General features: G+C 42.3%; 1 protein-coding gene across 2 annotated transcripts; it reads left to right on the forward strand.

Moving 5' to 3' along the window:
* The first annotated feature begins 2,612 nt into the window (after nucleotides 1–2,612).
* Nucleotides 2,613–119,883, forward strand: MDFIC2 (MyoD family inhibitor domain containing 2). Of its 2 annotated transcripts, none has more exons than XM_081105527.1 (4): nucleotides 2,613–2,706; nucleotides 3,261–3,348; nucleotides 109,081–109,302; nucleotides 117,168–119,883. In XM_081105527.1, the coding sequence occupies exons 2-4, from the start codon at nucleotides 3,261–3,263 to the stop codon at nucleotides 117,425–117,427; spliced, it is 570 nt and encodes a 189-aa protein (XP_080961653.1). In that variant the 5' UTR covers nucleotides 2,613–2,706; the 3' UTR covers nucleotides 117,428–119,883. The 2 variants fall into 2 exon arrangements, with proteins under 2 accessions (XP_080961653.1, XP_080961654.1); XM_081105528.1 differs by having other exon boundaries at nucleotides 109,147–109,302; nucleotides 117,168–118,376.
* Nucleotides 119,884–144,179: the final 24,296 nt, after the last annotated feature.

The raw sequence follows: 144,179 nt of genomic DNA on the forward strand, positions 1-144,179 counted from the left end.
TGGCGTGTATTGGTCATCAGAATGATGAACTACCCTGAGTGACACAGGTTCAGTGCTGCAGCGTAAACATGCTGTGAAAGGAGCAGGACACCCTCCCTTCCATGTCCACTGGCCCCTCCACCAAGCCCTCCACAGCTCCACGCTACAAACTACAGTCCGCGATCGCTCCATCTGAGTCGGCGACTTCTCTACACATTGATTAATATCATATTGTTACATCATACATCTAATTTCATTGTTTTATAATCAACGGCAAGTGACTGTGGTGATTTGGGGGGGGGGCGGAAAGACTAATGATAGCACATAACTATTTGTTTCTTAAAGAAGTCTCTAGCTTCAATCATTCAACTTTATTTTAACAGAAACATAAACTATATGATGATCTTGCAGGTTTTTCTCTTGGCAAACGTTGCCTTCCCCTGAAGCTTTTGTCTCTGGATCAGACTTTGAGTAGGAACTAGATACATGGATGCATGAGTCAAAATACAAGGCATAAGGTTATAAAATAAGAGCATATTCAAACTACCTTTATTTAGACAAGACAACAAAAACAGAGTTTATCAAGAAATCTGAGCCTGGAGGCTGCGCCTCCGGGTCTGCATGAGTTAGCCTGTGACTTTTGAGCTTCATTTTGGACCATCTATTGCTTCTCAGCCTGCTCTCCCTGGGGTTCATCAGACTTGGTTTCTCCTTCCTTCTTATCCTCAGCTGTGGGCTGGCTCATTCATTCCAAGCCCCAGTCCAGCTCAAGACACTAAAATCCCAGTGTAAAGCAGGCTCTCACCCAGATGGAGAATTCTGCGGCCCAAGAGCGTCTCTAAGCAAATGAGTAATTGGTTTGAAGGCTGGCATCTGTATGGCATGCACTTAATGCAGCGTCCAGTACAGGCACTGGTGGTGTACAGTTTATCCTGGTGCCTAGTCTTATCTTTATTGATGAAGTAGATGAAAATATTGAATATAATGCTTAACATCTACAGCTCTCATAAAGAATGATCACACATACAAAGACAGGAATAGAATTCAAAATTAATTATCTAAATTCAAAACAATGGTGCACTTTAAAATGAAAGAAAATTCCGTACAGAAAATTTAAGTAATCTCACACACTCTGTTAAAAAAAGAGCGATCAGGCCCAAAATGGAGGCACTTGTGTTAAGCTCACATTACCAAGCCAAGACTTAAAATCGAGGTTAATTACAGCGTCAGTCTCCCCCAGGAGTGAAATTTAAAGAGCTCACCGGAAAGTGCCTGGTCAGCATGGTGAGTTCGCTGCCCGGGGGCCCCTGCCGCCCCAGTGGAGGCCGCCCGGCCTGGAGCCGGCTCCTCTGCGCCATCGGCGTGCCCAGCGCTTTGGGGAAGGAGGCACCGCTGGTGTTTGATATTCATTCGGTTTTGTTTATCTCGCCGTCATTCATCTTTATGTGGTCCTGCCACGCACTGAGCCGGACGCATGGAACGGGGGCAGGGCTGAGACCTCAGGGGTAGTCTTGTCGGGGAGATGGGCAGGCTCACGGAGAGCAAAGGGCGGGGGCTCAGGCCAGGAGGCCTGCTTGGGACATAGAAGAGCCGGATCACTTCCGCATGAGAGAGGCCCGGAGGGCTTCCCGGAGGGGGTGGAGGTGAGGTTTGAGGAAGCAGTTCTGGAATGTCAATAATAGAAGCAGGCAAGTTCAGGGACCTGCAGCGCTACAATGAGGTTGGAGTGAAAGGATAGGTACCGCGGAGGAAGCTTCGCTTTTAGCCAGTTTGAGAATCATGTTATAAAATCTAACTCTTCAAGGTCCTCCTCAGCTGCCGAAGGAATCTGGAAGCTGCCTTATCGATCATGGGATACGCTGGAAGTCATCTTACTGTGGAAATTGGCTGATCAAGGTAGTTTTCAAAGCCAATGAAACTGGAGCAAAGCACAAGAAATGAAGTTGGGGAACAGGGTGAAAGGGGTGCCAGGTGATGCTTAAACAGAGCCCTTGGTGGAGACCCTGGGAGGGACCCTGTGGCCAACACCAGCAACGACTCTCCTTGGCGAACAACAGGCCGGCCAGGACGTGGGCTCTGCCAGCACGCACGCCTAAGGGCTGTGCCTCCTGCGCCAACCTCTGTTGGAAACAGTATTAGCTCTGACTGAGAATCTAATGACAAAACCGCTTTGAAATGCTATTTCACAGCCTTTTGGGACATCTGCAGACTCTCCACAGAACCGGATCTGTTTTCTTGTTTCCTATACAATGTTAGGAAAACTTGTTTTTCGATGTTTCTGCTGCAGGATGAACTTCTAAAGAATAAAGCCTCAGAGGCGTTCTTTCCTTTGCCTTTAACCCAAGTGGACTCTGCATATTCTTCCTCACCCTCTAATGTTACCCCAAGGATGGGCGGCGGGTGTGAAGGAAGGGGTGAAGACACTGTCAGGGTGGGAAGGCTACTGTTTCTCCCACTTTCGCAGAGAGTGTCGTTTCAGATCTGTGCTGGCCTGGAGGAGGTTTTCACTGTTTGAACCACAGGCTTTATATGACCTTAAAAAAGCTCTCAGCCACAAGTTGGATGCTTTGGCAGCGTTACAAACGTAGCACCACCGGCAGGGAGTGCTTCGCTTCCCTGCTCATTTCTGGCCGGGAGAGGGAGGAATGCTGGGCATCGGGAGGCAAGGAGAAGGCTGCCCAGCGCCTCGCACACTGCCTGGCCCCTGGGCCTCCTCCTGGATCCCAGGTAAGCACCGCGGTGCCCGAGCAAGGGCAGCCCAGCTCCTTAGAGAGGCCGGGAAGCGGGGTGCAGTGGGGTCCAGGGAGATCGCCTCACCTTCCAGAGCTCCAGGCCCGTCTCAGCCCATAGGGTTCTCATTCAGCCCAATAAATGGCTGAAAATGTGCTCTTATGTTTTCTTATTATGCATATCTCTGTATATCACTTTGCAACATGCTTTTCTATAGACTATTAAAAACATGAAAACAGCAACAGAATGTTTGTTTTTTACAAATCTGTGGCTAGTTGTTAATCTGTTATTCTCTCATATTCATAAATTATAAAATCTTATAGCAGTCTGCTGCTGGGAAATGAAATATTATATAAAGTTTAGGTTTCAATATTAATGTTTTAAAATACTACAAATGGATAAAATGTAAGACAACATTAGGCAGTGAACTGCAAAACTATAGGGAAAACGCTTTCCTACAATACGGCATTAGTCTCTAAATATAAAGATCAATGTCACAAATTTGGGTTCTTAAACATTTTTTTTATATCACAAATTGTGTTTCCTCTTAGATGTCAGAAACTGAGCTGGAAAACATAAAAGTAAGAGCAGCTGAGCATTTTGAAAAGGACAAAAATAACATTTCCTGGTTGAAGGAAGGTAAGTCCTCTTGCTGTTGATTTTCTCCGAATGTGAAAATTGTGATTTTGTTTATAAGCAAGAGCTAATGTGGGAGATGGAATGCCGGGCAAATCAAATAATATTCGTGCGTCTGATTTTTTTAAAGTTTTCTCCTCTCGGGCTGGGTGGCACGTGAAGGTGTTTGGCATTGAGCAGCTTGTTTCCCTCTGTCGCAGTAAGCACATGGTTATGCTGGGAGAGAACGTACATTTTCAGCTCGGACAGATCATCCGTGAGGTTCTGGCTGTGCTGTAGGACTTTCTCCTTTAGCCAAGGAGACTAAATCACTTGAGGACAAGAATTTTCTAAGTAATAATCACAGCAAGGAAGGCGTGCTGTAGGAAGTGATGTCTACAAATAGAATCGCCATTCACTGCAATTAAAGGGGCCACCTCCCCCGGGAGAGCGGCTGGCCACAGGCACCGTGTGCGTAAGGCGCTGCTGGAAATACACACACAAATCGATACGTTCTCCTAGGACGAGAGCAACTTTGTGCGCTTTTGAAAATATGTATCAGCTCATGATTATTTACTAGAAGGTTTCATTTTATAATCTTTTCATTTTATGAACATCTTAATGTTTCTTAAAGTGGCTTGGTATTTTATTGAAATAGGTGTATCTTTTACATTATTTCATAAATTTACTCAGTCGTACACAAACAGCTCCTCATTCGTTGCCATTCCTCAAAATTGCATTCTAAGGTCATGGGAGACTTCAACATATACGTCAAGGAAGTTCTACAACACCAGATCAATACTAGCAATAACATCGACCCATTGCCAACGTGTGCTGATAGTATGCTGAGTCAGCACAACAACCTGTGCAACAGTAATTATTCCTAATTTTCAGAGGAGAAAACAGAATCACAAAGGGCTGAAGTAACGGGCTACGAGGATAAGATTAGGAAGCGTGACAGAGCTGAATTCGATCCCAGAGTGTGTGACTGCAGGGCATCTGAATTAACCACGACCTTATACAACGTTTCAAAGGAAAGATGTTAAATTACTTGCAGGGCGTGACCTGCCCCATACCCCACGAATCACAGTTCATAGCTGGAGCTCCTCTCTGCCAGAGCTCTGCTTCAGGATCAAAGCTGGTGCAGACATGAAGTATTCTCAGAATCACTTCCTTCAAAAAGCCACAGGCAAGAAAATTCTCCAACTTCTCTTTATTAAGAGATGTTTAAATAGAACATTTAAAAAAACTGTGAAATTAAAAATTGAATTTGGATCAAAGATTTCCCTTTGCAATTCCTGTGAACTCCAAATCCATGAAGACAAAGGTGTTCTTCACTACTACTGATAGCGATGTTTACATTATTTACTTTTGCTATAATTATGCCATTCTACAGTCTCATATAGAAACAACGATGAAATTGATAGGCCAGTCCATTGTTTACTGAAGTATTTTCTTTTTGAAGAAAGTGTGTCCATTAGGTACAGTTTTGGCATTAAGTTCTTGTAATCCATAAAAGCCACTTCCCAGGTGACCTGCTTTATCCCTTTGGACACTTCATTTAAGCTATGTTCAAATTATGTTTAACATATTTCATAAAAAGAAGTTGAACCAGATTCTAGATGTCTTTTAAAGTAAATGGACTTGATATTTTATTGAAATGGGTGTATCTTTTACATTATTTCATAAATTTATTCAATCGTAAAGAAACAGCTCCTAAGTAGTTGCCATTCCTCAAAATTGCATTCTAAGGTCATGGGAGACTTTAACATATACGTCAAGGAAGTTCTACAACACCAGATCCATACTAGCAACAACATCGACCCATTGCCAATGTGTGCTGATAGTATGCTGAGTCAGCACAACAACCTGTGCAATGGGAGCATCTTAATAGGGAACATCTTAATAGGGGATCATCAGAATGAGCTAGTATTCAAACATCAGTCTCTTTTTTTAATATTAAGAAAAAGTATACGTGTTGGCTTATTTATTTATTTTTAAAGGCAAACTGGCACATTAGAAAGAGTCGAGCATTTGCAGCTGGGCAGGTGTGGTTTTTAAATCCCAGCTCAGCTGCTTGCTAGCTGGGCTGTGACTCTGACGTGTTGCTGAGCCTCCTGAAGCTCAGCCTCAGCGACGCATGGTGACACCTGCTTTGAGTGACTGTGGAGATGAGATTTCATTATTCCTGTGTGCTCCCCCCCTTTTGAAGCATGATTCAAAATAATATAGTTATATTTTTTGAGATCCTCATTCACATTTGGAATAATCATTAATAGTAAGAGTCCTCTATATTTTTATAGTATTTTATATAAATTTCATCATTTAGTCCCTGCAACAACTTGATATGCAGTAACATTGTTCCCATTTTATAGTTTCAGAAAGACTTTGGATCGTCCTCAAATTTGCAGAGCTGTTAAATGGCAAACTGAATCTGGAACCCAGGTCTTCTAGCTCCAAATTATACTCTGCCTTAAACCACTTTACCACATTGATTTTTCCAATGACTATTAATCAGCTCCCCCCCCCTTAAAAGTAAAATAGATGGTTTAAATTTGTTCAAATTTTTTCATGAATGACAAAAGTAGTTGCTGCTCATATCACTATGCCTCTTTCCTCCCTCTGCAACTCTAGCTGAACACTCCCCATTGGTGAAATGTAGAGAATCATAGCAATGCCTCACTGATGAGAGTTGAAGTAAAAGCACCCACTGGATGAATCCAGTGCGGACCTCAGGGTGTGCATCCGACCAATGAGTCATCACCATCATTGCCAACCTGGATGCTAATGTCCTTTCTAATTTCCATCTTCAAGCATTCACTCCATTTGTCCAATGAGACTCAGCATTATGAACCATGTGTTCCTGGAGATGAGGCATGAGAGGGGCAGGAAAAAAATGGAAAGAAACACAGTCCTGCACTCGAGAAGTCTCCTATCTCATTGGCTTGCTTTTGCCTGAAAGGCAAGGCACTGATTGCCTTCCACTCTGCGTCCACTGGACCATGGGGGCGATGGGCTCAGCAAGGGCGCCAGAGAGCTGGTTACAGCCACACCCAGAGCTATTATCAACAATTAAGGTGAATAGTGTTTGGGAAACCACTGCAGACCTGAAATGCACTCCTGTCAACATAATTGAATCCTGTTTTATAGCCTATCCAGGCATCAGGCCTCTACACTATTAGTCATGCTGTCTTTAAATACTAGATGATCAGACTGTAGCTCTATCACATTACCATGTCCCAACTTAAGGAACTCAAGAGCCCAGGAATCAATGCTTAAGAGGCAAGACAGGTAATTCTGAGGTAAGATATCCAAGGATCATACTCAGAGAAAATCTGTTTTAAGACAATCAGAACAACAAAATATGATTTTGAAATATGTAGCCAGCACGATGAGCTATCTTGTGCAATTGTGGTCCAAGGTGGTCTAACGGCCAGTCTTGAAGGCGGTCCCCATCTATTTGCACAGGTGGCACGAGGAATGCTGGGAGCAGAGTCATCAGAGGACAGATGCCTGCTTTGTGCTATGGTCAGGGCACACTGGCTAGCTCTTCCTGTAATTAACACAGAATGAGAGGGACAACGGACAGGGACAGCAAGGGCGGGGCCCAGGGCTGAAGCATGCTGAGGGCACATGAATTCATAACTAGTCTGCAGAGTGGCAGGGGCAGGCAGAGGAAAGGCTAGGCAGCAGGCCTGGTGATGGCTATGACAGAAACAAATTCAGTAACCCCAAGTGAGAAAATATGTCCTGGGTAAAAGTCATAACAAGGAGAGGAGAAAAATAGGCCCAAATGTGCAAAACTTTATGAAGGGAAAATTGATATAACAGAGAAATTAGGGGGAAATTACAGGTGGAATAAGATGGCATGTAATGCCCCATTAAGCCAGGGAGCATTCTGGGTAAGCATTTCAGTGCCTACCACCTCCACCATTTGATACGGAAGAGAAGCATCAGGGAGGATGAAGCCTTTAAATTGTTGCCATTTGTAGTTTAAAATCACAGCGTCGCCAGTGCTTGAACTGCACACAATTTCTTGCACTGTCTCCTGATTTTTCAGGGGAAACTGGAAATCTGAAATTCCATGTGAAACCTCCTAATTTCTAAAGGTTAAGTAAATAATAACAGCAATAATAAAGCACATTGCAGAACAAATTAAGCCAAGTTCTGTGACGCTTTCAGCCCATCGGCTACCAATTTGTAAGAATTTGTATCCCTAAACAAAACCTATTACAATTTCCCCAAAACCAGTTTTCCATAAAAATTGCTCATATGTGCACACACACATATACATGCACACAAATACACACATATTTTTATGTATGTGCAAAGTCAATTGTTTACAAAATCTGACGTTATGACTGCTGAAATGAAGCCCTTTTCCTGTAATTACCTGGACTTGTTTCAATGAGGCATTCTCTTCTGGCTGTAGTAAGCAGAGGGAAGAACAAAATAACCGACGTTACCAGTGTGCCCTCACTGTTTATCATCGTCTCATCAGGTGCTGACTTTCCAGTAACTGCTGAAGCCGGTGGGCCTTAGTGGGAAAATCCATATTTCTGGAAGAGGTGTGATTTTGAAAAGAGGAGATGAGGGCAGTGAACAAGTTGCCCTCTGACCTTCCAAGAAATACCAGGAAGAAAAACACTTGGATGTTGAAAACTGTGTTGTCATTTTGAACTAAGTACAAGTAGTCATATGGTGACTAGAGTCTTTGGTGATTTCATGATCATTATTTAAATACATTTTTGAGGGAACTCGCTGAATTTATTTAGTATTAACATAGAGAAGTTGGGTCACCAATGACTTGACATCTTGAATACATTGCTTATCATTTAATCAGAATTAATACATATTAGGAATTGATATAACAAGATACTGGAAAACAGCCTAGAGGTCCCCAAAGCCATGTCCTAAATATAAATATTCTCTTCTTAATAAAATGCAAAACTTCAAATCCATATTACAAGAATATCATCTCATTCCTGATCATTGTTTGACAATGAGATGGAGAAAGTGAGAATCCTACTTTCTATTGATATTCATAAATTCACTGAACTTTCATAATTCTAAATGAACAAAAATCTCCTTCCCTTGCTCAAACATAATTTCAGATTGTAAGCATTAAAACAATTCTAAAATATATATTTTATTCAATTTAGCAACTATTTGATGAGGCTCCTCTTGAGCTCACAGACAACATGTTAGGCAAAGAAACAAAGATGTCAAACAATGAAAATGCCATTTCTGCCTTTAAGGAACTCATTTACTTAAGTGCTTTATAATAATGGCTAAGTATTAATCCAGGATAATTCTTTCACTCAGATACTTCTCATTTTTTAAAGGGCTCCTTTTTCTGACTAGCTTAAATATGAAGCCACATTCATGCCTATTTTAAATTGTTAATTTACACAAACAGCATATCTTGAGATTCCTGTTCTTATGTATACACAGGAAACAGGATAATTAGCTCTTATTTCATTAGTCTTCATTAACTTGTGAAAATGTGTTACCTAATAACCAAAATACAGGTGAGGAAAAAGTAACAGCCAAAGAGAATGTTGGTTTCTGTTTAAACATAATTAAAAGGATAAATTAGATGGGAAAATATGCCTTTGCAAATCATATCAATAAGTAAGACGAGAACAAGATACTTTTATAGGAGTAGTTTTCTGGATGCTTTCAAACAGGCTGATGTGATAGAGCATGGGGAACGCTCCTTTAGAATCAGTGATTAAGGAGGCTCAGAAAGAGATCTGAGTTGAGAGTTAAATCACAAGAAGAGGCCAGCTCAGCTGTGCAAAAATCTGCAAAGAACATTCCAACAGGGAGAAGAGCTTGTGCACACACAGAGCGGCTTGGAATTCAGAATGGCTGAGTGGGAAAGGAGGCAGGAAGGGTAGGGGAAGGAAGGGAAGGGGGGAAGGAAGGGAAGCAGGGAGGGAGGGGAGGAAAGAGGGAGGGAGGGACAGAAAAGAAAATGATGGAGAAAGGGAGGGAGGAAAAGGAAGGTGGTTAAGTTGGCAATAATGTTGGACTACCTTGCAGGTCTCAGTCAGGAATTTGGATATTTTTTCCTAATTGGAGCCACTGGAGATTCTAAGAAAGAGAATTTGAGCAATCACTTATATTGTATGAGCTAAAGAGTACACAGAGTCCTAGCTGGTTTGGCTCCATGGATAGAGCATTGGCCTGCAGACTGAAGGGTCCTAGGTTCAATTCCAGTCAAGGGCTCATGCCTGGGTTGTGGGCTCAATCCCCAGTAAAGGGTGTGCAAGAGGCAGCCAATCAATGATGTGCTCTCATCACTGATGTTTCTATCTCTCTCTCCCTCTAACTTCCTCTCTGAAATCAATAAAAAAAATTTTTTAAAGAGTACACAGAAATAAAATAGAAGATATTGCATTTGAGTACGTAAAAGATGATAACTGAAGTAGGATAAAATTGTGAAAGTGAAACAGAGGAAATAGGATTGGGGCTATTTCAGAGGTAAAGGCTGCTGAACTGGCTGGTGCAGTGGTTTGAGGCAATGAAAGAAAGGAGTCCAGGCTGACTACTGGCTTGAGGCACTGCATGATGGTGATGCTGAATGGAGGGGATGGGAAAAACTGGCTGGAGATGAGAGAACCAGACCTGGGTGAGTCAGATTAAGTGTGAAATGCCTCTGAGGCTTCCTAAATGAAGATTATCAACTAAGCAAAAGGATATGTGAAATCAGTTGTTGACAAGGAAAATATGCTCAAGATTTTGCTTAAACATGAAGATTGAGAATGCATTTTCTGATAGAGAGAGTAAAGGCAATGAAATAACATTTCACTTAGAAGGAATGGGACAGACAAAAACATGTCATGTTTCAAAAAGTGAATGAAAACAAGAGTGGCTGGAGCATCTTGACCCAAAGGAAGGCTGGCATTCGAAGAGTGCGGGGAGCTTGCCCAGGAATAGAGCCAAGAACCATTCATAGACTTAGGTCAGCATTTTGGATTCCAATAAACACTTCACCCTGGAAATGCCTACTGAAGATATATTTTACATTACAGTAAATATATTCTACTACATTTTATTTTCAAAAAAATGTAAGGTTAAGTACTATCAAAGGATAATACACTACTATCAAAATCTAATGATTACAAAACAAAGTTTTAATAGTTTGTATTAGGTTCTGAGGAACAGAATCAACAGAGATAGAGGACAGATAGATAGATGATAGATAGATAGATAGATAGATAGATAGATAGATAGATAGATAGATAGATAATAGATAGATGATAGATAGATAGATAGATAGATAGATAGATAGATAGATAGATAGTAGATAGATAGATAGATAGAAGATTTATTATGAGCTACTGGCTTACACATTTATGGAACCTGAGAAGGGCCACAGTGTGCTGTCTCCAAGCTGGAGGCTCAAGAAAGCCAGTTGTCTACTTCCAGTCAAGCCCAGCTTCTGAGAGCCAATGCTATAAGTCTTGCTTCAAGCAAGACATTCAAACAACCGGAGTGCTGATGTCCAAGGGCAGGAGATGATGGATGCCCTAGCCCAAGTGGAGAGAGCAAATTTGTCCTTCCTCTACCTCTTTGCTCTATTTAACCCCTAACAGACTGGATGATGCCCACCCACATTGGTGAAAGTGATTTTTTTAAAAATCAGACTGCCAATTTAAATGCTAACATATTCCTCAAACACCCTCATGGACTCAGTCAGAAATAATATTTTTGCCAGCAACCTGGGCATCCCTTTTATGTGTCAAGTTGACACATAAAATTAATCTTCACATAGTTCTTGAGAGGAAAGTAACAGACGCTGATTCTAGCTAAATTAATGAAAAGCAGAATGTCTTCTGAGGCTTGGAAGTGGCTCATAGTCAAGAAGCAAAATCCAGGTCCAGAGGGGCAGAAACTAGCTCTGGACAACAAATATGTTCAGGTTGCCACTCCTAGAACAAATTAGCTCCACATACTTTCTCTTTCCTCTTATCGCTTACAGTTAAGACTCCAAACCCACAGAAGAAAGCTTACTAGCTTCAGCCATTTGTCCTGGGTAGACCGCCCGGGAGCCTTGGCTGGCAGCTCCCAGGCCACACAGAGGACGAGAGGTACCTCTTCAGCAGGAATTCGGGCTCTGGCACCAGATGCAGGGAGAACAGATGTTGTGTGGCCCCCAAGCAATGTCTGCTCTAAAAGCCAGCACCCCTGACCCGACTGTCAGTGCTCTTCTCCTGAGGGGTGTTTTCTCCAGAAGGTGGCATGAGCTGTGATGGGGCGCTGGGCACTCCCGGAAGGAGGGTACTTAGCCTCAATGCCCTTTTGCTGACGTTCAAATGTCAGAATCGCCAGGATTCTCTGATAACCTTATTTTATGTTTAGAACGTTCAGTAAAATATGAGATTTTCTGTGTTCTCATAAGTCAACAAATTAAAGTCTAGTGACACAGTCTAAAGCTGACGATTAAAATGTCTTCCCAACTAAGTCTATAAAGTAGTAAGTTCATTTCTTATAAAATGATGATATTGATCCCAATGGAACAGGAGGCCTGGAATATGCCATGTCAGCCTTGAGACTATGGTCAGATGAATTAATCAGTGCAAAGTCCCTACAAGTTGTTAACAGCAGATTTAAAGACTCTCTTTCAATGATGATAGAGCAGTGCATCGAATCCAGAATGGCCTTAGCTCACCATTATTAATTGCGGTTTTATGAACTCAGAACGAAGCAATCTGGAGAGTGGGAACTGGTTTCTCCTGTCTCCAAAGGAAGAAGAGAACTGTAGAGAATGAGAAACTTCAAGAGACTTGCTCCTTTCAAGTGAGATTTTTCAGGGGATGAATTCATTTTCCTGTATGTCACAACAGCTGTTGCTGTGATACCCTTAATCAACATTAGTGCAGTGAGAGAAAAAAGCCCCTTATGTTCTATGCCTCAGGAATAAGGACATTTCATTTCTTGTAAATTCTACAGAGATACTTTATTTTTATGTGATGATGGCCCATTTCTTTCAGCTCAGGAACAGCATTTGGAGGGAATGTACTCTCTAATAAAATGCACCTACGCTCGGAGTTCACCAGACCGTTAGTTAAAACAGGGGATGTGAATGGAGCAAATGAAGACATCCCTCTGCGGGCATGAATCATCGGAGCCGTTGGAGCCATTATTTAAGCTTGTCGAGAAGTAAATGTGCGGCAAAGACAAAAAGCAAGGGCAAGGACAGTCGTGCTGCCCGTGTACGACTTCAAGGAAAAATACAGAGGACGCTTCACGGTGGCGAAGTATTAAACAAGACACCAGGCCACTCTTCCCGAGTTGAGTTTTCTCACCAACACGGATTTGAAAAGAAACAGCTCCATTAAGAGGGGAAGAAAGATGCTTTGTGAGGTCTACTCTCAAACAGCAGACAGTAGGAGAGGAACATCTGCGTGTTCCCTCTTCTTCCACTTACAGTTTTCTTTTCTGTTTTATATTTAGAGTATTCAGCATTATAGGTAGGAAATCGTATTTCTACCAGTCACCAAAAGACATAAGTGAGTACCTTGAACATAATTTTCTTAAGAATATAAAAAGTTTATATAAATATACTCTTCTGGAGAATTAAAAAGTACATTAAAAGCTATATTGAGACCACAATTAATAAAAGGAAACATTCCACTCTATACATGTCTTGAAACTAATTTCTTGGACTAACATAAAAATTCAGATTGATATGGTAAACCATTCATAACATAGGAAGCATTTGTTTAACCAAATAATATAAAATCAAGTAAACCAAGTCAGCAAACGTTTGGACTTCACAAGGCACAGACCCACACGGTGACATGCCGTGACCCCCAGGCCCGAGGGAGGGGGGGAAAACAAATTAGTTGGGAAACAAATAACAGCAACACACCCTGGTTGCCAACGAGGCAGACGAGAGCAGGCGTTCCGGCGTATCTGAAACAGAGTGGACCGCACACAACCAATTTGGCTGGAATTGTTTTCAGTATAAATCTCACAACCAAGCCATATGGGTACATCCAAGTCCTTAGCTAGATGCGGACTTCTCTTAAGATTAAAACAGAGCTTGTTGGTTTGTTTTGTTTTTAATGAATTTGGTGGACTTGGGCTAAAACTACTCTGCTAAAGTGTCACTTGAAAACAGCAGGATTCATTTAAAATATTAACTTAGATTTCTGACTATCTTAAAAGATTTTTTCTGTGAATATTGTTTAAAATAAAAAAAAAACCCTATACCATAAAAAGATAGACATTCTTAATAGATAGGAAGGGACTTCACTTTTCCAAGGGAAATTTTTAAGTAAATAAATTTTTTTTGTAAAGAGGGAAAATTTCACTAAAGACAAACAAAAAGTAGTCATACTTGGAGGCACAGTGTACTTATAGGACTGGATACTTGGAGTGTGTGAATTCAGTAAAATGTTAGCACTTTGCGATCTGTAAGCCAATGCTCAGTAGCTAAGGAGCCACCCTCGGGCCTCTGAACTCGAGGTGAAGCGATCCAGGCTGCGTTCTGTGACATGAGCTCTGATAAAGCGTGTACTCCGCTTCAGGTTTTCTTAAGGAAGTTAGTCTCATTTTGGTCTTTCCTGGATATAACGAGCAAAAATAACTTGTGTCCATCATTTTGGAGACCAAACTAATAATTCTAATGGGAATTGATTTCAATTTTCAAAAACACTGAACAGGAAAAAGTCACATGGTTAAATATGCATGTTTAAAACACATACATATATATGTACCTATGTTGCCGGAATAAAATATTTGATTCAGTCCTTCCTTCTGGCCCTCCAACAATACAATGCATTTATTAATTATCTCCTATTTGTAAGATAACATAGTTTCTACAAGATAATCACACATAACACAGTCAGTATATGTGTGATGTTACAGGGTAAGGTGGTAGTTATGAGAAGTTCACCATAAATCAATAGATTTAAAAAGGAGAAATGTTAAGTATTAGATTATTAATTGCTTAAGGGCAAGGGTGTATCTGGCTTGTTTACCCCCATATATTTGAGTAGCCAGATAGCCCCTGGAGAATAGCAGGTGCTCAAAAATGATATAAATAAATGAATCAATACAGAAGTAAATATTGAGGATAATATGAAATGCAGACATAGGTAAGAAGACACCTAGAATTCAGAAAAATTGAGAGTTTAGTTGGGCTATAAATTGTAACTAGAATTTTAATAGGCAGTATCATTACAACCTGGTGAAACTTGATGATCAAAAGTAGAGACAGAGAAGCCTGGGGTGTTCAGAACACAGCAGTTGTGTTTGGCTGCAGAGTAAGAAATAAACCTTGCCTATGCTACAAATGGCTCTTAATACCAGGCCAAATGTCCTAGGACAGGGGTGGGCAACCTGTTTGTGAGTGCGTGCCAAAACCAGCAAAACCTCTGACTCAAAATTCTTCTGCGTGCCAACCCTAATTTTTTGAGAACATGTCATGCCTGTTTGGTATCTCTTAAGGTGTACATATGTGAAGAACCTTGAAGAAATAATAAAATTCATTCGAGCAACAAAAACACAGTATATGATGATGAAAAATACATTTATTTTTTAATGTATACATGTACACTGATAGTCCGACAGAAAACTTTATGACTCTGTTTGATATTATCAGTGGGACTTTGCTGCTGCATCACTGATGACAGATTTTATATCAGGTTTATATTTCGTGACCTTCAGAGATATGCATGAGCTACTACTTTCATCCATCAGGCTGCTCCTATCACGAGACTTAACAAAATTCACCACTGAGAACAAAGGTTCACAAGCGTATGTGAATGAAACCAAAACACTGGTCGGATCTAGGAAGGCAGGGAGAGTTAAGGCAGAGGCATAGAAATTGCTCTTCCCCTCTCTCGTCAATCCATGTCTATGGTCTTTAAGATAACTTGTTATGTAAAATTATTTATTTATCTAAGATGCACCTCCACTGAATTTATCTGCAAAATAAAAAAGTCGATATTAAGAAAAAAAACTGTAAATGGAAGATTATAAGAGAGGTTTTCTCGTTCCAGCAAAAGTTACTGCCGTGCCACCTTTGGCACGTGTGCCAGGGGTTTCCCACCCCTGGCCTAGGACCAAGGGATGCCATCAGACATATCCAGGGTTATGTGGGGAGATAGACAAGTCACCTCTGTGCTTCAGCAAACATTTGTGATTTGAGAATATTTATGAAGATAAATTGGGAGGGTAAAATAGAGGTGAGGGGGGAACAGAGTGTCTAATTAGAAGCTTTTTGCATCCACAGATGAGAAATAACGATTTCTGAACTGGGATCATGGTTGGCAGGGCAGTGGAAACAAAGAGGCTGGCACCCAGACAGTGCTTACCCAAGGCCTTGACCATGGGCTGGATACTAAGGGGTAAGAGAGAGAAAGAGCTGCCAGGGATTAAAGAAAGCCTCTGGACTGAAGCAGACTCTGTGTGTGTGTGTGTGTGTGTGTGTGTGTGTGTGTGTGTCCTTATGTAAGTAATCTGTTTACTTTAGAAAAATTTAAAAATGCGGATGAAAAACTGGCTTCCAATCCCCACACTTGGAGATAGCCGTTGTACATCTTCTCTTATCTGTTTCATATTTGTGTATCAAAGTGTGTATGTATATTTATATATACACACACGAGTTACTAATTTTATCAAAATCTGTTTATGCAATATACGTATTTAATAATGTGTTTCCCATACTCATATATGAATGCAAATACCTTCCTGGTTAATAAATATACATTTATAGCATTATTTCAATTGTTATGCACATAGTATTCCACTATTAAAGTAATAAAATATATGTAACCCATTTCCTAGTTTTGGATATTCAGGCTGTTTCACATGTTTTGCTGCTAAATCTCAGAGAAATGAGATTGTCATTTCCTTATAAGCTGACTAACCAAAAGCACTGGTGTGTCCTCAGACCTCACCCTGGGCTCTCAGGCCACAGTTTATGATGGATTGCACATCAGGGCTTCAGTTCCTTCTCATAAAAGTCATGTGCAGAAGCCTTAGCATGCTAGTCCCACAGATGCAGAAAGTAAAGCTCAGAGAAGTTGAAATAGTTGGGTCCAAGCCCTTGGGCAACAGACAGCAGGGCTAAGCCTCAGTCAGGTATGCTGTGAACTGCCCACTTCACCGAGACCGCCAGGCTCACTGTGGCCTGCAGCAATTAGCCTGCAGCCCCGCTCCTGCTCCCCCCACCCCCCACTCACACACGTAAGTAAACAGGCTCTTTGGATCCAAAATCCGGTGCATTTTTATCAGAGACTCTGCTTTGAAATATACCTGGAGGCAGATAACCAATAACCCCTAACCGGCACCCAGTGGGCAGTTATAATGAAAGGAGACTGGCAGAGTTTGGGAGTCATGCAGGTGATGCCTCTTTAAACCTGTCACTCACCTAGTTGGATTCTCTAGACAGTGTCTTCGGCTCAGGGGAGTTGATAGGAAAGAGGACAGAGTTATGACATCAGGCAGACCCAAAGCCGATTTATCTACAGATTGTAGTGATCAAATAGTTCAGAATGAATTGCAACTTTGTAATATTACTACATTCATATTCAAGAGATAAAAGTTAGAGTTCAGCTCCCATGATATCCAGTCATTTAAGACACAGTGAGTTATAAGGATTAATCATTTTAATATCTTCCCGTGGAAGTTGGCTAACTACACAAAAAACAAGGCGGATAGAGGGGGGAGTGGAAATATTATTTTGTTTGCTGATCTTTGTGAAACAAGCCCTTGAAAATAAAACGTATCATATCAAAGCGTGGGTGTGGGGATAATTCCAGTGGCAGAGCGAACTATGATCAGATTAAGAAACAGCAATATATTTTTGCATGGCTAATAAACAGATCAAAAACCTGCAAACCTAAGGATATTTGGATGCAAACTCTAAGTTTAATTTTCCCATATCCCTATCTGGTCATACCATCTCTCCAGCAAGAAAATTACATTATACACAGCCTTGTTTTCCAGTGTTCAGCAAGTAGCACCCACTGTCAACCTCAGATGTGACCTTGATTGTCATTGTTATATTTAGAATTTAAAAAATGTGTCCCCTTAAATCTTTAAATAGTAGGATTTAGCAAAGAATAAGGGCACTCAGTAAAAGCTTTTCTAAAAGCCAGAAACAACGTCTTTCAGAGAGCCACTCTATAGATATTGCATCCACTGTATTTTTCAATCATGAATTAAATTCAATTATCCTTTGGGGATCAGAAGACTGTAAGTTTATAATAATATTTTAATTCAAATTATAAAGCTATATTTTGGTAATCAAATTATGCTTTACAAATTACCTGATTTCTTAACATGTACCCTCAAAAGGAAAATAACAATAAAAAATGCTTAAGGAAGGAGTTTAAGAAACTAAGTCAAACATTTTTCACTCTCCAAGAAGAAATTTAGTGGAATTCAAAAATGTCTGATTGTACAAATATACCATTGCTCCATAAGGCATCCAGACCTGTGGAATAATAAGCACTCATATTTCTAATTAATTGAAACTATAGAGATTATATAAATTTGGCATTAGTAATAAGGGAGACTAAGTAGATAACTTTGGGATTAAACAGATATATAGCTTAATTACAGCTTTCTAGTGGTTCAAATATCAAACATCAAAACTGCTCATTTTCACCGAGGCCGCCAGGCTCGCTGTGGTCTGTCGCAATTGTCCTGCAGCCTCTACTCCAGCTCCCCAGCATATTTAAGTAAACAGGCTCTTTGGTTCTTTTGCATTGTTTTTGCAAGTATTCATTTTATAATAACTAGCTGGCGGCCTGATGCACGAAATTCATACAAGAGCAGGCCTTTGCAGCCCTGGTCACCCTCGCAGCCCTGGCTGCCTCAGCTGCATTCAGAAGGTTGTCTGGGTGGTTGTTCCGTTGTTCAGGTGTTCGGTCAATTTGCATATTACACTTTTATTATTATAGATTACCCAGAGTCCTGGAAAATAACTTGTACAATTATTAAAATTGTCCCATATGAATTTCAACAAGCAGAGAATTATGCTTACATATAAATTTAGTTTGTTCTCTTTTTTAAAGTAAAGAAGGTTTCTATCATTTCAGAAAAAGCTTTTTATAAGAAATAATATATACCCTGTTAGTCAATCAACCAACATTAGCAAAGCCATAACACATGTCGAGCAAGAGGGGATATTGGATCAGATCCTGGTATTAGACTAGACCAGATCACACAGTACTGATTAGCGTGTGAACAAAGTTACTCTAAGGGCAATGGGGAAATATTAAATGATATTAAACCCAGAGAGGCTGCTGTTAGGACCTGCCCTTTATGAAGAACACTCTGGTGGTAGTGGAAGGGAGAGGAGAAAAAGTGGTGGTGGAAAGCAGGCAGGCGGGCTTGCGGGTTATGGAGGAAGGCTTAAAAGGGTGGCAATGTGAATGAGAAGCGATCTTGAGCATCTTGAAAATTGGAATGGTCAGGACTTCCTGGCACATTGGTTAAGGGATGCAGGAGACAGAGACTTCAAACACAGCGCCCAGCCTGCTGGGAAATGATTAAGCTCTTTGCTCAATTGAAAACACAGGTATTAAACTGTATGCTCCACCTGGTGTGAGTTAAAGAACTAAGTGATCTTTAACTTATTTGGAAAAGCATGTTAACTGACGTCAAGGTGTTAGAAGTGATAGGTTCTGGACACTGGAGCTGAGGACTTTGGTGACTAAAGTAAGGTCCATATTTCCAGGTCGACTCTGAGGTAGTAGTCAATCGGGAGAAAGTAGCATGTTTTGAGTTTGTTTCAGTATAGGGGGAAAGTAAGCTGAATATTTGAGGAGAAAAATGAAGCATAGCATTTAAACTAAGTTTCACAGCATCTCATGTTTTCAACTGTAACCTATTTGGGGGCTTATGGAATAAGGCAATTTAAGCTTCGTAGTGGTGTAAACAACTCATTCATTTTATCTTCCCCTTTTGTAAAGTGAAGGAAAGTGTTCACCCTTTCTCCACCAGTAGAAATGCTGCTTCTCTGAATGGCTGATAAGATGTAAAACACATCTAGAATTCTGTTGATGTCTGCATCAGGTTGACCCACACATTAGACACAAGCTTAAGTGGTGTCCAAAGGGGCTGTGAGGTTTTCAAGTCAGCGTGGGTGCCGCTCTTCCACACACGTTTGCTTTCTCGTTTCCATGAAGATGAAGGGAAATAATGAGCAAGTGTAGGAACAAGGATAAAATAAAGGAGGGGCATGGATTTTTATTAAATCCTATTCAGTTTTATAAAATAAGGCCTTATATTGACAACAAATGAAACAATTTTGGTATATGCTTCTTTTTAAATTTGTCATTTACTTTTCACACAGTAGACATACATACTATGTTAGTTTCAGGTTTACAAGATAGTGATTAGACATTCGTACACCTGACAAAGTGAAGTGATCATCCTGGCGCCACACACAGTCGTTACGATAATACTGACTGCATGCCCTTTGCGGTCCTTTACATCCCCTGACTGTGTTATTGCTGGCAATTTGTTCTTCTCAGTCCCTTCGCCTTTCTCACTCGTCCTCCCACCTTCCCTCCTATCTGGCAACTACACATTTGTTCTCTGAATCCATGACTTTGTTTCTGTTTTATTTATTTATTTTCCTTTTTAGATTCCACACGTAAGTGAAATCATATAGTATTTGTCTTTCTCTGTCTGACTTATTTCAGCATAATATTCTCTAGGTCCATCTATGTTGTTGCAAATGGCAAGATTTCATTCTTTTTTTAAGCTGAGTGATATTCCATTGTATATATGTATACATTTTTAAATTTTTATTTTCAATTACAGTTGCCATTCAATATGATATTACTTTCAGGTGTACAGCAGAGTAGTTAGACATTTACATAGCTTATGAAATAACCTCTTATAAATCTAGTTCTCCCCTGGCATCATACATAACTTACTACAATATTACTGAATATATTCCCTAAGCAGGACTTTCTATCCCTGTGGCTATTTTGTGACTACCAATTTGTACTTCCTTTTTTTATTATTATTGATTTCAGAGAAGAATGGAGAGGGAGAAATAGAAACATCAGTGATGAGAGAGAATCATGGATCGGTTGCCTCCTGTGTACACCCCCTACTGGGGATTGAGCCCACAACCCAGGCATGTGCCCTTGACTGGAATCAAATCTGGACCCTTCATTCCACAGGCGGAAGTTCTATCCACTGAACCAAACCAGCTAGGGCCCAATTTGTACTTCTTAATCCCTTCACCTTTTTCACCCAACTCCACTTTCATCTGGCAACCATCAATTTTTCCTCTGGTCTATGAGTTTGTTTCTGATTTATTTATATATTTTGTTTTTTAGATTCCACGTGTGAGTGAAATCTTATGGTATTTGTTTGTCCATGTCTGACTTATTTGACTTAGAATAAAACCCTCTAGGTCCATCCATGTTGTTGTGAATGGTAAGATTTCATTCTTTTTTATGACCCTGTAATATTCCATTGTACATGTGTATTATAATTTCTTTATCCAATCATCTATCAGTAGACATTTAGGATATGTCCATATCTTGGTTATTTTAAATAATGCTGCAATGAATGTAAGGGTACATATATCTTTTAAATTAGTGTTTTGAATTTCATTGGATAAATTCTCAAAAATAGGATCATAGTTTTTAGTTTAATTTTTTTGAGGAACTTCCATAATGGCTACACCAATTTGAAATCCCATCAACAGTGTATGAGGGTTCCTTTCCCTCCACATCTTTGCCATCACTTGTTGTTTATCAATGATAGCCATTCTGACCAGTGTGAGGTGATATCTCATTGTGGTTTTAATTTGCATTTCTCTGATAATTAGTGACATTTGGCATCTTTTTGTATGTCTATTGGCCATCTGTATGTCTTCTTTAGAACAATGTCTACTCAGGTCCTCTGGCCATTTTTAAATTGGATTGTTTGGGGGTATTTTTGCTGTTAAGTTGTAAGAGTTCTTTATAAATATTGAATATTAACTCCTTATCTGATATAGCCTTGGCGAATATCTTCTTCCATTCGGTATGCTGTCTTTGCATTTGGTTGATGGCTTCATTTGCTATGCAAAAACTATTTAGTTTGATGTAGTCTCATTTGTTTATGTTTTCTTTTCCTTGCCTAAGGAGATATGTCAGGAAAAAATAGTACTAAATGAAATGTCAGAGAGCTTGCTGCCTGTGTTTTTTTTCTAGAAGCTTTATGGTTTGGAGTCTTACATTGAAGTCTTTAATCCATTTTAAGTTTATTTTTGTATATGGTGTTAAAATGTGGTCTAGTTTCATTTTTTTGCATGTACAAGTGTATCTGTCTAGTTTTCCCAACATCATTTATGAAATAGACTGTCTTTACATCATTGTATGTTCTTGCCTCCTTTGTCATAGATGAATTAACCATATAGGCCTGGGTTTATTTATGGACTCTCTATTTTGTTCCATTGATATATGTGTCTGTTTTTATGCCAGAACCATTCTCTTTTGAATACTATAATCCTGTAGTATAGTTTGGTATCAGTAAGCATGATACCTCCAGCTTTGTTGTTCTTTCTCAAAATTGCTTTGACTATTTGGGATCTTTTCTGTCCATATAAATTTTAGGATTATTTGTTCTAGTTCTGTAAAAAAAAAATTCTCATTGGTATCGTGATAAGAATTGCATTGACTCTGTAGATTGCATTGGGTAGTATGGACATTTTAATGATGTTAATTCTTCCTATCCATGGGCAATATATATATGCTTCCATTTATTTATATCTTCTTCATTTCTTTCTTCAATGACTTATACTTTTCCAAGTACATGTCTTTTAGCTCCTTGGTTAAATGTATGCCTAGGCACTTTTAATGCAATTGTAAATGGGATTTTTTTAAGTTCTCTTTCTGATTGTTTGCTATTGGTGTATAAAAATGCTACCAATTTCTGAACATTAAATTGTATCCTGCTATTTTACTGAATTCATTTTTAGTTCTAATACTTTTTGGAGAAATCTTCAGAGGTATCCTGTTATCTGAAAATAATAATGCTTTTACCTCTTCCTTTCTAATTTGAATGTTTTTTATTTCTTCTTCTTGTACGATTGCTGGGGCTAGGACTCCCAGTACCATTTGAATAAGGGTGATGAAAGCAGCCATCCCTGTCTTTTCCTTATCTTAAGAAAAACACTTTTAGTTTGTGCCCAGTGGGAATGATATTAGCTGTAGTTATTCTCATTTTGCTGTGAGTTTTTATCATAAATGGATGCTGGATTTGGTTAAATGAGTTTTCTACATCTATTAAAATGATCATTTGATTTTTATCCTTCATTTTGTTTATGTGGTGTATCACATTAATTGATTTGTGGATTTGAACCAACCTTGCATTCCATGAATAAATCCCACTTAATCATGGTGTATGATCTTAATATATTATTTAATTCAGTTTGCTAATATTTTTTGAGGATTTTTGCATCTTCAGCAGAAATAGCAAAATGCAATATATTCATTGTGGATCAAAATATACAGCACTTTACATATTTTTATTGTTGGATTTATACCATTGAGAATAATGCAATCAAGTATCAAATCTTTGGAACCACACTGACCTGCATTTAAATTAGGATTTGCTACTAATTAAAAATTGGTCTTAGTCAAATCATTTAACATCATTGGCTCTGATTACCAAAGCTACAAATCAAAAATAATAAAGGCTGCTGCAGCAGGCACAATTGATTGCCTACCCATCATCTATTCTTTTCTTCATAGCAAATCTCAATTTTCATCAGAAATCCACCAATTTCAATGCAGCCATGTGTTTCCAGGAAGACTGGCTCTATCATCAGTCCCAGGAGTGAGAAGAATTCTGATTGATTTAACTCAATTCTAGTGGTCCCATTGCCATTGCCAGTGTTCAGTTTAGACAATAGTTTGTGAAATAATTCAGGACAATGTGACAAGAGAGGTTGTCTGCTGGGAGTTTTCAGTAAAGGTTTTTGTTTGTTTTATTTTGTTTGGGGGAAGGTGGGTTGGTTTGTTTTGTTTTGTTTTGTGTGTGTTTGTGTGTGTTTTTTATTTTTGTTTTTGTGTTTTGGCTTCTAAGAAAGTTCACAAGAAAATGTTCTTTGCTCTTTTGGACATTGTCAAGTCTTTATGTAATGCCTGATATTGGGGAAGCCATCATATTATTACAAAGGGAAGCAGATTGATAACAAAGCCACACACCTAACCTAGAACACAGAAAAAAATGGAAAAATTCTATTTTTATAACTGTTGTTTAGCCATTGATTTTTTAAAATACATTTTATTGATTTTTTACAGAGAGGAAGGTAAAGGGGGAGAGATACAGAGTTAGAAACATTGATGCGAGAGAAACATCAATTCAGCTGCCTCTTGCACACCCCCTACTGGTGATGTGCCCGCAACCCAGGTACATGTCCTTGACCAGAATCGAACCTGGGACCCTTCAGTCTGCAGGCTGACGCTCTATCCGCTGAGCCAAACCGGTTAGGGTGAGCCATTGATTTGATCAATCTTGTAGCAATCTTACCTCTGAAATTAATATGTGAGAAATAAATTACCTTATATTTTAAGCCAGTTTGGATTCTGTTAATTGAAACTGAAGGTTATTTGGCAGAATGAGCAATAACAAGTGAAAAGCACTGGACACCCAATAATAACTACTATTATTAATTTACCATTTTCTCATAGTCACTTTTTTGTTTTCTTTATCTCTTTACCTGAGCATTTGAAACCATCAGGAAACATGTAGTTTCTTATTTCTTTCTATATTTTTCTACACAACTATAGCAGTGCCTGTCAACGGTAAGTGCTCATAAACATTGTCAAATAGAAGCACATTTGAATCTAAACCTCCTCATATCCTGTAAGATCTATAATGACATAGAGTGACCAGGTTTCATTAGCAAAGAAAAGGAATGTTTTATAAATAATAGTATGAGAAAAATCAATGTGATTTTCATTTTAAAGGAAAAAATATATTTCCATGAACTGAGTTTTAAATGCTAGGGAGGAAATTATTTTGAAAAACCGACATTTTTAAGGAACTAAGAAAAAGAAACTAAGATAAAAAAAAAAACTTAAAAGATAACAATGTCTTTGTAAAATCAAGCTGTGCCCTTAATAAAAGTTGATAAATACGAAAAATGCATTTGACTGTTGACTAAAGTAACATCCTTAAACTTACACGCAAATTTCTGAGTGAGTGCTTAAGCCTTGTCTGTTTATATGCTCCCTCTTTCATTAAATAATTTTGCTCTTTCTATGGCTCCATAAATCTCTTTAGAACTCAATGTGTAATACAAAGATTTTAAAAAGTGATGTAATAGGAACTGACACAATTATTTTTACCAATTAGCAAATGTGACTAGGCTCATAAAAACATATTTTTTCTATTTATCTTTTTTATGTTTAGCTTAAGATTCTCTGAATGAATATTAGTGTTATACAAAAAAATTCTGTTACTGTAAAGTTGAGTGTTGTGTTGAAAAGAGAAACTTGAAGAAAGGAGGAGACCTACAGATAATCTTATTGGGGACAAAAACCAAGCTAATACCATGTTATAGTACTGTAGCAGAGAAGTGTATGTGTTGTTGTTTTTCACTAATCCCTCACTAATATCATATCCCATTAGCAGTTTTGAAAACAACTGTTCTTATGTGAATAACAGAAATCATGGTTATTTTCATATGACATTGTTATCATTGCTGATATCTCAAGATATTGTTTATTCTTATCTCATCATCAGTTATTCAATGTCTTGGTGTTATTTAATTTATTGATATAGATGAACATTCTAGTATATTATAACAATTTTAAAAATATTGTGATAAGTGTATGTAGCTGGTTTCCTTATGATCATGTAAATTTAATTTTATGCATTTAAAATGTTATTTTGAGAAGAGATCCATAGGCTGCACCAAGTTTCTGATGAAGGACCCTTGACCTAAAGGAATCCAAATGGGCAGAACACCACTGAACCCCTGCCTCTACCAACCTATAATATGCTACTTATTTCATGTCAAACAACAAAACTGAAAGTCTGTGATTGCATTACCAAAAAAAAGATCTTTAGTTTTTTCCAAAAAATGCCTACATTTTTAGTAATCAATTTTACATGTTTTTCTTTTTAGACCATTTTGAATCTTTTTTTTTGAATTAAATATAGTTGGTATATAATATTGTGTTAGTTTCAGGTATATAATATAGTGATCTAACATTTTTAAACCTTGCATTATGACTATAAATATTCTAAGCTTATTTTGAAAAAGTTGATAATATAAGATTTATATCCACCAAGGTAACTACCTTCAAAAAAATTAAAACGTAAGTGCTATGAAAAAATTTAAATTCTGTTGTAAAATCAAGGAAAGGTACTCTGTCCTTTATTTGAAAAATTATAGATAGACTAGAGGCCGGATGCACGAAGATTCATGCAAGAATAGGCCTTCCTTCCCCTGGCTGCCGGCACCGGCTTCTCTCCAGCACGGGGGACCCGGGCTTTCACTCTGGCCGCCACCTCCTGCCTTTGCTCTGGGCCAGATCTGCCTCCCACTTGCTCTGGCCAGCTCCATGGCCACCGCTCAGAGGCTGGCCCTCAGCGGCCAGCCTGGGCTTGCAGGAGGCTTGGCTTTCTTCGTCGCTGGGGCGACAAAGGAAGCCAAATGTCCCTCCCGCTCTGGCCGGCTCTGTGGCTCCAGCCGGTGCTGCCATCTTTGTGGCTATGGGCACTGCCATCTTTGTAGCTATGAGCACCGCCATCTTTGTGGCTATGGGCACTGCCATCTTTGTGGCTATGAGCACTGCCATCTTTGTGGCTATGGGCACAATCATCTTTGTGGCTATGGGTGCTGACATCTTTGTGACTATGGGTGCCGCCATCTTTGTGGCTATGGGCACCATAATCTTTGTGGCTATGGGTGCTGACATCTTTGTGGCTATGGGTGCCGCCATCTTTGTGGCTATGGGTGCTGACATCTTTGTGGCTATGTGTGCTGCCATCTTTGTGGCTATGGGTGCTGACATCTTTGTGGCTATGGGTGCTGCCATCTTTGTTGCAGAGTGACAATTTGCATATTACCCTTTTATTAGTATAGGTAGATAGATATGTATAGAGATATATGTATGATATATACATATATCATCAAGTACATAGTTTTAAATAGTTTTACATTATTAAATAAACATTTAATAGGCTATTATACTGGAAATGAATTTTGGTAGTTTGTCAAATTATTAGATGGTTTAAAAGGGTTATTGCTCAAAGAGAAAAATTCATCCCAATACAAATTTTTAATTATAAAAAAATTAAAATACATACAGGTACAAAATACTCTCACATAAAAAAAAATTACAAGTTGAGATAACCAAGATGGTGTTGTAAGTGCCAGTACTCATCACCTCCCACAACCACATCAAAATTAAAACTATAATAAAGAACAACCGTCATTCAGAACCACTTGAAAACTGCCTGAATGGAAGTCCTACAACTAGAGAAGTAAAGAAGAAAGCACGCTGAGACTGTTGGAGGGGCGGAGTTGCAGAACAGGCTGATCTGATATCCACATGTAGCATGTTTTTAGTTGGGAGGGATAGCCTGACTGAAGAGGAGTCCTGTGAGGAGCAAGGAGTCCCAGCCCCACACCAGAGCCCCAGCCAGGGGTTCCAGACCTGGGAAGAGAAGTCCCCGTAACTTCAGGCTGTAAAATCCAGTGGGGATTGTGGCTAAGTGACACAGAGGCTGCTGGCCTCTTAAAGGACTTGAGCATGAGTTTAAATGGTGCCACTTCCTCTGAACTCCAGCACTGCACAGCAGCTTTAGGGAAATCCTGGGACATATGGGGAGGAACTGGACTGTCTGGCATTGGGGTAGGAACTTAGGGGTGGCTTTCTCCCAGACAGAGGTACTCGCAGGGGTCATTGTTCCTATGCTGGGACCACCCCTGTTGCAGAGCTGACTGGAAGCCATATCTAAATATCTAAAGTTCCATCAACATGGCCCACACTGTTCCTTCATCCCTGGTGATTCTCTGAGACCCCATCCTATCCAATTTGCAGCCACAATAAAGCTGTTTGCCACAACTATTCCATATGAATGGCCTGTCCAGGCTCAGCTTCAGACTTTGCTAAAATTTCTAAAACAAACAGCAGCTGGTGTCAGCATGACCCAAACCTATCAATAAAAGGCCCAAAACCAAACACTAGCACTGGTCTGCCTTGCTTCACAGCTGTGCCTAAGCTGGGCACTTCTAAAACCAATGTAAAAAGTAGCCATCTGCAGATTTCTCTGTAGCTCCTGCAAGGTAGCCCCAGGCAGAGGCTGACTGCACCTCCCTGGAGGCCACAGAGCCAGTGCACCCAGTGAACAGCTTCAGACCATACCAGATTACAACTCTACACATCCACAATTGACACACTCAAGGAGCCAACTCAGTGAGCAGCAAACCCCTCTGAAGCAAGTCCTGCTCCATAGGGATGTCTCCTGCACAGCAGCTCTCCCACTGCAGTTACAACTGGTCCTCACAGCCAATTGGTCTGGAGGTCAATTCCTCCCAATGATGCCAACAACAATCAAGGTTCAACTACATGAAGAGTGTGCACACAGCCCACACAGGGGCACAACTAGAGTACCCAGCTCAGGTAACTGGGGAGGCCAAGACACTGGGCCCTACAGCACGTCTACTACATAAGGCTACTCTACCAACTCCAGGAGACATAGCAGATTTGCCTAGTACATAGAAACAGATACAGGGAAGCAGCAAAAATGTGATACAAATAAACATGTCACAAATGGAAGAAATGGAAGCAAGCAAACTACTGGATAGAGTTCAAAACAATGGTTATAAGGTTACTCAAGGATCTTAATGAGAGCTTCAAGAGACTTAATGTGGCCTTCAAGGGACATAGTGAGACTTTCAAGGATCTTAGTGAGACTGTCAAAGACATGAAAAAGGCCAGGTAGAAATAAAGGCTACACTAACTGAAATAAAGAATAATTTACAGGGACTCAACAGCAGAGTAGAAGATGCTAAGAAACAAATCAATGATTTGGAACAGGAGGAAGCAAGAAACGCCCAATCAGAAGAACAAAAAATAAAAAAATATGAAGATAATGTAAGGAGCCTCTGGGACAACATCAAGTGTACCAACTTTCTCATTATGGGGGTATCAGGAGAAGAGAGAGAGCAAGTTATTTGAAGAAATAATGACAGAAAAATTCCCTTACCTGGTGCAAGAAATAGACTTACAAGTCCAGGAAGCACAGAGAGTCCCATACAATAGGAACCCAAAGAGGCCCACACCAAGACACATAATTAAAATGCCAAGGGTTAAAGACCAAGAGAGAACCTTAAAAGAAGCAAGCAAAAAGCAGTTAGTTACCTACAAGGAGCACCCAGATGACTATCAGCTGATTTCTCAACAGAAACTATGTGGACCTGAAGGGAGGAGCAAGAACAGCAAGAACCTACAACCAAGATTACTCAGATTACTCTATCCAGCAAAAGTATAATTTAGAATGGAAGGTCAGATGAAGAACTTCATAAACAAGAAAAAGCTGACCATGAAACCTATATTACATGAAATGGTGAAGGGTATTCTTTAAGAAGAAAAAGAAAAAAAGATTTAAAATAATATGAACAATAAAATGTCAACAAATATCTATGAATAATTGAATCTAAAAATAAACATCTCTCTATATAAAACCCTAATATGCAAGTAGACCAAATGAGAGAACAACCAAACAACCAGTCACTATGATGTACGCTGACCACCAGGAGGCATGTGCAGAATATGGCAGGCATTGGCTGCAGCACAATAGTGGAGCAGATAAGCAGGGAGCCAGACAATGGCGGGGCACTGATGGCTGTCATCAGGGCGAGCCTCTGGTGGTTACTGAAAATTCTTTGCTCCCACATGCCACAGTCCTGCCCAGCACTCGCACCTGCTGCTGGCACTGGCCCTGCTCAAACCTGCCACCAGCACCCAGTACCAGACCTTATTGCTTGGTGCCATCAGCAGGTGCGAGTGGTGGCTGCTGGCCCCGATCACCCCTCCGGACTTCTCTACTGCCCCTGCTCCTAAGGGGCAATCAGGGCCAGAAGGTGCCTCTTGCACCTGCTGCCAGCAAAGGCCCTGCTCACATGTGCAATTGGTGCTGGAGCCACCACTCGCACCCGCTGCTGGTACCCAGTGCTGGTCCCGATTGCTCAGCACCATCAGTGGGTGCAAGTGGCAGCTGCTGGCCCCGATCGCCCCTGAGGGCTTCTCCACCTCCCCCTGCTCCTGAGGGGTGATTAGGGCAGAAGCCGCTCCTTGCACCCACTGCTGGCGCCGGCCCCAATTGCTTCGCACTGTCAGTGGGTGCAAGCGGGGCTGGCACAGTCAGTACATGGGAGCAGTGGTGGGGGGAGTGGGCTGTAGGCAGACTGCAGACCAGGGGCCATGGTGGGAGGAGCTGGGAGGAGGGGTGTGCAGGGTGGGCCAAGGCCCACCCTGTGCCCACCACAGCCTTGCGGCCCACTGTTCCTTTCAAGGTGCACAAATTTATGCACTGGGCTTCTAGTAAAAGAATAAAAAATCTAATTAACAAAATAAACTGATGAATAGAATAGAATCAGAGGCATGAAAACATGGAATAGAGTGATGGTGAACCTATGACACCTCTGACACGCGAACTCATTTTTTTGGTTGATTTTTCTTTGTTAAAGGGCATTTAAATATATAAAATAAATATCAAAAATATAAATCTTTGTTTTACTATGGTTGCAAATATCAAAAAATTTCAATATGTGACACAGCACCAGAGTTAAGTTAGGGTTTTTCAAAATGCTGACACACCAAGCTCAAAATGTTCGCCATCACTGGAATAGACTGAAGATTCTCAGAAAGAAGGGGTGAGGGGGTTATGGGCAGAGATTAACGAAATATCTTACATGCATATATGCATTACCTATGAACACAGACAACAGGTGGTGAAGGTCTGGGGCTGGGAGGGAATAGGTGGAGCAGGGCAATGGGTGGAAAAAGGGAGGACATCTATAATACTTTCAACAATAAAGTGTGTGTGTTTTTTTAATCACACGTTTATGAATTTTTTTCAGTGTTTCTCAAACTGAAGGAGTCAGGCACATGTAGCTTGAATTCACCCTGCGATAGCTTCCAAGTTGACCCTTACTGTTGTTAGTAGTAATTAACAGTAAGTTACAGTAATTGATCTTACTAAGTGTCTGGCACAGTGTTTAAAGCTCTATCAAGGGGAACAAGGCAAGCAGAATAACAACTCTCAGTGGCTCCAGTCTAGTAGCATAGATAATGCTTATCACAAATAATTGGCTAAATGCAATTGTTTCCAACATTGTGAAAGAAAATCTTGCGGTGTATTATCTCAATTCTTGCAACTTTATGAGCTATGTACTATTATTTTCATTTTGTAAGAACAACAGCAAAAACTTGAGTTCAGAGACGTAGAGTCACATGCCTCTTGTTGTAAGGGGACCACAAGCGTAAAAGGAGAGTTTAACATACGCAAAATTAATCATAAAGTAATAACATTTTATACATTAATGTTTGCCTTCTTGAGGGAAGAGCTAAACATTAAATAAATGTTTATTAACATTTGAAACAATTATGTCTTGTATGTGATAAGTAAAAATTATCAAATAACTCAAAATAAAACATCAAATAAAATTTAAGAGGCGAAGGGTGGGAGAACAGAAACTATTGCATCCTATGTTCTGCCAGGAAGTCAAAGGCAAGATCTGCAGACTATCCATCTTGGAAGAAGTCTAGGTTCATTCTTGGTTAAAAAAAAATTAACACTTTAATTTTTAAATTAATAGGAAAGTCTGTGCACGTGTGCAGGTGGGGACACGTGGAAAGCTCTATACCTCCCTCTCAATATTGTTACAAACCTAAATATGCTTTAAAAATTGTCTTTAAATTTGTCTAAACAATAAATAATAAATATAAGAGAAATATAATTTAGTATTCAATAGTTGATGAGCATCTACTATTAGTACTACTATTATCTACTATTACTACGAGTAACAAATACATTGCATCTTTTTTAATATAATAGTTTTATTAAGGTATAATTTGCATACCATGCAATTAACCCATTTAAAGTGTACAACTCAGTGATTTTTATATATTTTTATTGACATATAAATGACATACAATATCCTATTCATTTCAGGTGTACATAATAATGATAGTTATATACATTACAAAATGACCCCCACGGTAAGTCTAGTTAGCACCTGTGACAGTTATTACAATATTATTGACTCTGTTCCCTCTGCTGTACATCCTCATGACTTACCTATTCTGTAAATGGAGGTATACATTGCATCTTGAGCTATTTGATTCTAATCTGCTTTCAGTGCTCTTAGGAGTGTTGTGCTAATGAAGGTTCTGAGTGGGGTAGGAGTAGCAATGCTGCCATCAGTGCCAGAGGGGATGACTGTAGCTTGCCAAAGATTGGCCATTCTTGGCTCCTGAGGTTTCCAGACTATGCTGAGGGTATTGTCCCTTCCCAGGAGAGTCTCCAAGTATGGGGGAAGATCAGGTCAAAGGAACAGAAAAAGCATACTACACTGTGGCAAGTAGAGGAACAGAGCTGTGTTCAAGATTTTGTATCGGTCCAGAGACACGAGATAGGTATGCTGCTCTCAGAAATTAGTAACTCTACTTATTAGATATAATAAGGATAGCCCTCAGTCACAAGAGTAAACATCCCATCTCAGCTTCTGCCAAATCCAGGCCCTACTCATCCTGCCATTATTGAGGGTTTAGTGTCTGCCAGAACATGTACTGCAAAAACAGACCAACCCAAAGCAAGCAGTCAGAACGCTGCTTGGTCTGCCATGGCTTCTGCAAACCTGCTCCCGTGTCCTCCTCCTAACGAAGCTGACTCACAGGCATTCCTGCCTCAGCACAACTTATGCTCCCAGCTACCCAGTGCTGAGCCAGTGTCAAGATCATGGAGTCTATGGTTTAATTATTAATCATCCCAAAAACCATGGGAGGAGAGAATCCTCCTGAGGTTCCCAAGGCAATAATCTAAAACCTTTGGTGATTGGGATGTATTATTTTTCAACTGCTTCTTCAGCCTCTTGTTCCATTTTGTTTTGTTCCCAGAGCTAACCTTGGTGACAGGCCTCCCTTGGACACCCATGGGTTATAAGATTCATCTTTCCCTCTTTTGTAAATTTCATATTGGTGAGACCAGGCTGCAGATTCATTTCCTCTACAAATATTTACTGAGCATGACTCTTTCCAGGCACTCTTCTAGGCAATGTGGAAGGACTAAACAAAATAGTCATAATATCTGTATTTTAGTGGAGAATGGCAGGCAAGAAGCAAACGAATAAGTATCTAGTATGTCTGGTGATGAACGTGCTAAGGAGTGGAGGAGGCAGGGTATAAACAGGGCAGTCAAGGAAGGCTTCTCTGATTAGGCAATACCCCAGCAGGGACCAGAATGAAGCGAGGGCAAGAGCCATGTCTCTGTCGAGAGGGAGAGAATTTCTGGCATGGGAAACAGCAATTGCAAAGTCTGAGGCACTGCGTTTAAGCCCAGTGAGGTAGAAGGAGCCAGCCTGGGTGCTCACTGCTGAGGCTAGAGGGGATCAGAGCCAGGTCATAGAAGGCTTTAAATTTTAGTCAGAGAGGAAAGGGAAATAATTAACATGTATTAGTAACATGGTATGATTTACATATTTTAGGCCGCATGGATAGGAGATGTGACCATTCGGGAATTTGGTGGCAGAAGACATCTTCTTGAGCGGGTATGTGTCCAGGTGGGCTTCCATTCGGAGACAGTACTGGCCACGTGCAACGCATAGGGTGTTAAAGTAGATATAAGGAGCCACCCACACTGGAATCACTCAAAAAGCTATTTATCCTGAATTTTTAATGAGACCCCCTAAGACATAGTGACCCAGAATGTTTGTGATTGCGGCAAAAGGATGTACATTTCAAACAAGTTGCATATAATGACTACATATGCAACAACTCCCAGAGTCAGGGAAAGCTTTGCAGAGAAGAGAATTCATGGACTGAGTTCAAAGACAAGAAAGAGTTAGCTTGTGGGTGAGGGACAGAGAGCGTGGATAGAGGATCCCTCAGGGAGAGGAGCCATCGTGGACAAGTACGGAGAGACACAATCAGCCAACATGTTGATTCCTGTGTTTGGGTTGAAGTAACTGGAACAGCTTTTCTTTTGAACTTTAACCCTGTGCCAGGCATACATATGGTCTCTTTTTATCATTCCAGTTACTGTGAGCCAGACTCTGAGCGAGGGAAGGGCCTCTCCAAGCTTCCTCAGCTAGTAAATGGTGAAGGAGAATTCAAGCAGACATGGTTTATGTTAACTCTGCATCATGTGGTCTTAACCGTTAGACTGAGGAAAGTCCAATAATGAAGTCCTAGAGACAATAGGACAGCTCAGGAGGTGCTTGAATGCCTTCCTATGAGCCAAAGAGTTTTAATGTTGACACAAAATCTATGGGGTGAGGCTCTTTGAAGAAGTTTTTGCAAGAGAATGCCAAGATATAAGTTCGAGCAGTGACCTCTGGCTGCAGGAATATCTGGAAGAAGTAGTAACGCAAAGACAATGCCTCCACTCAGCTCCTTTAGAAAGCAGAGCCTGAGGCAATGGTAAAAGTGCCCTTAGCGTATCTGAGAGGTGCGCCTAGGGTGGTGAAGGTGCAGAACTAACTATGGTTAGTGTTATAGGCTCAATAATGGCCACCCAAAGTTATCAGGTCCTAATCACTGGGACTTGTGAATGTTACCTTGTCAGGAAAGAGGGTCTTTGCAGATGTGACTAAGTTAAGGATACTGAGTGTGGAGATGAACTTGGATGACCTAGGTGGGCCCTAAACTCAATCATAAGTGTGTCCTTGTAAGAGAGAGGCGGAAGGAGATGTGACACACATTGAAGAGAAGACAGAGTGACCGTGGAGGCAGGGAGTGGAGTGAAGCCGTCATGAGTAAGAAAAGCTGGAGCCACCCGCAGCTAAGAGATGGATCTCCCCTTGAGCCTCCACAGGGAGTAAGGCCCAGCTAACACCTTGACATTGCGCCAATGAAGCTGATTCCAGACACCCAGCTTTCAGAACTGCGAGAGAATACATTTATGTTGCTTTAAGGTTGTAATTTTTGGCGGCAGCCTGAAGAGGCTATGCACTGGAAAGAAAGGATGCAAAACAATATGATGTAATGCATTATGATGCCTTCTATGCTGGTCACCACTCCACAAAGAGCAACATCATGACACGGCATGGGTTGGCATGTGGCGTTGTGCAGCCTGAGGGACTTCTGAAGAAACAGTCCTCTAGAGCAGCCCATAAAAGGAAAAGGGGTGAGAAATTTATCTGCTGATTGCATCATCCAACCCCTAGAAACTACTCAGGAAACTCCATTCCAGACCCCATGGCCTGCATTTCATGTAAACGCAGACATGGAGGAGCTGCTTAGTGCAACTAGAACTCAGCATGTGTTTGGAGAGACCCATGCAAATCTGAACCCTCAACTTTGATTCTAAGTGGATTGGGATCTCACCAAAGATGCAGGAAAAGGCGATGGTGGGGTGATGCATTTGGCAAGAACATTGTCAAGGGAACCAAGTTTGCTGTGTAAAACTGAAGTTAATCAAATGAGCATTGGCGTCAAACAGGTTTCACCTTGTATCTACCACTCATTCTACATGAGATCAAGGGTACTTTGATTTCTCAGAGTCTCAGTGTCTTCCCATCTTTGAAATGGAAAGAATAATGTGCACTTTTAATGGTCCTAGTGAAAGATTATGTGTAAAGCATTTATCAGAGTGTTTGGCCTGCAGCACAAATAAAAAATTGAAATGGCGCTCATTGCTGTCATTATTGCACAGAGTGAAGAAGCAGAGGAAAGGATGGAAGAGGACATTCAGGAATCTGGCTTGGGCAACTGAGAGGACATTAGGAAGGGGGGAAAACTTGACAAAGGAAAAAATGAGGCATCTATATCGCGATGACTTTCTCAGAGCAGCATCATTGCTTTGCTTGACCACCCAGATCACTAGGACCTATTTATTGAGCCTCAGCTGTGTGTGAGACACTCGCTTGTTCCTTTACATGTGCTATTTCATTAGTCTTTACACTGACCCTTTCATTTTTGGTGTTTTACTATGCTATAGAGAGGCAGAATCCGAGGCAGAGGGAACATAAGTAATTCTACTCAGGCCACTCATTTATGAATTGGTAGAGTTAGAGATGTCGACCTAAATCCCTCTGACTCCAAAACTTGCATTCTCACTACCTCCCCATGGCGTACCATATTCTCCACACAAGCTTAAGTGTACATAGAAAACAAATTCCAAACACAAGTATATTATTCTTGAATTTTCTGTACATGCAACATGTAAAGGCATTTACTAAAAGGTATTGCAACTGACAACATCAAGTACTGATAACAACACAGAGCAACTGGAAATCTTGTACACTGACAAATGGATGTACAGATGGGAGTGATTTGGGGAAAGTGATAAGCAGTATCTGCTTAAAGCTAAATTATGCCCATTCTACCACCCAGAAATTCTGCTCTTAGGTTTATGCCCCATAGAAATGAGTGTGTATGACTCTTTTATAAAACATGCATAACAGTATTCAAAGCAGCTTTATTCAAAATGTCCAATCATTGGAAACAGACTTAATGTCACCAAACAATCAAATGAGTAAATAAATTGTGTCTTGCAATGGAATACAACACAGAATAAAAAAGAATGAATTACTGGTACGTATAAAAACATGAATAAATCTTACAGACATGATGTTGAAACAAATAAAATTAAATATAAAAATATACATTGTATAATCCCATTTATATAAAGACAGGAAAAAATAATTGTTAGTAATAGAAGTTAGAATAGTAGTTTCTCTTTTTTTAAAAAAAATCTTTTTTGTTGAGAGTATTACAGATGTCCCCTTTTATTCCACCTATTTCCCCCTTCCACCAAGTTCACACCCCACCCCAAGCCTTCACCACCCCATTGTCTGTGTCCATAGGTAATGCATATATACATATAAATTCTTTGGTTGATCTCTTCCTGACCCCTGACCCCCTTCCTGCTGAGATTCATCAGTCTGTTCCATGTTTCCATGCCTCTGGTTATGTTTTATTCATCATATATTTATTGTGTTCATTAGGTTCTTTGTTTATTTTTATATTCAATTGTTCATAGATATGTATTTATTAAGATCTTATTGTTCATATTTTTAATTTTTTTCTTCTTATTATTATTAACTGCTTTTCTCTTGCCCAGTTCTGGATCTCAGAGGGAGAAAGTCCATGTAAGTTTGTGTGCTGGCCCTTTAAGAGGAACTGCCTGGGTCTCCAACACTCTCTGTGTCACTCAGCCATAATCCCTGGTAGTTTTACAGCCTGAAATTACAGGGGCTTCTTTTCCAAGCTCTGGGATCCTGGGCTGGGGGTCTGGTGTGGGGCTGTAACCCCTTACTCCTCACAGGAGGCCTGAACAGCCGAGATAACCCTTCTGATTGAAAAAAAAAAAAACAACACACCACACACAGGTGTCAGACCAGCCTGTTCCTGAACTCTGCCCTCCTATTAGTCTCTATATGCTTTCTTCTTTTTTTAAAAAAATATTTTTTAATTTATTTCAGAGAGGAATGGAGAGGGGGAAAGAGATAGAAACATCAATGATGAGAAGGAACCATCAAATGGCTGCCTCCTGCACACCCCACACTAGGGATCGAGCATGCAACCTGGGCATGTGCCCTGACTGAGAATCAAACCATGACCTCCTGGTTCATAGGTCAAAGCTCAACTACTGAGCCATGCCAGCTGGGCTGCTTCCTTCTTTACTTCTCTAGTTGTAGGACTTCCATTCAGCCAACTTATAGGTGGTTCTGAATGATGGTTGTTCTGTATTTTAGTTGTAATTTTGATGTGGTTGTGGGAGGTGGAAAGTACTGGCATTTATCTATGCTGCAATCTTGGCTCTCCTGGTATAGTAGTTACTCTTGGGCAAAGGTCCCGGGAGGTTGGGGGAGGGGCACAAAGAAATTGTCTGGGATGCTGAAAGTATTCTATATCATGGGTAGTGGTTACATGGGTAAACACAGAATTTACACTTAGGAGTTGTATACTTTATACTCTATAAGTTATATCTCAATTCTATATGAGGGAGCCAATAAAATCTACCCAGTAGGCGCTTGACTGTCAACCTATGATTAAAGTTGAGTTCCATGTTAATCAAATTCATCTCATTCTTTCATCCTCTGCACCTGGCACATAGTAGGATTTTAAGTATGCATGCAACAAATGAGCACATGTCTAAGACACTAAGCAATTTTTCAGCCATCTTTAAGTATATCTCTTCTTTTTCCTCAGGTGCCTGTCAGGTAGATAATGGAACATCCCCATACCTGAGCACACGTTCATTAGAAGGAATAAACCATAGTACCAAGCAGCAGCTTTGTACACAGCAGATCACTTGCATGAGGCCAATTTTCCACTTGTGACAGCAGTAGTAGCACTAAAAGCCAATGAAAGTGGTCTGTTCTTTCAGAGATCGGCTTTTATAGCTTATTTTAAATATTATCAGCAGAATCAAGAGCCATCATTATAGTGTCTAAAAAGCCTTCCTACCTTGTAAGCAAACTGTGATTTTGACACTTATTACTGGGCCTGCACAAGGCCAATGCTGGGAGAGAAGAGTCCGATCACTGTGATTTCCGATTTCCGGTTACACAGTCATTAAGGTAATGTTGGTTAGTTTCAGAATAAACAAAATGGACTCATATGTCAAATGAATTTTGATTTTTATATGTCTAATGATTTTTATAACATCTCTTAATGCATAAATTGTTCTTTCAACAATCCCAGCATTTTTAAAGTCTTATTCCAGGCAGCAGAAGACATGAACAACTTAGTTATCCAACTTAGCTACTCTGGGCCTTCTGAACATGTAAGGAAAGTTCAATAAAACTCAGTCATTGCCATGGGCTCAGCCACTTGTTTCTTCTGTCTCATTTAAAGTACATTTCAATAATTTTATTCCACTAATTTCAGACCTGTTGGTGACTCATGCATGCTCAAAATGACTTGTTAGTACAAAGTTTCTTAAGAAAAAAATAAATCCAAGACATGCTTGTCCTGCTTGTCCATGTGAAGAAGTCTCTGGGCTACAGTTGAGAACAGAAGGTTTCTGGAGGGTCATTTGACAAAATTACAACCTGCCCCTGAGGTCAGGAGGGCGAACTTTTTCTGTAAGAGCCAGCTAGTCAATATTCGGGCTTCACAGGTGGTGCAGTCCCTGTCAGAACTACCCAGCTCCGCCATTGCAGTGTGAGGCCTCAGGCAATACGTAGATTAGCAGTGTGGCTATGTTCCAACTAAACTTCATTCATTAATAAAAACAACTGAAAGGCATTGGGCTGTATTTGACCATGGCCATAGACTAGGCGATTCACTGGACAGGACTGCCCCCGTTTTTTGCCTTATGGTATGCTCAGGGCATCGGTTAGGTACTCAGTAAATACTGGTTGGAGGCAAAAGTAGGTTTGCAATGTTCCTATGGAAAATAATACAGTAATTAATAATTATAAAGAAAAACCTCTGTTTCATGTACTCATATTACATTTGAATTTGCGCTCCCCTGTATTTACTAAATAAATAGTGAATAAATCATAATCCTTAGGATCCCATATAATTAATCAGCCATCTACCTCTAGGCTTTTTCCTAAGAAAATAATCAGAGGTCAATGCAAATATTTTCTGTGAGTACTCGTCACAATATTTGTTTGTAAATGTAAGACAATGCAAGTTGCATAAATGTCCAACAATAGGGGAGTGGACAAAGAAAGTGTATATTAACATGATGGAATGTTAATCACTCACTAAAAGTTATACTATGTAATGTTGGAAGAATAATATTTAACACTTTTAAAATATCTTCAAATGTTTCAAGTAAAAATTTGTATTAGAAACAAGTACTTTCCAATGAACAAATATGTACTGAACACTTACTACATACCAAACACTGTCCTAGACACTGAATTTCAGCAGGAACAGAATTGGCAAAAATTCCGTCCAGAGTTTATATCCCACTATCTTCCTGTGTCTTTGTTAAAGAGTACTATATATAAATGTGCTTGTTTTTTAGTTTGAAATGTTATTCGCCATAATATATCTTTAAATTTATTGTGGGGGAACGAAATCATGGGTAATTTTATCTGTCGTCATTTTAATTAAGAATATTAAAGTTGATTAGTTAGCATGAATTGCATCAATAATGAATAATCTGATTTTAAGTAATTAATGCATAATTAAGTACAAGGTAAAAAACAGGTTTCAGAATCTTTTAAGAGAAACATTTTTATTTCAAATAAAATTTATATTATTTAACAGGTTCTCAAATAGCACTTATTATATATTTATGTGATATGACATATATCATACATATGCTATGTATGTGATATATATACAAATATACATGCTAGACACTACGTAAGTACTTCACAAATATTAATTTACTAACCCTTGCAACAACACTATGCGGTAAGTATTATTATTATCCCTGATTTACAGATGAAAGAACTGAGGCAAGTGTGATGGGTAAGTGAATTGCCTGAGGTCCCAAAGCTAACCAAGGGCAATGCCGAGAGGTAGAGTGCCGGGGTCCAACCCCAGCGGGTCCAGGGGTCCCCAAAGGCGTGGACGGAGTCGGCGAAGAAGGAATGACATGGAGACAGCATTCAGTTGATCAGCAGCCTAGCCAGGATCTCTAGCCAGGATCTCCAGCCAACTTCTGGTCTGGATCTCCAGCGAAGTTCTGGTTAGGATCTCCAGCCAGGTTCTGTCCAGGTTCTCCACCCAGGTTCAGTCACCAGGTTCTAGTCAGGTTCTCTTGCCAATTTCTGTAGTCAGGTTCAGTCCAGGATCTTTTGCCATGTTCTCTCGCTAGGTTCTGTGTCTAGGTTCTGAGGCCAGTTTCTGTCCAGGATCTTTTGCCATGTTCTCTCCAGCGAAGTTATTCTGTCTATAGAGAACGTTCTGTGTAGGTTCTGTGCCAATTTCTGTCTCTCTTTCTCTGTCTTCTTACATCTGTATTTATACCAGTTGATTCCAATCCTATCAATCTCTATTTCAAAGGTTAGGGTGTTTCTTATCTCCATTCCAGGGAGTAAAGATTATGTAGCGTAAGCATGATTGTTCATAGTTAAAGTGATTAATTACCCGCCTGGCACTTAGTTAAGAGGTTTTATTCCCTCCCTAACTTCAGGGGAAAATCCCTACCTGGGGAAACAACCTTTCTCAGAGACCTTGGTTAAAACACATAGTGCCAAGAAGGTGAGCAAACATATTAAGAACAGTATGCCATATATGCCAGGTCCCTTGAAACAGCAAGCATGGACCAGCTCCCGGCAGTAGAGCCAGGCTGGGAAGTTAGTTCCAGGGCCTGTTTTCAATCATTATGAATACTATTTGTGAACACAATATATACAACTGATAACAATTTGTTAATATAAATTTTTTTGTATTTTAAAATTTCTAACATTTATATAATTACTAGAGACCCAGTGCAAAAATTCATGCACCAGTGGGGTCCCTAGGCCTGGCCTGTGGGATCAGGCTGAAACCAGCTCTGTGACATCCCCCGAGGGGTCCCAGATTGCTAGAGGACCCAGGCCAGGCTGAGGGACCCCACCAATCAGCCTGACCTCAGCAGCAAGCATCTGTCCCCTGGTGGTCAGTGTACATAATAGCAAGCAGTTGAGTGGCCATAGCATATAATTAGCATACTACACTTTGATTGGTTGAATGGATGACCAGAGGACCGAACACTTAGTATATTAGGCTTTTATTATATAGGATAAGATCAGTGAGAATGATGAAGAGGCATTTCTGATAAGCACAGGAATTTATGAGTGACAGCTACAGACATATCACCCTGAAGAGATAGTTTATTTCTATAGTTTGCTTTGGAAAACAAAGTACTGAGTATCTTCACTCTCACGAATAAGTAGTTTCAAATGGTAATATTTTATTCACCCTTTTTATTTAACTCTATTTGCAAAACTAGTAAAAATCTTTAATGAAAATAATTCATATCTTTCAGGAGCAATAGTAAGAAATTTGGGTTTTAAAGTTAAACCACTAGCAATAGCTAATGATTTTTATAACATCTCTTAATGCATAAATATGGACACTTCTGACAAACACTTCAGTCAGTTTAACATTATTTTCAGAAAATGTTTTTGAAATGTATTTTGTAACATTAAGCTGATAAACAATGCCATTTAAAATTACATATCAGTACTCATTTCTGTCAAATCTTTACTCTATATTTCAAAAGAGTTACATTTATTTTCTTCAAATGATTGTTTCAAACCTTGTTTCATTTTCATCATAATTTATCTGTAATTAAAACCACCAAAATATTATAATCTGAATTGCCTATATGCCCTGAGAGTAAAATAAATCAGGTCTCTCATTCTCTCTCTCTCTTCTCTTATTCTATTTAAGGACCAATAAATTTTATCAATAGCAAATTGTGGCCCTCAATGAAAAAGTTACCCTTTAAAAACGATGATCAATTAGTGGTGCCTGCCATTGGCGCAGTCCAGGGAGAATGACAGTGTATATGTGTGCCAGGTATTTCTATGCCTTGCTTTTTCCCCCTCTGACATTATCAAAATGCTCACATAAAGCAAAAACAAGATCCTGAGTTATAATATTCTCATAACACAGACATTCAACCAGGATTGACTTCTTCCCAGTTAGATGATATCACTGAACTCTCTGCACTTCCTGTGTTTTGGAGGACTATTTTGGAGCATCTCCCAGGTGACGGCTAGCATCCTAAAATACTCCTGGACAGAAACAATCCTATGATCTCATCCTGAAGCTTTTAAGACTTCCCCTTGGATTAAAGGTCTTAGCATCTCGATTTGAAGAAGAAGAAAGAGGTGATAAGTATTATATAAACACATTTTCTTTAGCATAATCTTCAGAGAAATTGTTGAGCCGAGTAAGTTTTCATGAACTAGCTGGGCTTAGCACACTTGTGATCCTACCTCTGGGACCAGCAGGAAACCTCATGCATGCCTTTCATGTCTCACCGATCACTGGGATGAATCTCAGGTTTGGCAGTCCGCTCAGGATCTTACTCATCTTCCTTGTACAGACAGCTTTATTCGGACAAAACTCAGCTCTCTAGTTAGACTTCCTGGAGCAACAGGTGGGCTGGAGTGTGAGAAGAATATGTGGAGGTAGCATGAGGAGGGCGGGTACTGTTTGACCTGGATTGAGGCCTTAGGCACCAGTTAGGTGGCACATGCCCATAATGGGCTCTTCAGAGAGTTTCTGCAGAATGTTATTTGCTAGTTGTCTCTGTAGTTATTTATTTCCATGATCTTCTCTGCTCCCTTTCAGTTCCTTTTCATGGAGGTTATTAATTTATGCTTTTCAACAAGAATTTGGAGGGAAGCATGGAAGAATTTAGAGGAATTATAGGGTTTCTGCATTCCAGAAGTTACATATTCTCCCTAATCTCACAATTTAAAATTTGCTGAGCACTTATCATATCTAACTCAACAATTACATCTCCAGGTATTTACCCAAGAGAGGTATGGGGCATGCTGAGGCCAGATACTGCTTGTTTGAGAGATTTGAGAAAAGTCTGAAGCCTGAGCCAAGAGTGACTGTTTGTGTGGAAAAGCAAATGGAAACAGTTTGGGTGGTCCTGCAAATTGGGTGGGGTGGGGTCTCAGGGAATCAGGGAATCCCCAGGGCAGAGTGAATAGTGTTAGGAGGCTTAGGGGCCGGGGGCAGAAAAGAAATGATGGCTTCTGCCAGCACTTCTTTCCGAGAGAAAGCTGCCTCTCCAGCTCTCACTCCCACACCAGACAATTCAACTCCTGCCATATATTGCTGGTACCTTTTGAGCTACTGTTCCAGTGCTACCACTCAGAGACAGCAAGCCCAAGTAAGTCTGTGCATGGCCCCTTTAAGAGGAACTGCCTGGGACTCTAATAGCCTCGGTCTCACTCAGTCACAATCTCTGCTGGCTTTTGCAGGCAGAAGGTATGGGGATTTCTTTTCCTGGCACTGGAACCCTGGGCTAGGGAGCCTGGTATGAGGCTTGGACCCCTGTACTCAGGGGGGGACCTCCACAGCTGAGATATCTCTCTTGATTTTTATACACTACATGAGGATGCAGGACCAGCCTGTTATGCTTCGCTGCCCCTCCTACCAGTCTCAATGTGGTTTCCTCTTTATATCCTTAGTTGTAGAACTCCCATTCAGCTAGATTTCAGGTGGTTTTGAATGATGTTTGTTTTGTAGTTTAGTTGAAATTTTGATGTGTTTGTCGGAGGTAGTGAGTACTGCATTTACCTATGCCACTATCTTGACCAGAAACTTTAAATCCCAATATTTAAAAATCAGAAATTTTCATAGAAATGCCAAACTTCTGATGTCTCTTAAAAAGCAAATATCTGATGATACTTAATCTGCATCCCAAATGGCATCAATTAGCTGGAACCGATTAGCCACAGCCCATTTGTTCATGCATAATAAGTATTCTCTGGTTCTCCTTGCTTCCTACCAGGCACTTTCAACATTTACATATCTGCCTAGTACATGGTCATTTTCAGTTTGGAAACCGTAAGCTAGATCAATGATCAATAACTTGGATCCTCAAGATGTAAACAACTTTTCAGCTTTGATAAGTGACCTATAATCTCATTAGGAATGAAATTGTTGTGTGCTAAAAATCAGTCCTGCGAAGTCACTCCCTCATGTATATACATAGAGAACGCACCTGCGAGCGTTGAAATTCCAGTCAGCCTTTGCACACATTGGGATAGGACTAAGGAAACAGTCATACCTGCTATAGAGAAAGCTTCAGCCATTGAAGTAACCCAGACAGCCTATGGCAGCCACTGATGGACACGTGGATGAAACACACAGCTTACTTATTTATATTTTTGTATTTATGTGTGATTGCTCTGTGTTCTTTTTTTGTTTATCATTTGGGGCTCAGGATTATCTATTGTTTATAAAAAGTTGGAAGTAGCTATATCTTGGAAATTTGAAAGGACTCATGGATAAAATCTGTTGCTTTTTCCAAAGTTGTTAGTGTATTCTGCTTGTTTTTGTATTCCAAATTTAAATATATTCTAAAATTTCTAACTTATTTGCATATTCTGTGGTTTTTATTATTTGATTTCTGAGAACTCTGTCTCTATTTTTAATATTTTTCCTTCCTTAGAGAAAAAATAAATTCTTGGATTTATTTTTATATTTTTGTTTAATTCTTATTTCTGCTTTAACCTGTTTTTTCTTCCTTCTCTTTTTCTCAAGATCATTTTCTTTTTCAATTTTCTTGAGTTGAGTACTTATTTTAGTTGTTGTCCTTTAAGAATAGAATTTTCCTAAGTTTATATTTGACTCATTCTTTAAGTTTTTATATTTTATTATTACTGTATTTGTTTTCTAACTACAATATATATTTTATTTGATTTCTCCTTTCTCTTATTAGGATTTTAGAGAATAATATTTAAATTTTCAATTGGCTAAGCATTTGATTTTAAAATTATCATTAAGTTCTAAATTTATTTCATCATAGTAAAATATGGTCTGTACATTTTCTGCTGTTTGGCATTTATTGGTATTTTCTTATGACCTAGCATGCTATAATTAATGTTTAATTTTTGTGAATATTGAATGTGGATATTTCAAATAAATATTCCAAAGATGTTTTAAAAGAATAGGTATTTTCCATTATAATGCTGCCTTTTTGTTTTGTTACCCTAATCTGTATTGCTTTATTTATAAATACATGCATTTTTAAACATTTGATAGCTTGATAAAGGGCTATCAAGTTATCTTCCACCATAACAGTATTTTCTCAATTTTTCTTTATGTTTGATCTTTGTAGTATACAGGGAGCTGAAGCCTCATTCTGGTTCAAAGGACAAGACGCTATTTCCATTGCTAACTATTAATCACAGGCAAACATAATATGTGCTTCAGAAAAATAATTCTCATAAATTGAGAGTTTATAATACTATTTATATCAAATATTTTGTAATAATAATTTAAGTTCTTTTATAAATGAAAGAAAAATATTTTGAATCAAATAATCCCATTAAAGTGGATACTTCATTGAGCTACTTCTCTAAAGGAGTAACCAGAATCAATAGCTTTTATTCATCAGCTGAAAAAAAATGGGGGTACTGAGTTTAATGTTTTGAAAGAGAATTCTCAAAAATTAGGGCTAATACGCAAATTCCCAACTCTACTTTTCAGAAGGTGAACTAATCTTTTGACTAGATTGGTACTCATGTCAGATTCCCATTTTTACTTAACAGAACTCATTTCCTAAAAAACAAGTTAGCTTTCACCTAGGGAGCTCGTCATCTTAAACTAGGGACCCAGTGCACAAATTCCTGCACCTTGAAAGGAACTGTGGGCTGTGAGGCTGTGGTAGGGACAGGGGCAGGTCTCGGCCCATCCTCCACGCCCCCCTGGTTCCTCTCACCATGGCCCCCAGGTCCCCTGTCCGCCGGCAGCCCCACTTCCACCACTGCTGCTCCCACATGCTGACAGCACCAGTCCCGCTCCCACCTGCTGATGGCGCTGAGTGATTGGGGCCGGTGTCAGCAGTGGGTGCGAGTAGCAGCTGCTGCCCCTATCACCCCTCAGGAGCAGGGGGGTGTGGAGGAACCCTCAGGGGCAATCGAGGCAGGCAGCCACTGCTCATACCCGCTGATGGCGACGAGTGATCGGGGCCTGTGCCAGGCATCGGCAGTGGGTGTGAGCGGTGGCTCTGGTGCCAGCAGTGGGTGCAAGCGCTGGGCAGGACCATGGTTCACAGGAGCAAAGAATTTTCAGTAACCACCAGAGGCTTTCCCTGATGAGAGTAACCAGCACCCTGCCTTGATCTGGACCCCCGCTCATCTGCTCCTCCACCCCAACTCCTGACATGGTCCACACATGCCCCCTGGTGGTCAGCGCACGTCATAGTGACCAGTTGTTCGGTTGTTCCTTGTGTTCCACCATTCGGTCTATTTGTATATTAGCCTCTTATTATATAGGTTTGCTTGCTATGCAGCTGTCATAAAAATATTACTTAAAAAAAGTCTGGCCCAGCCAGTGTGGCTCAGTGGTTGAGTGTGGACCTATGCATCAAGAGATCACTGGTTTAATTCCTGGTCAGGGCACATGCCCTGGTTTCATGCTCAATCCCCAGTAGGAGGTGTGCAGAAGGCAGCCAGTTGATGTTTCTCACTCTCCCTTTCCTCCTCCCCTCCTCTCTCTAAAAATCAATTTTTTAAAAGTCTGTATGAGAGAGTGGAACCCACAATCCTATCAGTTAGTATTATTTTAGAACATGATAGAAATACCTTCACAGTACTTAGATGTATGCATTATTTCTTAGTTTTCTTTCCACCACTGATAAAAATGAAGCTTCCTTCCCTTCTGAAAAATAAGGAAACATTAGGTATAAAATCATTGTATAATTTATCTAAAAAATTTATAAAATTTTAACACTCCCTTCTCTACTGTCTAATCCGAGGCAGCAGGTTAAGGGAGTAACTCAACTTAATTCATTGACACTACGTTGCTCACAAGGAAGCTGGAATTGCTCACTCATGAGAACTTGAATAAGGAAAACTATGGGAGGCAAAAGCTGCAGTGTCCGTCCTGTATGGCCTTGTGTGAAGGTGCTTCAGCCAGCAAAGCTCCACTGATCTGAGCCCTTTGCCTCCTGTGAAGACGGATGCATGGGCTCAATGTTCTCAAACTTCTGCTTGAATGATTTTTGACATTTTCATATACCATCTGGGCTGATATTTACTAATTTGCTTGAAAACTGATTCATGTTTCAAAAATTAACTAAATGTATGTAAAGAAAATTATCTATCTCCAAAATTGGTAAAATAGCACTTGTAGTTGCCATAAAATGTTTAGATTAAAAAAAATAATTACCAGTTAAACAAAATGTCATCCAACTTTACAAATTAAATATTTGACAGTAAGTATAAACAATTAAGTAATAAAAGATTGAATCCATTAACAAAAATATATAGTTAAAATGACTTCCTTAATGAAAACATAAAGATATGTTTATAAGTGCTTTGTAATGACGAGACCTTCTGTTTAAGATCACTTAATAGAAAAAAAACAAAAAACAAAAAACAAAAACAAAATAATGTAAGAAACTTTCGTTCAATAAACTTTTGGTTCAAAAGACAGAGATCTCATCCATTTCTCTTCTAAAAATATCTATTCATTTAGAAAGTCTGAAGACATTATGGAAAATGTTTCTAACTCATTTAATGTTTCTATTTAGTTTGGGGAAAATATTAATGAAACATCTTGATCCTGTCTTTCCAGTGTCTCCACATAGTGGGCCAAAGGTCTTCATGGAGCTCTTCAGATGGGCTTCAAATAAGGTTGCTCAGAGAAGAGAATAAGCTTTTGATATTTGTCCATTGGAGAATGGATGAATGCATTTAATATAATGTATTTCAGGTCTATTGGGTTCTGCCTCTGATGCAGGATGAAAAAGATAATAATGCTATCATTTACGAGGCACCCATCAGATATAAAGAACTGTGTTTAAGCACGCCTCATTTCAATCTCATCTGCATCATCTCATTTAACTCTCACTACCACTGTGGGAGATAGGTACCATTATTATCCCCACTATATCCCTCAGTAGACTGAGTCCAAAATTTGCCTAAAGACATGTAACACATGAAGATTATTTCAGCTCCAGAGCTATGATCTTAACCACTGCCCTCAGCTGAATACAATTCAAAGCTACAGTTCCTCCTGGGTCTTCCCGAGCCCTCTGAACCAGAAGAAGAAATATCTACTCATTAAGGGCCTGCTGAGGTACAGGGGTCCAGGAACTGCTGTTTCCAACTCTGCACACTATGTTTTTTATCTTCATCAATATGTTTTATTGATTTTAGAGAGAGAGGAAGGGAGAGAGAGACATCAATGTGAGAGAGGAACATCTATCTATTGCCTCCCAACTGCTCCTCAACAGGGGATCCAACCTGCCCTGACTAGAATTGAACTTGCAACCTTTTGGTGCATGAGATGGTGCTCCAACTGACCGCGCACCTGGCCAGGGCTCTGTCCACTTTTGACAGCCCAGCCCCACCCCCAAAAGTCACAAAATTGGGAAGGTTGGACATGAGTCCTAGTGTATTAGTGAGGCTAGGCAGCGTGGTGAGATGGGATGGCATTAGGTAGGACTGGGGGGGGGGGTCATAAAAGTCCCCAAATCAAAAGAGAGTCCTCTTCACTTCTCCCTTCAATATGCTCTAAAGCCTACACCCTACCTTTGTCTTGCCTACTAACAGTGAAAAGAATGTCACATCTTGGAGAATACTTTGTTAGTTAGTTTTCCTGCCTTTGTGTATGTGTGTAATTCTTAATAATTATATATATCTAACTTAAATATGACTTTCCCAGAGAGCCTTACCTGAATCCTAGTCTACTTTAATTTAGCCACAGCGCCGAAGAGCTCCTATAGCTCCTTGCCTTTTCTTGGTCATGAGATTTATCACACTGTGATTGCTCCTGCTTATCGCTTGCCCGAGAACTCTCATAGCAGGGGGCTCCATTTGTCTTGTTCACTGCATTTAGCAAAATGAGTTTTTAACCATAGGGGCTCAGGAAATACTTGTTCCATAGATGAACGACAGCATGTATGGCCTGATGCCAGCCAACTCACTCTGTTCAATTCCATGGGCACCAATGAGTCAGGTTGTATCTCCTACAGCCAGAGAAGCACTGGTCAATGAGCTCAGGCACTGTGATCTTTGTGGCTATTCTGTAAATTAGCAAACTGATATTCAGTTCTTAGACATATATTTTATAAACCTGGTCGCTATGTGTTAGTCCTGGAAAAATTAATCCACTCTTAGAAGGTTAAACAAAAGCAGATTTTAAGAATGTGAAGATGATGGGGTTCTGCATTATGGAAAATTACCAAAATAAGCTCAACCGAGGAGACATCTAGTATTCCCCTGATAATACCACAGCCTTTTAAAGGCCCAGGGATTTCAAGAGAAGCTCAAGCCATTTTCCTGAGGCAAGCTGTATATATTTTTCACAAAGTGAAGAAATACCAAGACCTTGTTGCAAAATCTGTTATATTTTAAATATTTATATTTTAATCATTTCCAAATAATGATTTTTGTAAAAAAAAAGATAAAATGCAAAATGGTTTGGCTCATGACAAGATAATTATAGAATATAAAAAGTAATAACACTTCATAGTAAACTTACTGCTTCCAGCCATCAGGGCACAGGAAGATCCGAGGCATCCTTCTACCTAACATTACCAACTAGAAAACTGGAAATACCTTAGGAAACAGCTATTCTAGGAATTGGATTACAGGACTTGCAGGGCTGTGTTTCCTGAGAGAAAGGACGCAAACAAAGTGAGTCCTACCATGACTCAAGCTTCTACCTGAAGTAATTTCTGAGCTGGGATATAAAAAGAGGAACCCAAATGAAGTCAGGCCATGTCCCTGAGAGGGCCATGTGGAGACATAGAGATACCACTCCTGACACTACCCAGACCTGAGTGAAATACTCTATTGAGACTGGTACCGGCAATGTTGGTTTTCTTGAAGGATAATGTGAAGTTCCACCCCCAGCTCTTTCCTTTAGGTTTCCAGCACTGACGACAATAGAGTGCTTTCTGGGGAAGGACTAGAGCTGAGGCCGTGACCTGCACAAGGCGCCATGTAAGAAAGGGCCTGTGGCCGGCCTCGGGCATTCAGAGCCTGAACTGAGAACTGCCGGGAGCCACGGCGCAATTTCCTGTAGGGACTTACCTCATAAACGCATTATCTTGATCTAGTTCGTACTAACTTCAGGATCTTTCTCTGTTATATCACTTACCACTTTCTTTGCCTTTGTAGTTGTTCCCAATTTTACATTTAAATTTTAATTATAAAATAATAGGTTCATTGTTGGAATAAGCCTAACATTTTTTAAAGAAAAAAGTCAACTATAACCATCACCCACTCTTACCATTTTGTGTGCTTCCTTCCAGTCTTAAATTTTATAGGACAAATACCATTTTATTGTAAGGTTCCATTTCTCTTTGATAACTATTTATATCATATTAAAGTTTTCATTATTTAAACATGCTTCGATGTGCTCTCTTATACATAAATCTTTGACTGCATAGTTTCTTTTTACTTTCTATAAATTTCCAGTAATGGGAGAGCTGGGTTAGAGCATATGTATATGTTTAAAGATTGTGCCAATCAGCACGATCCATCTGCAATTGATAGAAATTCAGGTCATGCTAACTTAAAAAATGATGCTTTATTTGCTCTTATGACTGGATAGTCTAGGGATTGATCTACCCTCATTTATGGCTGAATACAGAGTTTACAAGTATCTGTGTGTGTGTGTGTGTGTGTGTGTTCTCAATTTTTTTGTAAATAATTTCTCCATAGATGTTTTGACTTTTTATTTTCTTAATGTGTCTTTCAAAGAGCATACATTTTAAGTTTGATAAGCTTAATTTATTAATTTTTTTGTGGTTTTTGCTTTTGATGTCCTAAGAAATCTTTGACTACCCTAAGGCTCAAGTTGCAAAGAATTTCTCCTCTGATTTATTCTCAAATATTATACTTTTGCATTTACATTATATCTGTGATCCATTTCAAGTGTTTTTTGTTGTGTATTTTGTGTGTGTGTGTGTGTATGTGTAATGTGAGATGAAAGTTGTGATTTTTTTTTTAATTTGCCCATGTAAATATCCAGATGTTCTAGTACCAGTTGTTTAAAGAACTATCCATTTCCCTATTGAATGACTCTGGCACATTTGTCAAAAATTAATTGACATTTATAGATTGCTGGAGTCTTATTGTGTTCCATTGATCTATATATCTATCCTTATACCAGCACCACACTGCCATGATTGCTATAGATTTATTGTAAATCTTGAAGTCAGGTAGTAAAAGTTTTCCAATTGTGCTGTGTTTCAAAATGGTTTGGGCTTTATAGGCCTATGGCTTTTCTGTAAATGCCTGCTGCTGGGATTTTGATTGGAATTGAATTGACTCTATAGGTCAATTTGAAGAAAATTGCCATCCTAACAATATTGAATCTTCCAATCCATGAACATAGTATATGTCTCTATTTAGATACTCCTCAATTTATCTCAGCGGTGTTTTGTAGGTTTTAGTATATAGGTTTTACACATATTTCCTCAAATTTATTCCCCAGTATTTCATGGTTTTTGATGCTATTATAAATGGAATTTTCTTCAAATTTATTTTCCAATTCTTTCCCTGTCCACCTTAAAGCTCTGCTTACCTATGATTCCTTTTTGGCCTATTGGCTACATTCTCTCCTGCTACAGTTTCCCTCCAAGAGGAAAAGTGGCCACTAACATTCCTAAACATAATTCTTAAAGGTCATGATTTAAAAGGAGGTTTCTTTCCTGTTAGCTCTATCAAGAAATTCCCAAAGACGTCTATCCTTGAACTGCCTTGAGTGACCAGATATTCTAGGTGTTAAGGAACTGGGAAGAGTTTGCTAAAGAAACCCCTTCCAAGGAAGAGTACTGGGAAGACAAAAAGCATCGTTAACCAAGTCCTCTACAATACTCATGACACACATTATCAAATTACTTTCTAAAAAAGGTGTGCTGACTTTACCATCCATACACTGTGCAAATATTCTCTTTCCTTTTTCATAAATGGTGCTTGAAATGTTGGTTTTCAATATGAAATCTCTGAATATTTGTAGCTACTGGATATTCTCCCCACCGCTGGCCTGGCCCTCCTCTTATTTGCTTGTTGCACAAAGCCTGGCTTATCCTGGGCATCACAGTGAGAATGCATTTCAATCCCTTGCCCAGGGAATTGAAATCATCAGTTAAAATCCCAACTATCCATCCAAAGAAGTTTGTTTAAGCTTCTAGTTGCCAGCATAGTGGAAATAGCCCATCTACTTTGAATTACAGTGTTAGTATGCTAAGCATGTTTAGAAAGCTCTTAACTTGGAAGAAAATAATTAGTAGTGGAAATTCCCACAGTTAGAATAAACTAGAAGACCAATATTATAATTAGACCCTTTCAAATGCTCTTCATACTTCTAGAAAGAGGGGCAGGTCTCATAACTAAGATTTCCTGTATCATGCATTATTTATTTTACTAATAGAACAGGAAGTATGTTTTCCAATATAGTATTAATTTATTTAAGGTCTCTAGGGTTTTCAATATACAACACTTAAAAGAACTAATTGAACAACTGGGTCCTGAGACCCTCAAAGAGTTAATATACCTCTCTACATAAGAATTGGGATCATAAGTTTTATTAGTTAAACTTTACGGTCAGTTTTTCATCTTAAAGAAAACCTAGATATTAGTTTATACTATGGATCATCCCAAAGAGTATTGGTAGAAAGGCCAAACCATGTCTCTGTCTCTCAAATAATGAGTACATCTCTCTCTCTCTCTCTCTCTCTCTCTCTATATATATATATATATATATATATATACACACACACACACACACACACACACACACACACACTGAGTGGGCCAGGTTATTATGACCTCCTGACGTTTGTAGGCAAATTAGCTATGATTTCGGGCTGAAGTTGCTAGAGGGCAAGACCATTATAAATAGGGAAGCAGGTTGTTTGCCACAAAGTATAAGTGACTTTTTTCTGAAGATATGGGTAAACAACGCGATTTAACAGCCTTTGAACGTAGGATATATTTGAATGTGAGTGGTCAGATTATTATGACCACCTGACATTTGTAGACAAATTAGCCATACACTGCATCATATGGGATATGGAAGCCGAAAGCCTGTTCAAACATCTTTGCTGTCTGCAGTTACCAAGATAAAACGTCTCCAATTCGCACAGGAACACAAGGATTGGACAGTCGAGCATTGGAAAAAAGTCATGTGGTCCGATGAATCACGTTTCCAGTTGCATCATGCAGCTGGCAGAGTGAGAATTTGGGGGAAACAGCATGAAAGCATGCACCCCACATGCTTGAGTACAACCCTTCAAGCTGGTGGGGGCAGTGGTATGGTTTGGGGCATGTTTTCCTGGCATGATTTGGGACCTTTAATTCGTGTGGAACAACGTCGGAATAGCACAACATACCTAAATATCGTTGCTGATCAAGTTCATCCTATCATGTTGATGGCGTATCCCAATGGAGATGACTTCTGCCAACAAGACAGTGTACCATGCCACAGTGCTCGTATTGTGCAGGAGTGGTTTCAAGAGCATGAGGGAGACTTTACCTTGCTTAGGTGGCCCCCACAATCACCAGATCTCAATCCAGTTGAGCATTTGAGGGACGAAGTGCAAAGAGCCATCAGGCAGCTGGTTCCACAACCATCAAATCTCACAGAACTGGACAGTGCTATTCATCAGGCATGGTGCCAGATTCCTCACATCACCTTTCAACATCTCGTGGAGTCAATGCCAAGAAGAATCGCCACAGTATTGAAGGCAAAAGATGGCCCAACGAAGTACTGATGTGGTGGTCATAATAATCTGGCCACTCAGAATATATATATATATATATATATATATATATATATATATATCCCACGTTCAAAGGCTGTTAAATCACGTTGTTTACCCATATATTCAGAAAAAAAAATCACTTCTACTGTCGCGGTAAACAACCTGCTTCCCTATTTATAATGGTCTGGTCCTCTAGCAACTTCAGTGCGAAACTATAGCTAATTTGCCTACAAATGTCAGGTGGTCATAATAATCTGGCCACTCAGTATGTGTATGTATGTGTGTATGTGTGTGTGTATGTGTGTATGTATATATATATTCGTGGACTGGGGTGGGGGCGGGGAGGGCCCCTCAGTCTGGCCTTCATCCTCTCCAATCTGAGACCCCTCAGGGATGTCCAACTACCTGTTTGTGCCCACACTTTTAACATATAACAGCTCCATTGTTGTTTCTTTCTTATGCTTAAAACCATTGGAATTAGTAGGTATTCAAAGTATGTATACATTTTGGGGGGACACCCTGTGTATCTCTAGTCAGCGGTGAAAGAAACCAACAGCAGATTTGGAACTCCCAGACAGGGAACTCACTCACTCCCCACATGTCTCCCACTTCACTTTCCACCTTCGTGGGCAGCAGGAGATTAATCAACGTTTTCTCTCATTAATTTGGAAAAGCACGTCCTGTCACCTGCTGCCTGGCAGGAGTGCTCTAGGCCCCAAGCAAGCGAGGCTCAGTCAGGGCAGCCTTCGCTCATGGGTGCTGGCACCCAAAGTGCACATTCCTCCTCTACAGTCATCCCGACTATCCCACTGTTTCACTGAGAGGACGGAATTCCTCTCAGCCTCTGGGTTCTTGATCTTGAACACTGACCGAAGGCACCTCAGCGAGGGCTGCCCGCACCCACCAGGTGTGTCTGTCTGCACCTGCTCCTGCCTCAGCACCTGCATTAACCCCCCAGAGGTGATCTCATAGCTGCACTTGCCTCCGTGGGAACAGGGCATCACCACTCCGCCCTCTCACTGTCATCTCACAGGCGCCCACCCTCAGCACCCAGAACACCCAGACACTCTCCAAAGGATGTGAGTGCATCAGAGGGGATGTGTGCACCTCCTGTGGGGGCGTTAGGCATGCTGGGTTGATGGAAGTGCGGTGGAGAGGTGGGAGGAACTTGTGCACGCCTTGGTTTGCAACTGTTGCAGGCGTGGGGAGGTTAGGTGACAGTGTGCTGGGGGATGTTCGCATGCCAAGGGGGGATGTGCACACCAGAGGCCTCTGGCTTTGCAGATCCACAAACCCCCGTGGTGCAGCCAGGAGGACGTCAGTCTGGCCCGCCACGGTGGCTGTTCCTGCGATCCTGCATCTTCTGGTCCAGGAGGCGGATCTTGTGCAGCCACTCCTGGGTGCTAATGGCCTGCAGGCACTACTTCAGCTCAGCCTGCAGGTTCTGCTTGGCATGCTCACAGCTGTCACCACCGCCATGTGGGGAGTACAGGCTGCCCCTCCCGCCGGCCTACCTCCCCTGTCCAGAGGCTCTCTGCACTGCTCACCTGCCCAGAGTGACTGTGGCTGGGTGGAAGCCAGGCGTCCTGCCCTGCCCAACCCCGACTGATCCGCCCCTGTGCGAGCTGCTGCCCCTCCAGGAAGGGTCACGGATCTGGGTCCCAGGACTGCCCCCCGCCTGGTAGGGTCAAGGATCCAGGTCCTGGGACTGCGGACAACCTCAAGCACTGCCCCCTGCCCGCCAGGTCACAGATCCGGTCCCGGACCATGGACAGCCTTGCCCTCTGCTGCCTGCCTTCAGTATGCAAATTAGCCGCTATCTTGTTGCTTCAGGGTGGGGGTCCCCACTGGGGTGCCTCGCCAGTTTGGGTGAGGGGCTGAGGGCCGTTTTCAGGCTGGCGGGTGACTGAAGCTCCCAACTTCTCCTTTTTTTCTTCTTTCTTTTTTTATTCTGGGATTTATTTACCTTCTATGGCTGTCACTGGAGCTGAGAGCCAGCTTTAGCTCTGAGGCTGGGCTCCAGCTCTGAGACCTCAGCTGCTGAAAGCAGGGATCTGGGTTTGTTTTGGTTCTATAATTGAAACACTGTTGCGATCCTGCTGGCTGAAGCCCAGCTGGCCGAAAGCAGGTTTCTGGCTTTTGTTTAACTTCTATAATTGCAACATTGTTTCTTAGAGTGCAAGCTCAGAGGCCGGCAGTGGCAGGCAGGGAACCTTGGCTTCCTCCTTCACTGGAGCAAGCAAGCCTCCTGTTCACTTCAGCTGCCTGGCTGCCAGCTGGCATCTTGGTTGGCAGTTAATTTGCATATCGCCCTGGTTAGCCAATAGGAAGCGTGTCGGAGCTATGGTTAATTACCATGTTTGTCTATTATTAGATAGGATATATATATATTTCAGAGAACCTGTAATGTAGATACAGATTCCCAGAAGAGTGGCTTCATTTTTACTAGCAACAAGTAGCTTGTAATATAATTAAGGTTTTAACATTTCTATCTGAATGAAAAATGAAAAGGATCATTTTTGAGAGTATATTTATTAAAGCTTGGGACAGTGAAACAAGGAAGGGCCTAGGATAGAGGAAGCAACAGGAGAAAGACTAGGTGGGTTGCCCTGGCTCTCTGGAAATGTTATAGGAAAGAAATGAGCTGAGGCAGGGCTGCTTTAGCTCACTGGGAAGTCAGAGAAGAGGGGCCTTAGAGACAGGTTCAGGGGGTAACCCTGGGATAAGCTGCCACTGCCCATTGCTCCCCTGGTTTCAAATCTTGTGGGGTCCCTTAGAGTTTAGGAGGCGCATACCTATGGGGGAAAGAGAGGGGGATGGGAAATGTGCAGGAATGCTCCCAGGAGGGAGAGCACATCCTGGGATCTTCTTTTTGAGGGTTTTTAAAGGATGGGACTTTAGGGGAGATCTTAGGGGAGGATCTGAAGAGATTATTCATCAGCTTTGCAGGTACATCCTTCCAGAATCATGGTCTCCACTCATTGCCCTCCTGGTTCTGCTGCTTTTCTGGGCCCAGGACTAAAATACACCTGAGGTCTAGATGTTATCTCCAGGGAGGTGAACTTCTGTATCTGGCTTTAAGTAGTTTGGTCAGTTTGGTCAGCTGTGTCAGTCTCCCTGTTACACTTGTCCTGGCTTATTGGCCTGTCTCATTCCCCCCTCAGAGACTTTCATCCCTGAAATTTTTAGGGATGACGAGAAGGACCAGTCTGTCTTCCGTAGCTGCTTCATGTTGACAAGGGCCATGGTCTCGGCCTCCATGGGGTGTGGAAGTCGGTCTCTGCCTGACCTAAGGGGGACAAGGGAATAAGATCTGAGACTAGGATAGAGGCTGTTAGCTGATTCTTCCAAATTAGAGAGGCGGGGTCCCCAAAGCGTCATCATCTTGGTATCGAATTTTATCGTTCCAGAAACGGAGTTGGTGGGTTGCTTTATATTTCATTGACTCTATTATGTTGTCCTAAAAATAAATCAGTTCAGAAGAATTTTTGAGTCTTATTTCAGGAGGCAGTGATGCAGACAGTCTTCCAAAGGGAGACCCATATTGTGTAAACAAGCAATAGGTTATTTAATAAGGAGTATGCCTATGAAAACAGGAGAAAAAGCAAAGGTTAATGATCAGAGGAAATTATAAGCTAGGTTCTGAGTTTGCGAGACTGTCAGTCAAGAACAGTTTTAGATATAAAACAAAGTTCCTTTTGCTAGAATAAAAGCAAGCACTGGCATTCTGATACATCCACTTTATTTGTAGTTTAAATATCACAGGTGGTGCCATCAGGTGCTCAGGTAAATTCTGTATGGCTTACACTGCATCATTAGTTCTCAATAATTCCAAGCAAAGAATGGGAGAAAAAGAAAACATTACTTTGGAAGAAAAATAGAAAAATTGAGGATCCAATTCAGTTTGAAAAATAAAACTTTAACTAGAGGCTAATAGCCACAACTGTGTATTAGAGATTCTATTGAAACACAATTTTCACCCTCATTTTTTTATCAAAGAGCCAAATTGAGACTATTTACTGTATTGTCAGTTTTAATTTGTCCTGTTTACACAAGAATTGTAATTGGTCATATAGGCTCTTTTAACTCTGCTTTGCTAGAATCTCATAAGGAATCTCCAGACTGAGCTGTCATTAGCCCTACAAGGCAAAGAAGCCAATCCATCTAGTTGCCATCATATTTTTCCTGCAATACCTATAGATTTGGGTGAATTCCTTAAGTTCTCAAGGCTCCCAAAAATGTCTTGAGGTTCTTTCTTTGCCATCTCGTAGGATAGAAACCTTTATTCCTTACCTGGAAAGACTGCCATGAACCATAAACATGCAAGGTACTAGGCTTTTTCCAAGGGGCTCTTATTGGACTCAAAGGCAATCTTCATTCTTTAAAGCTTTCTGGTGACATCCAGAGTGCAGGCATGTCTCTCTTAATCATGAAATTCCAGTCATGGTCTTGGTTAATAAAACCACAATTGGAAACTGGTTTTATGTGTCCTAATATAAAGAGAACAGATTCTAATTGGATTCATGCAAACAAGGATATCGCCATGAAAAGAATAATATTCACTCATTAAGAGTTGCCAAATTCTGGGGGGATTGGGTGGGAGAAAATAGAAAAGCTTCAATATTGCTTGCAAATATGTCTTTAGAAAGATCCATGAAAAGGACTCTGACTTACTCTAACTTACAGGTTTCTAAGAAGGTCACACCTTTGAACTCAATGAAGATTTATAGAACTCTAAGGAATAATTGGATTCATGGAAATACTGGCAAATAACCAGGATAAACAAAACTTGATTTTATGGGACTGAATTAACTGAGGATAATTATTATTCTTACGACCATTCAAAATATAGCCGAGTTTTAAATCTTTTTGTTTTCCTGCTCCATTACCTAAAACCATGAATTCTTAGTATTATTACTATTTAATTTTTTTTTTAAAAAAAGAGTAGGTGGTATTATTATGCCTGTAAATTGATTCAATTCTAAGGGGGGGGGGAGGAGTGACACTAATTTAAATTACACATTTTAACATTTGTACTAATTCTCCATGTAATTAAGATTTTTTTTCATGAAATGTTCAGCATCCACAATTCACATATAACCAAGGAGTTAAAGCATTTTCCAAAGTGACAGAAGCTTCTATCAATTGGTGTGTGTTGCTCCCCAGTTTCCAATGTTCAGAGAGTACATGAGGCATTTTTGACCAAGAGGCTTTTTTATATACTTCTGAATGACAGAACCAACATGCTCATTGCATATCTGCCTATTATGAACTAAATATATAGAGCAGCCCAGACTCATCTTTGACCCTTTAATTTGTGTATTTATAATGCCTATAAAATTGTAAAATATTTTCCATCATAGTTTTATTTTGAAAAAGAATTTGTCAGTTATCAGTGCAATTTACTTTTTATTCTGTAGTTTACTACTACTTTAAATTCTTTTTACATTTGTTTTTAAAGCTCATCTCAAAATAATGACCTAGGTACCAAAGGATTGGCCTTATTGAAGAATTTTACTTGTTTACTGCTTTCAATAAGTGAAGGATGTACTTTTATTTGGTTCGTTACTTTCACCTACCCTTCTTTCTTCCTCAGGTTGGATCCCCACTCATTTCAAAACAACTATTGTAAAATTACAGGAAACAATCTTGATACCCATCAGATTATTACTGGTCAAATGCATAAGAATGTTATAAAAGCACTAAAGACAGATGTTAAAGTGAAAAAAATAACTACCATTGCATATAATAAACTCTCACTTTTAAAATAAAAATGGTGATGCTATCTATTCATAAATCAGGTGTAGAAGAATACACAAGAAGCTGTCCACAACTTCACTACTATGGGAAGATTATTGAGTGTCTCTATTGAGGTGGAGTTGGTGAGTGATGATAGGACTTCTCACTTTCATTTTTTTAAAAGAATTTTCTCCTATCCTCTCTCTTTTAAAAAATGTTTTTATTAATTTTAGAGTGAGAGGGAGAGAGAGATAGAAACATCAATCACACGCCCCCTACTGGGGATCAAGCAACCAAGGCAGGTTCCCTGACCAGGAATCAAACCAGTGACTTCTTGGTGCATGGGACAACACCAAATCAACTGAGCCATGCTGGCTGGGCATCATTGTCAATTTATAATCTCAAGGAAAAGACTATCTTTTTCTATAACTTAGGTAAACTTAAGTAATGATCTTCTTTTTTCTATGTCCATGAATTCTCTCTCTCTTTTTTTTTTTTTTTTTTGCTCAATGCCTCCACTCCAACTATCTCTCTCCACCCACCCCCACCACCACCACCAGAGCTGTCTGCCTGCTCTCTAGCGATGAGTCGTTCTCTATTTTCTTGGTAGTTCAGTTTGTTCATTAAATTCCACATATGAGTGAAATCATATGTTACTTGTCTTTCTCTGACTGGCTTCTTTCACTTAGCATGTTCTCCAGGCCCATCCATACCGTTGCAAAGGGTAAAATTTTCTTACTTTATTCAGAAAAGTAGCATTGCGTAAATGTATGACAGGTTTTTTACACACTCATCTACTGATGAACAATTGGGCTGCTTCCAAATCTTCACTATCCTCCTATATAATAAGGAGGTAATATGCAAATTAACCTTCACAAGATGGCTGCCTATGACCAGGCTGGCAGGGGGGTTAGTGAGGGACCACCAAACGACTGAACGAGCAGGCTCCGTGGGGCTACCAAGCTGGTGGGGGGGACAGTTAGGGGTGACCAAGCAGGCAGGCAGGTGAGTGATTAGGAGCCAGCAGTCCAGGATTGTGAGAGGGATGTCCCAGGTTAGAGAGGTGCAGGCTGGGCTGAAGGCCACCCCCCCACCACCATGCACAAATTTCGTGCACTGTGCCTCTAGTTGTAAATAATGCTGCAGTGAACATAGAGGTAGATATATTCTTTCAAATTAGTGTTTCGGTATTCTTCAGATAAATTCCCAGAAATGGAATCATTGGGTCATAAGACTGTTCCATTTTTAATATTTTGAGGTAACTCCATACTGCTTTCCAGAATGACTGCACCAGTCTGCATTCCACCAGCAGTGCACGAGGGTTTCCTCTTCTCCACAACCTCATCCAATACTTGATGTTTGTTCACTTATTGATGATAGCCATTCTGATAGGAATGACGTGATACCTCATTTTGGATTGAATTTGCATCTCTCTGACGATTAGTGACATTGAGCATCTTTTCATATGTGTATTGGCCTTCTGTATGTGCTCTTTGGGGAAGTGTCTATTCAGGTCTTTAGCCCATTTTCTTTATTGGATTGTTTGGATTTTTTTTGGTGTTCAGTTTTATACGTTCTTTATAAATTTTGGATATCAATCCTTTATCAGATGTGTAATTGGCAAGTATGTCCTCCCATTCAGTGGGTTGTCTTTTCATTTCGTTGATGGCTTCCTTTGCTGTGCAAAAACTCTTTAGTTTGATGTAGTGCCATTTGTTTATTTTTTATTTTATTTCCCTTGTCCTAGGGGGTATATCAGAAAAAAAATATTGCTACCAGAAATGTCTGAGATTTTACTACCTGTGTTTTCTTCTAGAATTTTTATGGTTTTGAGTCTAACATTTAAGTCTTTAATCTACTTTTAGTTTATTCTTGTGTGCAGTGTACGAAGGTGCTCTAATTTCATTTTTTGCATGTATCTGTTCAATTTCCCAACACCATTTATTGAACAGACTATCTTTAGTCCATTGTATGTTTTTGCCTCCTTTGTCAAATATTAATTGGCTATAAAGGCATGGGTTGATTTCTGGTTCTGTATTCTGTTGCATTGATCTATATGTCAGATTTTATGCCAGTACCACACTGTTTTGATTGCTATGGCCTTGCGGTAGAGTTTGATATCAGGTATTGTGATTCCTCCAACTTTGTTCTTCTTTCCCAAGATCACTCTTGCTATTTGGGGCCTTTTGAACTTCTTGATAATCCTGATTTCATGAAGAAAATTGCTTCCTGCTTTTCTGAAGCTACCTCTGTCACCTCATCATTATGGAAAATAGACTTGTATTTATTGTTACAAACCCTTCTAAGTAAAACTTAATTTTCCCTAATGATTTGTGGGAAGAAGGCACACAAAAGTCTCTTTTCACTTTTATGTCCTTTGTATCAAAGATGGTTCATGCTACTAATATAAAACTTATATAAAACAATAATTGACAATAATTACACAGTTGAATAAAAATAAGCAATTTTAGAATGTTTCAGGATGAACTTTTTAAAAAATATTCTTTTAGGTAATCTTAAAATGAAAATGACTTTAATATGCTCATTAAATTCAACAAAGTTCAAATACAGACTTACAGCTGTTAAAATCATGAAATTGACACTAATGTTTTATCATCACTATTTAGCATTTATCTTATAATAGGAATTAGGTTTTGTTATGTACAATTACCAAAAACATTTAATGTTCAGAAAAGAATATTAATAATGTAAATATGCTTACTAAATACTTGATATGTAAATCAAACTATCCAGATGTATAATTAATCTTATCTTTGCATTTCTGAATGCTCTTTAAAAATTTGGCTGAAGCAGCCATATTATAACAATGAGCATAATAGAAAAGCTTCTGGATTTGTTTTTGTTTTGTTTTTAGATGTGATTGTATGGTTTTATATTTACATATCTTTATCTCCTGGAACAGACTTTTTTCTTTTAAGTTTATTTGCTTATTTTTATTCAACTGTGCAATTATTATCAATTATTGTTTTACATAAATTTTAAGTTTATTTTAAGAATTTCCACATTCTCTAAATGGGTCATGGTCTTGTTGGATGTTTTATGTTATCTTGATTTTCTGTTTTATTTCCTCTTTAGCTCTTCTTATTACAATCTAATTGTACTTATTTAGGTTTCTATAGTCTGTCTCATGAACTAGAATGTTAATTCCACAAAGATTTGTTTTTTTTGTTTATTCTTGTGTCTACAGAAACTAGAATAGTTCCTGGCATGTAGTATGTGCTCAATTATTTTTAATAAATAGAAGGCAATGCAGTGCCTAAATGACAAAACCAGTTGGAACCAGATAGCTACTTTCTAGAAGTGGGTCACATATTCTAGTTTACAATGGGTGCCTCATTCCTATTGCCTGGCCCACTTTATTGATTTATGTTCTCTGCCTGGCTTTGCTTAACTTTGAGATTGTAACTCTTAAAACATGCTCCCAATGTATTACTCTCTAACATATCTTAAGTGGAACACTTAGATCAATAATTCATTTGACAGTTATTACAATAATAGATTGCATCCTCAGTTGAAACTCATGAGCCCTCCCACCCATTAAAAGAAAGGCATGCACTGATGCAAATGAAGTCGCACCTGTGAAAGGTTTATAGGCCACTGGTATGCTCCACCATACCCAGGGGAAAGCCACAACATATGATTCACCTACAGTGAGCCTAAGGAAGATACAGGGTAAGAATTCCACCCAAGCTATGTGTATTTCCATTTCAGAATTATTTTAAGTTTGCAAAGATTTATTTTGTTCTATTTCACCACTTACCAGGTTAGCGCATTGATCAATTACACATAACTCATCATTTTACTGACATTTTTACAATGTATATGAGCTGAAGCTGCCGCATCAAACACTGAAATCAGGACAGCGAAGATGTTGTCCTCTGGACCGGCACCCCCTCACCTCTGCAGATTGTTGCTTTGAGGACACGGGGTTAGGGTACTCGAACTGGGCACTGTATTGCCATTACGATATTGTGGAAAAAGCACCTTGAGTTTCAGTGGCAAATGACAATGAGCATTTATGTCTTGCTTGCTTATCTATGCGTCAGCTGCAGTTTGGCTGGGTGCGGCAGGGCTTGAGTGCAAAAGGCAGAAGACCGTATTTTCAAGTATGTTGTTCTCGTATTGTTTATGTGGTCAAGTCACAGCACTAAACTCTCCAAAAAGAACAGGGATATACACACCACCCTTCCGGAGCCCGAGCAAGGAGGCACAGGTCAGATGGTATTCAAGGAAGTAAAAGTTTTAGACCAATGAATCAACCTGTTATATACCCACGTTACATGTAGACAGAGACGATGTCATCTATGATCTTAGACCTCGGTATGGTAGTGAGATTTAAACAGTTCAGGCGGTGCCCTTTGTATGGCAAAGACGAACTACCAACTTCGACTGTGAAGAGTGAGGACTGGTCAAGCCCGTTACTCACTGGGCATGAGGTTCTCAGAACCTGGACATTAGAACTGGAACTACAAAGTACGGGCATCTCATAAGCTCGAGGCAGCAGTAACCACAGAACCTGAGGAGTCGCTGTGTCTCCAAAGATGTGGGCAGAAACCACCTTTTTGCAGTTTCTCTAATGGAATTACAGTGAACCACAGGCTTGTTGTGGAAAACGGCTCCACCGGGTATTACAAGCTTGGCCTAATGAAAACAGTGCGATGGTGCACAGCATATTCTCTCTCTCTCTCTCTCTCTCTCTCTCTCTCTCTCTCTCTCTCTCTCTCTCTGGAAAGGTACTTAAACGGTGATTTCACAAAATATTACTTTTAATCAAATCACATGGGTAAATGTCATTATTTTATCATTTTTCTCTACATAGATGAAATTTTATCAAAGATCATTTTTTCAGCCAAATGTGCTATACAGTTTTGATGACGTTTTCTTATTATTTGACAAACTTTCCATTAAACCTGGCTTCCATTAAAGAGAACAGTGTGCTGAAGAAGAAACACATATGTTTATGTCTATAAATCCAAAGGGAACACAATATTTTCTTGGTCCCAAATTGAAAGATTCTTCCAGGACAAACAAAGGATTGCCAGTGGGAACTCTGGATCTAGTATTTCAAGTGAGCTGGGGAAGCTGGACATTTTTGTGAAACAAAAACATACAGTAATTTCAAATTACACACATTCACAGAACAAACCTTTGCCAAACTGGCTCTCAGAGGTTATTTTTCCACCTACATGGTTTAATGGCTTTTCTTTTAAGTATTAGTTGAAAATATTTACCTACAAGCTCAAAGGAATGTCCTGAAGTTGATTAAAATTTGGTTGGAAATATTTGAAGTTTTTAAAAAATGATTCATTATGAGGAAAAGTACAGAGTGTTTTCTTGTCACTAACAATACAATCTGAAACATAAAATGTGGCCTCTTCTCAATGACCTAAGAAATGTCATTGACAACAATAAAGTTGCAAGGAACTTACAAATTATGTACTAAGAGTAGAATTAATAAATACAGTGAGAGAGATTAGTGATTTTAGCTGCACAGGATGAAAGAATTAAGAAGCCCCACTCAAGAAGTTGTGTGAAAGTGTTAAAACTCCAAATTCCTCAAAATATTTATTAAACAGACAAAAATAACTAGCAACAAATTGGAAAAGAAATTCCTTGGCTTAAACCACTAAGTAGACAAGAGGATATAAAATTTGCACAACCTGACCACTCCCTCTGTTTAAAAACAATCATTTAATAAACAGCTCGAAGCAAGAAACTCTCTCTTGATTTTCAACCAAAACAGCTCAACATCGGCTGGACTAGTGGGTCTAATTATGTGCTAGAACATAGGCCACTTGGCGCACTGCTCATTTTTTTTTTTTTTTTTTTGCCAGAAAACTTCCTCACCCCCTCAAGAATGTTTTTATTAGAGTTAGCAAATAAAGGAATTTTAGTTTTTATTTTATGGTCACTGGCATCAGCGGTTACAATTTGAAATAACTACCGTATCTTAGCAACTCCAGTCTTAACAAAATAAATACAGCAAGGAGCAAACAGGCTTCAGGCCACACCAGCATCTCATCAGCATCCAGAGAAGAAAGGGGCAGGAGCAGGGGACAGCTCTCCTGTGGTGCTGGGCCTGGCAGCTCTCCCAGCGCCAACATCATGACAGGACTTTCCATTCCACAGCAGGAGCACCTGCAATGCTGAATTTTAGGGGAAAAAATCGTTCACTTAGTCCTACAAGGGCAAACATGAGGGAGGAAGGAAAAAGGATGATGTTTTGAAAAAAAAAAAAAGATGTGAGGGGGGAAATACATTTAAGTATTATTTTGTTCTTTTTTTTTCTCCTGGGGCATGGTGGCCACAATGGGGCTTTTCTCCTAAATTGCATCAAAATCAATGTTCATACTTGCACAGCCTGAGAAGTTCCTTCCCTTAGACCAGTGGTTCTCAACCTTCTGGCCCTTTAAATACAGTTCCTCATGTTGTGACCCAACCATAAAATTATTTTCGTTGCTACTTCATAACTGTAATGTTGCTACTGTTATGAATCGTAATGTAAATATCTGATATGCAGGATGGTCTTAGGCGACCCCTGTGAAAGGGTCATTCTACTGCCAATGGGGTCGCGACCCACAGGTTGAGAACCATTGTCTTAGACACTATAGCCTGGTATAGCTTCAAATTATGACTGAAATAAAAAAAAGGGTATTAAATAAATCTTTAGTGGATAAATTAACGAATCTACTTCTGTCCTCTCAAACGGGTTTGAAAATATTGAAGACAAAAATCTATTGAACTTATTTCATCACCTGGATGGATTGCTCACAGGGTTGCTGATGTAGAATTAACCTGGATAGGTTGCTTACAGGGTTCCTGGTGGAGAATTAAATTCTCATTCAACGTGGTCCAAACACCCGCATCAGTCTGAAGTCAACCTGAGGCTATGCAATTTCTAAGAAAGATCAGGGACTTTGTGGTTAGATAGACTTCACTAGGGCCCATTATGTCATCATTTCCAGCTCTGTGAGCTTATAATATTACATTTAACATCTCTGATCTTCGGTTTCTTTTCAGCCAAATGGGATAAAACTCCCTCAGGAAAAAGATGGCGGTAAAGTTGTCAATTGGAATAATGTATGTAAGGCTCTCTAGCTCATTTCCTTGTAAGTACATTTACCATCAACAAAGTTAATTCACTTCCCTTTTCTTGATTTCCTTTCATCTAAGTCATATAGGCCACCATCCACAAACACATCACATCTGGCAGCCGGCTCAACACTCTCCCGTTGTATACCAACCAGCTTTATCTCCACTCCCCAGGATATTTCGCTGTTGAGTTCTTTGGTTCATTAACTCTTGAATCCATTTTATCCTGTTCATCTCCAATTATAAATTGATATCTTGTTTAAGGCTTCATTAACTCTTGCTTGATTGCAAGAGCCCAGCATTGCTCATCTAACCTAATCTTGGCCTTCCAATCGGCTGCCAGAATTCTCTTTCTAATTTTGACCAGGTATTTTTCTGCTTTAAATTCTCCTTTCTATGATATATGAGGCCTCCAATTTCTAGGCTATCCCTATTTCTCAAGTCTCATTTCCTGGATATCTTCTTACCATGAACCTTATACTCCAGTCAAATCAGTCTGTTTTTATTGCTGCTTCATGACTCAACACTTTGGCAATTCTTGAACCATGTACGTAAAATGCTTTTTTGCCCAGTTGAGAAACTCCATCTGCACTCAACTGAAGTATTATCTCCGCAGTGAAGACATTCCTGTAATCTCTTTAGAAGGCTGATAACATTTTACCCAGGACCATGTCAGTACAATATCTTATGTCTTCATAGCACTTAATTACAATTCATTGGAATAATTTATTTCCTGTGTGTCTCTCTTATTAAACCATGAGTCAGAGAGTAGAAGACCTGACATTACAAATTATGTTTTAGTATTCCCATTGACTGGCACAGTACCTGAGATGCAATAGGTGCTCAATAAATGTTAACCCATCTCCTTTACCACTCTCCTTCCTACCCTCCAAATAATAAAAGATGAATTAAATTGGCTTGTTTTGACTTGTATTTTGATCATATTAATGGGATAATTTACTTCATTTGTTAAGGTAATGTCTAATATAATCTATCTATCTATATATATATATATAAGCCTAAGCGACCGTTAAGATGGAACAACTGGAACAACCAGTTGATCAGTCTCTATGATGCGCACTGACCACCAGGGAGCAGATGCTCAACACAAGAGATGCCCGCTGGCAGTGAGTGTGCCCCCACAGGGGAGCACAGCTCAGCCAGAAGCCAAGATCACAGCTGACAAGCACAGCTGTGGCAGCAGGAGGCTCTCTCAATTCCACGGCAGCACTACCGAGTGGCAGCAGCAGGTGCAGCGGGCCGGGATGAGCACGAGTGGTGCAGCACCTGGCTCTGGTTCTGGCTCCTCCCTGGCCGCCTGCCGCTTGGCATACTGCTACATCCCTCTCACAACCTGGGACCCCTCGGGAGCCTAAACTGGCAGTCAGACATCCCCTGAGAGGTTCTTGATTGCGAGAGGGTGCAGGCTGGGCTGAGGGACAACGCCTCCCCCCCCCCGGCACAAATTTTGTGCACTGGGCCTTTAGTCTAAAATAAGACTGAGTATCTCTTTAACCCATAAACTTATACTTAAGTAGAAAAACAATTTGATGTTATTTTTGTGCTTCGTGAATACTTCTGATTTCTGTTTCCTTGATTAACAAAATCCTATTTGTGGTTTGTAACCTTAAATCTCCATTAAGCCTCTATATTATTCTGCTTCTTGCTACTCTCACCCCACACACATCTCACTTTATATTTCCTTAGAAAATGCTCATGGTATGCATACAATAAAAACAAAACAAATCATAATGATGATTGAGATAAAAAGGTTTCCAGAAGAAGCCACAGGACCTATAAGAACTGCAGAGATGGGAAATGAGCTGCGCCCCCATCCACGAGTGGTGCTTGAGAATCTGGAGGGATATCTTAGCTGTAGAGTTCCTCCCTGAGTGCAAGGGTCCCAGCCCCACGCTGGGCTCCCAGCCCAGAGCACAAGTGCCAGAGAGAGGAGCCCCACAACATCTGGCTGTAAAAATCAGCAAGAATTCTGTCCATCTGGGTGAGACAGGGGGCTGCTGGCAACCCAAGCATCCTCTTAAAGAGCCCATGCACAGACTCACTCACTTGCAGGCACTTGCCTGGCCTCCAGTGGAAGAACTGCAGCTGGGGGTCGAAGGGGGAACAGAGACATACAGAGAGAAACGGAGTTGTATGGATCCAGGGCACAGGTTGGAGGGAGAGCTTCCATTGTCCCTATGTTGATCCGTGCCCTCACATGGCCAAATCTGAATCTGCCCTAGTCTAGTGAATTAATCTTACCCCATCACTCAGATGACTTCCTGAGACCCCACCTTTCAGTACTACCTTAGAGGTAGCCAGCAGCAGGCCTCAGCAGGCCATTTTGCTGAATGGTTCTAGGCCCACTACGGATGCCAGGCGGGCTCAGTTCACAACGGTGGCCATTCCCACACACACCTAGGCCAAGCACAGGCAACTACCAACTGCGGATCACTTTGTAGCTCCTACCAGGTAGCCCAGGGCTGGTCACACTCAGCTGTTTACCTGACCCTTTAACAGAAACACCCAGTTGAAACAGCAAAAATAATTTTTTTAAAAAATGAGGATAGTTTAAGGGATTTCTAGGACAACATCAAATATAACAACATCTGCACCATAGGTGTACCAGAACCAGAAGAGGAAGAGCAAGGGATTAAGAATCTATTTGAAAAAATAATGGCTAAAACTTCCTTAATCTGGTGAAGGAAATAATACAAGTCAGGAAGCACAGAGTTCCAAACAAGATAAATCCAAAGAGGCCCACACCAGGAGAGGTCATAATAAAAATGCCAAAGATTAAGGAAAGAATCTTAAAAGCAGCAAGAGAAAAGCACTTAGTTACCTACAAGGGATCTCCCACAAGACTGTCAGTTGATTTATCAACAGAAGCTTTGCAGGCCAGAAGGGATTGGCATGAAATACTCAAAGTGATAAAAAACAAAGACCTGCAACCAAAACTACTCTACCCAACAAGATGATAATTTAAAATGGAGAGATAAAGAGCTTCCAAGACAAGTAAAAGCTAAAGGAGTTCATCACCACCAAACCAGCATGACAAGGAATGTTAAAGGGACTTTTTTAAGAAGAAAAAAATAAAAGAACATAAATATGAATTAAAATATGACAATACCTACATACCTATCAATAATCATTTTAAATGTAAATAGATTAATGCTCTAATCAAAATATATAGGGTTGCTCAATGAATAATAAAATAAGATCCATGCATATGTTATCTACAAGAGACCCACTTCAGATCAAAAGACTGATCTAGATTGAAAGTAAAGGAATATAAAAAGATATTTCATGCAAATGGAAACAAAAAAAAAGCTGGGGTAGCAATACTTATATCAGACAAAATAGACTTAAAACAAATGCTGTAATAAAAGACAAAGAAGGACATTTCATAATGACAAAGAGGTCAATCCAAAAAGAGGATATAAACATCTATGCACCCAACCTAAGAGCAACTAAAGATGTAAAGCAAATATTGACAGACATAAAGGAAGAAATTGACAGGGATGAAGTCTTAGTTGGGGACTTTAACACCCCATTGTCATTAATCAATTGATAGATCCTCCAAACAAAAAACCAACAAGGAAACAGTGGCCTTAAATGACACATCAGAACGTGTTATTTATTTATTTATTTATTTATTTATTTATTTATTTATTCATTCATTCATTCATTCTTGATTTGAGAGAGAGAGAGAGAGAGAGAGAGAGAGAGAGAGAGAGAAACATTGCTCTGTTGCCTCCCACATGTGCCTCAACCAGGGATTGAACCCACAACCTGGGTATGCGCCATGACTGGGACTCAAATCTGCTATCTATTGGTGTATGAGTCAACACTCCAACTAACTGAGTCACACTGGCCAGGGCTAGACCAGGTAGAATTAATTGATATTTTTAGATCATTTCACCCCAAACAACACAATATACATTCTTTTCAAATACACATGAAACCAGCATTATTTACAATAGCCAAAATATAGAAGCAACCTAAGTGCCCATCAATGGACAATTGAATAAAGACATGGTACATATACAATGGAACATTACACAGCCAAAACAAAGAATACACTCTTACAATTTGCAACAACCTGGATGGACTTAAAGAGCATTAACCTAAGTGAAATAAGTCATACAGAGAATGACAAATACCATATAATTTCACTTATATGTGGAATCTAAGAATGAAAGAAATGAACAAAAAAAACCAGAAACAGACTCATAGATACAGAGAACAAAATCCTATTTTTACCATTGAAGAGAATTGGGGCAGCTGTGTGAAAAAAGTGAAGGGATTAAAAAGTACAAATTTGTAGTTACAAAATAGGCATGGGGATATACAGTACAGCATATGGAAAATAGTCATTAATACCGTAATAACTGTGTATGGTGCCAGGTGGGTAGTAAAGTGTATAAATGTCTGACTACTATGCTGTATACCTGAAACTAATGTAAAATAATATTGACTGTCAATCGTAATTTAAAAAAACTTTTTTAAAAGATAGAAAAAACAGAATACATGTGAGGTGCTCAAGAATACAGTTAAATATTTTAGGTTCAATATTTCCATAACAACTTTCCTGGTGGGTTTAAAGGAAAATATTTCACTAATTGCCCATCTTCAAGAAAGCCACCCTCAACCATTCAGATTTAATCTAGTCCCATCCTTATTAGAAGTACTGCCTCTAAAAATAAACAAAGGGGACTACATCAAAATAAAAAGCTTCTGCACAGCAAAAGAAACCATTAACAAAACAACAAGGGAGCCCATTGTATGGGAGAACATATTTGGCAATGGTACATCTGATAAGGGGTTAATATCCAAACTATATAAGGAACTCATACAACTTAACAGAAGGAAGACAAACAATCCAATTACAAAGTGGGCAAAAGACCTAAATGGACATTTCTTCAAAGTGGACATACAAATGGCCAAGAGACATATGAAAAAATGCTGTTACTAATCATCAAAGAGATGCAAATTAAAATGACAATGAGGTATTGCCTCACACCTGTCAGAATGCCTACCATCAATAAATCAACAAATGACAAGTGCTGGCAAGGATTTGGAGAAAAGGGAACCCTAATATACTGCTGGTGGGAATGCAGACTGGTGCAGCCATAATAGATAACAGTCTGGAGTTTCCTCAAAAAATTAAATATGGAACTGCGATTTGACCCAGTGATCCCACTTCTAGGAATGTTTCCTAAGAAACCAGAAACACCAATCATAAAGAATGTATGCACCCCTGTGTTCATAGCAGCACAATTTACAATAGCTAAGGCCTCGAAACAGCCCAAGTGCCCATCAGTAGATGAGTGGATAAAAAGCTGTGGTACATTTACACCATGGAATACTAGGCAGCAGGAAAAAAAAAAAAAGGATTTCTTACCCTTTGAGACAGCATGGAGGGACCTGGAGAGTATCATGCTAAGTGAAATAAGTCAGTCAGAGAAAGACAAGTATCACATGATCTCACTCATATATGGAATCTAAGTAACAAAATAAACTGGTGAATGGAGTGGATCCAGAGACATGGACGCATGGAACAGAGTGCAGAATCTGTGAGGGAAAGAGGGGGAGGGGGAGGAGGGAAGATAATCAACCAAAGAACTTGTGTGCATATATGCATAACCCATGGATGCAAACAGTGGGGTGGTGATGGCCTGGCATGGGGGAGGTGGCGAGGGGGCTGGAGGGGGTCAATGGGGGGGAAAAAAGTACATATGTAGCACTTTCAACAATAAAGTTGTTTTAAAAAGAGAAAGAAATACTGCCTCTACTTTATTGATAAGATGGTGTAAAATTTCTCCCTGTACACACCAAAGAATATCTCAAAATAAAAAGAAACTATAGAGGGGACATCATCATTATGTCTGAAAAAGAAGTGAAATGACAAAAAGTTAGAAAAAGGGAGAAAAAATAAGTGACATGGTCAGAGAATAAATTCATTCAAGCAATGTGACCTGAGTTCCTACCACCTACTTGGCACTGTGTCTAGCACTCAGGAAAATAAACTTTAAAAATGTCCCAGTCCTTCAAGGTTGTCAGGGAGACAGACAGACACCCACCAATTATTATGCTATGACTTGAGCTTCATATTGTTCAAGAATATTCTGTTAAGGACCTATAATCATTAATTATTGAGCAAAAGTCATGCTTAAATATAACATCATTAATTACTATTGTGTGGGGAGAAAAAATGATTTACAAATGTTTAAGATGGTGAGGTTGTTTTAAGGATAACACAAATTAAAATTATATTGCTTTTCTTTATAAACTTTCTACATCCCAATTATAATCTACTTTCTAAATAGTACACAATGCCATGCTTTTATCATTAAATACAGATGCCCAGTTAAATCTAAATCTCAGATAAATAACACATACTTTTCGGTATGAAGTATTCCCATATATTACATGGGACATACTCATACAAAAACGTATGCATCATTTTATCTGAAATTCAAATTAAACTGAGCATGCTGCACTTGCATTTGCCAGACCTGGCAATCCCCTTCAGAGCGGCCTGTCCCGTCAGCAGACGCCGCCGCCTTCCCTGCCGGTGGCTTCAGTGGACGCCACGAGGGCACGAGGACGGGCACGACGGCCCGCGTGGCTGTGTTTACAACAGCACTGGGCTCAAGCAGAGGCCTCGGCAGCTGTGTTCCCAGCTTCTCTCCCAAACTGCTCTGGTTCATCACACAAGTAGCAAAACGTGACCTTCCCCCTTCCATCCTCCTGAGGAAAACACATTTTCTAAACGGGTAAAAGTCTCAAAAATTAAAACTGACTGTGAACTGTTCCAGAAGCTTGAGGCTGTCAATACTTTATGCTTTTAAGCAGTTGCCATAATTCACCCCAGAGGCATCTGCATATTTTTGTGGAGTTTTTCATGGTGTGTAGTGAACTTTGATATCTTTTGGGAATAAAAGAGCTCTCTGTCTGTCTATCTACACATATATATTTAACAATGCAAGTTATTGTTACAAAATGTAGGCTGTTGTCAATTTCAGTTCCCTGTCAGATCAAAAGAACAGAGCAGGCAGGAAGGAGAGGATGAGCTCACTGCCTACGCTAATAACAAGCCGGGTCCCGAATTGGCAAAGGCAGCCCTCGCTGCAGAGATTGTTTTTAACACCATAAGCAGACATTTAAAAAACTGCATGGTGACAGGAGAGTACATTTTAAATTGTCAACCTTCATGATGTCCTTTTGAAGAATAGCAATTACATAACCGGGAGCTTTATTTTGCATTTGAAATATATATATATAAAGCACTTGGCAGTGTTATGCACAACTCCGTATCTGAATACTTTATAAAAATTATTTAGTTTTTACTATTACCTTTTTTCCCCTTATTACCAAATTACTAGTTAAAGTTGCCATCAATATTAAGTAGGTAGTACAGAATTACAACTGTTTTCTATTTAAATTATTAACAAATGTATTTAGTCAGGCCGTTAACCATATGTCATTTTTTAATCACATTCAAAGTCCAGTTTGTAATGTTGCAAGGGTCACGCTTTTTGTCATCTTTATAGCATTAAAAGAGTTTGTTAATATTCTAACAATTTGTTAAAGTTTAAGTCACTTCCTATTAGGCAATGAGAGAGGAAAATGCTATCCAAAAAGTAATCTTATATCACCACAACATCATTTATTCTTTTTTTCTAATTCTCATCTCCTTTGGAAATAATTCTAGAAAAATCTCTTTAAAAATGCAGACAATGCCAAGAGAAATGCATTGCAAGTACCTTAAATAGTTAATGTATTTTCTAAATGAATGATTTAAAATAGCTATTAAAGGAGAGGAAATGAGCTTAGGTTTCTAGTAATGACTTCTCCTCTTCAAAATGAAATCTGTAAATCCCTGATCACAATTCCAAATCCCCAAAGGGCGTGACGTACTGGGACCAGGGCTCTTGGACTTCATGTCTAACAGCCCCCCGTGAGTACCATGATTTTTATAGATGTAATTTGGGAGAATTTTCAAAATTTATAATCCTGGGGACAGTTTATGAATGAATTTCCTTCTTAAAGTACATTATTCTAGAAATCAACTTTTCCGCCCAAATTGTAACCAGAGCATATAAGAATGTGAGCAGAGCATAGATATGTACCTACAGAGACATATGCATACGTGTTTATATATGCATGCACACACATGCACACAATATAAGTACCATTTTATTCATAACAGCATAATGACTCAGCCTGTGATTGTTAATAAAAGTGCATTTCTAACCATCAAATTGGAGTCTATTATTCTAAGTTAATTGCATTTGCCCTAAAGAGACTTACAGCTGGATGTCAGCCTGTTTGTGTCAGTTTCATTTTATTCATCAGTCAATCTTGTCTCCTCTTCTTTTTAAAGCCCATATATTGATCAAATAGATTTTTTAGCATACCTCCGCAGCTTCCACAGCATCTTAAAAAATAGACATCATCTTACTATCATCAGATACATTTGATTACTTCATTCATTTGCCCGTTATCTTCATTGCTATTTCAGGAGCAAATAGATGCCCCTTTGATAGGCCCGTAATTTTGCCTTTGAATATAATAGATGTAATTCACTTAAAGAGGCATTTGGCACAAGTTAAGGTAAGGACGCGCACACTGCAGTGGGTGGTGCGCGGCTGCTGCTGGTGAGGGCAGGGGAGGCGCGTGGCAGTAGCTTGCTTCTTTACCAGAGTGCATTTCAGAGGAGAGGGCATCCTGTTAAATTTGGCCTCAGAGGAGAGAGCATTATTAGGTGGGGAAGTGGCTTAAAGAAATAAATGGGCCCCATGTTCCCATTTGAGCCAAAGAAAACCCGAGGGGGCCCAGAAGAGCAGGAGGTGAGGGTGGAAAAGCAGTTAAGCTAGAAAATCCGCAGAATTGGAATCTTCCTTCCGTGAGTCCAGTTGCGTAGCCGGGATAAAAGCATCACAGGGTGAGGAGGTAATTAGCAGATCAGAAGCAAAGCAGTTAAAAGGTGACCTTACCTCCTCCGCTACTCAGTCTAGGAAACTATGGACAATTATGTCAGTATTCTCTCCAGGGACGGGGTACGGGGGGTCCTCCATCTGCCAGGACACAAGGCTCTCAGCATTGTCACTGCCCGAGCCCGGTGCTTTGTATGGAAATTCCTTCACATCACGCCAGCCTGGCCTTTCACCCTTGCTTTTGACCAGTGATTCTGAATGACTGGTTTCCGTCCTGGGACACTGGGGAAGCTAGAGGCACTGGGGGAGGTGCCCCTGCTGTTTGGTGAGCAGGCTGAGTGGCACAGCTCACAGCCCACAGCACAGCCCCCTGGACGAGGGTTTACCCAAATGACAGCAGTGCTGCAGGTAAGAAACCCTGCTCTCCGGGGTGCCTGGCATACACTTAACGCTGAAAAACAAAGCCTGCAGCACAGTTCAGCGGAGGCAGCGGGTGAGGAGGATTTACGCAGCTCAGAGAGGAGAGCAGAAAGCTGCAGAAACAGACTCTCCCCTGCCTGTTAAATAACCTGCACCCAGGAACAGCTGAGCAAAATACAACCCCAATTTTGAGGGGAACAAAGAAAAATGAAAATCATTGCTTGAGAGAAGATGTTTCAAAGGCCTCCAAGACAAACCAACTGAAAAATCCCCAATAAAAAGACTCAGTAAGAAAAATTGTGTCATGGTCCCTAATCCTCAACAGACCTTAACAAGAGGTTCATGAGCCAGAGACTCATGTCTGCAGAAGACAAAAGACATAGGAAATAATATCGTCTAGAGAAGGATTATTGTAAAGCGGCAGCAGAAAGATAAAACAGATCCTGCATCTTACAATTAGGACTCTTAAAAAGAATAACCAGAAATGTGCTAAAAACCATGTCACAGTAACTGCGACATCTTTCTGCTCTTGGGAAATTAATATTTAGTTTAGGCCTGGGGCAATATTTTTAAAACCTTTTTTTTTTTTTTGGACCGATGCTTTATACCCCACCTAACTAGATACCCCCGCCACCAAACCACTCCCCAGCACAGATGGCCAAGACATTTGCTTTTTCAAATACTCCATATTTCCACAGCCACCCACCAGACAAAAATTAGATTACCAATGCTTGTGTAAACTTTCCAATCTCTGACACAATAAGATTCCAGAAAATGTACGTGTGCAGCTAAAAGCAGCATTATACATAATGTACTGTAATTCCAACAGACAAGTTGCTATCTTCCGTAGATATACACACTTTCCATGCCAAACACATGAACGTCAATACATTTTTCTCAAGTTAAAATGGAAACCATTTAACAGATATAATGGGCACCATGACTTTCATTTTGCATTACTAATGCAGCAGAGGAGGGAAGCTTTGGCAGGGATTGCAAGGAGACCAAAAATGTAAAAAAACAGGAAACAACGTAGAGTTATCATTGCTGTCAAGCTATTGTCCCAAAGCCTGGTCAAGGAACCCAAGGGCCCTGAGATTTCATATGGTCAGAAGTTTAATTCCACATTCACATTTCTACAGATGAGCATGTAAAAAATGGAAAAAATAGGAATTGTGCGTTTACAAAAAGATCAAAGGGGTGTCGGCATGCATTTCCCCCATTCCTGAGGAGAAGTTATCATAGGCAGCTTGGTTTTAGGGGAGATTGCTTAAATGATAAGTAAAGAGAGTTAGGAAGATTGTCCGTAAAGCCAAATCCTGAGCCTCTAATTTCACTGTAGGAAAAACATATTTATCAAGTCTCCTTTCCATAACCCATGTAAAAATGTCAGAAACAATAATACACAGCATTGGCTCTTACCCTTACCTCAAGCCTTTCCAGCATCTACTATCGTTACTTCAGTCATTACACTCTGAAGAACTTTTTCTTCTGGTGCTATTAGATTTAGGTAATACACTTAAAGCCCTAAACCAATGTTATATTTTGTTTTGTGTTTTGAACACAGGGTTATTGGAATCAAGCAGACCTCAATTCTAAGCTTATCTCTACTACTTACAAACTGAGTGAGCTTGGGCAAATAACCCTATCAGACTTTCAGTTTCTCCATCTGTAAAATGGGTATAATAAAAATAAAGAACCTAACAATTCCTGATATAGAGCCCATTGCATTTTAGCCATAGTCGTTATATCTGTTATATTTACAAAGCGGGTATAAGCATGTTGAGTGCTAGGCTCCGAAGTGTAGAGACAGACTCCAGGAGCCACCTGGAGGAAGAGCGGGAGACTGTCTTTGTTAGGCTCACCGTGAGTTCCAGCAGCGATTTGCCCTTGTTTGATTTTATTTTTCCCCTTGGAAAAAACACATCTGTACCTGGTGAAATGTTAAGAGTGAAAATGTGACAATCAATATTCAGGAAAATCAAACTAGCTCTTCTTTCAAAATCTCACCACGCCCAGCAACCAAAGACTTGTTGGCTGCTGTGCCTTGTGTGGGGCCTCCTCCGCTCCAGCAGCAGGCCTCCAGGCGGTCCGGCCTGCAAACACCGTGACAGCAATTCGGTTACAAGGTGGGAAATGGTGGAACATGGTGGGAAACAGTGGGCGTAGGAAATGAAGAATATCTTGGACTGTGAAAGGTCCAGATGAGTTAGTAAGCTATTAACTTGGATCATTTTTCAAATGATGAATCAACTTTTATGAGAAATATTCAATGTTTTCAAACTGCTTATCAAGATCTTAACTCTGTCATCGTCTAGGCCTGTATTACTGAAATTTTAAGGACACCACTTAATATTTTAATTGTTAGATTACAGTGACATGCCCTAGAGTCTAAAAGCATCTCAAAAATTTAGCTTGTTTCTGTCTTCTCATGGGGAATAAACGTTTCAGAATGAGGGTCTTCTAGGTGTACCATGTTTAACCAGATGAAAGCTAAACCGGATGGGCACGACAGTCAGCAATAGAAAGAGAAACAGATTAAGTGCTTATAATTAAAGCTGGAGGAATGGAAGAATTCACACTTCCTTAGAGCTATTATTTCAGACAGTCTGGTGTCAGAATTAAAAGCCAACCAGTGCATCTGTTTATATTGCCAAGGATTTTCACAGAAGAAGGGCTAGGAAACACATATTTTTTAATTAGGGTCCAAATTCCAAAGAGCACACAAAAAAATAGTACTTAAAAAATTTATGTTCTTGTGATTTGTATTGTCCAATGTCTAAACAAAGACAAAAATCACGTTCCTTACTTCTCTTTCACAAACACAAGTGAAAAGATTTTTTTTAAAAAATGTAATTCTGTTGCTTTGGCCACAGACTCCTTTTTGTTTTCCTCTTCTGGCTGAGCTACTGCTTCTCTTTCCCAGGATGAAATCACATAGGAAAAGCCGCTAAGGAAGGCTTCACTCACACAGAAGGCTCACACACTGGCTCTGCTCTCTGGCCTGAAGAGCTGGCTTACAATGGCCACCGAAAATTACCGTTTTACACTCTAAAAGTACACCTCCTATATTTAAAATCTGAGTTAACTCTTTGCTTAAACTTTGAATTAAAGGAAAGCCTTTTTTTAAAAATCCATGCTGATGATATAGAACATTGTAGCACTCAAATCTATTACCAACTCTATTGTACTCTTCACCTGAAAAGTTAGAGGTAGTTTCTGCAATTTCAAAGATTACTTTTTTGTTCGGTTGAAATAACATAACAAAATAAAAATATAGTTTTCCCTACACAAAAGCGAATAGACTTTATTCAGTATTTATTGACCACCTTTTGCAAGCCAGCGGGCTTGCTGTTGGGGAACACGGGGTTGAGTCAGTCATCCTGCACCTTGAAATCTCTCCTAAGGGAAGTCAGGGTTGTAGCAAAGCACCTGGGAGAGGAGAGTGGTGAATGGACTGAGAGGTGATCGGTCCTCATGCCTTTCCTTAGGTGGAGGAGGAAAGTAGGATCTCAGAGGCCTGAGCTCTGAGGTCACAGAGCTCTTACCAGGACTAGAGTTCATGTCTCCAAATTAAAAGCTCATGCCTCTCAATAGCAATATACTTCTCCCCAGAAAATAATTGTTTTTTTTTCCCAAAAACAATAATCCCAAGCCATGAAAGTCAAGACAGTTGACTAAGAGTTGAGAACAGAGCAGAGAGGCAATATTCATCTCAATTACACAGCGTGATGGATGGTGGGGAGGGAGGCTTTGGAGCTCAGACCCAACTGAGTTCTCACCTTGGATCTACTAGACCTATCCAGCACGGTGATGTTGGCAAAAATGGAGCTCTGAAAGTCATTCATATTATTAAATACTTTTAATTAAGATAACAATATGTGTATGACAGGTATACATTTCACAAAATAATGTACTTGAGTAGGTACTGAATATGTATATATATATATATAAGTTCCTGTTTCTTCTTCTCTCTGATAGAAATTGAATAGAACTGAAGAAAGACCAGGTCAGCAGAAACCACATCTCAGCTTTTCTGTTTCTCGCCAGTCATTTTAGCATGAGATCCACCCTGCAATTTTAAGCCATTTTTATAGATCATTTTTGGCACCTTCACAAGATTGAACATTTCCACACTGAACATTTTGGGAGTTAGAAACCAGAGACTAAACAATTACATTTAGAGAATTTCTTTCTTTTTTTTTCTCAGAGAATTCCATCAGCATACACCCTCTAAGAAAATATGGGGAGTGTACAGAATCAGAAGAAGTATTTAAAATAAAGTAAACCACCTAGATAATTTTGCGAGTCTCATTCCATTATAAATCATAGCTACCATGGGTAAAGGGAAAGTGTAGGTCCCCGTATCTAGGATGTCCAGGAGACCAGCTTTAGCAGCAGGGAAAGCCAAGTCCCTAGGCCGTAATTCAGTGCCCGCCATTACGTTCTCTACTCAGCAGCTTGGCCCCCAGTTTTGCTTTATTCTCAGGCTTTTTACACATGCCAAGAAAGATGGCTTCTGTCAGTCACAAGCCTGTCTCCCCTTCCCACCTGGCAAAGGAGAGAACACTCATCCCAGCATGCTAGTCTCAGGTCCCGGCCCTGCTGCTGCGCCTGGCTCTCAGGACCATCCTGCAGAGAGGCCTGCCTGGGGAGCCGAGGGCTCAGGCCATGGCTCCATGCATGGAGCAGGGCTGGGTGAGGCCACTCCACCCGCCAAGGGAATAGGCCCTGCACTGGAAAGCGGAGCTCTCCTTCCTGAGGAAAAGGGGGGAGAGAACCCTCCCAAGGCAATGCACGCACACACACACACACACACACACACACACACACACACACAGAGGCATAATTCTGTTTAACTTCCCTGATTTAGGATTTCCCAGTTCAATTCAAAACCTCCTGGGAGGTCTTTGTAATAGCTTCCCGAATTGACTGCTGGGCACTGCTGGTGCCAGGTGGTAAGGAAGAAGCCCACCCTTGCCCACGGCCACCCTCCAGCCGCCAGAGCACTGGCTCAAGCCCCTAAACATCGGCATGCCCAGGGCATGCTGGGGGTGCAGTTTTACCGTGAGGTGCTGACCGCCTGTGGTTGCACACATGATAGATTAAGAAAGGTTAAAAACGGTGCGCTTGTTCGTGCGATATGTGGGCTCAGCGTGGCCATGCAGGCGCCTGCATTCGTTCTGTGGGCTCACAACTCCCCGCCTCCCACCCCCGCACCCCCTGAACACGCATGCAGAGGGAGGAAGGAGTCAGTCGAGCGAGACTGAAAATACAGGGAACAGGGCCAGGGCCGGTGGTGGAGAGACACCTTTTGTGGCTGGTAAAGAGATAGGGATGCAAACACTGATGCAGAGGCTCATCTTTAAAAGGAGGAGGGTCCTTCTCCTCCAACAGAAACAGAAGAAAATGTACAGGAACAGAGACATTTTGCAGCAAAATGCAATCAAAGGAAACGATACCAATAAAGTTTTATTTGTACCCTTTTGGACAATGGTTCACATACTTCTCCGGCTACACATTAGAATTGTCAGAGCAATTGTTGCAAATTGTGATGCTCAGGCTGCACTCCATGTCCTGCACTCCATTTTCTTTCCATAAGAAGAAAAAGTTCCATTTTCTTCAGGCTGAGGCTGTCCCAGGCAAGCTTTAAAGAGTTGGCAAGATTTGACCGACTAGGTGGGAAATGGGAAGGCATTACATGTGAGAACAACTTGGGCAAAATACAAAAAACTAGGAGCCAGTAAAGAAATTAATCTGAATACAACAAAGGAAGCAAGGAAGAAGTGGGGAAGAACACAGACAAGTTAGTCTGGGGGACGATCACAAAGGATGCTGCAAAGTAGACATGTGCGCCTCCCGTTACTGTAGCCATTAGCTGCACAAAGTCGGGATCTTACCAGTGTTGTCCACTTTTGTAATTCCAATCCCATGAAAGTCCATGGCAAAGACATTGTAAAGTCAGTAGATGTTCAATAAACGTCTGTTGAATAAATAACTTAATAAATGAACAAATGCATGAGCATCCTTGAGAAAAGTGGGACTGTCTCATACCTGATCCCAAGTCACTCACTGCAAATACCTTTCCACATTTTACTCAGATCTACCTGGGGCCTCAGCTGGCTTCACTGGATATGGCTTCAGTCCCTGTCTATTTAGTACCAGCAATGATAGACTGTGCACGTAATACATTTTCACTAAAATTTGACAAAAGTCAGACAACAACACAGAGAAGGGCTTTACCATCCAAGTACTACGTAACAAGTGATCAGTTAAATATTAGAGGCCCTGGCTGCGTAGTTCAGTTGGTCAGAGTGTTGTCCAGATACGGCAAGGTTGCAGGTCCAACCCTGTCAGGGCACATACAAGAATCAACCAATGAATGCATAAGTACGGAGAACAACAAGTCTCTCCCCACCCCCGCTTCTCTCTTTCTGAAAATCAATCAATAATCTTTTAAATTAAATATTAGATAGCCATATTGTTAACTGTGTTACTTAGCCATTCTCATTGGTCATTATTCCATGGCAAGACCTTGCTTCCTGCCAATTGCTATACTTCTATTTCCCTCCAGCCTTACCAGTACGACCCAAACCACAAGTTTTAGCTTTTCCTTACGTAGAGCATTTAACTCTGACTCTCCTATGCCAGGGCTCAGGAAAACTCAAGCTTTCTCAGAAAGAGTCCCTTCCCTTTCATAGCTCCAAACATTTGTAGCCGATTATTATTGTAAATGTCAATTTTTTCTCTGTCTCCACAGAAAAGAATGAATCACTCAGGGAGACAAGTGGAAAACCTCTCACCTAATAGTCACAAGTGAGGCCCCCACTAGGGAATAAATATTCATTATTAGAAATCCACAAAACAATAGGTATTCCCATGACTATTGTATGTGATCTATACCCTCTACACCCCCTAGGAACTCACATAATCCACATTGTTGTCTTAGCCTGTCATCCCCGAGGCCAGTCTCATGCTGGTGTGACTACAGGGGACACTCGCCGATCATGAGGATGAAGGTGATGAGGAGATGCTCGCTGAGATTTTATATCTTATAATAATAGGGGAGATAATAGCTACTTTGTGTGTCCAGAGCTGTTTAAAAGCATTAACATTTCACATGGTGCACATTCTCAGAAAGCAGATCAACGTTTACTCTTCCCCGTGTGGCGACTGCATGCAGTCGGGCACCTCTGGGTGAAAGCCTGGGACCCTGGAAGCGCAGCCCCAGTTCATTATGTCAGAATAGGGCAGTGTGGGCTGGAGGGTCAAGGGGCCCGTCTGTAATACTTTCACAATAAAGATAAATCTTAAAAACTACATAAACAGAGACCCTGGCCATTGGCGGTGTTATTAGTGGTCAGGGGGCGGGGGAGGAGCGGGCAGCGAGGCGCTGGGATCACAGTGCTGCGTGGCTGTCAGGCAGCAGGACTATTACTGGTGCAGCATCCGTTTTGGAAGGAAGGAGACACACACACTCATGCACGCACATCGCAGCAGAGGAGGAGAATTTATTTTATTCTGTGACTTCTGGTCCAAATCGGCAAGTGAGAGTAGTGGGATCGTGGAATCATCTCTCTCTCTCTCTCTCTCTCTCTCTCTTTCCCGCTCTCTCTGGTCAGTGTGTGTTTCACTGATTAAGCACAAATCAACCTTAATTCACGACCAACCGGAAAAGGATTCTGCAAGATTTAGCTCAGCAGCCCACTGAGAGGGGACCCCCAGCGCCGCATTCGGAGTCTGGACCCGTTTCTGTGGCCTGAGGAGTGGGGGTGATGCGCTTTGAAAGGGAGGCTTCTAGAGTTTTCCCTGGGGAAGGCAAGGCGCTGGGAGCGCTGGGGCAGAGCTGAGCTCACACAAAGCGGAAGAATGTGAGGTTGCCTTGACAGCTGGATCCCAGGCAGAGGCTGGGCTGCCTGACTAGCAGGCCCGCTGGGTGCAGATGAAGGAGGGGCAGGAGCCCTTGCCCCCTTAAAGGAGCAGTGCTGCCCTGTGCAGCTCGCTGTGGGCACTGCTGTTTCCCTCCATGAAACCTCTCTCACTGGCCAATTGGAGCTGGTCAGGCAATGACATTTTCATGCATGATACACTTACTTACCAGCCCCCATGTGTTTTCATACATTTACAGTTGATACCCATGAGGCTGTTTTGTCAGAAATGGTTTTAAAAAAAAGAAGGTACTAGTTGCAAATGCAAAGCAATGGGAAGATACGCAACCCAGATACTGTGCCCCATGGCTGATGCTCCTCCGAGGGGTCACCCAGCTCCCAGGAGCAGGGAAAGGCAGGGAAGTGTGATCAGGTTGAAGACTTTTGATGAGAACTGGTGTTCAGAGCCCCTCCTCCCACCTGGAAGGAGGATGATAGCACAGCAAGGTGAGGTGGGCACAAAGCACCTCATATTTAAGTAGACATTTGGCCCTTGGGTTCATCATTCTCTTCAAATTTTAAGTAGGTGGAAAGAACGGGAGGCATGGTTTCAGAGATAAACCAGCACTTACAGGAGGAGGCCAACGGAAAACTAGGATCCTTGACTCATCGAGTACAGCACGCCGTTACCACAGGTCAGCCGCTATCAGCCAACTTCAAGAGAGGTTTCTGTTGCTATTTCAAATGTCCATTTGGCTAGAGTTTTTTTTTTTTTTTAAAGTGTGTTTATACATGAGGCATCTGTTATTGACCTAATGGTAACAATGAGTTGATAGAGGTTTTGAGAAGCAACTACTAGTTCTAATGGTCAAAAGTAAGGGTTTGATATCAGCCCAACAAATACATGTTGTTATGAAAGCACATCCTGGTGACAAGCATGTCTGTTGTTCTATACTGAAGGGAAATTGATGATTTTTTTTTTTTTTTTGTGAGTGAGAGAGAGGGAGGAAGAGAGAGGGAGAGAGAGAAACATTGATTTGTTGGCTAGAATGATGTCCTAACCAATTGAGCTATCCAGCCGGGAGGGATGCAGCTTGGTTTCATCCTGTACCTCTGTCACCCCAGGGGGCACCTCAGAAGTTTCTCCTGCATTCTTTGCTGAAAGCTATTGGTTAAGTAAAGAACAGTATGAGGAGACCTGTGTGGCAGATCTTAGGTGAAAAACCCAGAAGGGAGGCACATCACATTTCTGTCCAAATCTCTTTGGGCAGAGCCATTTGAGTGACCCCGCCTTGACGCAAGGAGAAGGGAAATGCAGGTGCCTGTGGTCCAGAGAGAAGAAGTCGGACTGGTTCGGTTGCATCCAGCCAGCCTCTGTCACCAACATGCACCTTGTGAGCTAAAGACGGTGCAGATGTTCCGCAGGCGCATTTGAAGGAGCGGATACACCAGTATGTGCCAACACAGAGCATCCTGAATGCCCAACGTTCCTGTGAGGCGCATGGAATCCCTTTACCCACTCGCCTCCCTTGGTTGTCCAGGCTTCCTTCTGTGCCCTGGCTGCTGCTCCCCACCCTCCCCCAGTTCCTCTTCTCCCGGGGACACCAGGTGCTGTGCTTGGAAACAATTTTTCACAGAAAGCTTTAACTTTTCACAGAAGAAAATGTGCATCTTCCTGCTCTTCCTCTAGATTAGCTCTTAATGGCTCTTCGCTGAGAAGACCTTGGAGCCTCTGCGGGTGCTCACTGCTGTCCCCACAGCTCCCGCCATCGCGCCTGCTGCGTGGGCCCTCAGTGTCTCCTCACTGAGCTACTGGACTAGAAGCTGCTGGGAAACTGGCTTCTATCCGAGTTTCTCCTCACCTAGTACAGTGTCTGGCGCAGAGTAGACCCTCACTATCAGTCACTGAATGAGTCCCAGGACTTCAAGGCAAAATCTAAGTGTACATTTTAATCAGTAAAGAAAACCAAAATACAAATGAAACCTGAATGCCATCTGTCAAAGAATAGATGGTTCACTAAGAAATTAATGGGAGGGTTATGTATTTTCCATTATAAAAGTGCAAAACATTTAAATTTTCAACATTTAGCACCATCTTTGCAAGAAATAAACAACCTGGGCTGTTTCCTTTCAAAGGTGTGCTCGCTGCCTAGGACGAGGAGGGAAAAGGCCACGGCTGCAGGGCAAGCACGCGGGTCCCTTCCCGCAAGCTGTGCGGCCCTGACCGGAGGCCAGCTCCGAGCCGGGGAGTCGGGCAGGTTGCCCTGGGGTCTGGCCTCAGGGAGCAGGCAGTGGCTTCTGAGAGGCATGAATGAAAACTTAGGCAGAAGATAGATTACTTTTCAAATTCAATTCTGATTAGAGAAGATACATTTTTTGTCAACTTTTTCATCCACAGCAAAACAAAAATAATATAGTGTGTTATATGTTATTCAGTATTTTTACATTATTGTGATATTTTAGATGTTATTATACATATTGACTTCTAAAAAAGATCTTTCTTTATATCAGAATTTCTAAGACTTATCCAGTTCAAAATATTGAGATATTTAGCACACATTACTGTAATAATAGTGGTGGCTAATTCAAACTGGTATCATTAAAGTGTCTTCTTTGCATGTAATTCATATTGCTTACTATATTACTGTTTTAATGCTGCAATATCATCAATATTACTTACTATATTACATGCACTAGGAATGTTACTATTCACCTATTTTATCAAATGCCATGCACAATAGTAGTTAAAAGCCCATCTTCCATTTTAGAAGTCCCAGCTCTGCCACTCACCATCTGTCATTATAATTCATAACTTATATTACTTTTCTGTGCCTCAGTCTCCTCATATTTTTAGTAAATGTGGGTCATAATGTGTGTAGCCCATAGGGTAATGGTGTGGGTTTATAGACACTTATGCATTAAAGGTTTTATAGAACATTGTTTGCATGTGTATGTTCAACTTCACTTTCTTACTTCTGCTCCCTCCCATTCATCCTACTTCAGTCTGTCTCCTGGCCTTACCGTCTATTGAAAGTTTTCTAGCAAATGTTACCAAATTGCCAAACTAAGTGGTTGTTTCCCATCCTGAAGTATCCTGGCCTTCTTTGCAGCATTTAATCCATTGAATCATACCCTCCCTTTATTTTAATGTTCTCATTTCTTGGACAAGGAGAAGAGGTGCAGACAGATTCAGAGAAACTGATAACATAGCCACCCAAGGTTAACACAGCAGACAGAGGCAACAGTGTAAGGAGAAGGCTATAACCGCTTTACAGGTTAATGTGAAGGAGAGCAGACATAGGGTAAGGATTACTAGTATCCGGTCTATTTTCCCTGTAATTCGTCCTCCATATTGGAATTTCTAACACGAAAACATGATCTTGCTTTATTCCTGCTTTCACCCTTTATTTCAGGGTCTCAAACAGGAGTTCCGGGAACTTAGATAGAGTTTGTGTGTCTGGGGTGGGGCATGTGTATCATACGTGTGATATGGTTCATTTTCCCAAGGAGAGAAGCCCTATATTTCCTTGGGGTCCTTTCCCCTAAAATCAAGAGCCAGTGGTCCAGAGGCTCCAGTTTAAAATCCATAGTAAAGACACAAAACTCCCCTCACCGTCCGCCCCCGTGGTCCCTGTGCCCTCCTCTCCTGTCCACCAAGCTCTCACTATGCTCTGCTACGTGCTCTTTTCCCACCTCCATGGTTTACAAGCTGTTTTCTTCTTCCTGGAATATTCTTGCTTTTAACTTCTACCTGGCATTTGAATACTAATTATTTGAGATCCTGTGAAAATGTTATCTCTCCTTAGACGTCTTTCTCACTACATCAAACTTAATTGGAAATTCCTAAATTTTGCACCCACAGAACTGTGTGCAGCACCTCTATTATCCGTTTATCATGTGCTATTCGAGTTGTGTGAGTGCCTGTCACCCTACCGAAGAGTAAATCCTGAAGGCAGGGGCCAGGCCTGATTCATTACTGTGTGCCTACCAGTAGTTAGCATACTGCTGGGCATATATTCAGAGCTCATAACTGTTTCCTGACTGAGTGAGCAAATTACTGATTATTGTCTTGCTTCAAATTTATCCATTTGGGGGGGGGAGGTATTGTATGGTGTTTTCTGAGGAATCTTTTTGTAAAACATAAATGTTGATGAATCCACATGACTACTATGTACTTTTTCATACAGAGATGAATTCAGAAATAATGTGCTGTTTCATACCTTTTCTAAATTGTTTTAAGTCATGTAGGCATCAAATCAAAATACAATTTGATAGTTGGCGATAGAACAAAGATTTGATTCCATGATTTTAAGTCCTAGGAGGCCAGCACTCTCTCCACTAACATTTTGTCTAAATGGGACTCATTGCAAAGTTACCTCAACAGGAAGACCACCGTACACCTTGCACGGAAATACGGCATTACTGCAGGAACAGCTGCAGAAAGAGGGGAAACCGAGGCAGAAACACATTGTGCTTTGTAAAAGACATAAGTCTAAAGTACTTATTATTAAAATATATTTTCAATCCATTGTTTTATTTTTGTGGATTTAAGAAACACAAAACCTCTTTTGATCCAAAATAGAAACAAAATTTCCTCACAATTGTGTGTAAAGAAGTTGGAATTAGGCATGCATCTGGCATCTTGAAGCAGGAAGAATGTATAAACAGTATACATTGACTCTTGACAAACCATTGCTTTCTTAAACTAGAATAATAAAAATTTGCAAATGAACAAAAGAGTGGGAGGTAGATATCTGATTTACAATGTTTCTGAGATAAAGCACACTATAAAAAAGATCAGCGTGAATAATAAAGCATTGTTAACTGAGTCATGACATTTCTATTCCAGCTATGACTTGAACAGCAGAACTGAAAATGAGCACTTTGTGCCATGTTCAAGTGGGAGAGAGGCATATAATTATAATTCTTACACTGATGAGGATTCAAGAAAACCTGAGGAAAAGTTTATTGAAAAACATATTGATGTGTCATATTATAAATTACCTTTTCTTATTAAACCAAAAAAATATTCTTTTGTTGGCTATCTCATCGTGGCAAAAAGGTGTTTCATGAAAAGACATACTTGCCATAAAATCCTTCTCTTACATTGAGAAATATCTGCCATGTATTTATTCTGTAACTTTCTCAACACGTAGATGTATTAGAGAAATGTATTTTCAAAATAGTCTTAACTTCCATGGTCTTGATCACACATATCAACATTGTCATATCATTTACCAAAAATCCTCATAGAAACCTAGTATTAAGTCAAAACTAAGGAGCCTATTTTAACAGCCTGTGTGAAAGTAAAAGAAGATATAATATTATGCTCCCATTTAACATACATTTTCATCCATTTCCTTTGTTTGTTGGATGTTTAAGGGGGGGGGGAACTTCAAAAATATAGTGGTATGACCAAGTGCAATGTTTTAACAGAATTGGAAATGGCATTTACTGAGTAAAATTCGTAGTGAATGAAAATACCCACCCACAGCAAAGGGGTGAAATCTCAGAGGGTCAACTCGCCAGTGTGGAAGGAAGCTCTCTAAGTGACCCTGCTCCTGCCGGCAGCTGTGGAGGCAGAGGGCACTGTGAGGCCGGGGGCGGGGGTGGGGGGGGGTGGGGGAGCACCTGGAGGTTGTAGTGCTGTGATAATGCTGCCGTGCAGGGAGCTCGCCCCGTTCAGGGAACATGCTCATTGAGTGCCTCCAACAAGGAGACGGAGAGTTTTCCTTTAGAAAACGTGCCACATTTGAAGGAACATCTGGAACCCATCCTCAGGGTGTCCAGAATAGGTGATAGAACATACTAGAGAGAATTGGTCAGCCATTCAAAGTCAGCTGGCCCATGGAGTCCTCTGTACACACTCACCGAGGTTACTCATCGACCACCGCGATGAGCTTCAAAGACTGAGGCAGAATGCAATGTGTCTGGTCTATGTAGAGTCCTTAACCAGGACTTTGAGCCAATATGCAAAAGACCTACTCACAAACTTAGAAGAAAATATACTTTGGCTATTTCTTGCAGTTTACTACTCCAGTTTCACCTACAACCATTTCTCTCTGTCTGTTAGTGATAAAGATACACACGGGGATTTGGTTTTTACACTAACCTGGTGTTTCCTACAATGTCAGTTGTGATAAAGAGTAAAGATTAAGACACATGGGGAAATATATAAAGAATATAAAGAATGCTGGTGCATTCCTGTACATAGCGATGCATATAGCCTATTAGGTTACAGGGGAGAAAGAAAGAAAGCCACAAGGTTAGGGGCGAAAGCACAGCACAAAAGTCAGATGGGTGAGGTGGTCTCAGAAAAAGAGCGCAACGAAAGAGGACCAAAGATTAGATCTAAAGAATGACCCCACGTGCACCTCACAGGAAAGAAACATTGAAGAGCCGAAAACAACCTCGGTCCCATTTGCTCGTGAATCGAACTGACTGTATGAACCTTGTTGTTGATACAATTCTGATGTAGAATGCTCTTAAAATTGAGTAGCATGTTGGGAAAAGTAATTTCTCAAACTTAAGTTTTGGAGATGAGCCTCGCACTGGGCACCAAGAACCAGCCCTTAAGGCTCATTATGACAACTCAGAGTACAAGAAATTGTCAACCTATTTTCTAGCAGGAGAGAACTTCAATCTTTCTGAATTGAGGCACTTGTTTGCTTGAAATCTAGTAAAATAACTTTTGCTTGGAAATGAAGACATGGAATCATTTTCAAATTCTAACTCAAACTTACTTTAAGCACATATGCACCCAGAGCACTGGACACAAGTGCTTTATAATGCTCCTCACTTACAATCTGGGTTTGAGTCTTGGCTGTGTGACCTGGGGCAAGTTGCTTCACCTCTCTGAATTTCAGTTGTCTCATGGTTCATAATAAGTGCAAAGTAAATAAAAACTTTGAACAAAGTGCTATTTTCACATATTGCTATCCTGCTGCGAATATTCAGACTAAAAGGATAGTATAGAATAATGAGAATCATTTGAAGTAAGTGGCAGAAATTTGGCCATAAAATATGCCAGTTTTTCCATCACCCTCCGATTAATGGACATATTTTCCAGCCCAGATAAGCACCCACAGGCGCAGATACTGATGTATGCCATACAGGTTTTTGACTGTGTGGAGGTTGTCTCCTTAACCCCCGAGTTCCAAAGCTCAGCTGTAATGCATTTGACATTAGAATCTTCCGGTGACTCGGGACCAGCGACCCTGGGAGCACAATACTCCAGGCGACTCCCATGAAGGGGAGCATTGAGAGCCACTGTCCTGAGTATTACAGAACAAAAGCTGGGTGGGCGCATGCCAACATGACCTGTAAACTAGACCAGTTGGATGCAACAAGCTGGTTGCCTGGACGGGTATATCTCTGAGAGACCTTGACAACGGAAAGCATGCTTCCTGTACAACGTCAGCAGCTCCGATGACGTGTGCAGCTCTGCCAAGGAGAGGAGGGGACGCTCTTCCTGGCCTTCCACCGTTATTGAACTGGAGTAACCTGGTTTATTTATACTTGTTTGCATCACTGAGGGAGAACTTCAGGCACAGTGTGGTTGACTCATTTCAGGCTTAAATATTCCATTAGCTAAGTGGTAAGGAAGTTCATATAACCCAGGAGGCCCTCTGGTTCCATCTCAAGTATTATTCCTTTGGAGTTTCTGTCACTGTTTTCAACCTTTTTAGTTTCTGCAAATGTATTTGGCACTCAATTAAATTGAGATTAATCCAAAACAGATGACGCTGTAGTGAAGAAGTGCATTGTTGAAATCCTACCATCAGAGGTACTAAATTATCAGCACATAGACACAAACAGATCCATAAATATCAATTATTTAAAATGACTTAAAATGCATAGTTATTTATATAATTCATTTGAAAAAATATAAATGCAATGAACTCTTAACAATGAGCTAAAATGAGTAATTTTCTCTTCCTGGCAACATAAAATCATAAGCTGAAGACCTAGAATTTCAGAGCCTTCATCTCCAGTTGCCAAGAACAACTCAAAATTTTGCCCAGACCTCTGACTCTCTATTTTGTTGAGTTGTTCGCTTACCTAAAATCTTAGGGGTTCAGAGAAAGTGACCAGCAGAACTTCTTTGTCCTGTAAGCTTGGAGGGAAAATGTGAAGGACATAAAAAGCACCTTGAAAAACCTAAATCACAAAGGGTGAATGCAGTAACAGTTACTATTGTTGTTTATTGACTAAGTGGGATAGAGCCAGATTTCAACCAGGCACAGTTGTTCTTTTTCTAGGACAACCTAATTGATAGAGTCTCTTAAAGGCGAGTCAGGTGACTAAACTACCCAACTGATGTATATGAACCAAACATTCATCATCATCTAATTCAGCAATGCCCTTTAAATACAAAAACAACAACAACAAAAACACCTCAACAACGATGGCTGGGCACAATCATATGCTTTAGAGTCCCAGGGAGTGGGACAACAATCAAGTTGGCTCATCTCCTATCATATAAGGTCCATATCATTGTCCTTCCTCCCCCTTCATTTATTTAATTCTCACCTGCCTCACCTGAGGTCATGCCCTGAGGGCATGCTTAGGGAGAGGAAGGGATGAGAGAGAGACATCTATGTGAGAGATAAACCCACAACCCAGCCATGTGCCCTAACCAGGAATCAAAAGACACTCAACCAACTGAGCCACTCCAGCCAAGCTTCCTCTCCCTTCATTTGACTTCGGCCTCATGGGGAAATCCTGACCAGCCATTAGTCATTAAGGAGAATCACACTGGTACAGAAAGCAGGTTACAGACCCACAGAAGGGTTGCCTGTAGGCAATCTATCTGTTGACATATTTGTCTCCTTTGAAGAGACCATAAAGCCCACAAAGACACAACTATACCTCACTTACCTTTGTATCTCTTGCACATATTAAAGTGGTTAAGAGAAAGATCGATAGCCTTCAAATGCCTGAATTCAAATTCTTACTCCAATCTCTGCTAGATTAGGAATACAACAATGAGTAAGGCACAGCTCCTTCCATGGAGCTGCATTTTCTCACTAGGAAAGCTCAACTCATAATAACTTTCTCACTGGGTTATTGTGAGGATTAAATGAGAATCCATTTAAAGCTCTTAGCCAAAGATTCTCATAGCGTAAAGAGAATATTAGCTATCATTATTTTTATTATTATAGCAGGTGCTAAACAAATGAATATATGGAGGAATTGTGTGGGAGACGAAGCTGACATCTGTGGTTCATTCCACATCTAAAATTCTAGAATTCTATTCAGTTACAAGAGAAGTTCGTATCTGAAAACATTTCAGCTGTGCTAGATATTTGTGCTTTGGGTGCAATGTGATATAGAAGGAAGTGCATAGGACTAGAAGCTGGAGAGCCAGAGCAAAAACATGTCTTTATCTACCACCTCGTAGGTTGATACATATCTGCATTTTACCTTTATGCCAAGCACTGGGTTAAGCTCAGGAATACCAAAGCACGAGCCCCTTTCCTCACAGTGGAAAGGACACGCTCGCAAGCATGTCAGGGAAGCGCAGTCCAGGAAGGCTCCGGAGAAGCTGAAATGTCTAGGAGGGTGGAACTGGGTTTCCTTCATCTCCGTTTCCCAGTCCCTTGCAGGGTTTCCAAGTATAGTAAGCAGCAGTTGACAAGTGTCTGTTGAACAAATAAAGTATCACTTCTGCCAAGTCGTGCGTGATGGTTCAGAGCCCACTAAGGTAAGACAAGAAGAAGGGAACCCAAAGCAGAAAGAATCGCACGTGCATTCCGGCACTCACACAATCGAGAGATGCAAACCTGTGTGTGTGTGTGTGTGTGTGTGTGTGTGTGTGTGTGTGTGTGTGTGTGTGTAGGTGCTGTGGGGGGGAGCAGATTGAACAAGGTGGTGGCTATGAAACCTTGTGTGGATTGAGAGCTCTGTGCAGCTTGATCACTATCGTGGTGAGCTCCACCCTCGCCCTGACCCCTTTGTGTCGCACGTAGTTCTGAGATGGGCTCCTCGTGCTAACAGTCTCCAGCCCGGTGTCCTCTCCACAGAGCCCTAATGCTCTCTTCCTCCTTTCTTTCCGAAAATGTGTTAGAAAACCATTAAAGAATAAAGACATATAATGCTGCCTTCATCATTCCTTTTATTAAACAAAAGAACTACAATAATTTGCAAAGAATAAAATTATGAGTGCAGGCACACTAACCACCAACATTTCTATTTTTCTGGCTTTCTAATCCTTAATGAGTACTTTATGGCACTCCACTTTAAAGATTTCTATTTTTAATTTGTCATTTTGAAAAAGAATATTTCTTCACTGAAGAAACATATTTTATTAACTTTATGAAGGCCTTTTGTATTGAAGGCCTTTCAGGTTTTCACTTAAGAAAACCTGAAAGAGTCAGGAAATTTGGGAAACATGTTCATTACTAACATTTGGGACATTCAGAGAACGCTTTTGTGAGCAAGTTTTTAGCAGATGATTTTCTTTGCATGTAATTTCCAGGCTATCACCATAATGGGAAGCAAACACTAGTACTGAAAAGGTTTCCTTATACATGACACCCAGATACTGTCCTCAGAGGACACCCAACACGTCCACAGACGTCCTGGCTTCTAGCCTGAGTTCCTTTTGAGCAGGAGTGCGCCCCAGCACTTCACTGTAGGCATTTGTTCCAGTGGGTGTCCTTCGGGACCACTAGTCTTTCCTGGCCACAGCTGCCAAAACTTGCGTTTCTAATTTTGTTTTGCTTTTTTAATAAGTGAAAATACGTCTTTAAATATTTTGTCAAGAAAGGATACTTTTAAGAGTAGTATATTTTCTCCTAAAAATGTATGATAAGAATACCTTATTGCACCTTCACACAGAAAAGTTGATTGAGTATAAAATTATCAAGGAATACTCTGAAGCGCCACTGTTTCTGGCACTTGGTTTTGCCTGAGAACAATTTGAGACCAACCTCAGGACAGCTCTTTCTTACATCAGCAAGTTTTGCTCCTCTGGGCACTTGAACAAAAGCTTTATTCTTATAATTCAAAATGCTTTCCAAGATCGCCATCTCTTTTTACTACATTTTAGACTGAGTTTCACACTCAAAAGTATTTCTACTCAAGTCTCTACTTCAGGATTATCTTCAAACAAAGCTTACTAATGCTTACATTGTCTTCATTTCTTCTTCAGAAACGCATCTCTTGGGTGAGATCTGTGTGCCCTGGGCTCTGTAGCTAGCATTATTTTTATCATCATAACCTTAATCCTTTGTCCTTGACTTTTCAACATGGGGAGCTTGCAGTATTTGTTCTCCGTGTTGTGACTGCTGTTCCTGCAGCGCCCATTCTGTGCTCTGCTGCCCCTAGTGAGGGTTTCAGTCCAGCACTCACGCTCCGACAGCTTCAGAGCCTCCACCCCGTGCCCTGTCGGGTCTCGCCTGCGGGCTTCCCATCCAATGTGTTTGCTCCTTCCACTTATCTTCTCCTGTCCTCACAGTTCTTCATGCCGCATAATTAAAACCTCAAACAAGTTTTGAAAATGTTCTTCTGTTTTTATAACAAATCGTATCTTGGTGGTTAGAGTGCCAAAAAGAAACCTCTGTCTTCCTGGTCAGATCCAAATGCATGCTCTTCCCGGGAGATGCGGCCGGTTTCCTGCTCCCAGAAAGGGCTGGTTTTTGAACCAGGAAGAGGGGAGGCAAAGGCTGTGGTTCCCTCTCAGCAGAGCGGGTGTAGGTCCAAACGGGCTGAAGTCTGCATCTGATGGCTTGCTATAGACGCAGATTTCCCTCGGGACTACCACACACGTGTCTTCTGGATCGGGAACATATTCCTTTTCTTTTTATTTTTCTTGTCAGAGGTGTTTTAGGAGGAAGCTAGAAGAAAGTATATCAAGGATTGCTATAAGAACACAGGTTTAAGTTTGGAAACATTGACTACAATGACTGTTTGGCTTTGAAAATAATTCGTATAACTTATCATTATTAACATATGGGATAAATTAGTACTCCTTTTTAAAGAAGACTTTTATTTTCTTAAAATGGCCCAAACGCTTCATGGAATTGTCCTGTTATTTTAAGACCTGAAAATCTAACCTAACTTGGTGCTGGCCTGTTGTAACACTCTGAAATATACTCAGAACAGCCCACCTTGACGTGCTCAGATGCTGAATACTTTGTGCTGGGACAAAGCGAACTGCCGGTCTCTCGCCAAGCACAGCCAATGCACTGGAGTGTGGTTACCGAGATTGCGGGAGGATTTTTTCTATTTATTGTTATAGCTCAAATCCTTGTGTCCCTGGTAGGCTTTAAGTGACATAAATATGCATTTCCATCTGCACATCCTTGTCAGGAATAGTTCTGCTGGGAGGTGTTATGCCGCCCGAGTGCTTCCCGAATGGAGCCTGTTAATCCTGTTACCACTATAGGAACTCAGGACAAGTCTCCTCAGGCCACCACTGCAGCTGCTGTGGCTGGAGCTGTGCCAGCAGCCACACCCTGGGGACCAAGAAGAAGCACAAGAAAGTTGAATTTCCCTCAGATGGAGAGAGATGTAGAGAGCTAGCCTCCATCTATTACTTAGACTAGCGGTCCCATAGTTTTTATTGTAAACCTTCACCAGTAAAAAAGGGGGAAATAGCAAGCCTACCTTATGTACCTATATACCAGTAGACACACATATACACACACAGCGGATACCTATGCTGCCATATTAACTGAAATGTACATTATAAAGTGTGCAAAAATAGCTGTAATAGCATTTTAAGAGAATAACTATAAATAGCTGTCTAACCTCATTAAATAGACTTGTATCCAAACGACACGTGTCAGCAAGGATGTGGAGAAAGGGGAACCCGCATGCACTGCTGCTGGGAATGCAGACTGACACAGCCACTGTGGAGAACAGTGTGGAGTTTCCTCAAAAAGTTAAAATTGATACTGCCTTATGACCTAGCAATTCCACTTCTGGGAATTTATCAGAAGAAACCTGAAACACGAATTTGAAAGAATATATGCACCTTGTGTTCACTGCAGCATTATTTACAATAGCCAAGATTTAGAAGCAGCCCAAGTGTCCATCAGTAGATGAGTGGATCAAAGAGCTATGGCACATTTATACAATGGAATACTACTTGACTGTAAAAAAAAAAAAAAGGAGGGAGGGAGAGAGAGAGAGAGAGAGAGAGAGAGAGAGAGAGAGAGAGAGAGAAAGAAGAAGAAGAAGAAGAAGAAGAAGAAGAAGAAGAAGAAGAAGAAGAAAGAAGAAGGAGAAAATCTTACCCTTTTGACAACATGGATGGACCTGGAGAAATTATGCAAAGTAAAATAAGCCAGTCAGAGAAAAAGGAGTACCATATGATTTCACTCATAAGTGGAATCTAATAAACAAACAAAGCTACCAAGCAAAATAGAGACAGACTCATAGATAGGAAGTAGGCAGACAGCTCAGGTGGGTGGTGGGATGAGGAGGGATTGGGAGTGGAGGAATTGAGCAAAAGAGAATAAAGAGAAAGAATTTATGGACATGAACAAAAATAAATAAATAAATAAATAAATAAATAAATAAACAAACAAATAAACAAATAAACAAATAAATATAAATAGAAGGGCTTGGACCTCCCTCAGTATATGAATGTAAGCCAATTTGAAGACCATTGGGCTAAACTCCCACCAGGTGGGCCACCAGGAAAACAGATCTTATATCACCAGTTGGGTTCCATGATATGTTGGGTGCACACACTGGACAAACAGGAGTTGTCAATAAGCATGTGATTTGCTTCTTCACCCATTTTCTCCTGTTACCTCTTGCCCTTCCTTACAGTCTGCCTTGACTCATGGTGTCTCCAGGACCTCTGTAGAGATGATAGCCCATCCTACACTTAGACAGTTGTCATGCATGACACTCACCTGTCAAGGCCCAGAAGCTGGCAGGGAGCCTCCAGTCTGCCAGTGCCAGACCCAGCTAAATAAACCCCCGTCCAATCATCAGTCCTCCAATAATAAAATTAAAATGTATCAATAAACACAGAATAAGAGTCTTAATTTTGTATAATACAGGAGATCATAGAATTTCCCATCCTATTTAATAAAAGGCTAATATGCAAATTGACTGAACAGCCGGATGACCGGTCACTATGATGTGCACTGACCACCAGGAGGCAGACACTCAATGCAGGAGCTTCCCCCTGGTGGTCAGTGCACTCCCCCAGGGGGAGTGCCGTTCAGCCAGAAGCCAGGTTTATGGCTGGCTAGCACAGCGGCAGTGGCAGGAGCCTCTCCACCTCTGAGGCAGTGCTAAGGATGTCCTACTGCCAGCTTAGGGAGCGGGCCTAACCCGGCAGTAGGACATTTCCCTCCCTCCCCCAAGGGCTCAAGAATTGTGAGAGGGCAGAGGCTGGGCTAAGGGACTCCCCTCCCACCCCCTTGAAGGCAAGAGAGTCATGCACCGGGCCCCTAGTTAACCGATAAGTATGAACAAACACCTTCTGCCTCTGTGATAGTGAAAGATTATCTTCAGATATAAAAAATTAAAGACTTGAATCAAAGCTGTTTTCAAATTGATAAAAATAAAATATTTTATTGGTAAAAGCTAGACTTGGCCAGAGAACAGCAAATAGACTTCTCCCAGGAACTCTCCGACATGTGGATGTGAGTGCTCAATGGCACTTCCTGGAGTCGGGTAGTAAATTATAGGAAGAGCTTTAGGAATTTGGCCATTAACTCAATAAGTCCTTCCCTATGAATTCAACCTATAAAAGCAAATAGATATATGAAAAGATTCATGAAAATAATGTTTAAAATCATTGATAATAGCAACATTTGGAAGCAGTCTAAATTTTTATTGAATGGAGGAATTGTTAAATAATTTATGATACTCTATGCAAGAAGTATTATTTTTATTCATTCTTTGATTTCTTATTTATTAAATATCTACTATGTCCAGGCGATCTTTATAAATTAATTAATACAAACAAAGCTTTCATAAAGGTGACATTTTAGTCAAGGGTAAAAGAGACACATACTCTATAATCAAGTAAACAAATACATGAAGAAAGCGTTTTAGAATGCTGACAGTCGCTATGAGGCAATGAAACAGTGGCACAATGGAAGTGGCTGATGATGAGGGCTTGGGATTACTTAAGGATTTCTCAACCTTGCATTATTGACATTTGAAACCATATTGTCTTTCTGGAGGTGGGGGAGGAGGGGCTCCTGTGCACTGAAGGATGCTTAGCAGCATCCCTGACCTCCACTCACTAATCACATCTACCCAAGTCATGACAATAAAAATGTCACCAGCCATTGCCTCACTGAGAAGCAGGGCTTTAGATTTAGGGTAAGAGAAAGTTTCTTTGAAAAGGTGAAATTTGAGCTGAGACCTGAGTGTTTTTTAATAAACTTTAGGATGTAGGAAAATGCTCATGATATAATAACATATAAAATATAATATAGTCAATTAAATCCCAATATTTCTTTTCTCTTTAAAATCACTGTCTAGACAAACATGATAGCTTTATAGTCAGAGGCATGAACCTGGAGCCAGGCTTCTTAGTTAAAACCCAGCTTCCCTGCTTGTGGCCTTGGTATAGTACTTCACACCCCTGTGCTCTTGTGTCCTCATCCACGAAATGGGGATGACACAAGTGGTACCTAACAGGTAGGGTTCCTGGGAGGACTAAGTGACTTAATACATGCCAAGGTCATAAAAGAGTGAGTGACACATCTTGGAAGCACTGTACATGTCATATATATAGTGCATATGTTTATGTACATACTAGAGGCCCGGTGCACAAAATTCTTGCACTGGGGGGAGCGGGGTCCCTCAACCCAGTCTGCACCCTCTCGCAGTCCGGGAGCCCTCGGGGGATGTCCAACTGACAGTTTAGGCCTGCTCCCCACGGGCAATAGGACATCCTTAGTGCTGCCACGGAGGCAGGAGAGGCTCCTGCCACGGCCACTGCCGCTGCACTCACCAGCCATGAGCCCAGCTTCTGGCTGAGCAGCGCTCCCCCTGTGGGTGAGCACTGACCACCAGGGGTCAGCTCCTGTGTTGAGCGTCTGGCCCCTGGTGGTCAGTGTGCGTCATAGCGACCGGTCATTCCACCATCTGACTGAACCCACCTCTCCGATATCACCTGGATTGCAAGAGGGTGCAGGCCAGGCCGAGGGACCCCACCAGTGCACGATCAGGGCCAGGGAGGGACATGGAGGGCTCCAGGGCATGTCTGGCCCATCTTGCTCAATCCTGATCAGCTGGACCCCAGCAGCAAGCTAATCTACCAGTTGGAGCATCTGCCTGCTGGTGGTCAATGCACATCATAGCGAGTGTTTGAGTGGCCTTAACATACCATTAGCATATTACACTTTGATTGGTTGAATGGCCGACCAGATGACCAAACACTTAGCATATTAGGCCTTTATTATATAGGATAATATATATAATAGAATTGGAGTGAGTGACATCTTAGAAGTACTGATTATATAATATAATATATTCTAATTGTAATATATACATAATTTGCATCTATATATATATGTGTGTGTGTGTATATATATATATATATATATACCAGATATTTCCGTTTGCTTTTGTGACACAAATGTGTTAGTAATGGTAGAATTATAGGGGATTCTATTTTCTTTGTTTTGTTTTTTTTATATTCTTCAGTTTTGCAGATTCAAATGCAAATGTTGCTTTCAAATCAAAATAAAAATCAGTGTGTATATTAGCACAATAGAGATAAGTTTACACTTACCAGGATAAACTGACATATTGAGAGTGAGGGAGGAAGACCCTGGAAGATGTGCACAAAAACTGGTCCCAGGGAAGATGCGTCAACTGTCAACTATCAGCCAAAATATCCCACATTCAATCCTCCAGTCAGCTTCAGTCTCCTAAAAAATTTTAACACTTGCTTTCTGCCAGACATTGACCTAGGACCTAGGACGTGCTGGTGAATCAAAGCTGAATGGAGCATCCATTTCCTTAAGGAGCTCAGAACAGGGAGGAGAGAAATACAGCCACAAATAACCACCGTACAATAAACTGAAGTGGGACAGCAGGCAGGTGTCGCCCCAGTTCCCCGGAGCTCCCAAAGGGATCCATTCATTTCTGTTGGAACCGGGGGCGGGTGGTGGGGGGCTGCATTGCAGGAGGCGTCACAAAGGAGGTGACACTCACACTGGACTCGGAGGGGTGAGTTTGGAAAATGCAATCAGTAGGAGTTATGGTTTTGAGCAGACATGTAAATTGCTCCTAATCAAATCCCAGCAAGAGCAATCAACCAGGAGTAAAGAAAGTCAAAAGGGACAAAGGAGTTCTACTTCAGAAGAGTATCTTGATCTCAGATCAGAGTGCCTGGTTTCATAAAGCAATTTGTGAATGTAAAGTCTGACGGTCATGGGAATTAGGAGACATAAGTTCAAGTGCTAGCTCTGTCCCTTACCAGCTGGGTAATCTTGGGCAAACCACTGACATGCCTGACCCTCTATTCACTTTCTCACTCACCTAATGGTTATAATAATACTGTGCAGAATTGTTGCTAGCCTAAATTGAGATAATGCAAGTAAGAGACTTTAAGTGACATTAAAATAGTCGGGATGAATAAATTGTCATGGTTTTAACATAATAGAGAATATTTTGAATAATTATAGTTTAGTTTTTAACATTTATATTTAAACACTGATAGTTTAAAAATCAACTGTATATGTAACACCAATTCTGCATGAGTTCATAACTTGATTGGCTTCATTTATTTTTTCAGAGCCCTAAACGTATTACTAATGCAAGTGCATCAAGCTATAAAAAGAGCTAACCAATTTTTTCTGAAATAACATGATCTTTATTTCTTGAGACACTTTGTACAAACATTAAACTGAAGATAACTGCATAAAAATGAAATGGAGGCTCATAATTGCAAACTGTTTCCGTGTCCGGAGAAGATTTAACCACCTCCCTGGGCTGAATTGCTCCTGGTTACAGCTCTGGATCGAGCTATAAAAGTATATCACTTAGCCTGCGCCTGTCTGCAGGTGCAGCGCCAGCGGAGAGCAGACAGCTGCGGCCCTCCTCCAGAAGAGCCAGGCCAGAAGCCACTGTGGCCCAGACTGAAGTAGCTTTGGTGGGGAGGGAGCTGGGGGAGGGGCTGTGCTCAACTTTCTTCTTTCTTTCTTCCCGCTTAACCCTTTCCACCTCGAACACTCACTGCTCCTACTTCTGGAGAAATAACATTTTTTGCTTTTTCTCTCTTTTTTAAAGGAGGGACTTACTCAGGCTAACTGAAAGGCTTAAATGTCCTCTTGTCATGGCTCTTGGTAAACATTCTGTTTAGCTTGTTGAGGGCAGTTTTAGCTGAATCACCACCAACAATGAGGAAGCCCTACTGTAACTTGGGGGCCTTTGAAGGACCTCTTCCAACCAGAGCTGCCATTGGAAACCAAAGACCACGCCCATCCATTCGCTTATTCCTCTCCCCCACCCAAAACGCAGATTTAATGAATCCAAAATTTTGTTTTGTCCAATCAAACTAACAGGATATAGCAATGGAACATGCGTGACTGAGTTATTTCCATTTATTCTGAAAGGTAAGAATATTTTAGGAAGACTTCATCCCTCCGCTTGAGAAAATGAGCCCACTCAGCTTTGACAAAAGACAAGGCTGGGTTTGTGGCTGGTTTTGCAGACACGGCATCCTTGTGGTGCTTTTGTCTGGACCGGGGAAGCCTTACTTCCTACTTTTGTTCTGTCTTTTTTTTTTTTTAATATATTTTATTGATTTTTTACAGACAGGAAGGGAGAGAGATAGAGACTTAGAGACGTCGATGAGAGAGAACATCGATCAGCTGCCTCCTGCACATCTCCCACTGGGGATGTGTCCGCAACCCTGGCACATGCCCCCGACCGGAATCGAACCCGGGACCCCTCAGTCCGCAGGCCGATGCTCTATCCACTGAGCAAAACTGGCCTCGGCTTTTGTTCTGTCTTTAAGCAGTGCCAGTTCTCACTTTACTCAATAGCAGAAAAATAGTGTTCCATGTCGAGAAAACGTGATTCTAGCTCCTCCTAGTAATTTGCAGCGTGCTCAATATCAACTGCTCTCCTCTATTTCACGCATGTGTGTGTAAGGTGTTATTCCTGCCAAGCTGGGCAAAGTACAGTCTACATATCCTGACAATAAAAACAAAAAAAAATAATTTCTGACATTTGTGTGAACTCTACAAACAAAAAACCCACGTACCTTTTTACCCTCTCCAGTGTCCCTTCAACTGGCTACTTTTACACTAGCTGTACTCATTAGTTAATTGGTTGGTAGCATATTCCTTGAAATGTCACCTATCTGCTTTGATCTTATTTCGATCATGGATAATTACAGCATTAAATTCTAAAAGAAAGAATAGTTGAGATCCAAGAGAAAATATAATTCACCATATAGCTCTAAAATTGGCCTATACATTTGAAATACTAACTCACCTTAACATTAAAATCATCATTTCTTAAAAGCTTATCTAATCATATTTACATATGCTTTCGGAGTTCACCATTCACTAGAAAATCATAACAAAAAGTTACCTCTTTTATTTTTTTAAGGCTTACCAGAGGATATGTTTATTGATTTTAGAGAGAGAGGAAGGGAGAGAATGAGAGAGAGAGAAACATTGATTGGTTGCCTCCTGTATGCTCCCTGACCAAGAATCAAACCGAAACCTTTGTTGCAAGGCATGACACTCCCGCTCACTGAGCCACACCTGCCAGGGCTTACCTTTCAATAGACAATTAGGCAATAGATTTGGTATGTAAATTGAGAACAAGAGAATGGGAAGATATTCAGGTAATAATGAGCTTTTAACATTTGTGTGTGTGTATGCATGGTGTGTGTGTTTTGCTTTGCTTTTATAAATGAGTAATATAACCAGAAGACTATCGCTGAAAACACTGTTTTGATTACAGTGCATAAGATGTCTTAGGGAGGGTTGTCAATGACTGCTGAAACAGGCCAGATCTGAGAACACAGATGCTTAAACCTGAGTGGTAGTTTGGGGAATGAAAAAGCAGAGATGGACTTGTGAGATATTTAGAAGGAAGGATAAATAAGACTTTGTAAAGAGCTGAATGGAGGGGTGGGGCGAACCAGAGAGTATTTTTAAGCCTAGGAAACTGGAGCTACTCGATTTGGGGAAAGAATGAGGGACTGAGTAGAAAGAGACATAATAATTGCAAGGGTTTGGCTAGTAAGTCAAATAAAATACCCAATCATCAGTTACAAGCGGGGGCTGCAGCCTGTGATGCCTGTAGGCCTCTTGCGGACCAAGGCTGTTGGAACTCTTCAAATCGTCAGCACCAGGCCCGGGCCAAGCACAGCTGTGCTCCCTGTGGGGCCTGGCTACTGGCTCACCCACTGCATAGAGATTTGGGGTCAACTTTACAAAGAAAATAAAGCTGTGAGTGCGAACAAGTAACAAGGGTAGGGGCAAAGAAAGAAACTGAGGAGAAAAAGTCTTGAGAAACAAACACATTGAAGACCTGGAGGGGAAAAGCAGCCAGTAACAGAGACAAGGCAGGTTAGTCAGAAAATTAAACCAAAACAGAGAGAGAAGGGAAAAGAAGGGAAGGGATAAGCAAGAACAGAATGAGAGGAGCAGGGAGGAGAGATGCTACTTACTATTAATTTGTGTGTATAGATATATACACTCAGCGAACAGGTAGATGCAAAAATTAAAAAGTCACATTTAGTGAACAAAAATAAAAAGGATTAAAATGTTTCCTTAATAACTTAAAGTAAATAAGTGAATTGTTCCTGTCACATTGATTCATCTATCGCATGTGGCTACTCAATAAATGTTAATTGAATTAAATTAATAGCATTTGCTCAATGGTAATAAAAAATTAATTAACTGTCTGTCTTTTCTGATATTTAAGTGCATGCCCATTGGTTCTGAAATTGCTTCTAGCCCAAACATAAATTTTCTATTTTACTGACTTTTAAGATACACTTAATTTTTTTCCCCTAAGAAACACAGTTGAGCTTCTAATTTTTGTCCTAATGTTGGTGTTTTTTTCTGTTGAAAAAAATTATTTTTCTTACATTAACGTCAAGATCTATCTATAACATCCCAAATATAGTTTCACATGTTCCTTATTTAATTCCAAAATAGTTTTCTCTGCAGAAGATGTGATACCATTTTGATGTGATTCTCCTTTTAGCTTATGCTACTTTATAATACTTTGTGTACAATGTCAAATATCATCATGAAAGACGAAATGTGGGGAAATTATTGTTAGCATTGCTTCTATAAAAGACAGAAGATGTCATTTACATTCACCCAGAAATTGTGCCTCCTTTCATATGTCAGATTCTGGGCTGAACAGACTGGGTTCTGACACGTGTGTGTGTCAGATGACTTTCTAATGAGCAACAGATAGCTCCCACTAGGAAATGAAAAAAATAAAAATATAAACAGAGATATAGAATTAAAATAACTTTATGAATGGCAGTTTAAGTTCTCCATAAAATTCTCTCAGTACAAGCCCAGTACCTCCAAATGGTTGCTGTACTTAAAATTGTCACAAAATTAAAAAGAGAATCATGTACCACTTGGCTATATACCGTCTTCTCTGCATGTTCCTATATCTCAGTAACCTCTAGCCAACTTTTCTTTGTTACTGAATTACTTTGTGCGAAAACAATTTGAATTCCATGCAGCCTGACTACGCGTGATCATTTGAACTGATGGTTAATTTCATCTGTAAGTGAAGCACTGCTCCATGCTCCGCACTTACCAAGTCCCCTTACCTATTAGCTCTTTCTGAGCTGCCCTCCCTGCGCCTTGGAGAGCCGCTGTGCCTGCTGGCAGGACTCCCACGCGCGCTGGGAGCCAGCCTGGTGCTGCCAAGGCTGTTCTGGGAGGCGTGTCAGTAGGCTGTTTGCAGGGCTTCTTTTGGGGTCATGCCATACCATTGGACTCAGGTGAGGAGGGTTTTGCTGATGTGCAGTCTTTACAGCTAGGAAGTGAGACAAAAGCTACAAACAAATCAAAGCAAAGCTTTTGGAATCCACCAGGCCTGGGTTCAAATCTCGGTTCCACCATTTGCTAAGGAAGAATCTTCGGGCAATTTATAAACTATCTGAGCCTTAGTTACAGTCATTCAGCCGTTAACTGGAGACACCAATTCATACTTTTGCCACCTGTTCAGAGAGGCTGACAATATCGACCTCCTAGAGTTTTTGTTAAGTAAGGTATACAGGGTGAGGCCGAGACCGGTTTGGCTCAGTGGATGGAGCGTCGGCCTGTGGACTGAAGGGCCCCAGGTTCGATTCCGGTCAAGGGCATGTACCTCGGTTGCGGGCACATCCCCAGTAGGAGATGTGCAGAAGGCAGCTGATCGATGTTTCTCTCTCATCGATGTTTCTTACTCTCTATCTCTCTCCCTTCCTCTCTGTAAAAAATCAATAAAATATATTTTTTAAAAAAAGGTATACAGGGTGAGGCAAAAGTAGGTTTATAGTTGTTCATATGGAAAATACTACAATAAGGAATAAATAATAATACAAGAATAAACTTCCACATACTTATAACTGTAAACCTACTTTTGCCCCACTCTGTATAAGTGGTAACAGAGAGCTTGACATAAATGCATGCGACTGTGTGTGTTGTGTGTAAGCAGTGATGTGGTTTGCAACCTGAGTGATTTGTCCCACAGGGGATACTTGGCAATATCTAGAGACATTTTTGTTCGTCACAACCCAGGGTGATGGGTGCTACTGGCATCGAGCAGGTAGAGGACAGGGATGCTGGCTGCTAAACTTCCTGCAATCTCCCCATCATGAACAGTCATCTGGCCCAAAGCATCATGTGTTCTACATGCTCGAAGGACTAATTTACATGGCTATGTTTGTGATATTAGCTGGTTACTGGACATTTTGGTACCTAAGTAAGAAAAATAAATTATTTTTAGCATCATCATCCTTATATCATCAATTTGGTGAATCTCTCTTGGGTTAGACGAAGCCAAGAGGTTCTCAATCTGTTGAGCTAATTCTATCTCTTCAATATTTTATTAATTACTATCAACAATAGTTGTTTTTCCTGAACCCTTATTTCTGCCAATCCTTTTTAGGATGAATCAAACTGCCACGAAGAGATATAAAGCCAGCAGCATACGGGTTGGGAATAAAAGTTAAATGTTGTTGAAAGCCAACACTATTTGGAGGATCAGAAGGAGATAAAATGGCCTAAGACAATTGTGTGTACCACTCTGTTAGCTTCCCTTCTGTTACGGGACCTTGGAGAGCAACCGGTGAGGACTGGTTTCTGAAGTCGCTCATGCACCCAACACTGGCTGTTCTCTTCCCTTCGCCACTCTCCAACACCAAGGGCCCCTGTGGCAGTTGTTCTCAAATCTGTCTGCAGGTGGAGCTTCAAAAATCCCCCAGGGACTGTGATCTAATCTGTTGGGTGGAGTGAAGAGGAGGAGTGGCCTGAGCTTTTAAAAAATGCCAAATTTTTAAAGGGTTTCCTAGGTGAATTCTACTCTGAAGACTCCTCTGGGAATCACGGCCTGAGGCGGTAGGCCCCAGCAGAGGTTTCTGTCTGACCCACAGGAAGAAGTCGCTTTTGAAAGGATGATGACTATGGACTCGGCCAGAAGATACCGTATTTCTTGCACTGAGCTGTGTGAGCATGGCAAAATCAAACCCAATTGTCCAGTGTGTTATTTATTTCAGCCACTCAATGAGCATTGCTAAATCAAGCAGGCCTTGGGCCAGCAATGGGATGCGATTCTCCAGAGTTAATCTTCACCGCCCCCCGAAGTACCATCAAATCGCCAGGACCATTGCTTGTTGAGCTCTCAAGATGTCCCCGGGAGTCAGCCTGGCCACATGTTTGAGAATTCTTACGTTAATTCTTTTCTTAGTCTTAGGACTCCCCAGTTTAATGAGTGTAGATAAATAATAAATTAACTGCACCATTACCCAGGCTGGTTCGCTCTATAATATGACTTCATTCATGGCTTCCTTCTCATACTCTCCTCAATACTACAGCTTCTTAGCTATCTTTGCTAACTTGCTGGATGCTTGTGAAAGCCAGTAACGATGCCTGGCCTAGTCACCACTGTATCCCAGTACCCAGCCCACTTATTGATGCATTGCTGGCCCTCACTCAGGAAGTGGTAATGAATGAACAAATGCAGGCGTTGAGCACATGAAGCACCTGGCCGCTCAGCATTCTCTATGCCTCTGCAACCACCATCTCAGTCACGGACTCTGCTCAAGGATCTCTGAGCATAGCTCATAATTGTGCAGGTGACTATATGAAAACACAGCCTGTGCTCCAGAGCACCCCTGCCCAGAGCCACACAGACCAAGCCTGAGCAGTGGCCTAGCAAGACCTTCCAGCGAAGGACGGGTGGAAACGTGCGTGTGTGAGGGCAGAAAGAGAGTCGAGTTAGGGACTATTGATTGTTCACACTATCCTTACACAGCATTTGTAGAAACAAAGAAGGAAGGCACTTGGTTGAGATCACGTGCTCTCCCTGAGACGTACTGCTCAGCACTGAAGGCCCCTGACTACTTCTCAGACCCACAAAATGCTGGCAGCACAGCGCTCTGACGACGTACTGCAAGATCTGGCTGATCCAAGTGAATGGGCTCCTTGCTTCTTCCCACCCATCAGTAAAAAACCCCACAGTAGAAATGTTGCAAATTACGATGATAGCTAAAACTTAGCATGTGTGTAAAATTTTATAATTATTGCACTCTTTTATTCTTACTTGCGTTTTCAAACAAAATTTCCTGCTCCAAAATGCTTCATTCTTTTTTATTGTTTGTTTTGTTTTTTAAAAAATGTTCAGTTACAGTTTATATTCAATATTATTTTGCATTAGTTTCAGGTGTGCAGCGTAGTGGTTAGACAATCATGCACTGTGCCGAGTGGCCCCCCAATATTGCCAGGACCCACCTGGCATCATAGGTAGTTATTACATTATTGACCATATTCCCTGTGCTGTATTTTACAACTCTGTGACTATTTTATAACTACCAATTGTTTTTAAAAAGACTTTTTTCTTATAAAAGTCTAGAATGTGACATTTTCTGCACATGTCCATTCTTAGGATCACTACATTGTGTCTACTATAGTGAGTTGTGTGTGTGTGTTTCTTTTTTCATCTAGATATGCAACTCACAAATGAAAAACATGCAGAAGAGAAACCCATTAATGCTATCGTTATAAATTCAGGATCCGAATTCAACATCACAGATGGGCCAGCCAAGGAAACTTCCACTGAGAAAAAACTGTCAGAATCCACCACATCACTGTCCTCCCTTGAAGAATGTCAAACGAAATTTTCTTACCTCCAAACCGATGCTTCAGCTCATCAGAGAGACACTGATGGTATGTTTCTCAGAATCAACTATCTCTAAATAAAGCTCCCCAACCCCCAGCCCCTGTAAAATCATCACATATGCTGTTAGGGGAAAATGCTTTATGAATATTAAACAGGAAGACTTTTATTTGAAAGCCCTGGTGAATGACACATGTCAAGGTCACTTTGCAATTACGAGGTGCTTGGCAGAGTGTTTGCTCTCAACGCTGGGAATCAGAGGCAAACTGTTTTGAAAGAGTTGGGGTGAGGTGCAATCATTTTTGCTGTGGGGCTATATGGTAAAGAAGAATGGCAAATTTTCTTTTCTCAGATCTGGGACTGTTTAGGTGGGGAGGAGAAGGAAGAGTGGAATGCTATTGAAATGCTGGAAAAATATAAATATAGACTATATAGAAGACCAGGATGCTTACAGCAGCAACTTGTATAAAAGGGTTGGTTCCTCTAGGTCGGCAAACTGTGGCACGGCAAACCGCGGCTCGCGAGCCACATGCGGCTCTTTGGCCCCTTGAATGTGGCTCTTCCACAAAATACCAACTTCTGTGCATGGGCCATGAAGTTTCAATCGCACTGTACGTGTGCGCCCATACGTAGTATTTTGTGGAAGAGCCACACTCAAGGGGCCAAAGAGCTGCATGTGGCTCGCGAGCCGTGGTTTGCCGACCACAGCTCTAGGTAATATCACTTCCTATGCATTCTGATCAGTGCAAACCTACACCAAACCATCCCTGTGTGTGACAAAGCATATTCCATCTGCAAAGCCAATTTCAAATTGATTTGGAGCTAAATGATCAGGATAGTCAAGTTCAAAGTCATAGACTGCACCAAGACACATGAACTTCACTCAGAATAACCATGCAGTGGCCTGTACAGGAGACATAAACCATTTAAGGATTTTGTGTTTAAAAATAGCTAGAAGGAGTTTACATTTACATTTGTGTTTAAAGAAAGCTAGAAGGAGTTTCTCAGAGGAAAATTCGAACGGGTATAGTTTCTGATCTGTATTTAAATTCATATTTACTTTTTACAAATAAGAAAAAAAAATTTAAAACAAAGTCTATATAAGAGGAATTTGGAATCACATCAGTTTAACTCCTGGCTCTGAAATTTTTAACTGCAAAACTGTTTGTTTGTTTGTTGCCAACTGACTCTCAGCCTCTGGGTGATATGATGGGGCCTGTAAGACCCCACAGAGCATTTTGAAGAAGAACTGAAGTCACATGAATACAGCAGCCAGCACGGACCCTGTCACATACCAGAGATGCAGGTTTTGCTTGTATGATGATTACAGTTTTAGAGACTAAGGCAGGAGAAGATTCTAACATGTCATATATGTGGTGTCTTGTACAGATGTTGTCACGGATGCTTTAGACCAGAAGCTACAGGCCAGCTGCCTGGTCACCAGGAGATGCTGGGAATGATGGCGAGAACTGGAAGGCAGTGACGGGGGGCGAGGCTGTGGAGGCGAAGCTGCCAGCTTAGTGTTACCTGGCACCTCTGTGTCCCTTACAAAGCTCCGCACAGCCAGCAGCTTTGGGCCGACATTGGCCTGCGGACTGCCAGGCTATGACCTCAAGTCCAAGGTGATGCCTAAGTTTCTGGCTTTTTTAGTTTGATGCCAAACAAGAAAACAGGCAACACAGGAGAGGTCTCCGCATTTTATCAGCGAGTGTCAGGGATGCAAGGATCTCACTTGTAACGGGTCTTGGCCGTGTGGCCCCAGAATGAGACACCGCCCTGGTGCCCACGCACGCTGGGTAGCACGGTGCAGCGCCAGGCCTCTGTCTGCCCGTCAGGGGCGGGAGAAGGAGAAGGAGAGGACCACGTGGCTAGCATGGTGCCTGAACTCACACTCTCAGGAAGGGCCCAAATGACTGCTGGCGGGGACGTACCTGCTCCCTTTCTTTAAAAGCGTGAAGGAGGGTCCTGGGGACCGTCATCAGGCTGCTTTCTTGAGGCCTGGGCTCAGGCCAGTGTGACCAGGACATTCTGGTTTAAGGCCAACACAATAGCCGCTAACGCAGCCCTCCTTTCCCCAGTGAGAATCCTCCCTTCAGGGTAAGAGACTGTGGTTCCTGGGTGAACGGGCAGAAAACCCAGGCGAGGTCCACAAATAGTGACTTAGAAACACTCCCATTACCCTAGAGCACCAACACCGAGGAAGTCAAGGGTTCGGTCGGACTCGCTTCACTGTAGAGAGTTGTCATCGCAGTTAATCTAAGGGTGCAGCCCCTGGGAGCGGGGTCACCGCGGTGCTGAGAGAATACAGAGACCTTCCAGAAGCAGCAGGGGAAGCAGAAGGGGCAGAGGAGACCGCATCCACTTCCATGCCTGCGTGCGGCTAATTTCTTTCAAATGCATAACGGAGAGCAGGGGAATGGGTGCTTAATTGCTAATATCTATTATTCATATGCATCGCCCCATTTAAACAAGACGGAAAGCCTCGAACGTGCAGGTTTGTAAAGCACCTCCCGGCGCCAGCGGTCACGGGTGCGCGATGGGGCTTCCAGGGGCCGCGCTGCGCATGGCCCGCTGCCCCCCAGCATGGCATCATGCAGCCCAGGCTCAGCCGGGGCCCTCCCGGAAGAAACGCGAGAAGCCAGGGCACCGCCGGCGCCTCGCAGCGTCTCTGCGTTCTGACTGCACACGCATCCCCGCGGTAAGAAAAGCGGGGCTCCGCGTGGTGTGAGAACACCGGCTCCTTAGACGAATCCTGGGAGGACACCTAATTGGTGTATAATTTTGAATTTGAGATGTCTCATCCAGGTGGAAGGGAAGATCATCAATACAGGATGCCTCAAAAGAATAGTCTTAATTACACCATGGACTACTGAATAAAATGATTACATTTTCTCCCCAGTAAATTTCATACAATTAAATGCAGCAGTGTCACCTTATAAAATGTTTCAATTTTATAATTATTTCAGTTCATTTGCTCAGAAAAAAACATAAGCACAAATTTACTAAGTATCACCCAAATCTAGTCATTACAGTTCTAAAGAACTGCCGTCGGTGTTAGTCGTGCTTGTCTGAACTTAAATGGATCCTGACATGTTTAAGTAGCTGTTACACGGATAACGCGAGGGGCGATCCCCGCTGGAAGGAGGCGTTCGGTCCCACACACTCACATTCTGCCTTACAGACATCTGGAAACACACAAAGCCAAATGTGGGGGAGTGGGAACCAATTTGTCTACTTTTTGACCAAAAGCTTTTAGTAATCGGCCAGACGCTGGGACCGAGTTTCATGATTACGCCAGATTCCCGCGATGGCACAGGCAGCGCTCAGGGCTGTAGCGTCCTGGGTCCGAGGCTCGTGTGCCTTCTCTCGGCCTCTGTTTGGGGGAGAAGAGGGCAATTGCTGTTTATCTGGGGTCACTTCTGGAAGAACCATAATCTGCTGTTTGGGATAATGATTCTCAAAGCAGCAGGTGGCAGCTTCTGGAGCTGAGTGCTACCAGCAGGGCGGCTCCTGCCACCGCACCTCCCACCCCCCACCCCTCATCCCAGCACCAGGGGGAGGCCCCAGGGGGCAGGGGGCAGGGGGAGGCCCCAGGGGAAGGCCCCAGGGGGCAGGGGGCAGGGGGAGGCCCCAGGGGGAGGCCTCAGGGGGAGGCCCCAGGGGTGGCACCAGGGGCCAGAGGGCAGGGGGAGGTACCGGGGGGAGGCACCAGGGGGGAGGGGAGGCTACAGGGGACAGGGGGAGGGGGAGGCCCCAGGGGGCAGGGGACAGGGCAGGCCCCAGGGCCAGGCTGGAAGCTGGAGGCTTCTCAGGGAGGACAGGGTGTGGCCATGAGACTAACATGTGTGGAAACTCCTTGTAGTGGCACCTTTCCGCTGTGATTGCATGTGACTCTTTCTAAGGAGGCCCCACCCCGCAGCCGGTCCCCAGCTGTCCGGCTGCACCTGTGGGCCCGTGTGTCCTCCGTGCTATCAGGGGCCACCCAGACCCCTGTCCTGAGGGCGCCCTGGGTGCTCACAGAGGTGCCAGCACTGCCGCGCGGCCTGCTGCTCTGGGATTCATCTGAAAGCTGTTGGACCCATTTAGAAGGGTACGGAGTGGGGACGGGAGGTGGGCACTCCCACCGCAGTGACTGGAACCTCTGCCAAGATGCCCGGGGATCAACCGAAGGAGGAAATTCACAGAGGGTGCCAGGGAGGTAGCAGGGGAGGTGGACAGCCAAGTGGAGGACCAGGGAGGCACCCAGAACTTGGCAGCAGCTCTGCCATCTCTTCCCCTCCCGGCACCTAACCATCCTCCCCGCGCTGTGAGGGCCGCTGCCAGCCCAGAGGAGGCGTCAGGGCCAGAACTGGTGCCCTCCCACCAGCCTGCGGCACTCAGCATGGCAGAGGGAGGAACAGCCTGGCCTTCACCCCCCGCCCCCTGCCCCACGATGCCTGTCCCTTACGGTCTGCTTAGTCAGTCAGCAAGAGCATGGCTTGCTTGTGGCGGAGGTCCCAGGAGGGGAGAAGCTAACTGATGAACTAATTATTTAACATCCTTCTGTGGCTATGCTGTGAAGGAAGAACAAGCCAGGTGCCATGAGAGCTGCAGCAGGGTGTGAGCCAGAGGGCAGGGCTGGAGGCGGGGGCTGTGAGGGGAGGACACAGGCCCGGAGGCAGGGGCATCCGGGCCTGGAAGTCACCCGGCGGGTGCGGGAGCGGGAGCAGGACTGAGACAGGGCAGTGGGAACCCTCCCGCCCCAGCCGGCAGCGGGGACCGGGCTTCCGAGAGAGTGAGTTGTCCTCGTTTATGGCTGAACTCATCGTGGCCGCGGAAGGTGTGAGGGCTCATGGGGAGCAGTGGCCTGGGTCGGAGGCTGTTGCTGCTGCCGAGATGATGGCTGAGGGCGGCTCGAACTAAGGATGCGGACAGAGGCTTATGGGCTTCAAATAAAGATCTGAGAGAATCAGCGGGACTCGGTGAGGAATCGATGGGACACTATGATGAGGAAGAGGAAAATGCCAGAACGCCTGCCAGGCTGCTTGTGCATCATCTGCATGTGCGGAGCCGGGACCAGGCAGCACTGGCGGGGGGCGGGGGGCGGGGGGACCAGGCAGCACTGGTGGGGGGCGGGGGGCGGGGGGCGGGGGGCCCAGGCAGCACTGGCGGGGCGCGGGGCGCGGGGGGCGGGGGGCCCAGGCAGCACTGGCGGGTGGCGGGGGGCCCAAGCAGCACTGGCGGGGGGCGGGGGGCGGGGGGCCCAGGCAGCACTGGCGGGGGGCGGGGGGCGGGGGGACCAGGCAGCACTGGCGGGGCGCGGGGGGCGGGGGGCGGGGGGCCCAGGCAGCACTGGCGGGGCACGGGGGGCGGGGGGCGGGGGGCCCAGGCAGCACTGGCGGGGGGCGGGAGGCGGGGGGCCCAGGCAGCACTGGCGGGGCACGGGGGGACCAGGCAGCACTGGCGGGGCGCGGGGGGCGGGGGGCGGGGGGCCCAGGCAGCACTGGCGGGGGGCGGGGGGCGGGGGGCCCAGGCAGCACTGGCGGGGGGCGGGAGGCGGGGGGCCCAGGCAGCACTGGCGGGGGGCGGGTCTGCGGTGCGTGGCCTGGGCCGAGGTGAGGTGTCATGAAGCGACTGCATGAGAGATGTGAGTGAGGGGCTGGCTGCACAGCAGCCTCTGGGGATGGGCTGAGAGGCTGGTGGCCATCATGGATGTGACTTTGAGTGTCATGCTTATTAAGCACTAAAACCCCATTGAGTCGTGGAGGCAAAGACAATGCATCCACCGGAAGGGCAAGTCCCACTCTGCTTCTGACCAGCTGCAAATTTTCACATGAATGCTCACGTTACTTTTGTGCAAAAAACAAAAAAACCTGCATGCAAAACAGTTTACGCTGCTCGTGAAGAATGATTTCATATGACTTTTAGGAAAAGTGTAGAGCACACTTGAAAGTTGGGAAGATCTGTTTTCAATCATTAACGTTGCCATGTTTTTTGGTAAAGGCTCTGCCTTTTGTAATCAAATCAAAAGGACTGACAGCAAACGCGCTCTATTCTCAAGTGCACAGTAGAGGGAGAAGGAAAGAAATGCTAATTTGGCCCAAGAGTTGGGTGAAAACATCTTTTTTTTTAAATAAAAATCGATGGCAGACGTCAGAAGCAGAGGCCTCCAGCACCTGCCAACCTGCAGAGACCTGGCACTCGGAACCGAACCCGAGGTTCTGTGCCCTCAGGAAATCGTAAGGTCACTTCACAAACAGGTACTTCATCCTCTCACAGGAAACACTAGCTCCTATGCAGGCGCGCCGCCCTGCACCCGCCCGACTTACCTCCAAACTAAGTCTGAATGTCTCCTCCGCAAAGGACAGCGCTGCTGGGGTCGCCGTCACAGGGCCGTGCCCTGAGCAGGTCTCCTGAGCCTCCGGCCTGAGGGGCCCGGGCTGTTTCCTGTGGAGAACCTCCTCTTGTGGGGCTGCTGCAGTAGCAGGCTGGGCACTGGTGGCACTTGGTGAGGTTTTAAGCCCCGATCTTGACCACCAACACACCCTGGTCAGAAACGCATAAGCAAAATAGAGTCTTTGCACTGAGCTCACTCCTGAATGTTTGTGCGTGCTTTGCGGTGACTTATGAGATACGGGTGAGTTGGTCACATGAAACTGGCTCTCAGTGAATAAAAATGCACCATTCTGGCAAAGAGATGAGAACATACTACAGAGGTATTATGGAATATGCTGCCTGCACTATAAATACTGAGCAATGCCACAGCACCTGCAACAATATATGGCAATTAAAGTGGCCATGAAAGTCCCGGTGTGGCTCTCTACCATGTTGCACAGGGAAAGGGAGGGGCCGGGACGGGAGGGAGGGCAGAGACGGGAAGGAAGATTTCTGTCCACCCAGGCAGGACTCGCTTAGGGCATTGGCATCTCCATCAACTAAAGTCTGAAAAGCAAAAGCTATGAATATTTTTCTGGGGGAAATCCTTACTTTCAACCATCAAGAATTTTCAGGGCTCTGATTTTAATTAACAAGGTATGTCATGTGAACACTTATGCAGGTTTTTACAAAAACTCCCATTTTTTGAGAAATTTCTAACTAAAAAGAAAAGTTATAATTTTAACAAGAGAACTGCTACCTCTTCTAACTAATTCCCTTTATGAAAACAAAAAATATAATAACCTATAACTCATCACAGCTGTTTGGCTAGAATTACCAATTACCTTCAAGGCCTTAGAGATACTTTTCAGATTTTTACAAGTCTGCGTAGTAAATCTTTAAACCAAGTTTCTTTAAGGGGATTGATCAGATTTATACCCTTTTAGGAATATAATGACGTACTCTTCTAGCCACGGTTTATATAACTGGAGGAAAACAGGAGACAAGGATTAAACATAGAACACAATAAAAACACGATGGTTGGTTAAAAGTCACTGACATTAAGTTTTGAAACCTGCTTTTCGCTTGGATGTGAATATAGGTGTGGCACCTTTATGGGAATCCACATCAAACAAATAAGAAAGCCTTGAGACAAAAATCCAGAAGGTTGTAGCCTTTCCCTGTCCCGACTCTAACTGCTCCTGAACCACCCCTGTGGGCAGGACCTGCTGGTTTTCAGACAGTTGCAAGGTTCCCAGTTGTGTGACTCCCAGCAGCTCTGCAAGCCGAGTAAATAAAGGAGTGTAGAGGTGACGGCACTTTAAATGACCTGATTATGTGGGATCAATAGGAAATGTTCAGCAGCTAATAAAGCCATCACTTAAGTAGGGTGAGCACTACGTGGAGGAGGGAGAGCCTGAGAGAACACGGTGCCCATTGGCCTGATGTGGACAACAGCTAAGAAGGGCGGTGAAGTTACCAAGGTCACGCCCACCAGCCCTGCCTGCACAGACGCTGCCACGGGTGCCACTGCTCACTGTCTTTCTTCTTCTTTAAACAGAGGAGTGTGCCTCCCTCATCCTCACCTGCCTCTTTTGCCAGTTTTGGGATTGTCTCCTGATGCTCCCAGACACGTGTGAGACGGTGTGCACCAACGCGTGCTGCCCCTCCTACCGGTACCACCACACCTCGGACGAAAGCCACTCCTGGAATGACTGCAACTGCAACTGTGACATGGACTGCAGCCTGTTTGAATCTTGTCACGAGACCGGCGAGTGTCTGGAGCTGGCCATGGAGATTTCAGAGATCTGTTACCGCTAGGCCGGGGCCTGCCGCAGAGCCGCTGCAGGACGCCCGATCCCAGCTGGAGGAAGGGCTGTGTGCACTTCTTGAGCGCTGCTGGCCATTTACTCTGCACCTGCCTGGGAAAGCAGTAGTGTCACTCAACGGTCTTCTTCCCAAATTCACAACCGCATGGCTCGCTGAAAAACAAGATGTTGATCACATGTGATGAACAAGTCCTAAGCTCCTCTGCCATGCCGCGGGCAACAGATGTCTCCCGACAACCACAGCATGCTGAAGCCCTCTGAGCTAGTGCACGCGCTGGCTTGCCGCATGAGTTTGACTTCATTCACAGATTCAGGGCAAATTAGTGCGTTCTTTACCATTGACATATATCAGCTCATCTTTCTAATGGACTCATGCATAAACATTATACATTGTTGGTTATTATTAATAATGTATTGCATAACATCATTTTTAATTAAAAATTTATTTATACGGTCTCTTAAAATTCACTTATATGTACAGTTTAGGTAGGAAAGGGAATTAAATAAATTAGAAGCTATGTTCATGTAATTACAATAGATTTCTTTAAGATACCTCCAGTGAATTTCGAATATGATGTACTTTGAGGGAGCCCTCTAATTCTAGGCCATGTTCCCCCATGTCTGACTATGGCAGAGCCAGTATGCATGTTCTTAATTTGTTGTGAAAAGGCTCTTCTTTATCTAATGAGCAAAAATGGGAATTATGCGCAAGTTTCAAGATAATCAATTCCTCATTTTCCCCGTTTCTGTTTGTCAGGTACCGTAGGCAACAGGATATCAAAACAGAATCAGTTCGCTTTGCTGAGCCGCCATTTGTGCCGGCGCTGAGGGGCTACCGGAGGGCTCGCTCAGCGTCTCCTAACTCAGCATGTGCTTTCAAACCATCGCTTTTCCTCCTGACGATGTTTACAGTAATAAAGAATTACGCTGATCGCCTCCTCAAACTTACAAATCTCCAAAGAAGATTTCATGTGGCCCCTGCTGGTGTGGCTCAGCTGGTTGGGTGCCGCTGCCCTGAAAGGTTTCCGTTCAATCCCTGGCCTGGCACGTGCTCAGGTTTCCGCTGGGTCCCGGTCCCGATAAGGGGTGTGCAGGAGGCAGCTCTTATGTGCTCTCACATCGATGTTTCTTCCTCTCCCGCTCCCTGCCTCTTTCTCTAAAATATCAATTAAAAATCTTTTATAAATTAGAAGGTACTTTTCAACTCAACCAAATTATTTTGGGGGAAAAACACATCTAGGCTGAAGTTACATTGGACTCGTCCTATTTCCTGTCAGCATGACATGCTCATTCCTGTGTTCTTATATGTCCCAGGGAGATACTGCAATGTATTTATTGAATATTAAAGGCACAATGTATCAATGACCAAACAAAGGTGGCAACAGTGAGGTGGAGAGTCAAGGGAACTTTTGCAATCTAGGCAAACAGCAAAAACTTCAAAGGACCTGCTTTGCTTGACTAGGTAATTTCAAGCAAAAGCAACATTTATTTGGTTTCTGTAGTACATTGACACATTTTTCTACTCTGCAGCGAATTCCCCCAAACACTGAAAACTCTTCATCTTTAAAAAGTGTTTCGAGGCCGCCTCTGGGAAGGGGCCGCTGGCTCTGTCTTGCTCCCACAGCGCCCGTGGTTCCGGCTGCCGGGCGGGTGCGCTCAGAGCTGCGTGGGGGCCGAGCCGGTGCTGCTCTCAGAAGCTGGGACGCCGCTCTGCTCTCGGCGCACAGGAGGCGCAGATCGGTGTGGGGAGAGGAGTGGATTCTGACACTAGGAATGGAACAATCTTATCATAGATCCTCACTTTTCACAAGAGGAAAGGGAGGCCCCAAGAACTGACTTTCCCAGGACTGTGCAGTGTGAGCGGCAGTGGCAGGGGCCTAACTGGTGTCTAATCTTCTAACCCCCTGCGCCCTCCACAGCTCCTACTGTCCAGGCGGGCAGTGCGGCTGCTCCAGCTTCCAGGGGCTGGCGCCTCAACAGCTGCTCCCTTAGTGTTTGCCCCTGCCCTCAGCTCTCCTGGCCCCTAGGCAAGTACCCTCGCCGCCCGCCCCCCATGGCCCAGTCACTGAGAGCAGAAGGCCCTGCCCTGGGGAGGTCTTGGGGGTCCTGTGCCGATAACGTGGCCTTGGAGCCACTGATCAGGTCATGCCGCATCGTTGCTAAGTAGTTCGCCCATCATCCCCTTATTCTTTCCAGACCCTCAGATCGCACTAAGCTTATGCCTTTCAAATGCGAATTGAATGCTTGTCAATTAGAGACATAAGAATCACCAGGTCTTACTTTATGATGTGGTCAGAATACCAGGAGCTTTCTGCGGCCTCTTCCCGAGGGCTGTTCACTCGTTCCTCGCTTTCAGAACCCTCTGCGCTGGAGCAGGAGCCGGTTATACAGTGTGCCATTTCTTCTCTTTCTAACCAGTAATAAAACATTATCCTTTTTGCAAACATGAATGGCTCTTTCAATTGCATTCTTACACAATAAAACATACACGGCTGGAAAATGCAATTGCAGAGGTAAGACAGATGAAAAAGAAGTGTGGTTATTGATTAAATACAAATATCCGAATCTGAGAAGGATCCAAGTTTTTCACAATGATGAAGGCCTGTGATTACAAATAAAGATAATGTTATTCTTTAAGGAGGGTTTTTTAGAGAAAGAGTGTTCCTATTTAAGGAAAACACTTGATAAGAGAGATTTGAGAAGATACAACCGTTATAGAGAATTGAGAACAGAGATTTCCCACAGCAATATGACCAGGGAGTACATTGTCTTTGCTTTGCTCAGTGGGTTTGTATAAAACCGTGCTTCTCTAAAAGCCTACAAAATATAGGAAGCAATGAGGAAACCAGTGGTGTTTCACTTGCTAATAACATTTTCCCACCACGCAAGCTGATAGGCCTACAAAATTAATTATCAATGCTGGACATTCAAGGTTAATAAAGCAAATGCCACTTCCGTTTTCTCCAAGGGAGTATGAAAGCATATTGAAGTAGAGAAACTTTACAAAAAGGAAATACCACATAAAGGCACATCAGCATTTTTTTCAAGGATAAATTTACAGGAGGAAATGCTAGAACAGAATTCATGATCCAATTCCTGAAGTTTCTCCTTCTACAAAATGGAGCAAAAGTACACTTTAGTAAGGTGATTTGACTGGAAGAGTTTTGCCCATTAAATGCTAAATTTAACCCAGACTATTCATACAGACGATCTCTGATGAAATGCAAGTACTTGGCTTATGGTATATGGAGTATTCTTGATATATATATATATATATATATATATATATATATATATATATATCGCCTTCAGAGTGGAAGGGCGAGGGAGAGAGATAGAAACATCAATGATGAAAGAGATTCATTAATCAGCTGCCGCCTGCACACCCCTACTGGGAATCAAGCCCATAACCTGGGCATGTGCCCTGACCAAGAATGGAGCCTGGGACTTTCTGGTTCATAGGTCAATGCTCAACCACTGAGCCACACCGGCCAGGCCTGGGTATTCTTTGAAGAAGATGTCTGAGTTAAACCTAAGTAGTTGTCATAGTCAGCCTCATGTGAGCTGTGTAGAAAGGCAACATGAGGAAAGGATGATTTCCTAGTGATTATAATCCACATGGGATTATTGGGCTCCTCTGCACAGGTGTAGACAGTTCCTAGCATTATTGCGAAGGAGCCCAGAATGTTGGAGGAGGTGGGAACGCAGGTGGGGCAGGACCTGTATCATGTTTGGATAAAAGGCCCACCTTCTGGTCGACCATCATGACAGGCTTCACAATCCTGCTTTACCTCTCAAGCTGTGGTTCCCAGTTAGAGGTGATTTTGCCTCCCCCAGGGGACAACTGTTAATGTCTGGAAACATATTTGGTTGTCACAGTGGAGAGGGGATAGGTGCTACTGGCATCCAGTGAGTAGGAGCCAGGAATGCAACAAAACAGCCTTCAGCACACAAGACAACTTCCCATATCAAAGAAGCATCCAGCCAAATGTCCATAATGCCAAGACTGCCAACCAACTCTATCCGTCTTCAGACCTATATGAAATGCACCTTAAAAAACTGCTGGAAATGCGGTTGCCAGGTAAATTACAGAATGCCCAGTTAGATCCGAATTTTAAATAAGCAACAAATAATATATATATTTAAAAGGCTAATATGCAAAGTGTCCCTGCAGGAGTTTGGGAGACTGGGAGTTCTATCACTCACTATGATGTGCGCTGACCACCAGGGGGCAGCACGGAAAGAAGGAAGGCCCTGGCCAGCAGCCGGCAGCAGGGGAAGGGAGGCCCAGGCTGGCAGCTAGAAGGCCCCAATCGGCCCTGATCACCAGCCAGGCCTAGAGACCCTACCTGTGCACAGATTTCATGCACCAGGCCTCTAGTTTTAGTATATTTATGTCCCAAATATGACATGTGACATTATATTATAAAAATGATGCCTCGCCTGTCTGAAATTCAAGCTTAGCTGGGATCCTGTATTTGTTTGTTAAACCTTGCAGCTCTGGGTCAGAAGCCTCCACATCTGAGGGGAGCCTACCGAAGTGATGATTTCCCTCCCCTACCCAGCTCCAAGGCAGGACGAGTTGCTTCCCTCTTTGGTCAGAGGCCAGGACATATGTTGGGCCATGTTTGACAATGAGGGAAAGGGAGCCTGGCTAGAAGATCAGCTCCAAAGCAGGACTCTGGTATTTCCCTCGGCCAGGTTTACAGAGGGCCTACTGCCTTGACCTGCACTGACCCTGCCTCGGTTTCTCTGCTTCACATCTTCCACTGGCAACCGAGGAGGCACCTCAGCCAAGTGTCTTGATTCAAGAGGTTGGAAGCAGAAGTTCTCACTGAAGCCTTGAGATGGGAACCACATTTTCTAAATCAGTCTTGGCCTGAAAGACTCATCTCAAGAGGTACCCCAAAGCCCCTCCTGCGCCTGGCACCCGGCCAGCCCCTCATCCACATTCCGAAGGAGGTTCCAGAAGCAGGGATTGTTTTTAATCAGTCCACAACACTACAGCCGAGCAAATGCATTCTGATACTTAGAACGTTTATCTCAAATGCTCTGCAGAAATCAAGGTCACAGTAACCTCTCTTATGGTTTATTGTTTCTCAAATGTACTTAGAGTGAATTTACAAAGCCACAGCTTGCTTTGTGGGTACAGAGCTTTCGCGAGGTTCAGCACTCTCTGACATCCTCTTTGTTTCCTCTTTCAGCACTTTCTGCGGATGGGTCCTCATTTAATATCATTTCCCGTAAATTTCAAAAAATTAAATAGAAAAGAATATTGAACAAGAGTCTCCGGGTAGCTAAGCTCCTCATCATTTGTAATTTGGGCTCTTCAGAAAGCTGCATTAATGTTTCAAATCACTGCTGCACAGCTTTGCAGTACAAATGCTGGTCCCCACAATGGGCCAGGGCGGCCAGAAGGTAAGATGGAGCCAAGGCTATCACTTTGTCATTGTCACAATCAATCAGTTGCCAATGTGGGCATGGCAGTAAACCACCGAGCTGCGGTGAGCCTGTGGAACTACCCCGGGAGGTGAGGTGAAGATGGGTTCTGACATGCTGAAGGGCCTCAGCAGACCCAGAGACCTCATGAAGTTATCTTTCGGCCAACTTTTTTGATGACTCATTGCAAGCCTGAATTCATAGCTTTGATCTCCTAGTAACAGTTTTACAATATCATATTAGCCATGTATTAGAAATGCTTTTTGAGAATAAAAGTGTCTGTGTAACTCCCAATATCATACTGCCTGCCATCAATGGTACTTGTAAAATAGACTGGAAAATACTAGTTCAAATGAGACCTATTTGGTGACCAATTCGTAGGTTATTGCCCAATTCCAGGTAAGGCTTAATAGACGCATGGATGAAGGTGGTAGTTGTGCAATGAGTGGCTATGGAGGGAAAGAAGAGGCAAGAGTCACATCTAGAAAGGGCCTTGAATGCTAGTTAGCAATGTGTTTAGGAGCAATGAAAAGCCACTGAAGACTGGCAGGGGATTACATGATTAAAGTGGTGTGGGAGCAAGTCTGGCCGCGCAGCCGTGTATGGGACAAATCAGAGCAGGGAGAGGCTGCAGGCTGACAGGCAGCAATGGCAATAAGGCATGGGGTGACGAAGGCCCGAAATAGGATGGTGACAGGGAAGACAGAAGGGAAGAGATGGATGGGAAAGAAATTAGAAAAGGATCGTTAGTCCTTTCTCCAACACTTCTTATTTTAAGATTCCAATATCCCCTCTGTCTATCACATGTATGAGTCATGAAGCCATTATTTTCATTAGGGAGCGAGGGGCCGGGAAGCGGGGAGCTCTATTCCAAGTGGAAAGGCAAGGCACAGTTTAGCTACATTAAGCCAGCCTGCTGCTGCTCTGCACACTGATGTAATTCCAACATAAAACATAATCTATAATATTCCAGGGGAACAAATCCAATTCTTGGCCATATAAATTTTCATATAAGTCCATCACAATTCATTCCCCAAACATCTCATTCTCTTTGAAAGCTGGAGCTGCAGCAAGTGATCAAAAAGAGTGGTTTAAAATTGCTCTGGAATTTCCAGAGATGCTAAATCTAACCTGCCTGCGGAGCAGGACCAATCCCCCGAACTTTAAATCACAGGTAAAGGGTTTTATGTTTTAAAACATATATTCCTCAAAGTTTATCACAGTGTGTTAAAGTCCAATGTGAATGATTGCTTACCAAACCTGGAGGTGATGTCTCCCTGATTACCCCAGGTGAGCGAGAATAACTATCTCCCAACCAACATATTTTTTACCTTTTCATCTGCCTCTTGCTATTTACAATGTGAAAAATAATAGCCAGGCAGTGACTGCAGGGTTGGATGAAGTGCGAATCCCATCTGACTCTCGCCTAAATTGTATTCCAGGCCCCTGGCAAGTTCTGCTGCAGGAGACGGATAATGGAAACTGACTTCTCAATGGCTGGACTGGTCCTAGAGGGATAATCAGGGAAAGCTTATCTGATGAACTCCCCGCACAGCGTTGGCTTATAACCCAGTGCAGTGTGCGCGTCAGCGGCCCTGCCTGGATGGCGCTCCCTCTGCCTCGCTGGGCTCTCTGCATGAGGGAGACAGCAATGTCCTAAGCAGGGGGCTCCGTGAAACCCTGAGGTGAGCAGAAAGTTTACAATTAATGCCATGTCTACAGAAATGCTGGCCAGTCCTTCTGGTTTATCTGTGTAAACACAGCAATTGTTAGTAATTCCAGATTCCTCCGAGAGGCCGGGAAGGCAGGATAACAAAGGACTTTGGTTAGCGCTGTCTCAGAAGGCTTATACTTTTGTGGGTGTGTGTGTGGGGGGGGGGCAGAGCATGAGAGGGGCCTCCCAAGGTGCACAATCCCAAACACCCACCCTTCTGGTTGCCTGGGCTCCAAGGAAGCTCCTGCTCTGGTATAATGTAAGTATATCCCGTGAAAAGGCTTTGTGTCAGCCATGTCTTAGCAGATAAGAAGGTTGAGGTCTGAGGACAGACAGAGTTCAAATCCTGCCTCCACTATTTACTAGTTAAATGTATTGCATCAGTAACTAAATTTCTCTGAGCCTCGGATCCCCCATCAATAAAATGTGGTTAACATTACCTACCCCATGTGAGGAATGACAGAGAGTTCAGCAAAGCCCTTCGTGTAGGCTCAGTACATACAGGACGCTCACTACTAGTAAATTGCAGGTGTGCTTATTATGGGTGCAACTACCCCGTTCATTTGTTTCCACAACACGAGACGTCTCTGCTCGACTTCTGCAATACCCCCTATTCCTGTCTGTGAGACTTACCCATACACCTGCCTTTTCATTATTCCCTGGTTACTCTTCCAGAAACAGAGCTCCTCTAATTCCCCTATCTCCTTTTATTTTTCATTTTTCTATTAATCATTTTTAATGTTGACATTATTGCAAGTGTCTCTGCCCCCCCCTTACCCCCACTTTGACCACCTCCACCAACTCCGGCCTTCCCTTCCCTTGGCCTTCCCTCCACTATTGCCCCTGTGCATGGGGCATGCATGTGTGTCTCTAGCTGATCCCGTCAGCTTCTTATCCAGTCATCCCTACCCCCTCTCCTTGGGCCACGCCAGTCTCTTCCATGCATCCATGTTCTGGTTCCATTTGTTCCTCGGCTCATTTTGTTCATTATATTTCACATATTAGTGAGATCATATGGCATTTCTCTTTCTCTGACTGGCTTATTTCGCTTAGCATAATACTCTCCAGGTCCATCCATGCTGTTTCAAAGAGTAAGAGTTCCTTCTTTTTATGGCCGTGAAGTATTCCATTGTGTAAATGTACCACAGCTTTTTTATCCACTCATCTACTGATGGCACTTGCACTGTTTCCAGATCTTGGCTATTGTAAATAACACTGCTGTGAACATAACAGACCACATATTCTTTTAAATTTGTGCTTTGGTATTCTTAGGATATATTCGCAGAGTGGGATCACTGGGTCAAACAGCAGTTCCATTTTTAATTTTTTGAGAAAAATCTATACTGTTTTCCATAATGGTTGCACTAGTCTGCATTCCCACCTGCAGTGCACTAGGGTTCCCTTTTCTCCACATCCCCGCCAGCATTGGCATTTGTTGATTTATTGATAGTAACCATTCTAACCGGTGTGAGGTGGTACTTCAGTGTAGTTTTTAAAATTTGCATCTCTTTGTTGATTAGTGACCTTGAGTATCTTCTCCTATGCCTGTTGGTCATCTGTGTGTCCTCTTTGGAGAAGTTTCTATTCAGGTACTTTGCCCATTTTTTAAAAAATTGGTGTGTTTGTCTTCCTGATGTTGAGTTGTATAAGTTTTTTATATATTTTGGAAATTAGCCCCTTATCAGATGTATCATAGCTGAATATGTTCTCCCATACAGTGGGCTCCCTTTTCATTTTGTTGATGGTTTCTTTTGCTGTGCAGAAGGTTTTTATTTTGATGTAGTCCCATTTGTTTTTTTCCTGAGTTTTCCTTGCCTTCAGACACATAGGCAAAAATACTGCTGGGAGAGATGTGTGAGATTTTGCTGCCTATGGTTTCTTCTAGAATTTTAATGGTTGCATTACTTACATTTAAGTCTTTTATCCATTTGAGTTTATTCTTGTGTGTGGTGTAAGTTGGTGGTCTGGTTTCATTTTTTCACATGTACCTGTGCAATTTTCCCAACACCATTTATTGAAGAAACTACTCTATTTGTATGCTCTTGACTCCTTTGTCAAATATTAATTGTCCATAAAAGTGTGGGTTGTTTTCTGGGATCTCTGCTCTGTTCCATTGGTCAATGTGCCTGTTATTATGCCAGTGCCAGGCTATTTTGATTAAATGGTTTGTAACAGAGTTTGATATCCTGTATTGTGATCCCTCCAAGTTCGCTCCTTTATATCAAGACTAATGACCCAGTGCACGGATTCGTGCACATTGAAAGGAAATTAATTAAGATAGTGGCCAGTGGGGCGGGACTGAGTGAGACGAGCCTGGGCAAGAGGGGCCGGATATGCACTGGATCCAACCTCTCATGGTCCCTCCCCAGCTGGCCACACCTGGGGTGGCACCCTGGTGGAGTGAGTGGGGTCCCTCCAGCAGGTGGGGTCTCTGCCTGGCCTGTGGGAACCAAGCTGAAACTGGCTCTCCAACATTCCCCAAGGGTCCCAGAGTGCAAGAGGGCACTATGAAAAGTTGCTGTAAGACAGGGTGTGCAATGCAAACACAAGTGTGCAGTAAACCAGATTCGGGGCTGACAGTGCCCTAGCAACAACATAACCCACGGCCAAAGGTGGAATCGAGTGGTTCTGCGAGGAATTGCGCTCCCTCCTCACTGGTTCTGGGGTGTGTCACCCAAGAACTGCCGCTGCCAAGTCACCACAGCTCGGCAGCTCCTGCCCCTGGTGGTCAATGCATGTCATACCAGCCGGTCGGATAGATGGTCGCTTAGCCTTTTATATAGAGAGATTGCTATGGCTGTTGGGGTCTTTTTTAATTTCATATAAATTTTTGTAGTGTTTGCTCTAGATCTGTGAACTATGTAATTGGATTGCTTTGGGTAGTATGGACATTTTATTTTATTTTTTAAATATATTTTTATTGATTTCAGAGGGGAAGAAGAGGGAGGGTGAGATAGAAACATCAATGATGAGAGAGAATCATTGATTGGTTGCCTCCTGCACATCCCACACTGGGAATCGAGCCTGCAATACGGGCATGTGGCCTGACTGGGAATTGAACCATGACTTCTTGGTTCATAGGTTGATGTTCAACCACTGAGCCACACTGGTTAGACTGAGTAGTATGGACATTTTAATGATGCTTCTTCTTTTAATCCATGAACACAGCAGCATATGCTTCCACCTACTAGTATTTGTATCTTCCTTAATTTCTTTCTTCAATGCTCTATAGTTTCCCAAGTACATGGCTTTTGCCTCCTTGGTTAAATTTATCCCTAGGTACCTGCATTAGTAAATGGGATTGTTTTCCTAGTTCCTCTTTCTGATGGTTCATTATTGGTGTATAAAAATGTCATCAATTTCTGGATATTGAATTTGGTTTTCAAATTCACTTATTAGATCTAGTAGTTCTTTTGGTGAAGTCTTCAGGGTTTCTATGTACAATATCTTGTCATCTGAAAATAATGACAGATTTACTTCCTCTTTTCCGTTTGGATGCCTTTTATTTCTTCTCCTTGTCTGATCAAGGTGGCTGGTACTTTCAGTACTATGTTGAATAAGAGTGGTGAAAGCAGAGATCCCTGTCTTGTTCCTGAACTTAGAGGAAACTATTTTAGCTTTTTCCCATTAGTGTTATTTTCGCTATAGGTTTTTCATATATGGCCTGTATTATGTTGAGGTATGATCCCTCACATCCCACTTTGCTGAGAGTTTTTATCATAAATGGGGGCTGGATTTTATAGAAGGCTTTTTCTTTATCTACTGATACGATCATGTGGTTTTTATCTTTCATTTTGTTTAGGTGATGTACCACATTTATTGATCTCTGAATATTGTGCCAACTTTGCATCTCTGGAATAAATCCTACTTGGTCATGGTGTATGATTTTTTAAGGTATTGCTGGATCATATTTGCTAATATTATGTTTAGGGTTTTAGCATATATGTTCATCAGGGATATTGGCCTGTAATTCTCTTTCTTTGTTGTATCTTTATCTGGTTTTGGTATTAGGATAATGTCGGCTTCATAAAAAGAGCATCACGTTTTCCATCCTCTTGAATTTTTTGGAAGAGTTGAGGAGGATCAAAGTTAATTCTTTGAATGTTAGTAAAATTCACATGTGAAGCCATCCTGTCCAGGACTTTTGTTTGCTGGGAGGTTTTTTTTATTATTATTACTATTTCTGTTTCATTCTTTGTTATTGCTTCTATGTCATGTACTTCTCCTCTGATCTTTACTATTTCCTTCCTTCTACTTACTGAGAGCTTTTCCTATTGTTCTTTTACCAATTCTTTTAGGTATAGGTTAGATTATTTACTAGAGTTTTTCCTTGCTTCTTGGAGTAGGCCTTTAATACTCTGAACTTCACTCTCAGAACTGCTTTCACTATGCCCAATAGATTTGGGGGTTTTGTGTGTTAATTTTCATTTATTTACAGGTAACTTTTTATTTCTTCCTTGATCTCATTGGTAACTCATTCACTGTTTAATAACTTGATAGTTAGCCTCCAGTGTTTGGATATTTTTCAACTTTTTAAAATCATTTTTGATTTCCAATTTCATGCCCCTGTGATCTGAGAAAGTGCTTGATATTATTTTAATCATCTTTAATTTGTTAAGACGTATTATGTGTCCTAACATGTAGTTTTGTTTTTTTTCAGAATGTACCATGTATTCATGAGAAGAATGTATATTTTACTGCTTTGGGATAAAATGTTCCAATTAAATCAATCTATCCAGTGTGTTATTTAAGGTCACTATTTCCTTGTTGATTCTTTATCTGGAAAAATTATCCATTGATGATAGTGGGCTGTTAACCTGCCCTACTATGACTGTACTGCTATTGATCCCTTCCCTAAAGTCCACCAACAGTTATTTAAATATATCTAGTTTCTCCTATATTGGGTACATATATGTTTCTAAGAGTTATATTCTCTTGTTGGATCAATTTTTATTATTATGTAATGACCTTCTTTGTCTCTTTTATGGCCTTTGTTTTGAGTCTATTTTGTCATATATAAGTGCTAGTGGCCCTGCACACGAATCTGTGCTCCAGTAGCTCACTGCCACCCTCCTGTAGCTCCCCCAGCCCCCCTCCCCCACTCCCCCTACCCCCGTCTCCCCTCACAGTTTGCTGCCCTGCCCTCTCCTGTAGCTCTCCACCACCCACTTGTAGCTTGCTGCCCCACCCTCCTACTGATCTGTGATCCGGTCATTACGTGGTTGGTCATTACATAACGACCATTTGCATATTACATCTTTATTATATAGGATTACTACTCCAGCTTTGTTTTCATTTCCATTTGCCTGGAATATTTTTTCTATTCCTTCACTTTCAGCCTGTTTGTATCTCTTATTTTGAGGTGTGTTTCTTGTAGACAGTATATATATGGGTCATGTTTTCTTATCTATTTGGCTACTCTATGTCTTTTGATTGGAGCCTTAAATTCATTTGCCTTTAAGATTATTATTGATAGGTACTTATTTATTACCATTTTTTTTCCTTATGCCTATGTTCCTCCCTATATATATTTCTTCTTCTTAGAGCAGTTCCTTTAGCATTTCTTGCAGTGCGGGTTTAGTGGTAATAAACTCCTTTACTCTTCTTTTGTCCTGGAGGCCCTTTATTTCACTTTCAATTTTAAATGGTAGACCTGCTGGATAGAGCAGTCTTAGTTGCATATTCTTGCTTTTCATTACTTTGAATACTTCATGCCAATTCTTTATGGCCTGACGTGTTTCTTTTGAGAAATCAGCTGACAACTTTATGGGAACTGCCTTGTAGGTAACTTTGTGTCTCTCTCTTGCTGCCTTTATGATTATCTCTTTGTATTTAATCTTGGCCATTTTAATTATGGTGTTCCTTGCTGTAGGTCTTTTTAGTGGCATCTTGATTGGTACTCCCTGTGCCTCCTGAACTTATGTGGCATTTTCCTTCACCAGGCTAGGAAAGTTTCCTGTCATTATTTCTTCAAACAGGTTCTCTATCCCTTGCTCCCTTTCTTCTCCTTCTGGTATTCCTATGATGTGGATGTTGTTGTTTCATGTTGTCCAAAAGTTCTCTTAAATGATCCTCCTGGTTTTTAATTCTTTTTTCTTTTTTCTGTTCTGACTGAGTGATTTTGTCTATCTTGTCTTCTAATTCACTGATTCTGCCCTCTACTTGTCCAGCTTACTGGCTATTCCTTCCAGTGTATTCTGTATTTCAAATATGGTATTCTTCATTTCTGACTGATTTTCCCCCTATCATTTCTATGTCTTTTTTCATACAGCTGTTGTTCTCACTAAGTTCCTTGAGCATCATTATAACTATTACTTTGAAGTATCTATCTGATAAATTGCTTGCCTCCATTTCATTTAGCTCTTTTTCTAAAAATTCCTCTTATTCTTTCATTTGGAGACTGTTTCTTTGTCTCCCCATTTTGGATCTCATTGTGTTTGTTTCTATAAATTAAATAGAACTGCTATGACTCCCAGTCTTGGTGGAATGGCCTTTTTAGTAAGTGTCCTCTGGGATTGAGTGGTGCATTCTCCTTGATCTCCTGAGCTGGATACTGTAGGAATGTCTCTGGTGTGGCTTGTTTGGGCTCCCCTGTTATAACAGAGTCTTGATTATTTTTGGCCCTTTCATGGGTAGGCTATGACTACGTAGTCTTGAGGTGTCTTGATGGGCTCAGTGGCACAATTGTTAACCCTTTAAACTTGGTATCTATAGAGATAGACCTTTATCATCAGCTATGAGACACTGTGCAGGGGCTGTCCCCTAAGGCAGGGTGTTCCCTGCAGGGTCTGGAGCCTGCCAGGATCCACCTTTTGGTGTGCCTAATTGGGTTGAGCTCTGGTGTGGTCTGAAGCCCATCCCTGGTTGTGTTTGTTCTGTCCTTTTGGGTGGGTTTCAGATGCAGGTCGCTGCCAGATGTTGTGTATAACAGGCCTTAGGCTTCCTGTGTTTAGTTACCACTCTTTTTACTGTTTATGTGTGTGTCTACTGGACACGTATGTGTGTAGAAGGGACCAATCTGTAAATGGGTCATCTTCTTTAAGCTTAGAGCTGAGGGAGATCTATGGTCAGACCAAGGCTCCCTGAGGTCTTACTCCACCTGTCAACTACTCCACCTCCTCCCCGAGGTTGCCTGGTCTTCCTCCAGAGCGTTCCAAAGAGGCTTTGTAGGATGGACCCAAGCTAGTTTAGCTCAGGCTAGTGGGTCCCCAACTTGGAGATTAGGTAGGCAGGCACCCAATGGAGGGAAATTAGTCTCTGCTTCAAAGCGAAAATCCTCAGTCTAAAGGGGCTTGCTGTGAGCCCAGGTTGCGTCCAGCCTGCAATCTCCTTTGCAGGACCAGGCTCAGCCACTATGGGCTCAGGGGGATAGATAAAAAGAGGCTCTGGTTTAGGATGCTGCCGGCCCAGCCCTCAGGAGGAGGCTAAGCGCTTCCTCATTGTCTCAGACAATAGCCTCTGAGTATCTGACACTTTCAGTGTTCCACTCCAAGCTGGAGCTGCTCTTCCTCCCTACAGCACTGCGCCCAGCAGGGATATTGGGGAGTTCACAGGGCTGAACCCAACACTCTCCTTTTGGGGGTGGTGTTTACAGCCTGAAGGGGGGTGGGCTCTACCTCTCCTTCTCACTTCTTGGGACTGCTTGGTAGAACTCACAGGGAGCTCAGATCAGCCTCCTCAAAATGTAGTCAGATCCTAGCCCTTGCCCATCTTTCTCCCTGACAGAAGCTTCCCTGGGGGATACAGTAAAAAAAATTCTAGCTCTGCTTGTGCTTGTCCCCTTGTGTCACCAGACCACACAGGAGAGGGTCTCAGCAAAGCAGGGGCTGAACTTTCCAGCTTCACCTGGGCTCCAAATTCCACAGTGTGGGCCAAGAATCCCAGACCTGTGCTGCTCTTTCCTGCCACCAACTGAGCAGGACGGGCAGTCCAGGAGGCTCCAGAGGTGGGGAAGGGGTCCCGACCATTTGTTGGAGAGACCTTTCCCCTCTCCCCAAGCCAAGCAGTTCAGTCACTGACAGACTATACAGAAGGCCTGGCAAGAAGAGGGCCCTTCAGAGTCACTGCTGGATGCACCCCCGCAGACCTCTCAGCTGGCCCCAAACACACAGCACGGGGTCTCCCGCAGTCAGAGCCCAGAGCAAACTTCTAGGCTGGGCACTTCTTCCCGGGGAGGGTGGGTCACAGTTGCCCAGGCAGACAGAGCCTCCTGGTTCCCTCTCCCTTTTTGTGACTCTACTCCTCTTACCAGTCTCCACGTGGCTTCTTCACTGCTCCTTAGATATACTATTCCAGTCAGCTAATCTTCACTTGTTTTTTCAAGTTGAATGTGCAATATTTTAGCTGTAAATTCAATTCTTGGCTGGGAGCAAGGGCACAGAGCCTCCAGCTACTCTGCAGTCGCCTTGCCTCTCTCATCATATATCTTTATTTTACCTCTATTATGATCCTGTACCCTTTTCTCCAAAATTAAAAATACTTCTTGTAGTAGGTAATTTCAATAAACTCTTATTACATGCCAAGCACACTATGAACAGCCTTTCATGTATTATCTCATTGAACTTCCTCAACAAACTCTGAGGAAAGTATGATGATTCCCCACTTTATTGATGAGCAAGTGAAGCTGAAGGGTGTAAATAACTTTCTAATGTAAGGTTACACAATGACAGAGTAGAGATTTGAACTTAGGAGTTTGTCTGATTCCAACGCCCATGTTCTTAGACACTTAAGCTACAAGATGACCAGGGCTGAAGGTCAAGTTGGCCAATTCAACCTTTTGAGAATTTAAAAAGTGGGGCAGCGAAATTGCCTGCTCTGTTCCTTAATCTGGTGAGAGGGACTTCAACATGACCACTCAGGGAGCTTGACATGTACCCCTGTTTTGTGGGGAAGAGGTACACTACATCAACTCCATCCAGAAATCAGAGGGGTGAGCTGTGTGGACAAGGATTTGTGTGGGGGCTTCTGAGAGACTGCATGTGGCTGAGGTGCCTGGTAGAGAGCTGCCCAGGAGCTGCCTCAAGCCCTGTCTCAGAGGATCACCCAAAGTGTCCATGAGATTTCAGCAGAAAGGAAGTTAGGTATGAACACCAAGTCCTGGGGGAATAGGGCTCCTTCTCCCAGATCAGGGGAACTGCAGGCAGGAGAACCTTCTCTAGGTTGGAGTCTCTGAAGAACCCACAAAAAAAAAAACAGGAATGTAATTGTCATCTGAGACATGTGTGGTTCTAGAGAAGATGACATGTCTTGTGAAGGTATCAATCAAATTAGGCATTTTTACCCTCCTTCCCCTCCTCCTTTCCCTGAGCCCCTTCAGCCTCAGGGAAGTCAGAAAGGAAGTGCGTCCACACTGAGAAGGAAAAATGTTGGCTGGAGACAGAGAAAGGGCCCACCAACCTCTCCTCCAGCAGCCAGTCCGCACGGCAGTCCCCACCTAGAGCAAGAAACGGCATTGAATGAACAAAAGCAAGAACTATGGTTATTACTGCTCACACGAAGTTATGGTTGTGACTATGCTTATACTTCCAGGTTGCCTATCGCTGAAGAGTAAACAGAATGCCTGGGCCTCCCTGAGCTCAGGTCCGAGGGCAGGGAAAGGTCTGTTCTGCTGAGGAAGTGTAAAGGATGAGAGACAAATAGAAAGATGCCTTATGGCTAATACTCTACCACACTCCTTAGTTACCAGTGGTGACCAGTGATGGCGAACCTTTTGAGGTCGGCGTGTCAGCATTTTGGAAAAACCCTAACTTAACTCTGGTGCCATGTCACATATAGAAATTTTTTGATATTTGCAACCACAGTAAAACAAAGACTTATATTTTTGATATTTTTTTAAATATATTTGATTGTTTTTTTACAGAGAGGAAGGGAGAGGGATAAAGAGTTAGAAACATTGATGAGAGAGAAACATCAATCAGCTGCCTCTTGCACACCCCCTACTGGGAATGTGCCTGCAACCAAGGTACATGCCCTTGACCAGAATCGAACCTGGGACCCTTCTGTCCGCAGACCGACGCTCTATCCACTGAGCCAAACCGGTCAGGGCTATATTTTTGATATTTATTTTATATAGTTAAATGCCATTTAACAAAGAAAAATCAACCAAAATAATGAGTTCACATGTCACCTCTGACACGCATGTCATAGGTTCACCATCACTGGTGGTGACAGTTGTCTTACAACACTGTGGAAGCTTCTCAGGTATTCCATGTTAAGAATGTCATAACTCAGCCAAGAAAGTTCCAAGAGTTTGGGTTCTCCTCCTAACAACCTTCCAACTCACTGCTGCCAATTAAATCCCTTCCAACTGTTAGGAAACTATTAGGATTTTTCAAAATAAACTATTATTTTTCTAAATAAAAATTCTATTATTGAATATGAGGACAATATTATCAGGATTTTTCTCTTCCATTGGGTGAATACATGGTCATATGTGGTTAGGAAAACCATAGTTTTAACAAATCCCCTGGTTACTGGTGCAGCCAAAGCTTTGGTTAACACACCTGGTGAGGAGGAAAGGGTCTCTGTGTTTCCCGGGAGCTCTCAGGTAGTGATGGAATGAGGGGTCTCTGCAGGTCACATTGCAAGCTCTGTGCAGCGGTGGGTCAGGACCTGGCATCACCTAGTGGGATGTCCCACAGGAAAATTTAAAACAGCGCTTAAAAGTTGCCCAGCTGGCATGGCTCAGTGGTTGAGCGTTGACCTATGAACCAGAAGGTCACAGTTTGATTCCCAGTCAGGGCATATGCTTGGGTTGTGGGCTCAATCCCCAGTGTGGGGCTTGCAGGAGGCAGCCAATCAATGTTCTCTCATCATTATTGTCTTTCTCTCTCTCTCTCTCTCTCTCTCTCTCTCTCTCTCTCTCTCTCCCTTCCTCCTTGAAATCAATACAAAAATATCTATATTTTTTAAAAGTTGAAATTGACTTTAGGTAGTATGTTCTGGATCTGCCAAACTTAATTCTTTTACTCACCGTGAAAATGAAATTTTCAAAAAGCAAGTGCCAGAAACAACTCAGGGGTTACTCATGCTCTGCTGTCCTATAGCTTGTACAATATCTGGGCACTCTCTTCCACAAGTGGGTGGGAAACTTCAGTCACTGGAGAGGTCTAGGCCCCTGTGGCTATGGCCTAGAGTTACAGGGAGAAAAAGCAGAGACACTCACAGCAACAGCTGAGCACGTGTGAAACGCCCACGTCCAGGCAGGGGATGGGTCTCCGAGCCTCTGTATCATGCTGCCTGCAGCTAGATGTGCGCTGGGAATGGAACTGTCATGTGACCACACTTTTGAAGTGAAATCCAAGTCAGGCTTTCTGTAGGACGGGGCAGATCCATATTTTTGTGGTGCTTGATGCTTAAAACTTGAGAAAACCTTTTGAAGAAACAGAATGCAAAAATATCTTAATATATACCAAACTTTTGTAAAAACATATTAACATGTTGAAAGGGCTCCAACACAAGAGAGGACCCCAGAAGCTTGCATTTCAGTAGTTTCGAGGTAAACCACTTCTGCTTGGGATACAACAGAACAAGTTTTTCTGCAACCTGTTGATGGAGATCTGAAATCTGAAGTCAACCAGTTCTACACCTAATCAGTAAGGGCCTCCGCAGGGACTTGCCTACACGGGCCTGCTCCTGTGTGCAGACAGCCTGTCTTACAGGAGAAGGACACGGCAAACGTGGCCATCATGCTTCAGAACAGCACACACGCTTTAGACTCTTGACAACTTGAGAAGTGAAAAATGCTGTGCCAGAGGTACCTCAAGCTCCAGTTCAGGATTCCTTCCAAGGATTCCCCATAAAGGTGACATAATTGCACGGAGTCATTCCAGCAAGTGCCTACAGCTAAATTATTCAGTGGGAAGTGAGACTTTACATTTCAGTTTCCACTTACCCTACTGTTTTCATTTCTTCTTTTACATCTTTAACTTATGGTTGTCTAAAAATCTAATTAGTTATTAATTCTTACGAATTATGTGTAACAAGCACGACGAGAAGAGGACCAAGGAGAAGGAGAAAGAAATAGAGTTAACAGCAAAAAATTCCTTCATGACGAACTGCTACATAGGTGGTGGCTTAGCCACAATTACCCTACATACAATTTAAAAGTAAGATCCTTCTTTAGCTAAGCAACACTATTCCAGCATTTCCTTAAGACTGTTTGGCAGCACAGTAGTTTCAAGCAGGTATTTTGTGGAAGAAGCATTCTAAAATCAAATGGCATAACATAATTCCTTCTGGGAAACTCATAGGACACATTAAAGGCGCTGGCAAGTCCTGCAGTAAAATAACCTGTACATATGTGTATAACCCAGCATTTCCCAAACATACATTCACTAAAGAAACTGTCTATCAATAGGGGCAAATATATTTAAATTATTGGTTTAAGCCCTCATTTAACATTTCAAAGGCTCATAGACTATGCACTTCGTTGGGCATAATTATTTCATATAGTTGCACAAGACAGTTTTTCAGAGAAAATGGAATGACCCACCCCATCTTTGCAACCACACTGCTTCAAATAGGAATGTGCACCAACATGGAGCACCCATCTGCTTGAGCTCACAGAGCGAGATTTGGCAATCTTTTCAGCATGACATCCAAGAGATTTTGATTCTGCCACGGGGAGGTAGTGACACATTCCCTTCTTATCTTTCTCTTTGTTCCATGGCAGGCGACGTGCTCTCTCGTTCTCCCTCTCTTCACCCCTCTCCATATATATCTATGCTCTTGCTGTTTTTCTTTAACTGCTCTCAATTTGAGAACCAGAAAATGCTCCTTTATTAATGGATGTAGCTCATAGGGTAGAACAGAGTCACAGCTTTGTGGTCCTCGCTCACCCTGTGAGTTTCAAGGTGGCTCTGCCTTCCTGTCACAATTCTGGCTGGGTGTCTGCAGGACTCAGAGAAAGCTGCTCCCAAAATAATAAGAGCCGGTAACTTCCCCATGAACTAATTTCTATGTAGCTATTCGGCGCATATCCGATAATTCCTCTGAGAAACACCTGCCCGGGAGTCCCTGGATCATCCTTAACTCCAGCGCAGCACAAGTCACTCTACACAAGTTTCTGAGGGCAAGCAGTGCGTGGGGTCTTTTTTCTTTGTTGTTCCTGAAACATTTTTATAAAGAACCAGATAAATAAGTCCATACTGCACATTCATAGCGATCTCTTTAGGCAAGTCACTGACGCTTCCTGCACCTCACTCTCCTGGCCTGGATCCTGGAGCCAGTCATGGCCACAGTGAAGGTCAGAGGGGAAAGCGTGTGGGACGCACTCGGGGGGTTGACACTCAGCAGCCCGTCCATAAATGACAGTCGTTCTTCAAACCCAAAGGCCGGAGGGGACTCGGGTACCTTCCCTTCCCTAAACTCTCAGAGTGAGCGGGAGCTGTTTCATTCACGTTTCAGTTCTGATTAACTTTTGTTAGCATCGTTTGCTCCTGCATGATTAATATATAGTTACCACAAATCTAGTGAGTCATTCATCTTTTGAAACCATGAGCCATAGGCGGGAGAAGGAACCAAAAATGGGCTTAGGGGGGTTAACAAATAGACAAACCTCGTTAAATGGTTACATGCTCTTTCCTAAGGAACTTGCCTGTAGGTGGGAGCTAAGCCACAGTTGCCCCTAATTAGCGAGAAATTGACATCTCTAAGAATGACTCTGCCATCTCCGTTACTTCAAACTGTCAGATTTATGTTTGAGTAAAACTGAGCTAAATTGGGCTAAAGTCACATTCTGGGGGCTCACTCTAAATTAGCCTGTGAAATCCTCGCGATTGAGGTGAAATTTCCCAAAGGTTAGTCCTCATTGGGAAAATGAACAGACCAGCAATTCCTTAGAGTTCGCTCCCCCCACTGCGTCTGTTACTTTTACATCCAACGTCAGAGGCAAGTTTCCCTCATCCGAGCGAACCTGAGCCCTCTGGGCCATGAAGTGCGGGAAAGGCCAGCTGCAGCGGGAGCCGCTCCCGAGCCACGGCTTCAAACAAACGACTGGGCAGGCGCCAGGATCTATATGGGCGCATGAAGACTGTAAAACATTTGGTGCCGAGTGGAAAAAGACGCCTGTGAGCGCTGCCAGACGTTTTCAGCTTTCTTGCACCTGTGCCAAGTGTTTCTCAGCGGCTCTACCCCTTTCTTCGGAAGGGGCGGGGGTGAGGGATTGGGGGAGAGAGAAGCCAGCTTTCTGAGGGCATAGCCCATAGAACTGAGACTCTTGTTACCGCTGCTCCACACTTGTTCCCTGCCCAGTCCCCTTCCTGAGGCAGCGGGAGGACCTCCAGCCAATCTTGGTACCGGGTTTCTGAGCACCGAACCTCTCTGACATTCATTTCACCCCCTACGTCACCGTGGGTCCTGAAGACCACCCCCCCCCTCCAAGCCCATCCCTGCAGCCTGTCTGCGATCCCCTTCCTGATTCTCAGTCGAATCACTGCTGCCCATCACAGCACCAAATTGAGGATTATTTCAAGGAAATAATTTGCACATTGAGACAGTTTGTAATATGCAAAACTATGTGTGGAAGAGAGTATATGTTTCTTAAAGGAAGAACACCCAAAATGTTTTCAGATGGAAGTGTGAAAATGTCTAAACATAGATGACATAACACAGATCATGAGAAAGTCAATTTCCAATGATCCTGGAACCTTGCGATACTGTTTTCAAAAGAAGAAGAAGTCATGGGAAGGGGCCCTCCTCAGATCCCGCACAATAGCACTGAAGGAAAGAGTCCCGCGGGCTGTGCGTTTATTACCAGCCATGAGCTCAGTTCATTCTACAGCCCTGGGAGGTGAGGACTCTTACTTTCCCCTTCACAGAGCAGGACACGGAGAGATACGGTCAAGTCCCGCTCCCAGGAGCAGAGCTCCGCCCCATCCTCCGTCTCTGAGCTCACAGAGCTGTCAGGCCGGCCACTGCCTTCTCCGGGAGACGCCCCTTCAGCTCTTGCATCTGTGGATGCACAAAAAGTCACACTTGGAGCTTCATTCCTTTGGCTTAAAACTTGGATCTCTATTAAGATATCAACGTCCTCACAGACACACACAGCTTCCCCAGCCGCTTGACCTACTGGCTACAGAAAGTGAGGAGTTCGGATCGTGGCTGCCCGCCTCACCAGGACAGGGGCAGCCCTGGCCCCCAGATGTGGGGAGCAGCGGCCAGGGCTGTGGCTGGGGAGGCGGGGCCCACGCAGCCTCCAAAAATTCAGCGGAAACGCCTCAGTTCCCAGCTCAACACCCCAGTGTTCACCGCTGTGCCCCTGACAAATCTAAGCGCCTCGCGTGATTCGCACCATGTGCTTGCACGAAGCTTCGAGCCTCAGCAGGGACCGCAGTGGCTCCCTGAACTAAGGCGCTCTTTCTGCACAGGCTTTGGCTCTGGATGCCCCTTCCTGTCTAGCTCTGAGGCACCTCACGCCACAGATTTTGGTCTCTGTCCCCTGAAACCTCAATTTAGGAGGTTAGATGAGGAGGTTTCTCTCTGAGTACCTTTCCCTCCCTTCATGGCACTTAATTCAGTTTGTAACGTTATTGCAAGGGCGGGAACAGTTCGCCTGTTACATACTGATGCCACATAGCTCCTAGCTCCGGGCACGCTAGGCATGGTTTTGTGGAAGAATGAATGGGCTCAGGCAGCACAGTCCCCGTGGACTCCCTGGTGGAAACAGGAGCAGCACATCTGGAAGTTCACGAGGGGACAGGTGCTTGAGGGGACACTAATGTCATCAGAGAGAGCTTTGCCGCGGCCGGCATGGAAAGCACATGTAAAGGGAGGCAGCCTGGAACGTGCGCAGGCCTCACATGGACTCGTGTGTATGCAGGTGTTAGACATGTGTTAGTAACTACCCATCAGATGATTGTCACTGTTATTAGAATAGCGCCCACTGGCCTGAAAAGCGGCTTTGTGTGAGGCACTTGCCTAAGCAGTTTATATTAATTATTTAGTTCTATCTTCATAAAAAAAACTTTAAAAGGTATTACTACCCTCATTTTACATGCGAAGAATTAAGACTTAGAGCAATTAAGGTATCCGACTGGGTTTTCATAGATCCAGGATTAAAATCTAAGTTTATTTAAAGCCATTTATCTTCAAAGACAACTGATTTCTAAATCATTATTCCATCCCTCAAAAACCCGAAACACCAAAATATAAAAAAACAAAAACCCCTCCTCTTTATGCATCTTTTCTCTTCCTACACACACGAACGCACACACATGCACACACACGCACATGCACACATGCACACACGCACATGCACACGCGCACACATGCACACACGCACATGCACATGCGCACGCACATGCACACACACGCACGCACATGCACATGCACACACACGCACGCACACCAAGCTTAAGTTAAACAACACAACTCAGTTTCCTGATGAGAGGAAAGAGCGGCGGGCCATGGCGGCCGTGGGACGCGCAGGGCGGCGGGGACTGCCCCCAGCACCGCGCTGGCGCACGGCCATCCGCTCAGGAAGTACATCTTCCTCATGAGATTTTCCCAAAAACCTTCTTGCCGAGCCAGCCCAGCACCGCAGGCTGAGCGCTCACGCAGGCCGTGGCCACTCAGCCAGCACAGCGGGCGGCCGCGCCCAGGGCCAGCCAGGCGACTGGTCTCTCCCTGCTCGGCCTCGGTCACTTCACACCCAAGCGGAGACCTGCCAGAGGCACAGCCTGAGCTGGGAGGTGAGGGTCCTAGTGACACGGCCCCAGCGGGCGCGTCGGCCTCCGGGGAGGGAGGTGGTGTCACCACCGGGTAGTGGACGCGGCGCCTGGTGGGTCAGGGGGCCGAGGGCAGCTGGGGAGACGGGATGCCCGGTGCCTCTGCCTCAGCCAGGGCACCTCCGCGGCTTTGTCTCGGGCGGTGGTCCCACGAGGCCCTCACTGACACTCATGCGCCGTTCATCCAGCACAGCCACCGAGAGCCAGCGAGCCCTGGGCTTGGGGCAGTGGCGGAGCGCCCACAGACGCCACGCCCTGGAACAGGGGCGGCGGCTTCCCGGGGAGAAAGGCGGAGAGGCCGCGAGCTCCCGGGACGAGCGCCCTGAGTCTAGAAGAATTCTGACCGCCCGCCCAGCCTGGGCCACCTGTTTCAGATCCACTGAACCGCTTGTGTCTCAAGTTCCCGTCGTTAAAAGGGAGGTGACTACCCTGCTCCTTCCTCCATGAGGCTGCGGAGATGTGTGATGTCGCAGGGAAAGCAAAGTCCTTATTATCCATCCACAAGCAACTCAAGAATCACTCCTCCTGGGAGGCATCTAGTCATTTCCCAGGACCCGACCCAGGGCACCGTGGAGCTGCACCTCCCGTGGGCTCCGCAGAGCTGGAGGCCGGGCAATGCTCCCTGCGCAGGGCGCCCACCCCTGGACGCGGCCCTGCTCAGTGTAATGTGCGTCCTCGGGTTGCAGCGGCTCCTCCACTAGCAGGTGAGGTGCATTAGTGGGAGATTTATGCTAATATCTCCGCAGTGGAAGTCATGAGCTCGCTCTATTCTCATTCGTAAGAGGCCAGTAGGCAGGGTCTGTCCTTTTAACAGGGTTTCCAGGAAGGACACGCAGCTTAAGAAACGCCGATTTGCTGGCACTTCTCTATTCCAGGAAGAGGGCTGTCTTCAGTGTAGCAGAGCCCAGAGCAGAAAATTATTTTAATGCCCCTCCTCCCTCTGCATGTCTCCAGCCAAGAGAAGAGTAGAGAGTACCCACTGGCTACAGAAATGCTGGCGTGGGTAAGAGCTGGGCCCTCTCTGAAGAGCCTCCTAAGACAATAGGATGGCCCTGGGGGGGAGGGGAGTGGGGGGCGCTCTGCAGCCCCAGCAGCTGCCTCCAGGAGGCCCTGCCAGCATGTGTCCCGGCCAACTGGTTCATCTTGCTAACTATAACGCTCAGCAGACGGGGAGGGAGTGTTTATAGACATATACACACACCACACACTTTTCTCAGCGAGTACATATAGAGACCTTCCAACTGTATATTTTGCAGACATACAAACACTCACATATATTGTCCATATGTTCAAACAATTTTTAAGTTATAGCATGAACAAATAAGGATATCTTTACACTGAAAGTTGCTTAAGGCACCAGAGTGGACACGTTAGAGCATTATTTCAAAAGACAGAGTGTGTTTGAGTTAACCTTTTCTAGCTATGTGACTTATTCCATAAAGATGAGAATAATACTGGGATCTTCCTCATATGGTAGCAGTGAGGACTAAATGGGATCGTGCATATAACTCACTTAGCATAGCGTCTAGTGCTAGGTAAATTCTCAGTAAATGTTACTATTATTAATACTAGATACCACCCTGGCTGGGTAGCTCAGTTGGTTAGAAAGTCACCCCGATACACCAAGGTTGTAGGTTTGATCCCCATCAGGGCACATATAAGAACCAACCAATGAATGCATAAATAAGTGGATCAACAAATCAATGTCTCTCTCTTTCTCCTTCTCTCTCAATCAATCAATCAATCAATCAATCAATAAAAATGCTAGATACCATACCAGGTTGTGAACACCCAAAATCCTTCAGAACAAGAGAGGTCAAAACAAAGGGCAAGACGCTGTACAATGACCGCCGAGAGACTTTAACGACTTAATGTCCTTTCGCTGCTTCTCACCATACCCTGACACACGCCCGTGATTTTATTTACCCTGCTGTAGCTCTCTCCCTTCATTAAACTGTGACCTCCTAGACGTCAGAAACAGTGTGCCTTTCACCGTTGTTTTCCCAGCTCTGGACCAGAAAACAGCTAGTTATAGATGCTCAATAAATACTGATTGAGAAAACTATTATTTGTAGATGATGCTCCCTATGCAAAAAACACCTGTAACTGGTAAGTATCAGATTAAAGTATCACAGTAAAAACTGATACTTTAAACAAAGAAGCCCAAATACAGCAAACGAGTATTTTAAAATAGGACATATTTTATTTCACTGAGACTAGAGATACGTATTTCCACTAATCATTTAGGATAACACCAAAGGACACATAGATGTTTGTTAAGTCCTAAATCATTTTTATTGGCACATACCATGTTCTTAATGCAGCATAATCTGAAGTTTTCAGCCTGAGCTCATAAGCAAAGCTTTATAGAGCCTTTAACAAAACCTGTGTGTGATGAATTCTTCTCGATATTTATGACACTCAAACCCCTAGTCTGTTATAGTCTTCTTGTTCACTTAATTGGAGAGAAGTTTTAAATTAAAGCCCTTATCAAGTCTTTCCATAATATACAACTTAGTTTTCAGAAAAAAAAATTATCTTTCATACTCTTATTTTATCAGTTTATATAATATTGAATTAGTTATGAATAAAACAAGCACCCTAAGCATTAATAGATTTGGTAATATAGTCAAATTAACTCTTGACTTTTGTTGGTACACAAATCCAATGAAAGATTTACTAGAGTTGTTTTGTTATTACACATGATCACAGTATGTTTTCCATAAGAAATAGAGAAGTGCTAGTTTCTTAAGAGGGGCTCAGATATGAAAGCTTTTGTTGAGTTATCTGTAGAATAAGTCATAAGACATCTCTTTTAGGAGGGTTGGAGAAAGAAGAATTCCAAAGTTCACACTACAAAAATA

The sequence above is a fragment of the Myotis nattereri genome (genome assembly GCF_964212035.1).
Source record: "Myotis nattereri genome assembly, chromosome: 14".
In the NCBI taxonomy this organism is placed as follows: Eukaryota; Metazoa; Chordata; class Mammalia; order Chiroptera; family Vespertilionidae; genus Myotis; species Myotis nattereri.

What these genes read in the sequence shown, in the direction of transcription:
- MDFIC2 (XM_081105527.1), top strand. Translation starts at nt 3,261, where the DNA reads ATGTCAGAAACTGAGCTGGAAAACATAAAAGTAAGAGCAGCTGAGCAT. An exon ending in CATTTCCTGGTTGAAGGAAG is followed by an intron (nt 3,349 to 109,080) that starts GTAAGTCCTCTT and finishes TTTTTCATCTAG; the next exon opens with ATATGCAACTCACAAATGAA. An exon ending in TCATCAGAGAGACACTGATG is followed by an intron (nt 109,303 to 117,167) that starts GTATGTTTCTCA and finishes TTCTTTAAACAG; the next exon opens with AGGAGTGTGCCTCCCTCATC.